Here is a 134060-nt window from a genome sequence, read left to right as displayed (position 1 = left end):
TCCTTCATGGTGGCTCTTTCCTTTCCTACTCAGTATTCAGGGAGCATCGTTTTGGTAACCAAGGTATTTGCATAAGCTGTGTTATGTTGTAATTGCTCCCTTTCTGAAGAGGTACTTATCATCCCATCACTTCGGAGGGGCTCATTCTGTCTTTGAGACCAGGTGAGGAGGTGGTCCCTGAAGGGGTGGCTGCCTGCTGCCTCAGGGAATGCCAGCACTGAGGTAGGGGGGCACAAGGCAGCCTTTAGCACTCTGCTTCTGCACAGCGTTTCCATCCTGAATGAGCGGAGGACATGGGCTTCTGCACCCAGCCTTTCCTCACCTGTGCCTCTGTTTCCGCTCTGTGGGGGTCTTCCCTGGCGCTTGGGGTCAGTGTCAGGTGATGGCCACTCCGTGTGCCTGCATGCCAGCTGCAGCATCACACATCCCCAGCTCTCACATGGCCGCCTTTCCAGCAGAACAGCAGCAAGTGTGGGTCCTGGCAGTACCTGGGGGTACCCAGACCATGGGCAGAGGGCTGATGGGCAGCCAGCTCTCTGTAGGCTCACGAGCTGTTTCTGCCCATTAAACGCAGGGACTTGCAGCTTGTTCTGGCTCCGAGTTATTTCTGCTGCTTGCTCCTGTGAAGCCCACGCATGCTTCCAGCAGGTCCTGGGATGCCTGTGGGCAGGGGACAGGCAGCAAAGCCACCGTGCTTGGGGACTGTAAGAGAACAACATTGTGTCCTCATGCAGGCTGGCACTGGCTGACCTGACTGCTAAGCAGGAGTTGAGGGCTCCAGAGCTGTGCCTTTCCCCTGTCCTTTTGCCAGTGGGAGCAGTTTGTCCTGCTGCCCTGCACAGGACACAGAATGCTCACAGAATGCCTTTGCTGTGCAACTCAGCACCCATTTGTTAACCTGTTCCAACCTCCAACCTTGCTCCTGCACAACCACCCCCAGGGAGCAGAGGCTGCGTGTGTTTCCACACTGTCTATCTCCCTGCATGCCTTAAGTCTTGCTTTATCTCTGTGAAATCTCACATCGTTTATCTTCCCAAACCCTGGCAGGTAGTGCTGTGAGCAGTTCTCCCTATGGTGCTGGCCTCTCCTCGCTCCCTGATATTCTCTCCAGATTTAATCCCCCTGGAGTTTGCATTGTCTTTGCAATCCCCACGGAACGACACCGCTAAGTCCAGATCCCAGCACCAAGCTCCCTGGGAAGCACTCAGTTCCCTTTCCCATTAGCAGGACGTCCTTCTAATGACCCAGCGGTTCCTCTCCTGCCACTTCGCTGCTTCTCCCTGCAGAATGCTCTGGCGCTCAGGCTCTGGTTGCTTGGGCACTTTGAAGATAAGTCTGTTTGGCGATGCTCCTTCAGCCTGTGGTCCGTGCAGGCAGGGAGAAGAAGGTCTTTCAGTGCAGGGGCAGGAGCTGCATGCTTTGGTGCCAGCTCCAGTGCCATGCTCTTGTCAGAGGAGGATGCCGGTGTTCTCCTCCTCTCAGCCTTTTGGGGATGTTATCTTTGTGGCAGTGCCTTCTCTTGCTACCTGAGGCCGTCTCAGATAATGCTGACACTAATAACTCGGCTGTGTTTACCTGCCCCCAGCAATATTCTTGCAAATGAGGTGTCAGCAGGGATGCTGGCGAACGCGACGCGCTGTGTGTGGGCTTTACAAAACCAATAAAGCGATGTTGGGACGCGTGGTTAGGAGGCGTTGTGCTGGCATCCGGTCTGTCTCAGAGATCCATTTGGGATGGCAGCACTTCATTACTTGCTCCTTCACCTGACTGTTGCTTACAGGGGTTGCTGGTGGAAATGCCTTTTGTGGCTCAGGTGTTTCTGCTGGCTTTGCTGTTAAGGAAAATGCGCTTTGCTACTGGAGTTGCAGCACAGGCTGCTTCCCAAGGAGGCACTGAGTGACACCGTGGGCTTGGTGTCTTGCTATCCGTGCACAGCTTGATTGCACAGCCCTGCTCATGGACGTGAAGGATCTGATCCATCTCCCAATCCAGTACAGGGAGTAAGAGAAGCCCCGGGCGCAGCTCTGAGGAGATGTGGGAGCATCTCTGCCAGTAATGTTGTGTCCTCTGCCCCCAGACCTTGACCTCTCACACTCATAGCCTCAGGTACTCCCTGACCCCGTGTCATGTTGTACAAAGCCAAGCCATTCTGTGGGTTACTGGGCAGCAGGACCCGTAGGCTCCAGGATTTGCAGATGCTCCAAGTTGGAGAGTTCTGTTTCTCCTCCTTTTTAATTGCAAGGAAGATAATTGGTTTTGTGGCAAGTGGAAGAATGATAGCATGTGACTCAGATGAGCTGTCTGTCCTCCCAGGCACCAGTCTGTTCCCCCTGCAGTCAGCTGTGACCTGAGGCTCCTGTCCCTGTGCTGTATGGTGGGGGATGCTGTGACCGCAGCAGAGGGGTGCCATAGGGGGGACCTATAGGGCTGGGGAGTCACCTCCTTCCTACTCTTCCCCACCTTGGCAACCAGCTCAAGAGTCTCTCAGCCCCCCAAGACAGATCCAGTCCTTGTCCTCACACTGTGACGTGATTCACAGCTCCCATCTCCCTGTGACAACGCACTGCTGACAGCCAGGATGCATTAAGGACCAACTGGCTCATCTGCTCAGAGCGCTCCGGTTTTCTTGTTGTTTTGATTCCCTTTTTTTTTTTTTGCAGGCTAGAAGGAGGATTTTAATGGTGAGGTGAGAAGCAGGAGGGGCTTTGCACATATCTTGCTTTGCCCGTGGCTGCTGTTGTGTGCTGGCATCGCCATGGGTCTGAGCCTCTGGGGGTGACTTTGGTGCTCTCAGTCAAACTGGGAGGATCAGGCAGAGCTGTGCATGGCCTCACAGGGCTGCAGCTGTCCCTGTGCTGGCCTTTGCCCAGCAGGTGCCCACGCAGCCAGCAGTGCTTAACCTCACTGATGAGAGCAGGCAGGCAGAGGGGCGGTGAGCTCCCGAGGCCACACTTCATCATTTCCTCCTGCGTACAGCTCAGGACATACAAAGACATCTGATATGTTTCTGCGAGCGGGCGTGAATTGTCATTCACCAAAAGCACCAAGGTGACAGCTGTGAGGATCACAGGCAGCGGTTTTGCTTGCAGATGAGGACCGAGGCTCAGCTCTGTGATGTTCCCCAGTGCTTACACGGGTGCTGCAGATGGGCACCGTGCTCCGGGGAGCTGCCATGCTGTGCTGTGCCACACCACCACCCCTACGAGGCACCGCCACCGCAGCCTCCAGTGGTGTGCAGCAAAATGGATTTGCTCCAATCGCCCTTGGTGAAATTGCATTAGCGGTGCCGCAAGCAGATCCGTGTGCTTCATGCTGCAGGGCTCGGGGGCACAAGTGGCAGCAGACGTTGTGATGGGGATGGGGACATCCCAGGGCACGGGGAGGTGCAGGTTGCAGCGCTTCATACAGGGCTGTGTTGCAGCTAATGCTGTGTGACAGCTTGATGGGTCCTCCTGGGACAGCCAGAGCTGATGTGCCATCATCAGAGCTGTCAGTCACTGGCGCCCGCAGCGCAGTGTGTATTGTAAACAGGCAGCATGGGTACCTCGCTCCCAGGAGCAGGAAGGGCTGTGGGTTTGAGGGCGTGCTCTCACAGTGCTTCTCAGCTCTGTGTCTGTATTGCTGAGAGAGATGAGCTGGCTGGGGGACGAGATGGGGGTGTGAGCAGGGTCCCCAGCTGGAGATGGGCACGTGAGGGGTCACCGGTGCCACGCTTCCCGCTGCTCTGCCCAGCTGGGCTCTGCTTTCCTCTGGCATCAAACTCCCACTGCTCAAACCTCATCAGCACCAAATAGACACAAAGCAGCCCTGCAAACAGTAAGCAACATTACCGGGGCAGGGAGCTGGAACGAGACGGGCTCTGACAGCTGCTTCCACGAGGCAAGCAAGGTGTCAGCACGCACTGCTCCTCCTGCACAGCTCCAAGCCCCGCTCCACGTGCGCTGCACTTTGGCACACAGCACCTCGGCTCTACTTGCACACTGGGTGGGCAGTGAGCTTGCAGCCGTTGCCTGCTGCTCCTGGGATGACGGCTGAGCCGTGGGGATGTGGGGAAGGGAAGCAGCACGTGTGCCCAGGCTGAGTCATGGTGAGGTTTGTGCCTGTTGTGAGGAGTTCAGATAGGATATATTCGCTCAGCAGAAATCCGCTCGTCACCTGCCTCTCCCCACCTGTCTGTCCATCCGTCCCAGTTCTTTCACGTAGTGTCTGTGGGGAAGAAAATGAAAGTCTCTGCTTGGAAGGCTCGGGTTGCTCCTCAGGGCTGGAAGGTCGGAGAAGCAAAAGCTGGTGCTTGGTATGCAGAGCACAGAGCTGGCGGGCAGTGACTTAGAGCTGCAGATGTGAGACACCGCTGCACCGCAGCACCCAGCGGGACAGGGAGCTGCACGGGGGGGAAACGGTGCCAGCAGGGTCTGGAGAAGACTGTGGGGCAAGCAGGGGAGGGCTGGAGGCCCTGATCTCCTCTCTGTGCAGTGGGAATGGGGCACCTCGCTGCTCCCCCCCTCACTGAGCTGTCTGCCCTTGGCTGCTCCGTGCCCAGGTGATTTGAGCTTTGAATCAGCTCTGAAATTGCCTTGGCTGAAACTCTGTCTCTATTGTTTGCAGTCTGCGGGAGCATCATTGAACATGTCAAAAAGATGAATTGGAGAGAAGAGGGAAAAAAAAAACGAGGCGAGAGGAGTGCTTGGAGGGGAGAGAGGCACGGCTGGGCTCCCCTGGGGCACCCTCTCCCTTCAGCCAGGCTGTCCTGGGTGCTCAGCTGCCCCTGTCCTCTGTGAGGAGCATTCAGGCGTTGTTGGTGCTGGTCCTTGAAAGGATCGGGCCCAAGGGTTGAAGTGTGGGGGTCATCCATCCGTTTGGGGTTATTGGTGTGTGCTGGAGGACCTGGCCGTCCCTCGTACACCATAGGGAACCGTTCCTGGTGCCAGTCCTGGGGACACAGCTGGTAGGGCCAGCAGCCTGCTCCAGGGCACAGCCACTGGGACAGTCCCTGCCCCAGGGAGCTCGTTAGCTACGGACAGATAATGAGGATTTGGGTTCAATCCCACCGGGGTAAGGTGCTGGCGCTGCATTATGGGAGGTCGAAGAGGCAGTTGTTAACACTGCTGGGGATGCTGGGGCAAATTAATCGCCTATTAAACGAAACGTCAGCCAGAAATGGATGAAAACTGGTGGTGCTTTTAGGGCTTGCGTTTTACAAAATGAATGTTCTTGTGCATGGTGGATTTGCATATTCAAACCCGGCTGCCTCGGAGGGACTCTCCTTCTGAACTGGGTGATACCAGAGGCTAAATTGTGTAAATTCGGTTCTCCAAACGCTCCTCTAAATGACTGGAATGATCTAATTACATAATCCATCGCCACAGGAGATGATTTTTCAGAGCCTGAGCCCCTTTGTTTCTGGAATGTACGTCACCTCGCTCAGGAGCAGCAGCGTTGAGGAATTGTCGCTGCCCGCAGCAGCCGCCGTCCCCTGACACAGCCAGGGAGCGTGCATGGGGGGGACCTGGTCCCCATCGCCTCTCACACCTGAAACCACGGGGATTGATCTGTGTGAAAACTTGGCGAGGCAAATCCCGTGTGTGTCAGGTTAAATACGGCTGGTTTCAAATAGCAACTGATTTGCATGGGCTGATCAAGCTAATTGCTGCAGCGTCTGCAGGAACGCAGAGCATCACCAGATCCCTGTGCAGCAGGAAGGCTGCGGTGCGCCACGACGGAGCTGCAAGCATTGCAGGAGCCACAGTGCCATGTCCTCTGTGAGCTGTGGGTGGGGATGGAGCCGTGTGGCGGCCGGCAGAAAGGCACAGCCCTGTTGCAAGTCGTGGCTCTTTCTGGTCGTTGGTCAGGGATGTGTGCTGCAGGCTGGCGATGGCCTTTGAGTGCCCGGAGGTTTGCTGTGGGTTTGGAAACAAGGTTGTGTTTCCCACTCCTGCACTCGTCTCTAGGTCTCGCTGCCTGGTGTTGGAGCAGACGTGCTGTGTAATGGGGAGCAGGCTCTGCTGGGCAAGGGCCAGCTGTGTCCCATGGGGGACTGTGCCTGCATCTCCTGCATCCCCTGGGGACCATGGGCACACATGCCACCTCAGGAGCGGCTCCGTGTGCCCGTGTGCCCATGATGGGTGAGTGAGGAGCCGTGCTGCTGGTGAGCTGTGCGTGCCTCCTGCCTACAGACGGAGAGACGCCGTCTCCCGAGGCTGCGTTCCGGTGCAACGTTTGTACACACCACGTGTGGAACACGGTGTGCGTGGGTGACTGTGCCTCTAAATATAGAGCTGGCTACCTGGGACGTACGCCGTGTTACTGAGCCCGCTCCAGGGACGGCTTCATTGCGGGTTGTAAAGAGATTATAAGCAAGTCTACGGTAAGCCTCTCTGCTGGAAACGCCAGCAGCCCCAGGCAGAAAGTGTCGTGTGCTCAAAGCTCCCCCCACCCCTTCCGTCTTTTAGTGCTTTTTGGTGATGTTGCCTTTATCTGCTATCAGCTCAAGGGTTTTACCGAGCCTCCGAGCATCAGGTCTCCCAGCAAGGGTGGGCAGTGAGCTCGTGTGCTGTGATTGCCACTGTAGCGCCAGTTGGGGCCGATGACAGCCACCCCTCAGCCTGGCGTTGCTCACGGAGGCGTCCCTCAGCCCTGCTCCAGGATGGGACACGCAGCCGTGGCTGCTGTTCATCCCTGCACAGGGCAAGGCCGGCTCTGCAAGGAGCAGATTCTCCTTTCAAGGGACAGCACTGGCAGAGGCAGAGAGGTGATCCTGTCTCAGGGACTCCTGCATCCAGCCCCAGGTGGCCCCACGGTGACGCGGGATGGGGACGGTGCTCATCCTGCAGCCCTTCCCTCTATATGCTGCGCTGTGCCAGAAGGAAGCAGCGCTCCCCTAAAGCCTTGGCAAGCTGTCAGCTGAGCAAATTGCTCTCTGTAAATCCCGAGTGAAAGTCCTGGGATTCAGGAGGGCCTGAAGGAAGGCGGGTGATTGGATTTTCAAGCCACTTTCTGCCACGCCGGGAGAGACGGGCTGACAGCCTCCTGAATCTTCCCGTTCAGACAGATTGTGCCCTCTCAATAATGGAATGGAAGCGATCCATAACTCTCCACCTTTTATTTAACTCCCCCCTGGACTTTCATACACAGTCATAAATTGCTCCTCCCGCAAATCCTTCTCTGGGCCAGCTCCTCCACGGCTCCTTTGCCTCACATCCAGCACACTTTTGGGGGGAGCAAAATGAGGAAAAGGGGGAGGAAAGGGTGCTGACATACCCTGGCGGTGCCCTGCGTGGGGCAGGCTGCCTTGCTCCCCACCGTGGCCGAGCTGTTTGCTTGCAGCCACTCCAGAAAGCCAACTTTGTACAACATGAAGGTCGACGAGGTTGAAATTGGCGCTAGCTGCGCTGTATCTCACCCGAAGCACACGTTGCCCAGCTGAGGGAGAGAAGGAGAAAAGTGCTGCAAATTCTGTTTCATTGGTTGTCTCTCATTAATCCCCTTCTGTTCGTTTTTAGCCCTGTTTGCTGTGTTCCCACAGTCATCACGGAGAGAAAAATGCCTCTGAGCACCCCAGGGTGCTCCTGCACTGCCGCCAACGGAGGATCACGGAGGGGAGGAGAAAATGCTGCGCTCAGAGTCACAGTGACAGGGCTGGAAACCAACTTCTCCCTTCTATCTTTAGAAGGGAACAAAACTCATCCTTAAAAGCTTGTTCCAGGTTGCCCCTTTGAACGTTTCAGGCACCTGCACATGGCTGGCAGCCCATAGGTCTGGTCACCACTGCTTGGGGCTGGCTGCCAGCAGCACAGCTGGTGACACAGGGCCATCTCCCCTCTTTGCAGACGCTGCTGCCTGAGCCACCAAGAGAGGTGTCACATCCGAGCCTCCCGCCACAGCCCCCGGAGCACCAAGCGCCGTGCATCCACACCAACTTGTGAGTGAGTGAGACCTGAGGGGAAAGGGAGGAGGAAAAACCAATGCCGCAACAAGGGGATGTGTGGGGTGCCCTCTGAGCAACCGGTCTGCAGGCAGGAGCCTGGAAATTGGGGTATCAGTGGGGATGGCAGGGAGAAGAGCAGCGCTGCCTTCATCCCTGGGGCCAACGCAGCATCTCAGCCCCAGCCAGGACAGCCCAGCCCCACATAGCCAGATGGGTTCTGCTCAGTGGGTTTTCACTGAACTGCAAAATGGCTTGGGTTGGAAGGGACCTCAAGGATCACGAAGCTCCAACCCCCTGCCGCAGGCAGGGCCGCCAACCTCCACATTTCACAGCAGCCCAGGCTGCCCAGGGCCCCATCCAACCTGGCCTTGAACACCTCCAGGGATGGACGGGGCATCACAGCCTCTCTGGGCAGCTGTTCCAGCACCTCACCGCTCTCATAGCAAAGAACTTCCCCCTGACATCCAATGTAAACCTTCCCTCCTTGAGCTTAAAAACATTTCCCCTTGTCCTATCACCATCTACCCTTGTGAAAAGTTGATTCTCCTTCTGTTCACAATTCCCTTTTAAATACTGGAAGGGTTTTGCTGGCAGCCCGGTGGCAGCAGCTCCCCTGCCTCCTGATGGTGTTTCAGAAAAATTTTGTTTTGATCCTCTTCTCGGCAAGGTGCTTCTGTATGTCTGAGGAGAACAAAATCTCTTAAATAGCCAAAAACCATAAGGAGAATGAGAGGAAAAAACGCTGGGAGCCCCCAGATAAAAGCAATTTGCATATATAGGAAAACAAGGTCTGCAGCAGCGTGGAAACCCACACAGATGAGGCGGCCTGATGTCTATGGGAGGCATCAAGACAGGGATGCCGGCTTGTCCCCACGCATCACCATCTCACACGCACGTTCTTTGCCCTTGCAGGCTCCATCTGCCCCGCGGTGCCACCAGCCAGCACCTGCCCTTGGGCACAGCTGCCTGGTGAAAGCTCTGGGACTGGTGCACGTGGGGCCACGTCCCTGCCACGCTCACATGCGCCTCGAGGAGCCCAGGGCAGCAGCCAGATACGTGCAGGTGGGTACACAGCTGGTGGGCAGGCGTGGGGAGGGGGGGGGGTCATCCCTGCTGGCTCATCCTGCTGGAAAATCCCCCCAGGTTTTGGCAAGCAGTAGTGCAGCAGCTCCAGAAGCAGATGTTGAGCCTCAGGGCTTTAGTAGCTGGAAATTGCTTTTCACACCCACTTGAATTTACAGCCCCCCCAGCATCTCAGGGTGGGGAGTTCCAGGCTGGGCGGCAAAGCCCTTTTTTTTTGGCATGTTTTAAACCTTATTGTGTCGATGCCCTCTCATTCCCATGTGGTGTTGGCTCCCTGCCCGGGGTCAGCCTGTCTTTATAGCCTCTTTTCTGTTCCCTCTCCTGCATCTCCTCTCCCAGCCTTTCACTTACTGGGGTAAAATGCTGTTTGTGGACATTTGCTTTTGCAAGGTGCTGTGGGGGCAGCTCTCCTCATCGTCTGTGATGCTTCTGTACGTTTCCAAAGGACTTCACAGCACTCGTGTTGGTGCACAGCCTCTCCCTGGTGCAGAAGCTGTTTTTCCTATTGACCTGCGCCTCTCTGCAGGTTGCCTGCAGCCATCTCTGTTTGCTGTATTTCGTGTTAATTACCAGTGTTTCTCTGGGAATGGCTCCTCTCCCACTTCCCTTCTGCACCCAGGCAGCAGCAGGCAAAACCTCCCTTTTGGGGGGGGGTGAGGATTCTGCACCCGTCTCCTTCCCCTCTCCACCACCCTCAGTGCTTTCACAGCTCCTGCAGTTCCTATCTGGCAGAGCTCCCTCCTGCCCTCTGCCTCTCGCCCAGATGCCAGTACCATTTATGAAGCTGCAGGCTGAGCAGCAGAGAGCTGTGTCTGCTGCTTTCTTATTTACAGCTGCGTTGGCTGCCTTGCTGGCTCCTCTGGCAGCTCCAGGGGATGCTGCTCCCACCTGCTTGTTCCTGCCCTAAAAAACCCAAGCATTTCTCCCTTGGAACAGTCGCCACCCGGCACCTGGCTTGACACAAGTCTGTACCAGTACAGACCCGGCTCCAGCAGTGATGCTGACCCTGGTGAGCCCTTGTGAAGAGCTCTGCTGGTTTATCAATTGCTCCCTAGCACCAAAAGTGCAATCATAGAGCACGTGGGGTAACAAAGCTCCAGGCCATGTGGCAGGGCCACATGCAGCATCTTTGTGGAAATGAGATGTGAAGCCTGGGTCACTGCCTTCTTTAGCTGTCCCCATCCATCCCTGCCTGTCCTGCTGCTGGTCCCCAGCTGCAGGAGTGCTGTGGGCTCTTTCTGGGTTGGAGACCAGCGTGCAGGGCTGGAGCTGCCATATGCTCCCCATAAAACAGCTCTTGGCCCATTCCATGGCATTTCCTGCCTCTTCCGCACACACTCAGGATCCCACATGCCTCACAAGCCGTTCACCAACTGCAGCCCGGCAGATGGAGGAGCTGGGCAGAGCTCTGCAGCAGGAGGGACGGGAATCCAAAGGCTCTGTTTGTTCTCGGGTGTTTGTGGCAGCACAGGAAGGGGGAGGAGAGCTGGCACCCAGGCCTGGAGCTCCGTCTGTGCAGCGTGCATCCACCCAGCCACTAGTGAGGGGCTAGAACCTCTCCCTCCCACCTTTTTCTTGCTGCCCTACCCAGCGCTGGGGATGCAGCTGTGCCAGCTCACCCTGCTGCATGCCACGATGCTTCTGCCCCCTCCTGGGATGAGAGGGGCCTGCCAGCAACAGCACAGCTGGGCATGGGGGGGGGAACTGCTCCCGTGCTCTGTGCATTGGGCCAGAGCCAGCCAAACACTTTAGCATTTGTTTAATGTAGAGAACACTTGAACCAAATTGGTGTGAACATCTATCTGAGTCTCCCGGCCTGTTTTAAGAGCTTTGTTGGTTTTGTTTTTGTTTTTTTTTTCCTCAGTGGCGGTGAGTAAGAATTATTCCTTGAGCTGCAGAGCGTGTTTTCCATGCGGTGCCATCCTGATGGCATGCAGTGCAAGTGCAGATGCAGAGCTCCTGCTTCAGACCAGGCACTGCTTTATTCTGATGCCTCGTCCTGCTGGTCAGCACTAAAAGCAGAGGCAGAAAGTCCTCGGAGGGAGCAGAGATTTATTGTAGTAGGAAATGAGAAACGCACACATCACCTCTGTCTGCATCTGCGGGGGAAATGAGCAGTGCTGGCAGTGTGTGGCAGCTGAAGGCAGGTCCCATGGTGATGTGCAACCACCGTGCTGTAGGGCAAGCAAGTGCTGTGCCCTCAGCCCAGCATGGGAAGGGTGATCAGAGCTGGGGTCCTAGACAGGCGAGTTGTGCCCACTGCTGCTGCTCTGCCAGGGCAGATAAGTCGTGCTCACGAGGACACCGGTCCTCTTTTATTTAATTTCCTGGTAATGCTTCTGCAGCATCAAAGTCTTATCAGGAGAGGAGCAGCTTAAGAGCCTGGGAAAGGAGTTTTATTGTCAGTATCAGAGCTTTATTTCCCTCTTGCCTTGAACACTGGATGGCAGACCCGGTTATGGCTGGAAACCGAGTCGCGCTTTTCTCCTTTTGTCCTTTTAAGCTGCAGAGATTTCCCTGCTCACCTTTTTCTGATGGTAATTCGGTGGCTGTTCCTCTGGGAGCTGCAGGCTTAGCACGGCTGATGTGTGCACTGTGGCCATGGGGTGATGCAGAGTTCCCACTCTGCAGCCAGTCAGCACGTACCACGACACATCTGGGCACCCAACAGCTTTAGCAGCACAGCTGTGACTGCAGGGCTTGCCGATGACTCTGAAAACCCTTGCCTCAGTTTCCAATGGTGCTGAGCATCCCTGTGTTTCCAGCCTGCAGTTGTACCATCGGATGGTAATACAGGCCCTCGTGCTGCTGGGGGTCATAAGGGTGAGGCTGGGGGCTGCTGGGGGAGGTTTGGGGCAGCACAGGGAGGGCTCTGCTCAGCCCAGCAGCTCTGCTGTCTCCCGCAGCCTGCTCCCTGCCTGCAAACTGCAAGCATCCTCCTTGGCTGTGCCAGGCGTGCGTTCAGCAGACTTTTCAGCAGCAGACAATGGCTTTGGATAACGTCCATTTAAGAAAATTGGCAGAACTGTGTGCTTCACACAATTATGGGTTGTTGGTTTTGTTGGTTTTTGTGTTGGTTTTTTTTTTTTTTCTTTTGAAATGCTCCTGGGGAACAGCAGAGCAGTTAACGAGACAGCACAGAGCCCACAGGGGGGGAGCTGGGATCCTGCATCCCATTGGGACCTCCTGCAGGAGCACCGCGTCCTCTCTGCGGTTCCTACCCCTGGGATGGAGCCAGAGCTGCTCCCTCAGAGCCTCGGGGTGCTTGGCTGCCAGTGTGTGCCCTGGTGCTGCTCCGCGCCCTCTGGTCCAACACGCAGCGCTGGCAGCAGGAGGGGGCTGTCAGAAATGCAGACAGATTGGATTAGACTGGTGATGCGTCAAGCCCTAAACTGATAAGAGATGGAACAATTGACGTGTTGCCAAAAAGGACTGGGAAGGATCTTTTTTAAGCAGGCTAAATAGTCTGGGCAGGAACGAGCAGTGAGCAGCACAGACACGGCAGCACGCTCATCTCTTTGGTTTTCTGCCCCACGCCAGCTCTGCTCTCTGCTTGCTGATGGCCCCAGCCCCAGCTGGATGAGGGCTGGTGATGGAGACCCGGCCCTGTGAGAAGCCAGGGCTGAGCCTGCCCTGATCCAGATCTTTTAGGATTAGATTCCACCTGGATGAAAGGTTGCAAGGGTCCGCATCTGAGATTAGGGACAGAAAGAGTTGCTGGGCTGAGATGCTGGGATGGGGCAGGGCGATATGATGGACCTTCAGGGTGCCACCCACCGAGCTGCCATTGGCAGGATCCTCCGGATGGCGGATGGCGAAGGGCTCGGGGCGAGGAGGGCCAGCAGCTTTTGCAGCAGATGTGCGTTACATCCTGCCCCCTCCTCTGTGCTCTGCAGCCATGTGATGCCGGAGGAGTGTGGCGATGATATGGAATGTGGGCAGCTGCCTTCGGACACGCTCCGACAGGTGACGGTCCTGCGCCATCCCCGCTACGGATTCGGCTTTGTGGCCGGCAGTGAGAGGCCCGTGGTGGTGCGCTCGGTGGCAGCAGGTAGGGTGTGCTGGGAGTGCCCCCTCCCCATCTTCCTGTCCCCTCTGGTGAGTCCAGAGAGTCTCTCCATGGCTACATACAGGGGATAAACGCTATGGAGGTGGTTGGGGTCACCCCTTCTGGCTGGCAGTAGCACCCCTGGGCCAGATCAGTGCTGAGCCTCTGTCCCTGCAGGTGGCCCTTCTGAGGACAAACTGCTTCCGGGAGACCAGATTTTGGCCATCAACAATGAGGACGTGAGCGAAGCCCCCAGAGAGAGGTTCATTGAGCTCGTCAGGTGAGGGCAGCACCTTGTCCATCGTCCTCCCTGGGAGGGCTGAGCGCTCGCCATGGCCGAATGTTGAGCAAAGCCGTCCTCCTTCACTTCTCCTTTCTGTCGCAGGAAGGCCAAAGACTTCATCATCCTCACGGTCCTGCACACACACCAGGTGAGAGCGGGCAGCTGGGGTCTCATGGAGCCCATCATGGGAGCAGGGACCATTTACATCCATTTACCTCTCGCTCTTTTTCCAGTCCCCCAAATCCGCTTTCATCAGCGCAGCCAAGAAAGCAAAGCTGAGGTCCAACCCAGCAAAGGTCCGCTTTTCAGAGCAGGTGACGGTCGGCGAGACGAACCCAGTAAGTGCTGCTCGCTGTTCTCCCCTTGCACCATTCTGTGATGGAGTCCCAAAAAGCTGCTCCCACTCGAGGTCCTCTGGACACCCGTCAGTGGCACTGGGCAGTGCCAGCACCCACCCAAGGAAGGGTTGTGGCTCCAAGCCCAGAGCAAAAGGCTTTGAAGGAGCTTCCTTGAGGGCTGAGCTGGCCGGAGCATTTCTGCCTGTGCTCGTGCAGGGGCTGGGGCTGGGAAAGGGGTTTGGGAAGGGGGGTCAGCCCTGAGCTCCCCCAGCACTCCCTCCTGCTGGGCAGCTCTGGCACCCACTGGGATGTGCCTGGCCAACATACTGCTGGGTTCCCACTGCTGCTGGCGGCAGCAGGTGACTCCACCAGGCAGTGCTGAATCACTCGAGCTCTGTGCTGTTAAACGCTCCGCAGAGACAATGGGTTTTCAAGGGAAATGCGCCTCTGAGCGTGGAGACTCAGGGAAGCAGAGAATGCCATCAATGCTTCATCACTGACAGTTGTTCCCTCTGCCTCCTCCTGCTCCCCTGCTTCCAGGACATGTTGAAGAAGGAAGCTCTCCTCCTCATTCCCAATGTGCTGAAAGTTTTCCTGGAGAACGGGCAGATCAAGTCCTTCACATTCGATGGCCGAACCACGGTGAAGGTGGGTCCCCCGGGTTTCCCCCCAGCGCAGCATCGATGCCTCCCTTTCCCATTTTCCTCCATTTTTCTCAGCCTTTTGCTTCCTTGCACGAGCACGGTGGCAGAACTCAGCTGCCTGCGGGCTGCCACCATGCAGCAGCCATGCTGATGTAATACATACTGCAGCCCCCTGTGAAGAGAGAGCTGCTGCTTCTCACCCAAGCCCATCTGTGGTGTTTGCAGGACGTGATGGTGACGTTGCAGGACCGCCTGTCCCTGAGGCACATCGAGCACTTTGCCCTGGTCCTGGAGTACTCGAGCCCAGAGCAGAACCATCGCTTCCTCCTGCTCCAGGACAAGCAGCCCTTGGCGCACGTAAGCCTCTGGGGGCTGGAGGGTTTCAGGGTGGTTCAGCCCACGGTGTTGTTCCTCTCCCAAAGGATGGAGCTCATGGCTTGCGCCGTGGGCTCACTGCCCAATCTGCTCCAGGTTGTGCAGAGGACGCACTACCACGGCATGAGGTGCCTCTTCCGTGTCAGCTTCTTCCCCAAAGACCCGGTAGAACTGCTGCGCAGGGATCCGGCAGCCTTCGAGTACCTCTACATTCAGGTAGGGACCGGGATGCCCTCACAGTGCTTCCCTCCATCACACTCAACACGCTCCTTCCCCATGAGCGGAGGGTGGCAGGCGCCCCATCCCCCGTGGGTCTCTGAGGTCACTTCTCCTCGCCACAGAGCCGCAACGACGTGATCAGAGAGCGCTTTGGCATGGACCCCAAGCCGGAGATGCTGCTGGGGCTGGCTGCCCTCCACATCTACATCACCGTGGCGGCCACGCGGCCCAGCCAGAAGGTCTCCCTCAAGAACGTGGAGTGAGTCCCGCTCCCCGCAGCACGCAGGGCCCACGCGCTCAGCCTCGCCAGGGCTGGGGGAGATGCATGCCAGGAGCATCTCCATGGGAACCCGGGCTGATTTCCCACTTGGCATCAGAGGCAAGGAGAAGCCGCTGTGGCTGCGCAGTCCCAGCCTCGCAGCCGTGGCTCAGCCCTGCCACAGCTGCCCAGTGGTCTTCAGTCCATACAAAGCACCTTGAGTGCAGATGGAGGGAGATGGCGTGTGGGGGGACCCCATCCTTGTCCCCTCCATGTGTGGGGTGTCCCAGCTGGGCAGCGCTGAGTCTCCATCATCCTCACATCTTTCCACAGGAAGGAGTGGGGTCTGGAGCCCTTCCTGCCTCCCTCCCTGCTGCAGCTTGTCAAGGAGAAGAGCCTCCGCAAATCGCTCTCCCAGCAGCTCAAAGCCCACCAGAACCAGCCTGGAGGCACCAAGGTGAGCCCTTGTGGCCGGTGGGGGAACAACGTGGCCACAGAGCTGGTGGTGATGGCGGGTGTGATGTGTTTGGCCAGGTCTCCGCTGCTCAGGCAAAGCTGCAGTACCTGAGGATCCTGAACGAGCTGCCCACCTTCGCCGGGGTTCTCTTCAGCACCGTGGGACTGGTATGGTAGCTTGGGCTGGGAGGTGCTGGCACCTCGGTGCAGCTGCAGTAGTGCCATATTCACATCCCTCCAGTTCCCCATCCACAGCATCTGGCTGGGATGCTCTTTGCAGCACTCTGGCACTGGGCAGGCTGGGATGAGAGTGATCCTTGGCAAAGGCCACCCATCCCCTGTTTGTCCAAGCAGGAAATAGCTCATCCAGCCTCACCACCCCCTCGAGCCCAGTCCCACTGCTGCTTGGTGGCTCTTCAATCTGTCACCTCACTCCTCCTTCATCTCCATCAGAGGCATCTCCACCTCTCACCCAAGCCACCTCACTTTCTTCATGGCAGGAGGAAAGCCACCAAGCCAAACAGGAGAACAGAGGACCTGCATAGATAGGCTCCTCGCTGCCTGCCTCACCTCTCCATCTCCATCTCTCGCTCCACCTCCCATCCAGGGGACTCCATGTAAGTGCCATCTCTGCCATCCTCCCCTCCCACCCCCACCCAAGTGCTCAGCAGCTCCCTGGCTTTGCCCCCCCCCCTCCCCCCAGCTTTAATTTCTTGCAGCGTTTGATGGATGTTTTTTCCACCATGCCTCAGAGCTCCTAAGAAATAAGGACACACCATATTGCGTTGGTTAATAACCACACTGTATCTCATTAGTTCTGTGTCTGGAGCCATGCCCCCAACCCTGCCTGTGTGCAAAGCATTGGGAAAACTGCCCCTGATGAAGGTGCCTAGATTTTTCTTACCTCTGATACCAAAGCTGTGGCTCTGAGCCTGCTGAGTGAACCAGGCTGGGAGCTGAACCATCTATTCAGCCACATGAACCGCAACCTGAGTGGTAAAAAAAAAATATTCCCTTATTCTCTTCTGCACCAACCTGCCCAGCTCCTCCTCACCTCCGGGTCTCCATAGAGCATCCTCGCTGGGCAGAGCAGAACAAGAAAGATCTCTATTTCCGACCAAGCCTTCGGTCTTTCTTCTCTTCTAAATGCATTCAGTCCCTCGCTCCCTCCTCAGCTCCCCTCCCTCGGCGGCGGTGTCAGATCAGGCAGATTTGTAACATGCTCTTACTTTGCTGTAGTGACACCAGCAGGCCTGAATATTTCATGCATACAGTCAGTGCAGTGCTCGAGACTGAAACGGCCCTGGCACTCAGCTCTGCAGAGGGGCTCAGGGAGGGCTCCTGGTGCCGCCGCTCCCTCAGGGCCAGCTCTGCCCCAAGCCCTGGCCCGAGGGTGCGTTTATTCACATCTGTCTGTCTGTCTGTTCTCGCTTTCCGTGCACCCAGGACGAGAAGCAGCCAGCCACCACGCTGCTGGTGGGTCCCCGGCACGGCATCAGCCACGTCATCGACCTGAAGACCAACCTCACCACCGTGCTGTCAGAGTTCAGCAAGGTCAGCAAGATCCAGCTGTTCCGGGAGAACCAGGGGGTGGCCCGGGTGGAGACCAGCATCCTGGATGCCAAGGTGAGCAATGGGGCATCGTGGGGATAGGGGCAGGGAACAGCAGTGCGGGTTGGTCGTTGCAGTGGCTTCTCGGGGATTTCTGGGATCTCAAAGAGCCCTTTCCTATCGCAGTGATTAAAAGGATTCCTGGCCCAGCCTGTGGCACAGGGGCAGGAACCGAGGGGATCTGGGTCTGTGCTTGCTGGAGGAGCAGCCTTTCTCCACATCCCCTCCGTCTACCTTGGACTTGAGAGATGGCAGCTCTCCCATGCCCCTTCCCGTGGGCACGTACACACGATGCTTTATCTCCCTGAGAAAGCACAGCCAGCTGCCCCCAGCTTCCAACCCCCCCTCGCCTGTGTCTGCAGGGGAGAGCGGGCTGTGGGGGAGGCTCAGCAGCACTCACCAGGGCACGGCCCGCTGCTATCTGTCTTCATTTAAGCGCTATGCAAAGGGCTGGGTTTTAAAGCCAGAATGTCTGCTCCGAAATGAGGCATATGCTAATCCTACTGGGGACAGAGATGGATGAGGCGGGCTAAGAAAAGTTGGCAAAAAGATCATTACCTTGAAGCGCTAATCTGCTTACTGCAATTACTCTATTGTACGGAATGTGTCGCTGGGTAAAGCATGGGGCTGCAAATAAATCTGTTTCCTCCATCATCCGCAGACCCTCAGAGGGCTGAGCTGTCAGTCAGGGCCTCACTCCTCTGGGGACCTGCAGTGGAATCTGCCCCACATCCCTGAGACGTGGGAGCTCTGCACATCACACAGGGGCGCCCCACAGGCAGGATACGGGCAGCCTGGGTCTGTACTGCATCCACCACAGCTGCTTACTGGGTTTTGGCATTGCACTGCTGATCCTGTGTGTTAAAAAAGAGGAGCAGCCCACAGCTAATGCCACCCAATTGCCCTCACCTGCATCCCCAGCCCAGACCTGCTGGCCAGAAAGGAGCTGGGGAGGATTTCCAGGCAACAAATTGGCTTGAGGAGATCACAAACCATTGGTGTTTACTTCAGGAGGAAACATGGTGTTTGTCTTATAAATAATGCACTGGGTAGTAATAGCTTTGCTTTGGAGCTTTTCCATCCTGGGCTTCAGTTGGTGTTTCAGTCTGTTCTGGATGCAGAGCCCAACAGTGCCTCTGCTCTGCTCCCTTTCACTGCTCGCAGCTGCAGTGGTGGCAGAGGAGTGGCAAAGGGGAATCAGATGCTGGCAGGAGCAGAGGTGCAGGTGGAAAGCCCCAGGGTCTGTGCTGCAGGGCACAGGAATTGGTTTCAGTGCAGACTTGCTGGGGTTGAGCCTTGGTTCTGGCACTTGTAGATTTGCTGGGGACAAGGTGGTGGCACTGAAGGCCTCCTGTGGTCTGTGTGCACTTAATGCTTGGCTTGGTGGGCTGGGCTTTGCATTTCTTGGGATGTCCCTGGGAAAGGCAGGGACATGGGGTTCCCCACACTCCTCCAGCCCTTCTGTGGTGGGGCACAGGGACAGCTGGGGACATCAGAGCCATCTCCCCACATCCAGCCCCTGGCTGCTGGCCACAGCCCTGCCCGCACAGCTCCAGCCACTGCAGGATTGATACTGGTGAGGATGAACCCCTCAAGAACAGAACTGGAGCTGCACGTCTGCTGCTGGCCCGCACCATTTAATTACAGGCACGGGGGTAATTGGCTTCGCATCTCCCAGCAGGACCAACCAGCAGTTTAGCCAGGATCAAGGCTCGGCAGAGGAAAACAAAGGAAAAATTAATTCAGAAATGTCCCCCAGCTGCTGCCGTGCCTGGAATCTGGCTATTGACTTCAGCATCCCAGGGGTACCAGGCGTGCTTCCAGGCTGCCATAGAGACAAAAGATCACCGCGCACGTCCAGCTGCAGCCTGCCTGGCTTCCACATGGCAGGGCTGCTCCTGCCCTCCCGCATGACCACGCTCTGCCCTCCAAAAAAGGGAGTGCTGGGGCTGGCAGGGGTGGCTGTGCATTTGCTGGTGTGAAATCCAAGGGGAACCTCACTGAGCTGCGCAAACAGCGAGCGGAGCCATCAGAATTCATCCACGCGAAGAGCGAAGCTTTAGAGTGATGCCAGACCTAAAGGCTCTGTTTCCCAAAGCTAAATTAATCTGATTAGTTCTCATTGCGCTAAAACGTTCCGGAAAGCCGCGAGGCTGAGATCTCCTTTGTCTCAGTGTTGGGGTGGGGAGCTGCAAACGCGATGCTTTCTGCACGCAGAGCCCTTTGGGCAACATTGAATGGTGAGCATGCAGCAGCAGCCTGGCCTGGGGGGAATGGGAGCTGACAGGGATACAAGCTGCAGGCAGGAGATGCTGCACAAGGGCTGCAAAGCCAAACTTGAGTTGTTTGTTAAAAGGAAGAAGAGCAGACGGACCCTGACCTTGGGCATCAGGGGGAAGCAGCTACAGATGGGCGATGCAGAAGTACCAGAGCAGAACCGAGCCACTCGTGTGATGCACATGCAGCTGTATTGATCAGCAAATGAGAAATAACGGTGCTAATCACAGCAAGCCCCTTAACGATAGAGCTGAGTTAATAATGCTTACGGGGAGGGAAGGGAAGGTCGTGTGCAAGTGAGAAATTGACTGCTGTCTCGTTAGGCCCCGGTGCTGTGTTATTAAACACAAACTTGGCAGAACACCGTGGGTAAGCAGGGAACATAAATTATGTAAATTCATATCCCAACTTTCTCCTGTGTTGCACAGGGGGAAGCAGCGTGAGATCCAACGTGTGGATAAAAGGGGGAGATGAACAGGAAACACACATCAGCTTAAGGGTTCTTATAGGATCGGCTCATAAATTAATTGAAACGTCAGGGCTGTTACGACCGTGGCCATAAAATTCCATCCAAACCTTCTTCTACAAAGCCTTCACCTTGGTGTGAATGAGAGGCTGCCCTTCAGGACACCGTGCTTTGATTTAAAGGCGGTGCGTTATAGGAAAAGTGCCATATCCTTAATAAGCTTAATGCAGAACCTGTCCCTGCTATCCAGGATACATTTACTTTGTTTTACTTTGTGGAGAGATCGGTTGCCAAGCAGGAAACTCAAGGCAAAAAACACCCTTTGCTCATTAAGTGTGGAAAATCCAGAATGTGAGTATGAGTGAAAGATCAAAACGTGAATGATTTCAGGCTGCCGTCACGGGTGGAGAGGTAGAAGGAGCTTTCTCTCTAAATCACACTCCTTTTCGTGGCCTCTTATTGGACTGAGGTGAACCATTACTCGCGTGTCACACCGTGGATCTGCTCTTTGGTGCTCTGAATGCTCACGGTGTGGTGTAGAACTGCCTTCACCCCAAGGGCACAGTAGGATGGGGCAGGGTCCCAGCACCCAGCCTGCCCTGCAGGACCATCCCAAGGGATGGCACAGGAGCTCCAGCAAAGCCTCAGGTGCAGGACGTCAGCCTCTGCTGCCCTCCGTGTTTGCTTCGATCTCATTTCTCACACTGCTGCATAACAGTGGGGGAAAAATGTGCAAATGTCTCCTCATTCGACAGATGGCTTGAAAACAACCCAGGAGGCTCAGCCCTGGGTAGGAAAAACTTGTTTTAAGGAAGGTTTCATACAGCGGAACTGGAACACATGGTTACCTTTCATCACTTATGTCAAGCCCAAAGCTGGGCTTAGAGCTGGCATCGCCCTCCCACCGCTGGATGCTGCCTCCTCATCCCTCCCTTCTGCCTCAGCCCTTTCCCTCTGCTCCGTGTCACCTCGGGTTTGCTCTCTATGATGGCACAACTCATTGCCGTGTCGCTTTATTTCTCATCCTCACTTCACACAGCAGCCAGGCAGGGACTCTTTTCCTCCCACCCCGTGGGGATGAGGTGTGGGGCTGGCAGCCTTGTGCCCGGCTGCACCGCGTTGTGACATTGCATCTGTCTGGGTTTTTTTTTCCTCTCTTGAAAGCAAAGACCTTTTTTGGCGTGCAAATCAGTGCTCTCCTAAAACAGAAGACACCATCTGCTCCCAGGCACAAATTGGATTTTCTGAAGGGTTACTTTTAAGTAAGATCCACAGGCTCAAAGCAGTGGAGGGGAGGGGGCTGAAATGGAGTTTTGCCCCTTCTGCAGCTCAGTGGATGCAGACGTCTTGGTGTATGGGAGAGCAGGGTGGTGCCTGCAGTGAACCTGGGGTTCTGGCACCTGCAGACTGAACAGAACCTCCGGGGCCTGGAGTTTCCTGCTGGTGCTTGCAGGTGGGCTCAGCATTGGCACACAGCATATCAGGGTTCTGCCACTGGCCCCTCAGGGTGCACACAGCAGCTCTCACCTCTTCCATCTGCAGTGCAGCGCTGTGGGGATGCAGAGGAGATTTCTGGTGGGGGTTGGAAATTCACGATCCTTGAGGTCCCTTCCGACCCGTGCCGTTCTGTGACTCTGTGATCAGAGCACAGGTGTGCACCTTGCTGTCTCCTGGCATCCAGCTCCCCGTGACACCGGTGACAGCCCTCCGGCCGAGCCTCACGCCGTGCCTCTCTTGCCTTCCAGCCGCTGGTGCTGCTGATGGAGTGGCCCGAAGCCACCAACTTCGCCTGCCTGATCGCAGGTTACTGCCGTCTCCTGGTGGACTCCAAGAAGATGATATTCTCCAGGCCGCCCAGCCAGCCCCCACCACCTCAGATTATCAAGGCAGGTACGGTTCAGCCTCTGCTTTCCGTGCGAGCCCCTTCCTCCCCTCCTCCACCCCTAATTCTGGGCAGGAAGGAGATGGGTTCCTCCAGCATCTCTGCTCCTGTCCCTGCGGCACCAGCAGCCTGCTCTGAGCAGCAAAACGTCCTCGCTTTGCAGAGCTCTCACTTAATCAAGAGTGAGCTGGCAGCTGTAGTCCCTGGCTGTGCAGTGGCCCTTTCTGCTGCCTAGCAAATGCAAAGCACTGAGTGTCTCTCCGGTGGCTCCTAGAGCAGACCCAGGTGACCCTGTTGTGCTGCTGAATTCATGCAGCAGGAAGGGAATTTGGGGTCTCAGCTTTGCAGGGTCCCAGCTTGCTGCAGGGACGCAGACAGATCGTGTCCCACCAGGCACTGATGCTCTGTTCCTCGAGGACAGATTTCAGCTGTCGATCACCAGCAATTATTGTCAAGAAGGATTTCAAACGGGAGCCAATCAGGACATTGCATGCTGTTACTCCATTTGGTGTAAGGAAACATAGAAAATGGGCTCAGTGGCTGGAGATGCTCCCCACTGCAATCTGTGGGGAGACAGGAGGTGCCCCCCCTCTCTGCGTGCCGAGAGCTGCATTTTGGCTGGGGTGTGCCAAAACTGTCCCCTGGAAGTGGATATAGCCAAGGGAGGTGCTGAGAACTAGCAGGGCCCCTGGGGAATGGAGCTGGTGCCCTGAGGTGTGAGGAGGGCACCTGGATGCGGAGTGGGCACCAGAGGAGGACACACCAGGAGGAACCAGGAAGGCACCTCCAGCAACCCCAGCACATCCAGGAACAGACCTGGCAGTGATGTCGGTGTGAGTATGTGAGCATGGTTTCCTTCTGTGTCTTCAACCTGCGCCTCTTCTTAACAGCTGCCACCGTGCTCTCTGCTCTGGGTGTCCTACATAAACCCAGCCCCCTTTGGTAGGAGCGAAGGGTGCTTCCAAGTGAACCTGCTGTTGTCAAAGCACTCCCTCCCCAGTCATGTGTCATTTGGGGGTGGCCCTCAGGGGGCTGTGGGGCTTGGGGAATGCAGTGGGAAGTGGAGAACATCGCAGAAAGCCCAAGGGCTGCCGCAGTCACAGCTTGCCTGGGGATGTCTCAGCACATTCAAGAGGTGTTTTTCCACTTTCCAGTGACAGTGATAACAGCCAGTGTCTTTCCTCAGTGAGATTTTGCCTCACTGATACAGAGCACAGCCCGAACCAGGAGATGCAGTAGGTCCTGCTCCAGTGTCACACCGCATGGGGGCTGGAAGAGTGTGAAAGGGAGTGACGGCGTGGTAGGACAGGGACGGAGCCAAAGGATCTCTGCTCTTCATGCTGGCCCCTCTATACACCCAGTACACTCAGGCCAGGCACTCAGGCATTGTTTTGGAGAGGTGAATTAGTTAGCGTGGAGAAAACAAAGTCTGCTGACAGTCCTGGTCCTGGTCTGGCTGCGGACTGAGCTGCCAGGAGCCAAGCAGCTCACCAGAAGCATGGTCTGCTGGTCATCTCTGCAGGAATAATAAGAAAGTCCCACTGGGATAAATCAAGTTTGCCCAGGCTTTGACTTCCCAGGCTGCAGGCAGGCTTTGCCAGAATCTGAAGCACCACATCAAGCCCTGCTCTGTGCTTTTGCCTTGGAGCAGAGCACATCCATCTTCCCAGAGGCGCATTAAACCCTCCTGCTGAACTGCAGTCCTGCTTAGAAATGCGCGTTGGCTCTGGATGCTGTCAGTTAAATCCCACTCTCAGCGTTTCCCTGCAGAGCTGCACAGACCCCTGCCCTCCCCACTGCAGCAATTCGCCCTCCTGCCCCTTTTCTCCCCCCGCAGCCCCCAAGATCATGAGAGCAGCAGCTGGCTGCTATCTCAGCTCTTTACCAGGACTTTCCCTCCCAGAGAGAGCAGCTGGATTACAGATTTTACAGATTCTGGCTTTGCTCAGGAGTGGGCAGCCAGCAAAAGCCCCACTCAGCAGGGAGAGGCTGGGGTACGTGAGCTCCGGCACACTGCAGGTCTGCATGGATGGTCCTTTCTTCTCTGCCTGAATCCACTGCTAACAGTGCCCACCAGCAGCAGCATTGCATGCTATCACCCAACTGCTTTCCCTGAGCACCAGCACGGCCATAAACGAGAGTGAAATTGTTTTGATTCAAATTTTAGCATTGCAGGTGATGAACAGTACAATACAAACGTGTGTTTGGGGAGACAAATGGTCCAATTTGTTGAGCTAATGAATTTAATTAGGATTTATTTGATTTAATTTACGCTTGCTAAGACGGAGCCTGCATCCCCCTGGCAGCCTCTCAGCACAGCTGCACAATTCAGCCTTACACACTGAGGCCCCTCCAGGGGGGGTTGGACCACTGGCCAGCTGGGGTGGTGTTTCAGCTGCTTGCCTGGCATAGAGAGGAGCAATAGGAGCCCATCACAGCCAAATGCTCAGTAAGGAGCAGAGCAATACTGCATCACGTTTAGCAGCCTGCTGCCGGGCTCGCTGCAGAAGTGGCTGAGTATGACAGCTCGGTGTGACCAATGGGACGCGAAAATGGGGAGGGTAATTCCTTTTTGCACTCATGAAACGTCAGGGTGAGGCTGAAGGTCCTCATTCACGCATGCAGACACACTGTTCCTGTTGCTCTCTGAGTCCCAGTGGTGGCTGGGAGAGGCAGCTCCAGGTTGGGGTGCTGGCTGTGCTGGGCAACCCCGCTCCTGCCTCCCTGCAAAGGAGCTTGCTGTGCAGCACAGAAACAAGCTGTTTGCTCAGCTGACCAGCCTGGACTGAGCCCAGCTTGGAGCTGAAAGCAGGCTGATGCAGTTAGGAAACAGATCTGTCAGGAAAGGTTAAAGGAAATCGCTGTGGCTTGTTTAAGAAATGTGGGGAGGTGGGGAGGAAGGAACACGGAGATCTTGCAGCATCCGAAGGCGGTTCAAAAATGGGCAGTGGTCGGCTGTGCTGCAGGTCTGTGATGTCACTGATTGATTCCCAGCGGAAAGAAAAAAGAGAAAACAGCTTTAGGGTTGAGACTTTCCCATCCTAAACGCCATAATATTTAACGCCATAAAATGTCCATGATTTAGCTGTGTGGTCGTTGCAGAGCCCCAGGAAGCAGTGCGTTCTGTCGGCGTGCCGTGGGCTTTTGCTGGCTGAGGCTCAGCAGCTCCTACATCCATCAAGCTGTGCCAGCCTTTGCCAGACTCACATAAAAGCCATACTAAAACACACCCAACAGCTCTGTGTTAATAACCCACGCTCGGTGGGGAAGCCAATGCCTCCGTCACCCTGCGTTTATGGAGGACAGAGAGCAGAGAGCACGCGGAACCCACCGGGTGGGCGGCAGCTCTCCCGTCCTCATCTCCCCTCTGCCCGCCGCCGCTCCTGACGCTCTGCTGTGCTTTGGCTTTAGATTACATGGACTCACACCACCTCCCCCGGCCCGCGGCGGCGGGGCACGCTGGAAAGAAGGAGGGCGGGTTCGTGGGGGGCCATACCGACAGCCCCCCCCCCGGCAGGCCTCGGGCAGCCCGCGCCTCGGACCCGGAGCTCGTCAGCTTTTGCTACCTGCACATGCGAGAGCAGAGGAAGGAGAGAGAGAGCAGGACGGATATCAATGAAAACCTGATTTTTTTCGAGGAAACGCGTCCCAGGACCAAATCCGACCCCACGTCCAAGAGCTCCGGCCAAGGCTACGATGGGGTGGCCAACGAGCGTGACCCCGACGGCCCGGAGCGCGAGCGGCACGCCAGCCGTGCCCGCGCACACACCATCGACACGCACCCGCGGGGTGACGCTGCCCACTTCTACTGCGCGTCCTGCAAGGCCAAGCTCAGGAGCCGGCTGGCCTCGCGCAAAGCTGGCGGCACCCGCGACAACATGGTGGACCTGATGTCCCTCCCCCCTCCCGGTAGTGATGAGGAAGAGGACGAGGCCACGGCTCTGCTCCCCGCCATCGCCGCCCCGCCGCCCGGCTTCCGGGACAACAGCTCGGATGAGGACGACCCCAAACGCCGGGCGGCCGCGCAGGGCCAGGAGCAGAGCCGGCACCTGTGCAGCATCCTGTACGACGAGATCCCCGTCACGCTGATAGACAGCGTGCAGACGCGGACGGTGCGGGACCATGCCCAGGAGCTGGACGATGCCCTGGTGTCCACCCTGCAGGCGCTGGAAGCTCTGGCTGCTTCTGAGGACTGCCCGCATCCCCCGCCGCAGCAGACAGCAGGTAGCGGAACGGCCGTGCCTTTCTTTTTCCCTTTTAACCTTTCTTTCCAACAGCACGTCCTTCCTCTCATGCTTCCCTTTGTTCTTCTCCCATACGTCCCTCAGCCTTTGCAGGCTGGCACCCAGCTCCTGCAGGGTGAGCTCTGCCCGGGGCACGCTGCAGTCTCTGGACCAGGCAGCCCCGCAGCACGGCTCTGCCCTCCCTCTGCTGCCCTCTCACTGTGTCATGGCAGCTGCTGCCAGGTTTCCCTTCTTGCTCCACAGACCTCCCTGCAGCCCTGCTCTCACTCGCACTGGAACCCTTCCCAACACCTCTTCCCAGGCCAAGAGGTGAATGGAGCTAGCAAGCCAGTGATCTCTTAAACGAATTAACTCTTACTTGGGGGAAGTGACTAAATGGTCTCCCATGGGATCCTGCTGCTTGCTGCACTGGGGCCTTCCTGCCGCAATGGGTTCCCTTCTCCTCCCCACAGTGGTGCGGCGCAAGCACTGTTGTGGGGCTTTCTTTGTGTCCCTCCCCAGGTCTTATCGTCCTGGCTGCCATCACACCTGAGTCATCCTTGGATTCTGGCCATGAGACCAACTCCTCAGAGCTCACCGATGTCTCAGAGATGGTCTCTGCTATGAAGCAGCACCAGAACGCAGCCTACTTCCTCGCTCAGCACATCAACAAAGAGAACCTCCTGGCCAGAAAGGACTTGCCTTTCCGAATCCAGAGCTGTGCTGCCCAGGCTGTCCTCACCTCACCATATGCCCTCACCCGCCAGGAGACAAGCTCCTCAGCGAAGCCAGCTTTTTCTCACCCAAATCCCAGCCTTACCAACTGCAAGAGCAAACAGGAGCAGCAGAATGTTGAGCAGAGTTACACCGTGGCTGCCCAGCCAGTGCTCACCTCCCAGCGTAGCGAGCAGAACAGAGGGGCTCCGGTGCCAGGCTCTGAATGTAAAGGTACAGGCCACACAAAAGCTTCCTTTGAGGGACCTCTGCATACCACAGCTGCACCAAACAGAGAGCAGTCACAGGATCTACAAGAGAAGATGCCCAAAGAGGTTCTGCCGAGCCCCAAACTCCTCCTGGATCAGAAAAGTGGTGTGACTCCAGCCATCATTTCAGCTGCTCTGCAGCAAGTGGCAAATGCTAAAGGCTCAGCCCCTCAAGTGGGAGCAGCATCAAGAGAAGACAAGACCGTGAATGGGACCGGTGGCTGTGTATCAGCCAGCAACAAGCCTTTGAAACTTAAAGGAGGTCAGCTCACTGCAGAGCCATTGTGCCACTGTCAGCAGCAACAGCAACTCTCTCAACAGCAGTACAGTGAAGCTTCTCCGAGTCCTATAGAAGCTCATAGCAGTAAGGCTGAAGCTTTGCATCCCACCTCAGGAGGTGAAGAAACGATGCCTGGTAAGACTTTTGCCTCTAAAAGCTTCCAGCAAAAGGTGAGTAGAGATACCCAGGGAAAAGCAGCGAGCGGAGAGCCCGGTCAGAAGGCAGGGGGGGAAGCCATGAATCTTGTATTTCAAAAACACGTGGCTCCTTCAAACCAAGGAGAGAAAACGCAACAGGAGAGTTCAGCCAAAAGCTTAAAAGCCGAGAGCAGCAACCCGCACTCTGCATCACCTGCTGGCATTTTCAGGAGCACCAGTGAGGATTCCAAGGGGCCAATCCAGCTGGTGCCCAGGTCTGAGAGCCTGCAGATCAGCACTGTGCCTTCCAAAAAAGTAGACAAGATCCTGGAGGCCACCCAGGCAGATGTTGACGTCCCAGCTAAACCCAAAGCTCCAAAAGCTCCCTTCAGGTTGAGGAACCTGTTTTCTGCTACGTTTCCTACCCGGCTGAAGAAGGAGACGGACGAGCGGCAGGCCCAGCTGCAGAAAGTGAAGCAGTATGAACTGGAGTTCCTGGAAGAGCTGCTCAAGCCAAAGAGCAAAGGTGACCTCCCGCCACAGGAGTACCTGCACCCTCCTGCCCCCGGGCGCTGCAGCTGCCAGCTAAGGAGCAGTCCTGTGCAAAAAGTCCCAGGGATGTCCAGGGAGCAAAGGCGCAGCTGTGACTGCAAGCGGATTTGCAGGGGGGTGAGGCCACCCCCCAGCCAGCTGGTGATGCCAGAACTGGAGAGGCACGGCAGGGATAAGGTCACTGATGACCAGCAGCAAGCAGAAGCCATTAGGTTGACAAGCATGAGCAGCCCTCCCAAAGGCAAGAGGATACGATCGACGAGCTTAGAGTCCAGGGACTACCGGTCAGATCCAGAAAACGATGTGTCCTGTTTGACAACGTGTGCCTCCCGAGGGGAATGCATGGGAGCTCCGCAGTACAAGAAGCTCTTGCGTCGCTACAGTGTCAGTGAATTAGATAAGACTGATAGGACATCCCTGTCCTCTGACATCTACCAGAACATCTACCCGGCCAAGCAGAAAGGCCTTCAGAAGGAGTCTGAGCCCAGCATCCTTTGTCCTGTTCTAAAGAGCAAAATCCAGGAAGCCGCTGGGGTGGCTGATCCGTCCTATGTCCAAATAGCACAGGAGAAAAAGAACCAGAAAGGTTCGGCGGTGTTCTCTGTCCAGGAGGAGCTGTATCCAAGTCCTGCGGAGCTGCGGGATGAAGACGTGGAGGATGAGAAGTGCTGCTCCATCCGGTACTGCTTCTACTACAGGAAATGTGATGTTGCGGATGACGGGAGCGAGAAGGATGAGCTGTCCTATTCCATCCCCATGCAGATACTGCCGGGAATGAAGCTGGACAACCAGATGGTCCCGGTGATGAGCAGGACGCTTCAGGTCCTCGACGCAACAGCCTGCAGCAGTCCCAACGACGGTCAAACCCAGGAAATAGATTTAAGGACCTCCACTTTTGAGGGGAGCTTGGCAAAGATCAACATCCTTCGAGGCCACGTCTACAGCTTGCCCAATGGGTTTCTGCAAGTGCAGCTGGACACCAACGAGCTCCTGACCATCCTGCGGCAGTGCGTGGTGAGCCCCGACGTCCGGGACTGCAAACTCTACATCTCCCAGCTGGCTGAGTACAAGCAAGAGCTCGCCCTCAAATTCAAGGAGTTCCGGGCGTCCTGCCGCCGCGTGGCAGCCGTTGACAAAAGCCCTGCCCACATGCTGTCCGCCATCACGAGCAGCTTCCAGGTGCTAAGCAGCCTCATCGAGACGTTCGTGAGGTTGGTGTACATCGTGCGCTCGGAGTCCCAGCGCCAAGAGCTGCTGATGAAGGTGGAGGAAGTGGTGAGAAATTACACCTTCCTCCTGCGGGCAGCGGAGGAATCCACGGCCAGAATGTTGAGCCACCAGCAGACGGTGGAGCAGCTCGCCCGCCAGTCCGCCACGGTTGCCACTGTTATGAGCACGCTCACACGCTCCCTAAAGACGCTGATCAATAAGTAAACCAGCTGCAGAAGCCAACAGGCCAGTGTGTGCCGGGCTGTGTGTCAGTGGTTCTTGTATCGCGTAGGTCTGGTGAGGATGTCTGTCTGTCTGTCTGTCTGTCTGCAGGGAAAGCCCACGCCCGCTGAGGTCCGCAGCGAAAAAGACGTTGTTTCTCGACAGAAGGGATGGCAACGTTGGTGGTGTTTGGAAAGGGAGATTCACGCCCTGTTGCAGGCTGTGCAGACGGCGTGCCAGGGGTCCCAAGCAGCTGCACTGCTTGTCCTCCGGCACTCGGGAGGCACAGTCATCCCATTGCCGCGCTCGCTGGGTTTTGAGTGGTTCTGGGCCTCCCTCGCGCAAAGAGCTGGCACTGTCCCCTGTGTCACGGTGCGTGGTGCCCAGCAGTGAGCAGGGACTGAGCTGATGCCGCCCGGCTTCACTTGGGCAGCGGTCCGATTGGAGCCAAACCAGTGTCTTGCCACGTAAACAGCTCTTCTGCCTCCAGGGTCTTCCTGGCCCACAGATGCAATGTAATTAGCAGCAGAAGGCATCTCTGGGATGCAACTCCCTGCTGCTGCACGAAGGCTTGGGAAAGGATGCCACGTTCCTAGGACAGGGCTAGGTCCTCCAGCAGGCTCTACTCCCACAGTTTAGGCACTGATGGCCCAACCCTGTACACAGGCATTGCCTGAGAAAGGCAGCAGCTCAATGCTGTGTGAGCAGGGAGTCGTTCCCCATCCTCTGCTGGATGGCCGTGTTCATGCTAGGAAGCCTGCAGAGACCCGGATCGCTGTGTGACCAGTGCAAGCCAGCAGCTGGGCTAGCAGCTGAGAGGAGACCTCTTCCATGCCATTCTCCAGAGCAGGTCTGTGCCTTGGAGGCTCAGCCCAGCCCCTCTCCTCCCGCCTCCTTTCACAGTGCCCATGGGAGAGGAGCCCAGGTCGGGTTGGTCTGAGGCATGGCTTCCTCCTGAGCCAGGCAGTGCTGCTCCTGCCCTCCTCGCCAGGGGCTGGAAGCCTTCTTCTGTCTTCACTGGACCGACTGCCATGAGGAACATTGCTTAGTATCACATAATGGTTATTTATTCAGAGTCGGGTTGGGTTTTTTGTTTGTTTGATTTTCCTTTCTTTACTTTTTTTACTTCTAGATGAATGGTAAAACAACTCCTAATCGCTTTCCTTCACACCCCGGGGGCTGCCCTCCTACTCCCAATCTAGCTTCTAGACCTGATCAATCAGACCGCCTTAACTGGTGCTTCAGTGCACTCACCCACCCTCCAAAACACAGCAGCCAGGAGGAGAAAAAGCAAGGTTAAGCATCGCATGGACCTCGCCGTGCCACCCAACACACCTCATGCACATGGGGGGTCAGGGCTCCCTGCGCTCCCTGCACCCATCTCAGGCTGAAGAGGAGATCACAGGAGGAGGGGAAAGGGCTGCCAAAGCCCACGAGCTGGCCCTGTGGCTGGCTGAGCACACGGTCAGGGATCTCCACAGGATCTATCATTTCCCATCCCTATTCTTATTATTTTTTTTAAAATGAATATGCACATTTGAAATCTCTCGTTCTTCCATAAGAGCTATGGAAGTGCACAATGTGCTTTTTAACGTGCGCATCCTCTACCAAGTGCAATAACGGGCTTTGGCCATTGCTGTCAGCAAGGCAGAGGGGAGCCTTCTGCCTCCTGCTTTCCACAACCATGTAGCAAATATACAGTGGAAGAGCCAGTTTGGATTTCAGTCCACGGTGGGCAGAGCCTGTAGTAACGCTGAGGGCCGACAGGGAGCTGTGGTTTTCTTTTCCCCCTCAATTATCTATTTCAAAGCTCCAAGTTTCCTCAAGCTCCCCGTGATGCCTACATCATCCCTCCATAAATCTCTCAGTCTCATACAGAGGAAAAAATTTTTTATCGTCTGTATATAGTATATATAAAAAAAATATATAAATTATATATATATATATACACAAATTTATGTCTTGTTTTACAAACAAGAAAGATTAAATATATTCATCTTAATATCCAAAAGAGCACGTTGGGTCTTTTTTTCGTTTTTTAAGTCGGGCTGTTCTGTGCAAAGCGCTCACAAGCAGCACCCGTCCTTTTGTTGCTATAGAAATGCACGTATGGTCGGTGCTGGGCTGTGAAAGGAGGGCACAGAGCAGCAGGTTTGATGCAAAAGCTGTGCAAACAGTCTCCTAGCTACAGGTGAGGTTGCACTGGGGACGTGGTTTGCCTGGCGTGACACCGGGGAGGAAGGTGCTGATGTTGCCCTCTGCATACCTTACAGCCTGCAGGGCCACACAAGTCTGATGTAGATCGGGCACACACAGCCTCAGGAACTGGGCCACTTTCTGTACGGGGGCTGAATGTGTTGTCTAAAGCGTAGATAGCAGCAGCCTCAGTGCACACACGCTCCCTGTGCCCCCAGGCTGGTTATTTTAATCCACATCACACCATTCCTCATGCTGACATAACAAACGGTGCTTGACACTGACTGGGACGACTATTTATAAAGCTGGGGATGGATCGAAACCTTGGAAAAAACCAAGAGGTTCTTTAACACCACAGAGAGCCTGAGAACTGACAGCCGGCACTTCCACCAGCAGCTCTGCAGCCGGTGCTGAGCTCTCAGTACCATCTAGCGGGCAATCAGCACGGCAGTGGAAATGAATGATGCCTTCCATGCTGCTGTTGCCTGTGTAGGCTCTGGGGACAGCTGGGTGTCCCTGTGAGAAGGGAGGAGCGGTTCCAGCACACACCCCAGGAAGGAGCATCCCTGCCTCTGTCACCATGCTGCTCTCACTGCCCTGCATTGACCTCACCGTGTTGGGCACCTGTCTGCGTTCCTGCAAGCAGCGATCCACGTAACATTTACAGGCTCAAGGCCGTGCCAATGCAAAGATAAATGATGAACTGCTAGATTTTATCCTCTCTTAAAGCACGGGGCTGCACTTCCATGTAAGACATCCCGAGCAATGCAGAGCTGGCTGGGTCAACCACGGCTTTGACCTGGACAAGGGAAAAGTCTGCAGGTATCCCAGCTCTCCCACACCTCCCGTCCTCATTCAGAGTATTAGAAAATGACCCGTATGGATTTTGGGAAGCTGTTTTCCAGATGTGTTCTGTGTCAGGCTAGGTAATTCCATGGCATTAGCAGCCAAGGAGCTTGCATGGGGCATGATGTCCCAGCCAGCTCCCCAGGGAAGGAGCGAACACGGTGGTTTTCTGCAGCTGAACTATAAAGTCATTAAAAGGCAAACAGGCTGTGCTAAAAGCAGCAGAATTCCCAGTGCTGTCCTCTCTGGATGCGTGCCCTGAGGTGAGCCATGAGACCCAGAGCACCGTTAGGAGCTTCCACCAAATCCCACTTTGAAAAGAACCTTGGAAATATTCCTAAATCCAAAGAGATTAAACAGCAGATTTCAGCACAGGAATAATATCTACCTGTTGCTGAACCCCATCTTCCTGTTTTTGGGTAGCAATCACACAATAAAAATTAGGAACATATTCAAAGGGACCAGGCAGGACTGTTAGTGAGCTTGTAATTCCAAATCTGCACTGCTCCTTATCATAGAATGGCCTGGGTTGAAAAGGACCACAGTGCTCATCCAGTTTCAACCCCCTGCTATGTGCAGGGTCACCAAGCAGCAGACCAGGCTGCCCAGAGCCACATCCAGCCTGGAGCAGTTTCCTATGGTTGAGTCCTTTTCCTGACAACTGAAGTCCGGTTCAGTGATGCTGTGTGTAGCTGTGTAGTATAGGTGACCTCCGTTCCTACACACAGCCAATCTGGAACCAATGGGATACCTACAATTAAGTGATTTTCCTCTTCGAAGGAAGGAATGGAGTTGTTCTAATAGAGTCAGTAAGGATCAGGAAACAAGACGGCTCTCATTTGATCCTAGAGGGGTTGGCAGTAGCGGAAAGGGAATTCATCTGAAAATAATCCCTGTGAAAAAATGACAGAGGCGGGGAAACAGCAGAAAATGAGCAGCCAGCAGAAATGCACCCGGAGCCCATGATAAGATTTTCTGAATTGTGAAGTGAGAATATTGGAAAGGAGAGTGACATCTGAACACCCCAAGAGTAGAGATGGGCCCCGACCCACGGCGGTGAATGCGTTGGATGCGGTGAATTCCAGCACCAAAGGGCAGAGCTGTGCTGTTCCTACCGAGTGTCACTCATTAACTGCATGGCCCACAAGGGAAACAAAACTCTCTGTAAACACTTGGTCCATGGAAATGGGTCTCTGATGGTGGCGATGATTGGTGCACGGACGGACGGTGGTGATGAGCGGTGGTGATTGAGCAGCAATTGTATGCAGGAATGTGGCAGGAGAGGGAAAAGGGCCGCTTGTCTTGATTGGCATCGCCTTCAAATTCGATAGCGTTAATGAGCCGCTTAAAACTTCCTGGAAAATACATTGCCAGGCCACGGAACGCAATGCCATTTCTGACTGAGAGAACCTCCACGCTCTCGGGTGAATAAAAAGGGAGCAGTGCCACTCCTGTGCATTCAGCATCCCTGCAGGTGGACACCAGTGTATTTCCAAAGGGGAGCACAGCAGCTCAGGCTTCAGGATAGCTTCTTCCAACACCGAAGCCAACGAGTGCCTCTCCATGAGGTAAACCAAATGGGAATTAAATACAGTTCCTTAGATTGGAAGGAGGTAATTCGGTTTATTACATTTGCCTTTCAAACCGAAGCAAGACACGTTCAGTTTGGCACTTTAAAAACTACTCCCATCCACTTTCACATCCAGCCTTACTGAACTGCAGACCTTCTCCTGAGTGCCCTTTGACAGCCAGACTGGATTTCAGCCACCCAACCCCTGCCTGCAGCCAGCTGAAGGCAGATCCAGGTAAACCCGTCTTGAAAGCTGAAGGAGAGGAACCTCTTGAGCAAGCTCCTTGCCTTTGTTTAACCAGGTCTTAGCTGCAGGCTGCTTAAAAGCTTCTCCTCAATAAAACCTCTCATTATCCTGTTCTAAGAACAATAAATCGTTAAGATGGATGGACTTTTGTCCTGGTATCCACCGTGCTGTCCAACCCTCTGAAGAAGTCTGGGTGGCTGCAGCACCGGAGGCAGCAGGGGATGCTGAAAACACTCCTATCGTGTGACATGAGAGAAGTTCTTGAGGCCCTATTCAGAAGATTAGGGATCTAATTTCATCTTTTGTATGAGAATCCCATCTCTGCGATGCCAGGTGATGACAAAACTGTGACTGCAAAAGGGAAACCAAGGGAGCTCATCCATGAGAGGCACTGCTGTGCACTGCAGTGTGCATCAGCCTGGGATTCCCAGAGCAGGGCTCAGGGATGAGCTCTGGAGGAACAGGGATGTGCAATGTAGGGGGAAAAAAAGCTCCATTTGAGCCAAGGCCGAAGGAAATGGCTCAGAATCAAACATGTCAAGGACTGGAAGTTATCCATCCCCAAATTCTTCAAACCCCCTGCAGGATGCGTGTAGGGAAGAGAGGCCTCGAGGCTGTTTTTGCAATATAGAGCTTTATCACTGAAATCTAGACGCAGAAATGCATTATTCCACAGGATAACCACAGGTTGTATTGAGGAGAAGCAGTTACACACAGCCATGGGGGGGGGGGGGGGGGGGAGGGGGGGAGTTCCTCTCACAATTAACTCAAATTGCTGTGAAGTGTGAAGTGCCCACATGGTAAGAACGATGACAACGGGCTGAAGTGCAGGAGTTGTTCACAGGGAATAATGGCAGCAACGTGCTGTCAGCAATGCCCACCCATCCCATGTGAACATTGGGCAGCCAATCCGACCGATGTTTTATCGCTTTATTATCGAAATGAGACATTTTTAGCAACAAACTGGAGGCAAAGGGCCATAGCCTTCCCGTTCTCTGGATCTGCCGCGGATTGCTCCCACTCCACCACGGCCCCTTCCCAGCACTAGGGCGGAATCCATCATGGCGGCCGGAGGGGGGTGGGGGGGGCGCCAAGCGCGTGGCCAACTTCGCCCCCCCCCCCCCCCCCCATCCCCACGGCCTCTCTGGCCAATCGCCGGGCAGGCAGACAAGCAGCGGCCAATCAGCCGGCTCCTCCTGCCCTCCGCCCCGCCCACTTGGGGAGGACGCGCGCACACCTCGCTGCACCCCAGCGACGGCCGTTGTTTGGGCGCTCGGTAGGGCAGGCCAAGCCCCGCCCACCGCACCTTTCACACCATTGGAGCGCCGGGATGGGGCCCGCCCCCGACGGCCGCCTAGCCAATGAAAGAGCGCCAAGGCGTGTCCGTCGGAGTGCGAGGAGTCTATAAAGGGCCCGCGCGGCTGGCGGGAAGGGGCAAGATGGCGGAGTAGCCGCGTCCGGCGTGGCTTGCGCTCTCCTTGCCGCGTCCCTTGGCAGGAGGCGGGTGGATCCCAGCGCCGCAGCGGGCCGCGGTGCGAGGCGGAGCGGGGAGCAGGAGAAGGAGGAGGGCAGCGCTCCCGCCGCCGCAGCCGCCGCCATGCCCAACATCAAGATCTTCAGCGGGAGCTCGCACCAGGACCTGTCGCAGAAGATCGCCGACCGCCTGGGCCTGGAGCTGGGCAAGGTGGTGACCAAGAAGTTCAGCAACCAGGAGACATGGTGAGGCGGGGGCGGGGCCGCACTACAATTCCCGGCGGGCAGCGCGGCGGCGACGGCCCGGGTTCCGCGGGGCCGCCGCGCGGGGGCTGCTGGGAGTTGTAGTGCGCGGCGGGTGGCGGCCTGGCACGGCGGGATTGGGGGCGGCCGCGCCCCGCGGGCCTCACACATGGGCCGGCGGCTTCGGGCCCGGCGCGGGGCTCCCGTGAGCGCCCTGAGGCGGTGGGCCCGGCGCCGCGGCCGCCCCCTCCCCGCCCTCTGGCGGCTCTGTGCGGGGCTGCCCCTACGGGGGCTGGGGCGGGGCTAGAGGTGCGGTGCAGGTGAGCGGGGCGCGGCACACACGTGGCCCGGGGCCTCCCCACGAGCCCCGGCAGCCGCAGCCTCACTGTGTGTGTGGAGTTAGGAGAAAGGAGAGGCTGAAACGTATGCCGAGGTAGGGGATATCTGGAGGAAATCAGCCCTGTGTGCCGTAGCCAGTGTGATAGGCGGAATCCTGAATGGCCAGGGACGGTCTCATACAGACGTGAGTTGTTTCCATCTCGTGGTGTTGGAACTGCTGCCCTGAGGCTGTGCACATAGGTGTGGTAGGGCTGTGTGTGATGGACAGCAGTGTCATTGCTCTGTCCTCACGTCCCCATCCCTCCCAGCAGGTCCTTGTATGAGCACTGATGTGGGTTTTAAACATCCAGTCGATTTCTTATTTACCTCTGTCAACTCAAGGCCCGTGCTGAAAGAAAAAGCAGGACAGTTCCGTTGTGCTCATACACAGTAAATGGGCTCTAGTGTTAAACTCTGGTATTAAAGTACAGTGGGAGATGGCACTGTGTGTGCTGTTAGTTCTGGTGTTTGCTCACTGAGTAGGTCTCCACCAGAGCAATAAGCATGGCAAGATGTCTAGAGTTAGCAGTTTGCTGGTGGAGGTGGAGCAGCAAGGCCTGGTGTTCAATAAAAACAAGTTGAAGGGGGAGGATAAGATGAGAAATGAATAAAATTGAAGGTCTGCCTTCAGGTGCTCTAAACACAATGCCATTAGGGCTGTGGGGTTATCACTTGCCTGCCTGCTTCCAGAGTTTGCTGCAGGATGTGAGCATTGCCAGCACTGGGAGAAACTGGGGGAGGATTTATCCTCCTTAGAGTGACTCTGGGTTCCTTCCACATCTGTGGCAGGCTTCTCTAAATTTTACTGTTGCAGCGCTTAGGGCTTCATCTTGTACAGCATTTCTACAGCAGCCTCAAAGCTGAGGAAGCCTGAGATGGCTGCGTGCCTTGCAGCCCTGCTTTGGGCGCAGGTGTCCCGACACACACGCTGGAGCTGGCGGCGTGCTGCTGGCAAACAGGACCTTTGGCTTGTGTTCAGTGCCTTCATCAGCAGGGATTAGTGTGCATTACATCCAGGAGGAAATTAACCCCAAAAGCCTTTCCAGAGTGAAAAGCTGGAGGGCTTCTCTGTTCAAAGCAGTGAAAAGCTGTTAGGGCTCTAATAGAATAATCTGCCGCAGCATGGCTTCTGTTGGGAGCTTGGCTTTCCCTGCTGACTGGCCATCATCCCTGCTTCCTTTATACACTGCTGCTTTGTACTTCAGTGATTTGGGGGGACAGGAACTGTTTGAGGGGGTTTACATGCTCAGCTTGCATTGAGATTAAAAGCAGAGGCTGAGCGCTTTCAGCCTTATTGAACCATTAAATGTGAGCAGCGAACGCTGTGAAATAGCTACTGAGCAAACAAGCAACAGCGTTTGTGCCAAACACCCGTGATTACATGGTGCTGTCACCCACAGACCCTCAGGATTGCAGCCCCTTGGTCGCTCTGCAGGCATAGATAATGACTGCAGCTTTAATTCCTGTTTGGATCCATCTCTTCTTTCCCCATCTGTTCCCAGTGTGGAAATAGGAGAGAGCGTACGTGGGGAGGACGTCTACATTGTGCAGAGTGGTTGTGGGGAAATCAATGACAATCTGATGGAGCTCCTTATCATGATAAATGCATGCAAGATTGCCTCAGCCAGCAGAGTCACAGCTGTCATCCCTTGCTTCCCTTATGCTCGGCAGGACAAAAAGGACAAGGTAAGGGATTGAAGAAGGGGTTCTGCTGGGGAAAGATGTGTGCATGCAAGGAGAGGCCGGCAGGCCTGCCTGCCTGCCAGGGCTTAGCTGAAATTGAATATGTGGAGGAAGAGATAAAACTTAATTTAACTTAAACCCGAGGGCATCGAGCTGCAGATTCATCTTCACAAAGATGTAGTTCTGCTCGAAAGTACACCAACCTGTAATCAGCAGCTGATGAAAAGATGCAATGTTAATGAGTGCTGCATTTAGTAACTGCTTGTGAATCATTGCCTAGGGGTGGAAGGCTCACGTCTTGATGAAGGAGTTAAACTTGTCTTAAATACTGTTTTTTTTTCCTGTCTTAGAGCCGAGCCCCGATCTCTGCCAAGCTGGTTGCAAACATGCTGTCTGTGGCAGGAGCAGATCACATCATCACAATGGACCTGCATGCATCTCAGATTCAGGTAGGAACTGAAATTAGGAAGCACTTGGCTGCTCCCATCTGAGCCTGTTTACTGCCTTGCAGGCTTTCCTGTCATCTGCTTTTTTTAGCTACAGCAGCAGTCAGCACTTAAGAGCGCAGAGCTGGCAGGGAGTTGTAGGGTCAGGTAGAAGGGGGTGGGGAGGTGGGCAACAGGTTCCTCTGTGAATCAAGTTGTAGCTGCTCTCAGCCAGACCACGCATAACGAGCCCTGTATAAATGAGTGTTGGTTAGTAAATGATCCGTGCAACTCGGTCACCATACGGGGGCACTCTGTGTTCTTAATTGGTCCCGTGAGGAATTTCAGATGGAGAATGGTTTTATTTAATGTTCTTAAATATTGAGCAGAGCTTTCCAATACAGGACAGTCAGGGAGGAGTGAGTGGTGCTGCCTGACACAGCGGGTAACAGTACTGCTGCCCTGAGCTCCCACACCCTCCAGGTGTGCTGGCACAGCTGCTTACGAGCATTCAGCTGACCAGGACAGTTATATGAAAGCTTGCTGCTGATGAGATGGGCAGCTCTGCTTGTATCCATTCCACCCTTCCTCTGCAGTTGGCTTTGATCCCTTCCCAAGCTGCTGGTGAATGGAAAACAATGGCTTTGCTGGAAGTGAGCCATCTCAACAGAGCAATTGGAATTTTGACCAGGGCTTGCTTTGAACCAGCAGGAGCTGTTTAGCAGGGAGAGGAGGGACAGCAAGGTGTCAGGTTGTTAGTCTTTTGCCTCTTTCCACCTTGAACAAGCTGTGAGACCAAGTACAGTTTACACCTGGGACAGTTGTAGCACATCCGTTGTATTGGTGCAAGCATTTTGAATGCAGAGAGGTCAGCTCTCTGCTGCCTGGTGAAGTAGGTGGGCTTGCTGTCATTTTAATGATTGAAAATGCAGCCACTCACATGTCAGTGTAAATTCTGGTGGTGTTTGCCCAGAAATGCTTCATCTCAGATAGAACATGAAAGTCTCAGCTGCACTCTCATACAAAAGATCTCAGAGCCCAGCAATGATGTTCCTTTTGCATCTTGGAGCAGCAATGTCTGCCATGGGGATCACCTTTCAGCAGCAGTGATGAGTTTGAGTTGAATAATTGGTGCTCTGTGGATCATTGTCCAGCATTGTCTGGCTCCAGCCTGGATGCGTGGGGTTGCTGAACCCAGAATTGATGGTAGGAAGGATCTGCTCCCCTGCACCTTGAGCAGAAGGCCTGTTGTGCTGGGCATCGCTCCCTGCTCCAGTCCATTGCTCCCTGTCCAGCAGTAACTTCAGCTTTTAGTGACCTTTGAGGTTTACCTGAGCAGTCTGCTGGGTCAGCGTCCAGTTGTGCAACCAGGTGCATTGCTATGTTTTGAGGTTGGTTTTCTATACCACTTGAGATAGAACTAATTCCATGTTGTAAAGTGTCAGCTGTTAAGTGTTACTTACACTGCTGAACTGGTTCCAGTCTTACCGCTGTTCTGTATATATGCCATTCCACTGAGAGGAGTAGATAGGGAAGCAGAAAATGCTGTGGCTGTGTGCCTGATAACATAGAAATCTTCTTCCAATCTCTGGTCTTGGAATGTGACCTTCAGCTGCATCTGTTCCTGTCATCTTTCTTGCAGGGTTTTTTTGACATCCCTGTTGATAACTTGTATGCTGAACCTGCTGTACTGAAATGGATCAAAGAGAATATTCCCGAGTGGAAGAACTGCACCATTGTTTCACCAGATGCTGGTGGAGCCAAGAGGTAAGCTGTCAGAGCGAGCAGAGATGCTGCTTCCTCTACCTGAATTCCTGAGTGTGCCTGTAGCTAGCTGTGACCCTGCTCTGAAGACATGTTCCCCCTCTGCCAGCTGGCTGCAGCTAGGGAAGAGCAGTCAGTTACTCTCCCTGTGGAATACCTAAAAGGTTTCTTGAGCTGCATGCAGAAGGAAATAGATTCTAGAATCACAGCTGCGTGGATAGGAGTTGTCCAATTACTACATCCCAGACTAAAACTGTTCTTTCTAGGAAGGGAATTATGCATGTTAAAGGAGAGGATCGTGTAGCTTGTGCTCGTATGCCAAGACAAGGTATTCGTGCTGGATAATAATGCATTTTCAGCTAGACTGTTCTCTCTGAGGTATTTAGTCTGCTGAGGCATTTTCTTGCTTTATTGCTCTTAATTTTAACTGCTTGCTGTGGTTTCAGCCTGCTGCTGCTCGTCCTCTTCCCTGAGAGCAGAGACGATAGGCGATTCTTAAGAGCAGCAGCGTGTGTCACAGCGCGATTCTGCTAAGATGGTCTGACAAAATCCCATCTTGCTGCAGATGAACAGCAGTTTGTGGGCAGTTTGGAATGGTGTCAGATTAGTGAGAAACAAGGCTGATTTTTGCTGCTTCTGTATAATGGTTACACATGAGCAGCGAAGTAAAGCAGGTGAACTCTTGAATCCAAGAGACCGTTGCACCAAAATGCTGACGTGTGCTGAGCTGAGCCACACACTCTGGAATGATTGCAGCTATCTGTTACAAAGAGCCAAGCTGTGTGCCTTTCTGGAGCAGCGCTGTGGCCCAGGTGTGTCAGCCAGGGCCTTCTGTGTGTTCAGCTCCTTGTTGTGTAATGCAGGTCACCAAGTGCCAAGTCAGCCAGCTATCGTTTGATTTCTCACCAGTGAAGCTTTTACATCACTGTTCATCAGTAGCAGTAGATAAAGCTTGAGTCCCTCCAGGGAAGATTTCCTGTGGTCACATTTAACAACGGGGAGCAGTGAGCAGATGTGGTGACAGCTTCCTTTACTGCAATCTTAGCATCTTTTCAGTTCGAGATCTGACTGAAGCTGCCCTGGAGTTAAGTGTGGTTTGGAAACTGTTCTCTCTTCAGAGTGACCTCCATTGCAGATCGGTTGAATGTAGACTTCGCCCTCATTCACAAGGAGCGCAAGAAAGCCAACGAGGTGGATCGCATGGTGCTGGTGGGTGATGTGAAGGACAGGGTGGCCATTCTGGTGGATGATATGGCAGACACGTGTGGCACCATCTGTCACGCTGCAGACAAGTGAGTAGGGCTGGCTGTTGCTTTCCTCAATCAAAAAACCAACTATTACTAGGGATGACTAATGAATTCATTGATTTGTATGTGAAGTTTCACAAGGTAGAATCCTAGAATGGCCTGGGTTGAAAAGGCCCACAGCGCTCATCCAGTTCCAACCCTCTGCTGTGTGCAGGTCACCAACCAGCAGCCCAGGCTGCCCAGAGCCACATCCAGCCTGGCCTTGAATGCCTGCAGGGATGGGGCATCCACAGCCTCCTTGGGCAACCTGTGCCAGTGCCTCACCACCCTGTGTGAAAAAACTTCCTCCTCATATCCAACCTCAACCTCCCCTGTCTCAGTTTAAAACCATTCCCCTTGTCCCATCACCATCCACCTTCACAAACAGCCGTTCCCCCTCCTGTTCCTACGCTCCCTTCAAGTACTGGAAGGCCACCATGAGGTGTCCCCAGAGCCTTCTCTTTTCCAAGCTAAACAAGCTCAGTTCCCTCAAGCTTTTCTCATAGGAGAGCTGCTCCATCCCCCACAGAAAATAAATGAGAAGTGTAGCTGAACTTCTGACTATATGAGTAGCCAGGTGGGCTCCTCTCTTATTTGAAAGCACGTATCCAGGGGTGGCTGGTGGGTATTGCTCTTGATGGTGAGTGTAGTGATGTTCGATTTCTCGCACTTGAGTTTAATATAGGCAGGTTGCCAACACTGATTCTGATATAATTAAATGCTGTCTCAACCATCAACTTAATATCACACATCTGAATTTCTATTAGTACTAAGCTTTCCAGGCTTTGATACCAGCTGTCTACACTAGAAGAGCCACTAGTTGGTAACACCTGCCCCCTTGTGTTGGCAGAAGTCAGAAGGTGGATTTGTGTGATACGACCCGAATATCCCAGGGCTGATAGATGCTGTTGCAGTGTGTAACTTGCTTGTGGTGGATTTTATGGTACTTGTTTGACTGTTTGCCTCCCCACATTGCGGTGGCTTAAACCTCTTCCCTGCACCCATTTTAATGCTGGTTAGTAATTCTTCATTCCTCTTTTTCCCCCTCCCCTGCTCACAGACTCGTGTCAGCTGGAGCCACCAAAGTTTATGCCATCTTAACTCATGGGATCTTTTCTGGGCCGGCAATCTCTCGGATCAATAACGCCTGTTTTGAGGCAGTGGTAGTCACAAACACGATACCCCAGGAGGACAAGATGAAGCAGTGCCCTAAAATCCAGGTGAGCATCTCCTCCTTTTTCTCCTTGGAGACGGCCCACTTGTCTGCCTCCCTTTTGGTGGGGAAAACACCACCACTGTGTAGGATTTACAGCAGTATCACCAGACTGCAGCTTCCCAGCACTGACCAGTGTTGTGTTCTAATTAGCAGACACCTATGAAAGGAACCTGCTTATCCAGGTAGACTTAGAAGTCATTTTTTTTCAGTGCTTGCCTTACCTAGAGCGGATTACTGATCGTGGGGGGCACAATGTATGCAAGCAGTTGTCACTCCTGCAGAGGGTTCTGCATGCAAAGGACACGTACTCAAGCCGAAAGCAGTAGGTAGGAATTTCTCAAGCTGATAATGGTGCTGATGTCACTTGTGAAATCATCACCCACCACAGTATGGGGTGCAAGCCTTGTTTTCCCACAAAAGAAAGGTCAGAAGAAGCTGTCTGGAGGGATTTCTGGTCTCTGTGGGAAAAGCTTCGCTCTTGCTGCCTCTCCTGATGCCTTTGGGAGATCAGAGAAGCTACTGAGTTCATAACAACAAGTCGGGGGGGAAAGAAAAAGCAAGATTTGAAAGGCTGTGACAACTTCAAACATTGCCTTGTATTTCCAGGCCTGTAACCAACCCTTTATGTGAATTCCTTTATCCAGATGTCCTTTTTATGAGAAGGTGTTTCGTGCAGGGGGGGAAGAGGTATGGGAAAACAGTGTGTATGATAACAGCTGAAAGTGACATAAGAGGGAGCTCAGCCTCACTCCGTGCACACGCTGTGCTGGTTTGGCTGAGGGCAGGTGGCAGCTCCACAGCACAGTGCTCAGGTGTTTAGGAAAGAGAAAGAAAACCCCTTTGCTGTCCCCATGAAAACAGGCAGCTTGTGAAGATACTGCTGTAGTGCACGCAGTCAGGGGCATCCTAAGCACTGAATTCCCAGCACAGATCTATAGGACAAAAGCATGTGAGATGAGGGCAGTAGTTCTGCAGGCTGTCACATGTCACTCCTTTACAGTAACCTCTGCTGTTCAGTGTTTGGAAATAAAGAACTGTAGCAGTTCTATGTCCCATCTTCTGTCTGCTGCTGCAGCTCTTAGGTTTGTTTTTTTCCCCCCCTTCCTTCTTAGGCAAATTATCCAGGAAAAAGAAAATGTTAAATATGAATTTCACTTAATTCATGCTCCACATCTATAGTGCTTCTTAGAGACTGCACTGTACTGAAGTGTTAGATGCTGGGCTTCAGAGCTGGAGTTTGAAGCTTGATTTTTTTTTTTCTCTGCTGTTAACTGGTTTACCCCACCAGGTGGAGCCAGCACTTGTGTAACTTGGCACTGAACTGGAGCAGTGTAGCTTCATCTCTGATAAACCCTTGCAGTGGTAAAGCCTTGTGACTGAAGGGAAGTAATCTTGGTCTTGCTGTAAACTCCCTGAACTTCTCTGCAACTGCAGACTGAGTCAGATAGCCCCAGGCTACGTGGAATGGGGTAAAAGTCTAAGGAGTCTCAGCACAGAAAGGCAACAGATTGTCATGCTGGGAAAGGTCACCACTGAAGGGTTTCTTGTCGTGCTTTGTGTGCGCTGTCTTCAGAGGGACAGAGAAGTAAAAGCCTGCGCCGTGTACAACTCTAATTTGTCTTCATCTGATCCGGCACAAATTCGGGGCACTGAGTTCACTCTCGAATGATTTTTTTTCTTGACTTAGCAGCCATTCTCACAGGTTCGATGTCTCTTTCCCCTCCAGGTGATTGACATCTCAATGATCCTTGCGGAAGCCATCAGGAGGACTCATAATGGGGAATCTGTCTCCTACCTATTCAGCCATGTCCCTTTATAACAACTGATGCCAGCTTCTGCTTGTATGGCTTTTTTTTTTTTTTTTTTTTTTTTTTTAAACCAAAAGTTGTTCAGCTTGTTGTAAAGTCCAGTAGAAGACTCTGCTTGTTCCAGTGCAGTTCTCCACAGCTCCTCCTGCTTTAAGTCAGGCTTACTGGCTCTGACCCCAGCATGGGGAGGCTGGGGCAAAAAGCTCATCTCTGTAACACTCCAGCTCTGCCAGCAACCCTGTGCACTGGGGGCTCATCAGTAGGATTGGCTCAGTGCTGCAGATCTGTGGAGAGCAGGACTGACACATGGTGCATTGCCACAATTGTTTTGGGGGGGTGGGGAAGAGGGTTTGTCTGTGGGCAGGGTGAGATGACCTGGTGTGCACACCCTGAATTGTTAGGGAAGTAGATCTCCCTAGGACGTGTGGGTCTGGAAGTACAACGAGGGCCCAAAAGGCTGCTGTCGTATTGCTCTGCAGCTGCCAGCTCTTCAAGAGGGATGAGGAAGACTTGTCTTGGCCAAGCTTTGACCATAGCTGAAGCCCTGGGGACATCTGGGAAGTGTTTCACACCTGGGGCTGGTTCAGCTACACCTTCCTCTTGCGAAAGGAGGTCGGTGTAGCTTGCAGACTTGAATTCCCCTTCAGTACTGAAGAAATGTCCTTTAATGTGTTGCACAACAGAATGCTGAGAGTGTGGTCTGCAGAACTGCCTTGCTGTTGGGTTAACTTAGTGGTGAAGGTGCTCCTTGGGCAAGTATTCTTCTCCCTCTTATGCAGAGGGCACCTGCTGGTTGTGGGCTGTGGGTTTTAGGGTAGATTAAAACCAGTTCTTCCATTTCACAAGTTCCCATTAGCCTTGCTACTGACTGGAGGACTGTGTCGTGTACTGTACTGCACCTGGACATGCTGTGCACGTGTACCTTGGTCTGTTTTCACCAGTGCTCTGGTAGCTGAGCCTCTCCACCCTGCAGAAGCTTGGCCTCTGGCAGTGGGTTGAAGGGGCTCGTGTTACACAGCACTGGGAAAACTGCAAATCCAAAACCAATCTGATGGGCAGCGAGGTGCCCGAAAGAGAAATACCAAAACTAGAGTTAGCTGAGGCTCTTGGGTGTAAAATAAGTATCATCCAAAACTTGAACGCGTAGTAACTGTACCAGACAATCTTACAATGTCTCTCCTGGACTCTTATGGTGTTAGAGGTCAAGCTGTTTTATGCTCTGGTTTTTATAAGCACTCCTCCTCGATTTGTTTGTGAGATGGGGAAGGGAAAAGGGAAAAGAAGGAACTTGAGATGACTTGCTGGGGTAACTAGCATGGCATGGGGAGGATTACTGGGCTGTAAGGGGAACGAACCGAAAAGAGGTGGTCGAGATCTGGGAAGTACGACTTCAGTTGTGCCTTTTAATGAGAACTTCTCCCCTCTCCCTTCCTAGATTTCCTGTCCTGTGGCGATGTTAACACTTCTATTACAGTGTAGGGTTGTTGGTTGTTTGGTTTTTTTTTTTTTTTGTTTGTTTGTTTTTTGTATAAGAATTGGTGTTTGTCTGGAAAGTGTATCCCTTGCTTTGCTTTGCATCCTGCACTGAGCTGTGCCGAGAGCCCAATTCCTGCCTCCTGCTTTGGAGCCCTGCTGCTGCACTGCCAACGCCTCGGAAGCTGAGAGCCAGGACGTCAGAGCAGCAGTGTGAGGATTTTCAGCAGCATTTGTGTTTAAATATGTGACCTGATGAAGGAATTAAACTTTTATTTAAAAAAAAAAAAAAAAACCAACAAAACAAAACAAACCACAACACGTAGCCTCTGCTTATAAGTGCATTTGAAAAGCCTGAAGAAATGGTGTGTGTCCGTGTGATGTGGGTACGTGGGTGGGAAGGGACCTTGGCAGCTCACCTGGCTTTAGCAGCAGGGCTGACTGCAAGGTTCTGCTTTGCTGTGCTCACTCTTAGGGCTGAGCTGCTGGGAGCGGTGGCTCCTGTCTGCATCTGATGTGGGCTTAAGCTGTGGCAGTGCAGTTTCTCTTGTTCTGCGCAGTTACATATCTGAGCAGATCTGTTCGCATCAGTGTTCAGCTGTGGTTAAAACCTGAATAGTTGAGCAAGCATGAGTGAAGAATAGTGAAGCATTGTGCATAAAGCTAATGATTTGAGACAGCAGGATTGTTCTGAGAAGCACCTGTTTACCTGAACTGTGATCCTCTCTTATTGCATATTGTAGACCCAGAAAGCGTAAGTGAAATGGAAGGGAAGGAGATGGCAGCTCTGCAGAAAGGTCTTTGACCTCAGAGCAGTCGTCTTGCTCATGCTGGAGCACCACAGCAGGAGCTGCAGCCTCAGGCAGACTTTGCTGAAGACCACTACTGTAAAATAATTCAGTACTGGTCAGTACAGAATACCTGAATGGTGGATTTCCCCCCCCCCCCCCCAAGAGGGCATTGTGGGGATGGTGGTGGAACAGGCTCAGTTCCTTGGGAACGTGAGCTTCACAGCACAAGGTTCTCTCAAAAGGGATCTTTCAAAGGGCTCCTAATGTTGCTGGTTTCATGTCCAGCTTCCTTATTGCTTCAATTAAAAGTTGGAGGAAGGGGGAGCAATGCAGACTTAGAGATCTGCGTGGCAGTGCTGTAGCTGCACAAAGGAGGGGTGATGAGGGCTATTGCAGGGAAATAAAGCAGTTTTGCACTGCAGGCCTTCAGATGAGGAGGATTACACACCTGGGTAAAAAGTTTCATCCTTAAATTAAAAAAATTACTCCATTTCCAATTGCTAAATCTATTTGAAAAGACTGGCTGCCTAGCAGTGACAGTTGCGATACCAAAGTATCAGGTCTCATTTTGCCCTTCCTGCATGCACATAGGACAGGAAAAGCGTTCTCCCTCTCTGCCTTGGTCACAAGCGCTGCTCAGGCAGCTGTACTCGTGCTGCCCTACAGCTTGGGGTGTGCTGCAGGGCTCTGAGCAGGGTCTGCTCCAGCAGCATCAGCTGCCCTGCAAAGTGCCGGTAGCGACGGCAGCACAAAGGAATTCATCACTCATAAACGTGCCTTAGCCCAGCTCGGTTATCTGGAGGTAATGCTCAGGCTGGGAATGGCCGTGCTGCTGGGTTGCCCACTTGTGCCTGGCGGGCAGCAGGACTCGGAGCGAGACAAGGCACGTCCCAATTTGCTCTCACCAGCATCTCCTTCCTGCTGCCGTGTAAGAGCCGTATCTCTGAGGTGGGCTGTTGCAGCAGCATGGAGGATGTGCCTCCATGGGGAAGTGCAAGGGCTAACAAAGCCCTTCTGCTCAAAGCTGCTGCCTGGGCTCAGAGTGAGGAGAAGTGAAATCGGTGGGCGGAAGGAGCCGTGCCCTGCTGTAACACAGCAGCCCTGCCGCATGCATTGCCTCTGCGGGCCGCTCCGTTCTCCCTCGCTAGAAAAACGTGCGGATGCCCTGCAGGAGGCTGAGCTCCGCGCTCACAGCCGGGCTCCTTCCTGCAGCAGAGAGCGGAGCGTTCCAGGCAGTGGCCGTCGTGGCCCGTAGCCGCGTGATGCGGGAGGTTTGAAGCTCAGCTAAGATGGCTGGCAGCTGCTCTATTTCGGGTCGGGGCTGCTTTCGCTTTCCTCCTTTCTGCTGGCTGTCTCGGTTCCGTCGTTGTGAATTACTGAAAGCAGAAATAGCCACGAGCACGAGGCCGGGCCGGCTGTGAAGGGGCGGGCACGGTGAATTTGCCGTGGGAAAAAGCTCGGGTTGGGAGCTGAGCTGTGCGGGATGGGTCCGAAACGGCCGAACGGCTGTGCGGGAGCGGCGGAACCCCGCTTTGTGCCCAAAGGGCGCGGGGCTGCAGAGCGCCGCTCAGAGCGCAGCCCTGCGGGCACTGCGAGCGGAGGGGGCTTCGCTGTGCCCCCCCCCCCTTCCCGACCCAGCCCTGCTGCGGGGCCGCTGCCGCATCGGAGCCCCCGGGGGTCCCTCCTTCCCACGGAGCCGTGTGTACGGGTGTGCGGCACAGCGCTCTGTGCACACACGCACCCGCGCCGCGGGGCATCACGGGAGTTGGAGTTCTCCCAGAGCTCTCGAAGCGGAGGCGGCAAGCGGCGCGCGGACTACGTTTCCCAGCGTGCACCGCGGGCGGCGGAGCAGCCAATGGGCTCGCGGGATGGGCGGCGGCCGGGGTATAAAAGCGCCGCCCCACGCGGCGTGCTTCAGTCTCACCTGGGGAGCGCGGAGCGGAGCGGTGCGGCGGCGGAGGAGGAGGAGCGGAACACGAGCGGTCCGTGCGGGCGGGTCTCTGCTCAGCGTTGGAGCTCGGGGCGCTGCGGTCGCGCGGGGGTCCCCGGTGGGTGCGGGGTGGCTGAGGGCCCCGCCCTGCGCTATTGTCCGCGGTGGGAAGCGGGCGTGGGGCGGCGCCCCGGGGCGGGCGGCCTTTGTCTGCGCGGTGCTGCGTGCCCACCCGGCGCGGAGCTCCGCTCATACGAACCGGGGGGGTCGGGTCTCATAGGCAAAATGTGCGACAAACCGGACCTGTCGGAGGTGGAGAAATTCGATAAGAAGAAGCTGAAAAAGACCAACACGGAGGAGAAGAACACGCTGCCCTCCAAGGAGAGTGAGTGCGGAGGGGATGGAGCCGGGGCTGGGGGGGGGGGCTGCCCGGTCGCGGCTGGAGATGCGGGTATCCCGGGCGCTGATCTCACTGCTGAGGAATCCGCGGGGAGAGGCGGTCGGAGCAGCTGAGAAAAACGCAGAAAAACGCGCCCGGGGGCGGGAGGGGGGGTTGGGGGGTTGGGGCGCTCCCTGTGCTGTACCCACCATTGGGGCAAAGTGGGCTGCGACCCCGCTGCTGTGGGTCACGTCCCGTGTGTGAGGTGCTGCCCTCGGGGTGGGGTATCCCGGTGAGAAGCAGCGGGAGGATGCTCGCTGCCCTCTGATTGCTGTTGGGTTCAGACAATAAAACCCATTGCCGGGCTGTGAGCGATCGCTCCGCAGCCGATGGGTGTTCCTACGGAGGAGCAGCCTTGGGGGTTAATGGACCTCTCTTCTTCTCTTACAGCCATCGAGCAGGAGAAGGAATGCGTGAAGTCTTCCTAGAGCGATGGTCTGGCAGGAAGAGCCACCACTTGATTGGTTTTTGTTTTTTGGTTTGTTTTTTTTTTTTCTTTTCTATGAATTAAATCATCTGTTTTTTGTGGGTTTTTTTTTTTTTTTTTTAAACTTCCATCATGTACACGTCTAGAAAACAGCCGTATCGTCTGACCCACTGCCCCGCCTCGCTGGCAGCTTTGGTGAGTGGGGGACACAAAGTGTGGCCCCCCGATCCATCAGCCCAACCCCATGGGTGCTGCCCAGCTGATGCCTGCTGACCGTGCTGACCTCGCTCTGATGTGTGGGGAGGTGAGCAGAGGCTGCGGAGGCTCCTGGGGACAGAGCTCTGCACTGGGGGAGTGGGATCCTTTCTGGCCACCCTGTGGCCTCGATGTCATCCTTTTCACTGATGGTGTTCTGTAGCCTCACTCACAATTTGTCTTCCTTGGGGAAAAAATGAGAAGTTTATTATAAAATAAAACAAAAGTATAACAATCTCCCTCTGGCTTGTGGCTTCTTCCCTGGGGAAGGTTCAGGTGTAGCCCTGGGGGTGGGAAGGGCAGGGTTGGAGGTTGGCATTGCTCAGAGAGATCCCTACAGGGGCAGCTCAGCTCAGGGTGGGGACTGAACCTGCTGCTCTGAGCAGTTTGTGTCCTCTGCCCAAAGCACTGCTGCAGGGCTGGGCTGGAGGTTCCTCCGCTGGCCCAGGTCCCACGGGTGCTGGGTCCGTCCCCTTACTGCCTGGCACAGCCCTTCCCTCACCTGCCTCAGCCCCTGCCTTTGGCTGAAGGAGGTTTTTACAGCTCTCAGAGATGGGCTTGGTACCCTCTCAGCCGTTCCTAGCCCGGCACAATGAGGTTCTGTGTGCATCCCCAGGGCTCTGCTGAGGTTTCCCAAGACTTCCTCACCTGCTCCAGGGTCACCTGCCAGACTGTTGTGCCTGAAGAGATGGGAGCAGACAGACCAACAGCTTTGATGGCAGAAACACGGGACTGTCTCCACCAACGCGATGGGCAGGGAGTTGGCAGCTGCCTCACCTGATTCTTGTTATCTTTGGCTCTGAGGGCAAAGACCCCCAAATGTCCCCATTGCAGGAGGAAGGTTGGCCAGCAAGGGGAGGATCATTACAGAAAAGTGCTCTCTACCAACTCTGTCTCTCCCTCCCTGCCCTGGACCTTTTTCACACCCAGGGTGTGTGGGCAGTTGGGATGCCTGCCAGGTTGATGTCCCCAAACTGTGATGGCTTTGGCAGCATGGGTGCAGGTGATGCTGCACCGTGTGGTGACCATCCCCGAGGGGCTGAGTGCCATAGTCCCTTGTGTCCTGGGAGTATCCATGCCTCCCCACTGGGGCCCCATCCAGCTGCTCTGGGGCTGTTTCCTCCCATGGGTTTATCGGCTGTGAAGGAGGGAGGAGGCGGCTGAGTCACCTTTGGGAGTTATTTGGGTTCTGCAGGACAAATACCTGGTGAGCAGCAGCACGGGGCCAATTCGGCTCAGGGCTCGTGGCTGGGATGGGCGCCTCCCCCCCTCCCTTGGGACTGACTCAGCCGGGAGGGGATTTGGCCCCATGGGTTTGCACGGAGATAATCTCAGGCATTTCGAGCACAATAAGGCGAAGAAGCCACACTCTGGGCTTCACAGCCACACAAATCTGCAGCTCTTCCGTGTGCGGGGCAGAGCTGTCACCTAGCTGTGCGGCACGGGGCTGCGTCCCCTTGCTGTGCAAGCACAGCTGCAGGGAGGGAGAGAGAGCAAACATGAGCTGCAAGGGAAAACCTGCGTGCACAGGAGGTGTTTGGCAGCAGCCATGCATGCATACACGGTGTGTGCACAGTGCAGGTGTGAGCTCAGTACGAAGGGAAAGCAGAGGGGATGCAGCAGTAGGTGAAAGCAATGGGCAAGCCAGCAGCACTGAGCGCAGTGCTCAGCACGCACCAACACCTCCCCAAGAAGCTGAGAAGTTATTACTGCTCTCAAAATAATGCCCGGGAGGTCAGCTTTATGAACAGCAGCTTGCTCATCCCCAGTGAGTAAGGGCTTAGCCCATAATCATATGAAGCTGGTGCGCTCCCAGCTGCCTGCCCTCTTGGCCACAGCCCTGGCAGCAGAACCTTTCAGAGGTGCTTGGAGGTTCACGTTCAGCGTGGGGAGCTTTGTGCTGCCCCCCAGATTGTTCTGAGCATGGGGAAGGGATGGGAGCCGCCCTGCTGCGTGCCTTTGCTCTGCACCACACGTGCAGCAGTGACCAACAGCTCCAGAGAGTGGCCAAAATTGCTCATCGGGGCCCCCCACCACATTGTATGCATTCCCCCCGGCGTGCCATGAGCAGAGAAGAGTGCTGCCATGGGGAAAGCTGCTCTGGTGACACGTGGCAGTTGTGCCTGGGTAGGGGCAGCTGACGGCGTGGAGCGGTGCTGTATTTTGGGAAGCAGCTGCCTCACACAGGAGACATTGCTTATCGTCTTTCTCCCCTTTCCTCGGTGCTTTATTACAAAGGATTATGGCGTGAAAAGTGGTTTTGTTTCTGTACCCCCCCCCACCCAGCCCCTCTCTGTGATTTATCCCCATTTTGGGCAGCAGCTGCAGCACCCTGAGGATCTGGGAGTGAGGTGGAGGTTCTGACCTGTGCAGAGCAATGCCCAGCAGGAAAGTATAGGGCCAGGCAGGGATCGCAGGTGATCACCTGAAGTTGCCTCTACCACGGGGCAAAGGGACGGGTGGTAGCCAAGCAGACACAGAGCCATGCAGCAACAGTGGGGTTTGAGGTAGGAAAAGAACAAGGAATGAGGGCAGGGTGGATATGACCCCAAAAGCTGAGGCATGGAGCAGCTCCCCTCCAGCATTGCTTTGGGGCACTTTCTTCCCACAGCCAGGACACTGCAGCCACCTCCATCTCCATCCCATGCCCACACTGTGGTGACTCCACTCATTCCCAGTGCAGGGCCGTGTCCCAGTGTGGAGCAGTGATCCAGCACCTGCCAACCACCCCCGCAGCTTTCCAGGAACCAACACGAGATTGATGGGCAGCAGATAAGCATGCAGCAACAGCTTCCTCGTGCTGCGTCTTCCAAACAACAGCCATGCATATGCACCTACCTCCAGGTGAAACTCAGGCTGCTGCCTCCTCCCATAGTGCTGTTGTGCTGCCCTCTGCGTTTCCAGCTGCTCTGCTCGATGCTTTGTTCCCTGTATCGCTGCTGTGCTGCACAGAAAGGCACGGCTGATGCCATGCACAGTGCAGGGAGCTGGTATATGAGCGGTGCAGAGAGAAGGTGAGAATCAGAGCGAGCAGTAGAGCACAAGGGGCTGGCGGAGGGCTCAGAGGCAAGAGGGGAGCAGCTGGGTGCTGGCAGTGCCTGTGGTGCCCACAGCCTGGCTGGCAGTGAGCCCAGAGCCTGGGGCATTGCAGGAGGAATTACTCAGGGCTGATGGACACACGCAGGGTGAGGAGGGCAGTGCTGGGCCGAATCAGCACAGCTTTAGGAAAAGCCATCAGGTGAGCGCAGAGGCTGCAGCAGCACTGCTATCCCCGGCTTGGAATGATGGGCTCTGCAAAAACCTCACCTCTGCCATCCCCCAGAACCACCTGAGGGACTCCTGGGATGAGCTGTGGTTGGCAAGTGAGGCATAAGCAGCTCACCACTGGCTTTGCCCGTCTCCCCACTGCAGCACCCAGCACCCCAGGGATGCATCCCCAGCACCAGGCCTGCAGGCAGCACGTGCTCCCACACCCCAGGGCCTGAGCAGTGCAGGGACGAGCCCACGCTTGTGGTGTTGTATCTCAGAGAGGCAGCTCAGCTGCCCAGGCATGTTACTTCTTGCTGCCTCTCCCACACCGCTCCCAGAAGCACCTCCAGCATCTCACTGATGGGAAGTGGGAGGATGTGCTGTGATGAGCTGGGCAGTGCTCAGCTGCCAGAGCCCAAGCAGCTGCTCCCAGCAGGCAGATCCCCTCCCAGCCCCCTCCCCACCAACGCCTGCAGCTCCTCGTGTTACCAGGATGTCCGGAGCAGTTGTTGTGCCTGGGAGCTACCGGGTATTGGGGGAGCAGCTGCAGAGCTGGTTACTGGGACCGAAAAAGCAGGAGGAGGCTGGAGGTCCAGCTGCAGTGCGGGGCATGCAATGAGTTCATCGGGGCTCAAGCAGCCACTGCAGGCTGCATGGAAGCAGCTCCCTGCGGCACCGCACCCTATGGCTCACACCCCAGGTCTGATCATTTCCATGCAAAATGCACTCGGGTGCACGTTTGGCACCAGGTGATGGTCAGCAACCCCAGCTCTAAAGGAAGGGCCCCATCTCCTCACACAGACCCCACTCTCCGGGCCCGGCGGGGCGGAGGGCAGGGCAGGAGGACCCCTCAGAATGGGGAAACTGAGGCACGGTGCCACCAAGCGGGGGACGGCAGGGGATGCTCAGCACGGCGCTGCCCGCAGCCGCACCGCTGGCAGGCACCGAGTGGGCGTGGCCTCTCACGGGGAGGGCGGGGCTATCAGTGGCCACGCCCCCATCGCGGCGCATCGGAGATGCGCATGTACCGCGCATGCGCCGGACTGGCCGGCACCTGCCCCCGGCGGGTCGGGTCGGTGGGCGGCGGCGGCTGGAGGCCGGTAAGAGCGGGCGGTGGGCGGCGGTACCCCGAGCATCCATCCATCCATCCCTGGCCTCGCACACCCCTCTCAGCCCCGAGCATCCCTCTCTAGCCCCGCGCGTCCCCTGCCATTCTCCTTCAGGCCGCATCCCCAGCGCTGGGTCCTGGCGGGGGGGGGGGGCTGTGGGTGCAGCATCCTGTCCCCCAGCAGTGGGTTGGGAAAGGACTGCGGCCGTGTTGAGTCCATCGCAGCCCCGGGGTGTTCCTTACGGCCTCGGGCCGAGCCGTGCTGCAGTTGCCGTTCGGCTCTTGGGATGCTGACGTTTTGCTTTGGTACCGCTGGGTCGCACGGATGCTGTTCAGGTGTCTGCAGTTTGCTCAGCTGGGGGTATTTCTGTGCTGGGGAAGTGAAATCGGGAGCTTTCAGTTAGCATCTCTGCAAGCAAAAGCAGAAGTTTCTGATTTTGGCTTTGTGGCAAGCATCGGTTGAAAGAGCTCTGAAAAAAAGAGGAAGTAAAGTTGAGCAGGGCTGTCTGTGGTTGGTGCTTTTTGGCTTGGAAGGAATAGAAGTGCTGCTGTGAGCAACATCTGACCCCCACGCCAGCCCTGTACCAGCCTGTGGCATCACTCAGCAGCACTGCATCTCCTCACCCTGCCCAGGAATGTGGGCTGTGGTGGAAGGAGCAGATTGTGCTTCCTGCCATAGCAGGCTGCTGCCAGCTGGCTCACAGTGAGGGGCAGAGGATCCAGGTATGTGTTCCATCCTCGGGTCAGGTGCCAGTGTGAGGGCAGGCTGGCCAGGCAGATCAACGCCGTTTCCTGGATTAAGGGAAGGCGTGGGTTGCACAGACTCATGCTGGAGCTCCTTCCTTTTATTTTTCTCTTCTTTTGGGTTTAACGTCTTTACTCTGGTCAGAAATGATCTGTGTTCTGTTGTACCTAGGGCAAGGGAAACTGTGCCCTCACGCCTTGTTCCTGGTTTAGTCACCAGTGCTGTGCTTTTGGCACCCCAGATCTCATCCATTGTTTGTGGGTCAATGTTACAGCTTCAAAGGCATCACACTGAGCCCAGCTACAGCATCCTCACTGACTGATGTTTGTTTTGTAGTGACTGTCATGCTGGAGGAAGGCATTTTCTGGACAGTCCTGGAGACAGAAGTGCTGTGTTTCTAGAGCAGGTATAGTACAGACAGCAGCAAAACGAATCTCTCTTTCCACGTCAGGGCTTTACCTTCAATCGTGGAATATCCCTGGCTGTGGGAGGGTTGGTTGGCACTCGGTCTTTTCTCTTGTGCCTGCTGACTAAGGAACCGGTGCTACTGGGGTTGTTGCAGTGTGAACTTGCACCTGTGCCTTAGCAAACCGAACTGCAAAAAGCAGTGCCAAAAAAGAGCAGCAGAAAAGCCAGGTCTCTGCATATGGGAAAACTCCTTCCGAGCTGTAGGGCTCGTGCGTGGAAAACAAGCACAGCTGTGCTTGCAAGGTGAGTCAGCCTGCTTGGGGTGATTAAGGATGGTTTGCTGGATGACTTATATTGATGTTAGGTCTGTACACTTCTTACATCCTCCCAGTCAAACGGGAGGAATGATTTAGCCAGTGATTGTACAGTAAGAAGGAAGGCCTGGCGGCGGTGATTCCTGCTGCTGGTTAGCTGTTGCTGTGCTGGGCTGAGGCAGTAAGAGGTGTTTACCTGGTGTTGGTGTGTTTGACAGACCGAGATAAGCTTTCAGGTACACAAAGTGTTTTCCAGAGGTGATGTCATGGGTACATAGCAATCGCAATAGCTGTTGCCACCTTGTGCTTCATGCAGAGAGCTGCTGCTTCCGCTTCAGACCTGATGGAGGAGTTGTATGCCAGACAGCTTGCCTAACTGCCAACTCTACCAGGTGCTCTAACAAGAGAGATTACCTTTTTTTTCACAAGCTTGTTCAGAAACGAAGATAGCAATGCTGTACCCTATTTATTCCTGTGCGCCCCCATCAAAATCCAGCAGTTGGAGTTCTGCTCTGTTCTTTCCCTGAAATAAGAGAGAGATGGAATAATAGTAGAAAAATGTTATTGCAGTGCTCTACTTGAAATCTGGACCCCTTGTTCTTTCCTAAACGTTTCTGGGAATACCAGAGTAATGGTGAGGGCCACAAACGTTGTGTTCTTTATCCCAGTGTGCTCCATCATCTTAGCAGTGTGCTGCTGAATTTCTGAAGGGGGGAAGACGTCTGGGGGATGCTCCAGGGGTGCAGATTTACTTCCTTCAGCCCCACTAAGAGCGTGTGGAGACAAAGCCTGTTTCTCAGAGCAAGAGCCAGGAGTTCTGGGCCATCAGCTGTGCAACTTTCTGCAGGATTCATAATTCAGAGAGTTATTTTTCACTGTTTCTGAACTCTATAGGTTGCCTTGGTCCTGTGGCCATCCGTCCTGCTGCAATGAGTGGGAAGTCCTTGCTCTTAAAGGTCATTCTGCTCGGAGATGGTGGAGTTGGGAAGAGTTCCCTCATGAACCGCTACGTCACCAACAAGTTTGACTCGCAGGCTTTCCACACGATTGGAGTGGAGTTCTTAAACAGGGACCTGGAGGTAGATGGACGTTTTGTGACCCTCCAGATCTGGGACACTGCGGGACAGGAGAGATTCAAGAGCCTGCGGACCCCCTTTTACAGGGGAGCTGACTGCTGCCTGCTGACCTTCAGCGTGGATGACCGGCAAAGCTTTGAGAACCTCAGCAACTGGCAGAAGGAGTTTGTCTATTATGCTGATGTGAAGGACCCCGAACGCTTCCCTTTCGTAGTGCTGGGCAACAAGATTGACAAACTTGAAAGGCAGGTGAGCACAGAGGAGGCCCAGGCTTGGTGCATGGAAAACGGCAACTATCCGTACCTGGAGACCAGCGCCAAGGATGACACCAACGTGGCCGTGGCCTTTGAGGAAGCTGTGCGCCAGGTGCTGGCGGTGGAGGAGCAGCTGGAGCACTGCATGCTGGGCCACACCATCGACCTGCACTCCAGCTCCAAATCGGGGTCCTCCTGCTGTTAAGGGCGGCTGCTGCTTTGGGAACGTTGTCGGAACCGATGGTTGGATGGCGAGGAGAGCGGGGGCACTGTGAGGAGGGTGGCCGTGAGGACAGTGGGTGGTTGGTTTGCTCAGTGGGGAGTTGCAGCTTTGCCATCTGAATTCTGACTGGGGTTTTCAGATGTGGAAGGTGAACCTGCAGGAGAGTGCTGTCAAAGAGCGTGAACGCAGTCCTGCTCCTGTCCCTGCCTGTGTTAGCAGGTTTAAAGGACTGGGTTAAACTAAAGAGGGTGAATTCTGACCTGTAGCAAGAACTGCATGCAGAACAAAGCTGGGGGCACTTCAGAAGCTCCGAAATGTTTTAGTCCTGAACTCAAAAACTACTAGACCCGCTAAACTCATGGCCTTACTGCCAAAGCAAAGTCTGCTCAGCAGTGTGAATGAAACCTGTTGGGAAGGCTGTAGCCCACACAACTGTGAGAGTGCCAGATCCTGGAGTGGCTGGGATGTGTGCATCTGCTGCTTGGGATCAATGCATTCTGTGCTGAGTAATGCTAGAACTCTGATATGAAGTAACATAATGAAGGAGAGAAGAAACTGAATGCTGCAGCATCACTTCTTCGTAGCTGCCTGTTTCTGGCCTGTTTTCTCCACCTTTGCCTTGTTTGGGTGTTGTTTTATGGAGAGACCGGCTTCTGCTTGTTTCCTCAGCCCTTCTGGAGGCTCAACACCAGATCTTGCTTCTCACGCCTTGAATAGACCTGGATGGAAGGTTCCAGCGTGGCCACTCAGCAGTTCGTGGCAAAGGATCTGAGTTAGCTGAGAGTTCAGGAGATCTGGAGTGTGAACCTTCAGCTGGTTCCTGTCAGAAGTAACCTCTGTGTCCGGATGATTCTGTGTGTCTCTGATGCTGTGAATGCTGCAACGTAAAACCACTCACCGTGATTACCTGCTGTGTCAGGGGCTGTGCTGCTCAGCACAGTTTACTCACACCTTTGCCCTGGCCCTTCCTCCCTAACGGGGAATCCAGTACGTTTTATCTGTAACTCAGCTGGCATCCTACTGCTAGAGAATGTCCACTCAGTTAATTGACCCTCGTCAATGAGCAGCTGTGCTGGGGAGAGATTTGGACTGATTCCTCAAGGGGCTGAAGAACGATACTGGAAGGGCAGAGAGCCCTCCAAAAAGGATGCCAGGCTTTGCTGATCCCAGCTCCTGCTCCCTGCTAGGTGTTAGTCCTGAGCTAATTGTGTGTAGCAAAGAGGTCAGTGCTTGCTGGCTTGCCATTGTAACCTCATGTTCTGCGACTTCCTGTGCAAGTGTTTGTCCAAAACGATGACTTTACCTGTAAGCACAAAGGAGCCTGGCATGGGGAGAGCTTCCTGCTGAGTGCAGTGCCCACTGTGATGAGCTACTGGATAGCTAATGGTGTAGCTCAAATAGAGCAGCCTCGTATACTCAGTGCTTTAGAGCAGGGCAGCCTCTGCTCTCACACTGGCTGGTGGCAGCTAAACCCCATCCCCTAGCAGTCTGTGAGCTTGCAGGATGTCTCCCCTGGGAACTCAGGGTGACCCTGCTCTTCTCTGTGGGGCAGCCACACGTGGGAGGGGCTGAGGCTTGAATACAAAGTCCTGGGGGGGGGGGGTGAATCTGATTTTGAAAGGGGGCTGGATATTCACGTTCACACAAATAGATAGGAAATGCTTGCAGCTCCTAGAAAATCAGGTCTCTTGCTCTGCCTCCATGGGTGCAGCATACGTTTAGGAATTAGGTCTATTTATTTAACGATGTCTGACCTCTGCAGGCCTCTATCCAGATTTTCCTTCAGTTTAACTCAGCTGAATGTAAGCATTAGGGCTTACGTGTTTTTAAAAATCCATTCAAAGGTGAGGTATAATATATTGAAGATGTTCAGTTTATTCTGAGGTACGCACAATTCCTGAAGGAGCCCAGATCTTGAACTCTCTGTTGCAAAGTTCGGCACCAACAGCCCTCCTTTCCCTGTGTCCACTCATGCTGCTGCAGTTGTTGCTATTGCTACAAAACTGGAATTGTAACACTGAGATTCTACCTTTATTTAAGCAAATAAAATGTGGATGTATTCAAGCGAGTTTGGGAAGTGCTGCGTTCTTGGTTGGTCAGTTCTGAGGGCCAATTCTGGCAGAGAGAAGTCAGGAAGGGATCACATCATTTTATTCAAACTAAGGTTATTCCTGAGTGCATCCATCCAGAGAATTGGTTGAGTGTAACTTATTTACAAGCTGCGCCCACTCATCAGTTTTGTCTTTTCAGGAGTACATCAGAAAACACTTCTGGAGTGGAAACATTTCACACCGCTTCCTCCTGTCGCTACGTTTTAATTGTCAGCCTGGGCTCTCAGCAGCAAGCCCTGCTTTCCTTCCCCTTCTTCCTGTGCTGTTGGATGCAGCCCCTCGGGCTGCAGGGGGCTGCAGCCTGGCACGACTTCCACAGGATGCTGAAACAAGGGGGCAGATGGGGCTGTTCCTCCTGCTGCCCTGCCGGGTGGGCACTCGTTCTGTGATGCTTTCCTTGTGTTTGCAGAGCCCTTGCCTACTGTTGCTGTTGACAGAACCTTTCACTTATTCTTTGTTTTGTTTCGTTTTGACCTCTCATGTCTTCTTGCTTATCAGTTTTTCAAGTCCTCGGAAGTCCTGGTAAGGATCTGAGTGTTGTGAGCAGCAGCAGAGGGCTCTGTGGCTCTTTGTGAGCAGCTGTGAGGTCGTTGGGAATGTGCTGTCCTGAGGGGCTGTGTGTTCCTGCCAGTGCCAGAAGATGGGTAAAAAGGGAGGGCCGAAAAATGCAGGGCTGGTGAAGCAGCTCCTCCCCAATGGCTTCAGGGGGTCCTTGGGGGGCACGTGGCCGCATTTAACGCAGGTCTCCAGCTTTGTGGGCAGCCAAGCACAGCATCTGCTCGTGCTACTGTCGCTCCTTTCTGCGTGCTATTGCTTCTTAGGTCCCGGATATCTTGCTAGCAGAGCCAGATGGTGTGCAAAACCAGACTGAAAGCAGCTGGGCGCCCCAGAGGCTGCAGGTGAGACCTTCTGGGAAGGCAGATGGGCCGCAGCACCTCCAGCTAGCTGCTCACCGGATCAGCCCGTCGCACTCGAACCGAAAAGCGGTGCGAGGCCACCAGGAGGAGCCGGAGGGCTGCGGATGGGAGCCGGCATCCTCAGGGCCGGGCTCTGGGGCTCTGCTCTCGGAGGTGACCCCGAGAGGGGCTGGGGACCCCCCGGGTCGTCCCGACACGAGCATCCCTGGGTGCTGTGCTCCCTTTCCTTCTCCTGTCCTCACAAGGGGGAGGACCTGGTTCATCTTTGCTCTCTCACGGCATGGAGCTGCTGGCTCTGTGTTCGGTGGGTGCAGGATGCTGAGGGCTGGGATTTGCTTCACGCCTGCAGAGGAGGTGAGCAGCGAGGAGCAGCCTTGGAATCTGCTCCAGGGCTTCTTGCTCTGCTGCAGCCTTGGTGGGAGCAAACTGCAGCCTCGTTTCAGCTGCATGCTGAAACAAGGGGAAATTGTTTGCAGCCAGCTCTTGTTTGCAGAAATGAGATTTGCTACTGGGCAAGGTTTGTTCCCTGGCTGTTCTCAGCCATCCCAGGGAACTCAGGGTGTCCAGGGAAGTGAGAGCAGATCCCCTGTCACCATGTACTGGGGCAGCAGCACACAGAAGAGGCCACGCATGTCCTTCAGCCCTCAGATCCAAGCCTTGGCCTCTTTCACGCACTGTCACCAACCCTCACTCCCCCCCGGGGGGGGGGCACTGCTCACTTTCAATGGACAGAGATGCTGTTTTGTTCCCATCTCGCTCTTGCCTGATGGCCGATGGCACCCACACACAGGGGCCCTTTCAGCGTGGGGGGAGGAGGTTGGTGGCATCTGGGAACGTGGGGAACAAAGGGCCCCATTGATGCAACAAGCAGCCCCACTGCTGAGCTGGGGGAGCAGCTGAGCAACCCCCAGCTGAGTTATGGGGAAGCATCAGTGCTGCCCGGAGGGGGCTGGGGGCGAGAAGGGGAGGGAGGTTTGGGCTGGTTATGGATGAGTGGGGAATGAAAGACCCCACAGAGTCACCTCCCTGTGCCACCAACCCTGTGCCTTCAGCCCGTGGGTTGGCAGCAAGCATCCCACCAACTGCCTTCAGAGCACAAGGTTGTGGGACTCCGGCCCAGCCAAATCTGCCCACGTGCCCAAACGGGGTCATCCTGCTTCACTCTGGGATCTGGAGGAGAAATAGGGACTGTCCAGCTGCAAACAAAGGCTGGGTCCGTGAGCCCTCCTGCTGGGTGGGGACAAGGAGGGATGGAGTCCAAAGGAGATGGCTGGGCTGGGCAATGCTGCCCTTCCCTTGTTGGGGCATGGGGAAGAAGGGGAGCAGCACGACAAAGCAACAGCCAGACAAAGATCTCATTCGGAATGTTCTTAATTTTAATGTATTTCCTTTAATCTTTATAAAATACATCTTGTAAGATAAGTCTTCTAAAAACCTGCTCCTTTTTATTGCTTGTTAACGAGTTGAACTTCTAGATCAGAGGTGAAGGAAACACTTTCAGTCGATTAACTCTCTGTGTGCGTGTGTGTGTGTGCGTGTGTGTGTGTGTGTGTGTGTTTGGGGTCTGGGGGCAAGGGTGGGAAGGAGGACCCGGTTATTTGTTGTTAAATCGATACCAAAAACCCACCAGCAAACCCTGCCAAGAGCGATGGCGGTGATGTGAAATGGACCCCCCAGATCTTGCCTGGTTTCTCCCCATCTCCCCCTCCCCAGCCCGTGTGCGTTGGTAGCGTGGCTGAGCTCAGTGCTGAGCAGCAAGGATCCTCGGAACGCTCTGCTCAGCAGATCGACCCGTCATCCCTGCCCCCAGCCGAAAGAATCATCGTAATACAGACATTAAATTAAAAAACGAAACGACAATAAAACAAAATATCCGTGCAGGATGGAGCGATGGTCTGCCATTAAAAGTAGTTTCTCCAATAAATAAACACAAAGCGTTAGCACGAGGCGGGGAGGGGGGAGAAGAGCGGGGCACCCGTTGGTGGGGAGGGCGAACGTGGAACGAAAACGGAGGCTGCAGGCATAGCAAACGTTACAGAAGCAAATGTCACCCCGAGAGAAGAGCACCATCGTGAAGGAATGGCTGAGTTTGGAGCAGATGGGCTGTCTGTGGGTTATCCTGTGCTACAAAGGCGCTGCTCCAGCTCTGCTCTGTAGCACAGCACAGGCGGTCCCGTCACCCGGCACTGCGGTGCTGGAGCCTGAAGCCAAGGGTGCCCTTTGCACACAGACACCAAACTCCTCCAGGCTTTAATAGGGGCAGCTGGGTTAGGGACACGGGCTTAATCAGCATCGGGGTCAGCGCTCTCTTCTCCGCAATGGGAAGATCCTTGCCCTAAACTCCCTTTGCCTTGTCTGCAGCAGGCGCTTTGGGGTAAATTCATCTTTCTTTACTAGGGGAAAAAAAAAATCCTTCTCATCCTCCCTCCAGGAGAGGTGCCGGCAGTCAGCTCCAGGAGAGGCTCCAGCAATGGGACCGGGACCCGGCCAACTTCCTTTTCTCTCTAGGGAGCCTCCTTCACGCTACTCCTGGAGCAACCTACACATGGATTTCTGCCTCCCAGGAGCACGAAGGCTTTTGCTCATCCCTATAGGCAACGTTGGGACACCGGAGTGAGTCCCTCCTCTTCTCTTGCTGGTTTTGGCCCTAGAGCGAACCGGTTATGGATGAGCACAGAGAGAAAAGTGCATGAAGAGGCGTCCATTGGTGGGAAGCTCTTCCTGGTCACGCTCAGCACGATGGATGCGAGGGAGGAAGAGGAGGGGAGTCAGCGGCGAAGGCAGCGTTAAGGCAGGAGACCTGGTGTCGGGTGGCTGCAGTGTTAAAGCCTCGGGGTTAGAGGAAAGGAGGGTGCGTGTCTGGCTGGGCTCCACCTCGCCGGCTAGAACTTGGTGCCCCGGCCCATCAGCTTGAGGACGGCGAAGTTGTAAGTGGCGGCGATCATGAAGGTGAGCTGCGGGCAGGAAGAGAATGAGCCAGGGGAGGAGGAGGAGGACGACGGTGCTCCAGCACCCTTCATCCCAGCACCTGGCCAGCAGAAAGCCCCGTGGCCAAGGCAGGACACTGCAGTGCCAATGTGGGACTGGCCCCCGGCGGTCTCCTAAAGCCCCTCCAGATCCCCTCCAGTGGCCGCCTCCCCCACCACCTCCTTATTGTCAGAAAATGAGACAAGCTCGGGCTCTGTCACTTCTCTGCCCACCACCTCCATTGTCCTCTGCCCCCATCTCCTTGCCAGGTGGAGGAGGACGGCCGGGCAGCGGGAGCAGCGACTCACCAGTGAGACCAGCGTGGCGGCAGCCCCCACAAAGGCCGCGATGAAGAGGTGGAAAGTCATTTGGAACTGCAAGGGAAGATGGGGGTTGAGCTCCCAAAGGTTTCTGCTCAGCCCCATGGGGGCTTCAGAGAGCACTGCAAGGGGCTCACCTCGCTGGTCTTGCAGATAGAGAGCAGGTTAGAGCCACACACTTTCCCAGGAAATGCATTCCAGGGCAGGACACCTGGGGACACAGATCAGGGTGAGCCAACGATCCCATTGCTCAGCCCCGCAGCGATGCTGGGTTGTGGGATGTGCTTTCTATGCTGGGCTGGGGACCATCACCAGGAGGAAGGCAAAGAGGGAGGACAGGTCTATCCTGCACTGCCTGTGTCGTGCTGGTGCTTCTGGCCCAGCCACGTCCCCCCAGACTCTCCAACCTCTCCAGCCCAGACCCCTCCTGGCTGCTGTAACCCCCCATGGAAATGCAGTGCTCACCGTACATCCTGGCATCCGCGCACAGCGTGCCGATGCTGGCAGTGGTCTTGGTGGGGTTGGCGATGGACTGGCAGGTGGTCCAAGTGTTAAAGTAGATGTAGACGGGCACGGCAGAGCAGGCGAAGACCAGGAGCCAGACGATGGTCAGGACGTAGGTAATGCCCACAAACTGCAAGGGGCAGCACAAGGCGAGGGCACAAAGAGGGTTACAGCGTGGCTGGGAATGGGGACAGGGGAGCGCGAGGGTCCCCAGGCGGGCTGGGCACGGGGCAGGTGAAGGGCTGGGATGCACCGCCCACTGTGCCCAACACAGCCCCACACACCCGACGGACCACCAGCCCCAGCTGGGTGGCACTGGGGCCAACCACACATATGTGGGACCGACTGGCTGTGGCACAGTGGTGCCGCTTCCCATACCGGGTGATTTCCTCAGCCAGTGGGGTTTGACCTCTGCGGGAGAGCAGCCGCAAAACCCCTGAGCTGAGCGACCCACTCTGCTGCCCTCCCTCCACGGCGCCACCCCAACCGAACCCAAAGGGAACCGCAGCCGTTCCCCTCTGCTCCCCGAGGCCATTCCCAGAACTTGGGCGCCAGTCCTTGGGCACCACTCAGGACAGCAACAGGGACAGCACACACTGCCCTTGCAGAGATGCTCATGGCTCTCTTAAGCACAGAGCGATTTGTTTGCTGGCAAATGCCACGGCCATACTGGCAGCTTTGGGGACACGCTTGGCCTCGGGGAGGGCTGCTGGGCTGCGCTTCCCCTCGGTACGCCCCGATCCCCGGGCGGCCGCCGTTTCCTGCCCTTCAGCCAACGCCAAACCCGCTGCAGGCGCGCGATGGGGTGCCGAACCCCGGTTAAGATCACCTTGTCAGGATGTCCTAGCCACTTTCCCAAACACTGACACACCCGCTGCAAAGAGTGAGCTCGCTGGGGGCCTCGCGCTCCCCTCCCTTTCGGGCCCCCAGTTACCGTTGCGCTGAGGCCCTTGCCGCAGATGGTGGTCCGGTAGTCCCCGAAGATTTGCCGGACGGCGCCGGTGGTGTAGAAGCCTTCGGCCAGCAGCAGGGCTCCGTAGAGGAAGAAGAAGGAAGCTGTGCCATAGATGACGTACTGAAAGGTGTGGATGCTATGGGGAGAGGAGCGGTGGGGATGCTCAGGCGGTGCTGTGGCACACAGCCCCACTTACCCTCCCCGAGCCCAACACAGCCCTGGGGAGCTGGAATGGGGTGTCACCTTCCTGGGGGGACAAAGCTGCTTCCCCAAGTGGAGCTGATGAAAGGGGCAGCGCCTTGCCAAGCAGGGCCTCCTCCTGCCCCCATACCTACCTGGTGCGGCTGTCCTGTGCACCCCACGGCACCTGGCGTGGGTCAGATAAGAACAGGGTGAAAAGGAAAGGAGCAGCTGCCACGGAGCCACAGCGCCCGTGTGAGGCTGCCCAGGGCTGAGCATGGCCTCCGTTGATCCCAGCGGGTGGCAGCAGGGCCGGGTGGCAGCGGCACACCGTGCACAATGGAGACGCGAGGAGCCCCGCGCTGTTACTTACACATCAATGAGATACTCGTAGTCCTGGTAGTTTTTGGAGAAGTAGGTCTCAATGAGCTGCTCAGTGCCAGTGAGGGCTTCGTGCCCACAGCCACAGAACAGCGCAACTCCAAAGAAGCAGAGCCCAGTGGCAACCAGCGAGGCAAAGGGTGCCCCGATGAGGCAGCGGGCACAGCACTCCAACAGACCTGCGGGGCGGAAAGAGGGGATTTTAGGGTGATAAAGGGAAAAATGCTGAAACAATTTGTCGTGGCGCTAAAAGAGCAGCAATGTGGCGTGGTGGGAAACCGGCAGCCGAGCGAGATGGAGATGCGGGGCGATGCAGCGTGATGCCAGTGGGAGCAAACCAACAAGCTGCTAATGGGCTCCCCGCTGCCACAGTGCTGGGGGTTTTCTATTTGGGCTGCCATCGTGCTGTGCTTATGGAACCTGGGCTGGGGTTGGGGTGCAGAGAGCGGGCACAGCTCCCCCCCTCCCCGGCTGTTGTGCACTGAGTTCCTTAAGCGCTCAGAGTGCTGGAAGCAGTCCCAAACCCACGCTCCCCCCACGGACCCCGCAGCGCCCATCTCCTTCCTCCCTGTAAGCACAAGGCAGCCTTGGGGTCCCAGCCAGCAACGTTCCCCCCTCCCCGTGCAGAGCAAGGGCGCGTGGTGGCACAGAGGACAATGGGGGATTGTCCAAAGAGCAAACAGGGAACAAAGGCAGCGCTGTGGGGGAGCGCAGGGACCCCCCCGCCTGTTTGCCTTGGACACGACGGGGCTGGGGAGGGGTCCTTATGCCTCCCCCTCCCAGCAATGCACCCGATCCCTACAGGTCCCACACGGATGGATGGCTGCACACTTTGCAGCATGATGCTGGCACCAACCAGACTTGAGGTTTTTAGTATTTCTTTTCTCCCAGCTGGGAACATGGGGGCAGGTGCCCACAGCTGGTGGATGGCCCCGATCCCAGGGGTAGCGGGGGAACCGGGATGCAGCAGGGCCTGGCGTGCCCTTCAGCTTTGGGAAAGAGATAGGAAAGCGCAGGAGGGGAAGAGGGGAGAGAAAAAAGAGCCTTTGTGCAGCACAATCCTGGGCCTTGTTGCACAAAGCTGCGGGCAGGAGGAAGGTGGCAGCCATGAGCCCCCCATCAGAGCACCCCAGCAGGACGCCGTCATTGTATGGATGGGGAAACTGAGGCGTGAAGCTGCAGGCACACAAGTGGCACAAGCTGTGACAGGTCTCAGCGCCCCACTCTCCCTGCAGCCCTGGGTTGAGCTCGTTCCCCTCCACCCTCCTGGACAGATGGAGTCCATCCCAGGAGGCGGAATCAGGACAGGAAGCCGCATGGGAAAGGAAAACGCTATCCCTGCTTCCTCCCCTGCCACCCATGGGAGCTTCACCTGCATAGCCTGCCAGTGCCAGGGAAAAGTTTTGGGCTCTCTGCTCCAGGGCTGTCCCCCCACAGCTGTGACAGCTGTCCCATGTCCCCATACTCACCCATGGCACCCGACTCGCTCAGCTCCCCGTGCGCTTGGCTCTGTCTGCAGCCCTCGCCTCCCCTGGCTGTCCCTCGCCCTGTATTGTCCCCTCTGGGTGCCTGTCCCACTCGCCAGCAAAGAAAAGGGCTCTCTGAGTGACAGCCACCCCCCTTAAAGGGACAAGCCCCCGTCCCTCCCCGCCCTAGCCCCCCCTCCCCAGATGCACCCCTTGGCTGCCAGCTGCTCTGCGCGTGGGCAAAATAGAACTTCAGGGGTTGGTGTGTGTGTGTGTGGGGGTGGGGGGGGGGGGGGAATGCTTTTGTAGAAGGGATAAAGGGGCTGGGGGTCACAGGACAACCACTCTGCAGTGGGCTGGGGACCCCCAGTCCTGGCTGGGGTGTGTGTGCCTGTAGGTGTGTGTTGTGGCAACGTGGGATCGATGGGATGCAGTGCTGCCCCTCTGTCACCTCCTTGTCCCCTAAAGTGTCAGACCTCTGTGTTCAGCCTCGGGTGCTCCGGAGTGGGTGTTCTGATGGGAATTCTGCTCTCCCTGTTTTTACGGCAGTTCTTCTCTCACCGTCCCCATCCTTTCGGGCTCTACGTGGGACAGGAGACAGAGCTCCAATGGGCACAGTCTGCAGGGGGGGTTCCTCCATGGGGTCCTCAAGGGATGGGGGCACATCCAGGGATGGGGACGCAGAGGGGGGTCAGCTCCTTGGATGCCCACCTCCCATAGGTCCCCCCCATGGGGGGGGGGGGGTCAGCACAGGGGTGGGGATGCCTGCAGAGGGCAACAGGGCCCTTCTCAGCGGGCAGACAAAGCCCCGCTGTGTCCCTCAATGCCCTGCTTTGTGCCAGGCTGTGCTGTGGCAGGGCCTGGCTGTCCCCGGGGCTGGGAACACTGCTGGGTTGGGGGTCCCCAGGGCATCACACAGTGCCCCCAGCGCTCTGCAGAAACCAGATCTGCAGGGCTGCTGATGCTCGCTGATAAGGGACTGCATTGCCTGGATGGAGCCAGGCACCAGAGGGAAAAATGATGTTAGGCGAAAAAACGATGAGCCCTTCTTTCTCTTTCTGCAGAAATTCAAGATCTTGCATTTTATTTCAACACCCCGGGGGGAAGCATCAGCTTTATGCCGTCCAGGATAATGTGAGCAACGAAGCGGGGCTGCGATTTCTGCACCAAATGCCTTCAAAAATCTGAGTAATTGGTTACTGCTCGTTAGCATCTCCCTCCTGTGTTCCCCCACCCCTGGGGCTGCCCGTGCTGCAGGGCTGCTCCAGAGCTGCACGCACAGCAAAAAGAAAACACCTCTCATAGATGACAGCCTGATTTCATCCCTTCCTTTTGCATTTTGGCTGAAGCCTTTGGGACCCCCTCGTGCTGCAGGCACGGAGCATCTCCTCTTGGCTGCGTGTCCCCGCTGGCTCCTTTCCCACGAGGACACCTTTGTGATCAGCCCTGGGTGCTGCTGCTTGCTCAGGCTGTGGTCGCACTGCTGGTGTCCCCAGGAGGAGCAGTGACAGCTCGTGCAGTGCCTTTATCCATTATACATATCCGTCGGGAGGTGCCTATTGTCACACCAGAGAACCTTGCAGCTATTTTTAAGCAGCCATTTCCCCGGGCCAGCCTGATGCTCTCCTTCTGCTTTCCCCCATCCACCCATCGGTGGGGTGAACCCCCTTTCCCATAGGGGAGGGTGGGAGGCTGCAAAACGTGCTAATAGAGATAAAAATTAAGGAAAAGAAAAGCAAAGCTGTTGGAGGCCTTTGGGGGACGGGGAGGAGAGCTGAAGGGCAGGCGGTGCTCCCCAGCCCCATGGAGGCTCAGTGGAGTGGTGATGCTCCTTGCCAGCAGCTTTGCCTTTCGCATCTCCTGACTTTCTCCTTTGCCGAGGAGGGCAGTGGCTGCCTCTCTCCCCTGGTGGCTCATTCCTCTGGTCTGCCCTCCGTGGGGTCATCTTTTGGAGCTGTGCTCATTTACCTTGCAGAAAACCTGGGGATGCAAAGACAAACGGTGCCTGGCAGTGCCTGCACAGAGTGAAGCCGCTTGGCTCCGTGGGCCCCCTGGCTGTCCCTGCCCCACACTTCTCCCCCAGATCCCATGCTGGTTCTGCATTCCCCACCTACCCTCCATACTAACCCCTTTGGTTTTTGGGCAGAGAGCAGCAGTCCCACCCCCTCCCTCGCCCTCCACTCCCCTCCACGTGGCTACAGCAGCCTGATGCCATGCGGTCTCCTTGCTGGGGTGGCTCTGGGACAGGGATGCGTTTGCTGCTCCAGTTATTAATGTGCTGAGGTGGTGCCGTGGTGCAACCCCTCTGTGCCAGCAGCTGTGCAGGGACCACGGCCAAGGCCAGCACAGGGACGGGACAGGGGACAGAGAAGAGATGGCATTGCTAGGATGTGCAGTGGGAACCCCAGGACCCCATAGCAGAGCATAGGGCAGGGAAGCCCTTAGGGCAGGGAAGCCCCATCCCCTGCAGCCACCACCCCGTCCCCTCAGCCCACGCCATGACACTGTTGGCTCTGCGAGACGATGATGGCAGCCCCACCACCGTGAAGCCCCGGGATGCAGCCACTGCCTTTTGCATCTGTGCTGCAGCAGGAGGATTTGCAGTCTAATTAAACAAATCCTTCATCTCCCCGGCAGCGGCCGTGCCAGGCGAGGGGGGGGGGGAGGAGGGCTAAGAGGGAGGGAGGCTGATTTCTCATTCCTTCACTCACCGCCTGATGCCACAGATGTGTAACGCTTCGTTTTCCAAGCTCGGCCCTCCGGGGGGGGTCTTGAGCAAATCACAAAACTCCTTCACAATGAGGGCGAGCCGGGCAGCCTGCGGTTAACGCCGCTCCCGCTGAGCTCCTTCTGCTCCATCCTCAGAGACCGCTGGGGCTGGGGGCACGGAGATGTGGAGGCGAGAAAAGCCGACGGAGCTCCGACAGCATCCAACAGCATGGGATGCTTGTCGGCATGGCAACCATGCATGGGATGCAGGGGGATGGGAATCCCAAAGTGGGGAGCAGACCTCGGGGACCCCATCCCCATCTCCTGTGATGCCTTTGTGGGTACAACACCCTCTGTGCTGCGCAGCAACTCTTTCACAGGCTGCAGGGAAGGGGGAGGTGTGGGCTGGAGCTTCGTGGTGTCAAAATCCAGCAGATCTTCCCCAAAGCATCTGGAAATGCCGTGGGTGATGGGAGCAGCGGGGCCTCAGCAGGCAGCATCACTGCTGGGAGCAGGGATGGGAATGTTCCTGGTGAGAGCAGCCTGACCTGCTCTAAGCATCCTCCCCTCAGCATCCTCTCCAGCAGCAGGAGGGACCCAGCCCTGGTGCTGAGCAGTTCTGGGGACGAGGCAGCAAAAGGGTGACCCACAGACAAGGAGAAGAGACAGGAACATGAGGCAGGGCTGGGTCACCCTGGTGGGTCACCCCGCTGAGCGGTTTGGCACCAGTGCCAGGCTTTGCTCGCGGCCCCGAGAGTGTTGTTGGACACTTATCTAAATTAAATCTCCCCTTTCAGCGTGCCTGCTTTGCCAAGGTTACGGGGTCATCCCTCCGCCCGCAGCTCCCTCCCTGCCATTGGGGACCGAACCCCTATGGCACAACCTGGAAAATCCCGTTGCGGATGCAGACCCCAGCACGGCGCGGCGCGGCGCAGGATGAAGGAGCACAGCGGAGGCGGATGGAGCCGCGGCCCTGCAATCTGAGGGCTGGCAGATGAGAGGCAGAAGGAGACCCCAGCCGTGTTCCCCCCGGTGCCATGCAGCTGGGTGGTGGGACGCACAGCCCCTTGCCCTTGGCGGGTCCCTCTGCAGCAGCGCATGCAGCGCACGCCCCACGCCGTGCCGGCACAAGGGGTATTTTTAGCTTGGAAAAGCGCCACGGAACTGGAGAGTGACATTGGTTGGAGTTCGGACCGCCGGCCCGCTTCACCTTGCAGTCTCCTCCGGGGCCGCCCTGCCCGGCGCTGTGTCCTAACGGCACTGCTGAGCCCTTCCTCCCGAGCCCACTGTGCACCCCGCAGCTGAGGGGACCTGGAGTGCATCACGTTCCCCATAAAGATGAAAGGATTTGGCTCCAGGAGCCCGCTGAAAATGTCCTTTCTGGCTGTTTCAAAGTTAGAGTTGGTTCAAGTGCGTTCAGGTTGGAAAACAAAATTCCCAAAGGCAGAGCTCGTGTTGCGTTACCGTTTTCCCCTTAGAAAATGAGTGAAAATGGCCAAATTCAGGTATTTCTGAGCAGCTCTGCAGCCCCACACTCAGCAGCCCTGGAGGAGATGCTCTGAGGGACGCAGCCGCAGCCCGTGGGGACACGCAGGGACACACGGGGATGGGGCCACGCTCAGCCACGCTCGGGAGCATATCTTCTGTGACATTAATCTCACGCCCCATTAGCTGCCTCCAAATGTTTGCACAGTGAGAGCAATGCCTGCGTCCAGCCTAGGGGCATCTGTCCCTCTGCAAGACATTGCCACCCTGACAGCAGAAGGGAGAAGCCCAGTGCTGGCAGCAGGGCTTGGGCTGCACATCCCCAGGCTCCATGTGCTCCTGCAGCACCAAACCAGCCGCGATGCTGCACCAGAGGCTCAGGGAGCTGCCTGCTGCCCTCCCTCATCTCCCCTCCGTGCCACCAAACTGATCCTCCAGCACTTGTTCATCCCGAGATGGAGCCATCAGCCTTTTTGCAGGGAAAGAAAAAAAGGGATAAAAAGAATGTTTCTGAGGCCTTAGCCTCTTGGAGTTGTGCTGGCTGGGAAAGAATGACAGCATGGATCAGGCAGGATTAGATCCACAGCTGTGGCACTGTGGGGGCTGAGCAGCAGAGAGGGCTCAGGACAGGTGGGTGGGTTGGCACAGCCCTCCCCAGGGCTCTGGACCCAGGCAGGAGATCCCCAGGGGAACAGTTTGATGTGTCTTGGAGACGGAGAAGGGAATGGAGAAGAAATCATGTTGGCTGAGCAGCCCCGACCTCCGCCGCTGTTGGCAGGGCCTGGCACTGCCAGGTTGATGGGAACAGGACAGGGACGCTGGGGATGCTGAGGATGGACGTGTGCCCCCGGGGGTGGCAGCACCCAGCAGCTCTGCTTCTCGCAGGAAAACCTCCCTCAATGCCCCACTTTCCCCGTGGGCTGAGCACAGAGCTGCCCCCCTCCTCCCGCCGGTGTCAGCTCAGCTCACCGCTGCGATGGAGCTGCCGCTCAGCGCTCGCCGTGTGCCCCGGGCTCCAGATCCCAATCACAACCTCACGGCCCCATCAACGTTAATGGCAACAGTAATCGGAGGAGACTTCTGCCAGCTCCGCGCCAGCAGGGCTGCTCCTCCCGCACACCGCCCCGCAGCGCCGTGCCCCCCCCCCCCCCGGCCCTCGGCTGCAACGGAGGACCCTCCTGGGCACCGCTCTGCTGGCTGTCACGTTTCCCTGCTCCATCAAAGCCGGCGGGGCGGGCAGGAGAAGGCAGCGCGGGGTCCAGCAGAGCGCTGCTGAAATGCACGGCCCCTCTGTGGGGTGAGGGGGACACGGGGGGGGGGCACGCAGCCCCCCTCTTGCCATACAGCACCGTGTGGGGGTCCCTGCAGCCATGGCTGCTCCCAGCCATGACTAAAATGCGGTTAGTACAAATAAACGACACGAGCCAGGTGCGGTAAGGTGAACGAAAACCTGAGCGATGTATCCACCAGGAATCACTTATTCTGCACTTCTCTCTTTATTAATGCTGTCTCCTTCCTCACACATTCATCACAAAAGGCCCCCACAGGCAATGTGTGCTGCTCAGCCACCCCAGGTGTTGATGTCAGCCCACAGCTGCACTCCCTCTGCCTCAGTTTGCCCATCCTCGTGGCTCCTGGCTGCCCCCATTTGTTTTTCCCCTAATGGGGGGCAGAAGGCTGCGCTAAGGAGCTCACCTGCCCCTAATGAGGGCAATTTCAGGAGTTTGCATATGATGCGCAGCTGAGAAAAGCAAGCTCGCAGCCATGCTATGCCCTTCCTCGGGGTCCCTACACTTGCAGAACTGCCCCAGACCCCACAGCTAAGCAGAAGGAAGGATCCCGCGCTCCGTGCTGCTGCAGGTGGACCCTCCAGCGCACCCCCACCCTCCGCACATCCCCTTTCCATCTCATCCATCAGCCCTGGTCGTGAAACTGAACGCATCCGGTCCGGTCTGCGTGTCCCCCCCCCCGCTCCGTGCACCTCCCTTTCCCTGTGCAACCCCATAAACCCCCGAGCCCCGCACCCCGCCACGCACAGTCCCAGCGGAGGACGCGCCCTCGGGGGAAGCGCCCCGACGGCCGCCCGGCACCGCGCACGGCGGAGCCCCCCGGGTCGGTGGGTGCCGGGGGCGGGCGTCTCCCCGCACCGTGCCCGCCTCCTCCCCGCCGCACCGGCCTGAAGCTCCGCCCGGCTCCCAGTGCCCGCAGCCTGTCGGCGGGCTCCCGCTCGCCCGGACTATGAGGAGAGGGGCCGGCCGGGGGGCGGCGGCGGTCCCGGTGCGGCGGGAGCAGGTGCGGGGGAACCGCCGCCACCGGCCGGGTCATGCCCGTGCGCCCGGGGCGGCGGGGCTGCTGGCTGCGGCGGGATGGGCGCGCTCCGGACCGGCGCCCGAGCCTTCCTCCTCCTCCTTCTCGGCTGCCTCCCGCCCCGGCGTGGCCCGCTCAGGTGAGCGCAAAGCGCGGTGCTCTCCCTCCTCCGGGACCCCCTTCAACCCCTCCCCCCTCGCTCTGGGAGCCGGCTTTCCCCGCCGGGACTTGGATTCTCCCAAACGGGACCAAAACGTCCTCTGCCAGTCCTGCGACCGGACCCCCACCCGCGATCCAGACGTCCCCGAGCAACCCGGACCCTTCTTGTGGACCCCCCCCATATTCATCCTTACCCCCGTCCCCGGCAGCGGGACCTTCTCCGGGACCCCGCACCCCAGGCACTTTGCCTGCACGGTGCCGCCCGCCCCCTGCAGCCCCCAACCCGGGGCACAGCCCTCACCGAGGAGGCTTGGGGACCACCAGGTGATGGCCCACGCAGCTCTTTCTCCATCACAGCAACGCCCCTGAGGTGCCCAGACCTTCTTCCAGATCAGGGATTATTATTATTATTATTTTTGGTGGGGGGGAGGGGTGCTCAGGACAGTCCCAGGTCCCATGGAACGTTTTAGGTGGAGGACCTGAAGCCCCCGAGTCCCTTCGTCCCTCTCTACCATCCCCAGATGCCACTGGGACAAGGTAGGATGCAGGGGACAGGTGGGGGGGCTGCAGTGCCCCTGGGGCTCCCTGTCCTGATGTATCTGAGGCAGCGTGGGAGGGATGCAGCCTTTGTGGTGAGGAGGGGGAAAATTGCATCCAAATGTCATCATTTCACCAGCGGAAATCGCTTCCACTGGGATGGTGCTCTCAGGCAGATAGGAGTGTTTTCCAGCCCTACTGTTCCCTGAATGCATGGGGTGCTGTGCTGAGCACCAGGGCCCTCGGGGGAGGCTGTGCCCCGTGAGCTGTGCCCAGGGACATGCAGCTCAGCTTGCAGCAGAGCCTTTGCCCCCAGCTCTGGTACTCAGAGGAGCTGAGATTCTTCCAGGGAGGACTCCCACTCCTCTGAGCAGAGGTAGGAGCACAGTGTTCAGCCTGCCCACAGCTCCAGGAGAGCCCCAGCTCCATCCCCAGCACCCTCCCTTGCTTGTGGCAATGGGGTCTGCAGCCTCAAATGGGAGCAGGACGCAGCAGCAGCATGCTCAAAGCTCCCTTTGTGTCCAGAGATCTCCAGCTCGTTCCTCTCCATCACAGCCGCATGCCTGGCAATGTGGTGAGCGAATGTCTCTCGCATTGTTCCTTGAAATGATCATTATAAACTGACAGAAGGAGAGGAACTGGCAGGCGGAGATGCGTTCACGAAAATATCCCCTCCAAGGTCAGTTTAAATAAGTCTCCATCATCACCAGGAGTGCTGCGTGGGAGAGCTCATGTCAGCTCCTCGCCGTGGCTGTGCTGATCCTCTCTGGCCGCGTCACTCCGCAGTGCCACCATCCCCTTTGTGCTCCTGGTCACCTCCTCACTGCCCAGGGGCAGCCAGCGCTCAGGAGGTGCTGTATCCACACAGCCCCCACAGGTCCAGGCAGGGGCTGGTGATTTACCCAAAGGGACAGCCCAGTGTCCACAGCTTGGGGCCATCACCACTGTGTTCTGTCCTCGCTGTGGGACACCTGACCCCAAGCACTTCCCAGCCTTGGGTATGAGGCGTGCTGGGGCTGGTGCACAACCTCCCCTGGGCTGCAGGGCTGTGCCTGGAGCTTTATGGTGCTGGCAGCCAGCTGAGCCCCCCCCCTCTGTCTGCAGGCTGGTCTCAGGGAGGGAGGAGATCAAATCCCACTCTCGCAGTGCACCCCAGCCCATGTCACCCTCTGATTTCCTGGACAAGCTCATGGGACGAACGTCAGGGTACGATGCCCGGATCCGACCCAACTTCAAAGGTAAGGGGAGGGTGTGAAGCTACTGGGGCTGGCAGTGCCCCACACATAGGGCTGCCCAAACCCAGGGGACGGATGTAGGGAAAGGACCCTGACCCACATTCCTCTCTCCTCAGTTGTACCCGTGCTGTCTGTGCCTGCTTTCCCACGGCAGTTTTGGGGGGGGTGGGGGGTTCCCCTACATGCCCCATGGGGTGACCATAGTGGGCACAGGGCTGCTCAGCACACACAGGGTGCAGGGTCTGTGCCCACACCAACATGGTGCTGGTGAGCAGTGAGAGCTGCACACTGCCTGCTTGTTTTCCAGGTCCACCCGTCAACGTGACGTGCAACATCTTCATCAACAGCTTCGGCTCCGTCACCGAGACGACCATGGTGAGGGTTTGGCAGTAGGCTCCTCAGCAGGGGATGCTGCCTGTGTGTGTGTGTGTGTGTGTGTGTGTGTGTGTGTGTGTGTGTGTGTGTGTGTGTGTGTGTGTTAGTGCCAGGGCCAGGGCTGTGTCGGTGCTCAGGGCTCCCACAGATCCCCCTGGAGCCGGAGCACTGTGACAGGCTGCTGCCCCCAACATCCTCAAATGCACAAGGATCTGCACTGGGGAAGCCCTATAAAGCCTATTTGTGCTGCTGCAAAGCCTTCAGACCATCAACCTCCTCCTCCCCCCGGCCCTGTGGGGCTCCCACTGACGAGTGCCCTCTGCCCAGGATTACCGTGTGAACGTCTTCCTGCGGCAGCAGTGGAACGACCCCCGGCTGGCTTACCGCGAGTACCCCGACGACTCGCTCGACCTCGACCCCTCCATGCTCGACTCCATCTGGAAGCCAGATTTGTTCTTTGCCAATGAGAAAGGGGCCAACTTCCACGAGGTCACCACCGACAACAAACTGCTGCGCATCTTCAAGAACGGCAACGTGCTCTACAGCATCAGGTGCTGAGCCTTTCTCCTTTGGCGCAGGGCTTGTCTCTTGCTCCCGTTGGGCATCTTTCAGCCAGTCTCTCTTTTGTCTGCCTCCTGCAGGCTGACGCTGATCCTGTCCTGCCCCATGGATCTCAAGAACTTCCCCATGGACATCCAGACGTGCACGATGCAGCTGGAGAGTTGTGAGTGCCTGGGGACGTTTGAGCCTTGCTTCATCCCATGGCATCCCATCACATGCCGTCCCATCCCAAAAGCTAGCATCTCTGTGTTTCTGGGGGAGCTGAGCAGGAAAGGGGAGGTCATTTGGGGTGGGGATGAATGGGCTCATATCCCCACTGACCCGTGGCTCCATCTGTCACCTTTCCAGTTGGCTACACCATGAACGACCTCATCTTTGAGTGGCTGGAGGAGCAGGAGGCTGTGCAGGTGGCAGAGGGCCTGACGCTGCCGCAGTTCATCCTCAGGGACGAGAAGGACCTGGGCTACTGCACCAAGTACTACAACACAGGTGAGACCCCCAGAAACCCCTGACTGCCCCCCGGCGTGGCACAGACCCCCTCACCCACACAAGGCTGGATTTTTCTTGCAGGCAAGTTCACCTGCATTGAGGTGAAGTTCCACTTGGAGAGGCAGATGGGCTATTACCTGATCCAGATGTACATCCCCAGCCTGCTCATCGTCATCCTCTCCTGGGTGTCCTTCTGGATCAACATGGATGCAGCACCAGCGCGGGTGGGCTTGGGCATCACCACTGTGCTCACCATGACTACTCAGAGCGCCGGCTCCCGTGCCTCTCTGCCCAAGGTCAGTGCTGTGGGCACAATGCTGGCCCTGGGGGGCTAGAAAAGACCTCTAGGATCCCCAAGCCCCCCCCACCGTGCCCACTGACCATGTCCCTCAGTGCTGCATCTCCACAGTTTTGAATGCCTCCAGGGATGGTGACCCCACCACCTCCCCGGGCAGCCTAGATCACCATTCTTTCAGAGTCCACACATTTCCTAACATCCAGTATTTCCCAATATCCATGGACCAACAACAGAGATGGCACAATTACAGGGTCTTATCCTGTTGTTTTTTTTTTCCAGTGGAACCACGACTCAAAGCCATCTGGCACCAGGGATTCTCCTCGGGAGAACTTGGCTTCCTGGAGCTTTGAACTGCGCAGCTCTGGGGAGAATCTCTGAGAGCTGTGACTGTGGGGAGGGGCGCAGCCCCACAGCTCTGATCCCTCTCCCCTCGCAGGTCTCCTACGTGAAGGCCATTGACATCTGGATGGCCGTCTGTCTGCTCTTTGTCTTTGCTGCTCTGCTGGAATACGCCGCCGTCAACTTCGTCTCTCGGCAGCACAAGGAATTCATGCGCCTGCGGCGGCGGCAGCGCAGGCAGAGGATGGTGAGTGCCTGCAGCTGCTGCTGTCACCACGTGTCCCTAAGATGATAGGGGGAGCCCCGGGGCTGCAGGGCTGTCTCCTGTGGCACCTTGGGGAGCTGTGGGCATTGCAGTTCTTCTGCCTGCCGGACAGCACAGGGAGCCCAGAGCATCTCCCTGCCCTGCGGGATGCCCAGAGCTGAGCCGCGCGGTCACAGAATCACAGAACCATAGAATAGCCTGAATTGGATGGGACCCATAAGGATCACTGAGTCCAACTCCTGTCCCCTGGAGCAGGCTGACATTGCCCGTCCCAATGTGGGGGGACAGCCTGGCACTGGCTGCAGGGAGGCACTGTGCTCTGGACAGGGAGTAGATGTGGTGCACGGCCCCAGATGGGTGCCATTCTCCTCCCGCCCTGGGAGACGCTCCGCTCTAAAAAGGCAGGAGAAGAAACAAGGGTTTCTTTTCCTTTCCCATGTGATGCTCAGGGAAAGCAGCTGGTGCCTGCCCTGCCATATGGTGACACTGTTAGATGCAGACCTCCACGTGAAAGCCCTGTGGATGTGTCCCCCAGGCTCCCAGTGCCCCCTGGCTCAGAGGCTGTGCTGCCGGAGGGGCTGCTCTCCCCCCACGGCTGCTCTCTGCCCACAGCAGGGGCAGAGCCGTCGGTCACGCGCTGTCCTGTTTCTGTTTGGTGCCAAAAGGGCCTGAGCAGCGGGACGGCCAGCCTGGAGTCCCTGGGGCAGTCGAGCAGCCTGCACAGCGGCGAGCACACCTACGCGACGCTCTCGCAGCTCTCCAGCTCCAGGGTAAAGCACACCCCTCCGGCAGTGCACCCCTGCACCCCCCTTTTCCCCACAAGGAGCACCCAGGAGCCCTTCCCACAAGTGAGGGTGCAGGAAGGAGCAGGGCAGGGATGTGCATGGGGCACATGGCCGTGGGGACCAGAGGTATAATTCACCGGCTCCTTGGAGACGCCCTGCTCTGTGCCTCGGTTTCCCCTGCTGTAGAATGGGGCCAAAGGCCGCCCCCTTTGCAGTGGAGTGAACCGTGCTGGGGTGATGAGCTCCTCAGCTCCCTGACAAGGTGCTCCTCAGCTCCCTGACAGCACCTGGAGCAGGGTGGGGGCTCTGCCTACCCAGATCAGCCAGCGCAGTGATCTCCTCTCCCTGCAGTGGCATGGGCACTTGGCAGCTGGAGACGTGGGGAGGAGACACGGCAGGGAGTGGTGGCACAGGGCAGGCTGCCCAGTTTGGGCGGAGATGCTGGGGGACGAGGACATCCCAACTGTGCATTTCTGGGGCTGCTGCAGCTCTCTCTGAGCCCCCATCCTGCTGTGCCCCCAGTGAGCACTCTGCAGCAGGGCAGAGCAGCTCAGCGGCACACGCGAGCGCATTTCAGCAATTTCAGCCTCTGCTGCTTCTCCCCGCTGGGAAATCTTGCTTAACCGGCAGAGTGCTGAGTTAAATAAAGATCCCCAGCTCTCTGCATGAGAGCCCCCGGCTGCTGGGTGCCCATGCAGGGCAGGATGCAGCTCTTTGCCCCGTGCACCTCAGTGGGCAGCGCTGCTTGGAGAAGGCATGGAGACCCGAAACCCACACTGCTTGTGGGCATGGAATGAAGGGGATGTCCTCAGCTCCAAGTGGGGACACCATGGACACACATAGAGTGTAAATGAGCTGGGCCAATGTGACTCCCTAATGAAACAGCTCACTAATGAAGCACAGCTGTCGGTGGGGAGGAGCGCAGGCACTGCTGGCTTGTGGGGAGGCAGCAAGGAGGGTGAGGGCAGGGCCTCCGTTGCTTGCATCCATCCTTTGTCACCCAGCAAGCAGCCCTGGCATTTGAGAGGACTGGGGGTCCCTGATGGCAGCGATGCTCCTGCATCCCTGCACGGTTCTGCCCCAGCAAACTGTCTGTTCACCAGCACACCTCCACCCTTCAGCAAGCAGCTGCTGCAACAGTGCCTGCACTCGCAGCGCCCTTCTGTGCCCATATGTACCCCTATGTGCTCTGCACTCTTGTGTGCCATACACCTCTGTACGCCGTGCACCCCCATCCGATCTGCACCCTCCCATGCACCCCTCGCCCCCATGGGCCCACTTGCCCCACACCAGGCACCCAAGTGGATGCTGAGGATTCTGGGGCTGCCCACAGATTCACTGGGAGCAGTTTAGAGCACGATGTGTTGGCAGGCAGGTGCTCACTGGACACCCTCGTACCTCAGACTGTGCTCCTCTGGGCTTCTGCCTGCACACCTCAGATGTGCAGGAAAAGCACCAAACCTTGCGCTGGCACCCACCCAAGCAGACAGCCACGGCTGGCACACACACGGAGCATGCAGCACAGCCCTGTGCCCTGCAGGGTGCCCGGCTGACAGCACTTTCCCTCTCTAGGAGGAAGAGCTCATCCGTGAGAGCCGCTTCTACTTCCGAGGCTACGGGCTGGGCCACTGCCTGCAGGCAAAGGATGGGGCTGGGGAGGGTCCTGGAATCTACAGCCCCCCCCCAGCCAGTGCACTGCTGCGGGAAGGGGAGACCCTGCGCAGGCGTTACGTCGACCGTGCCAAGCGCATCGACACCATCTCCCGAGCCGTCTTCCCCTTCACCTTCCTGGTCTTCAATGTCTTCTATTGGGTTGTCTACAAAGTGCTGCGCTCAGAGGACATCCACCCGGTGCCCTGAGGCCCCCAAAAGGCCCAAGGACCTCTTGGCTGGATGCTGCCATGTGCCTGGAGGCTGTGAGCGGGTGTCGGACCACTGTGTCACCGAGCCACAGACAGCAGTGAGCTGGGCAAGGGGCTGTGCTCCTCTCCCCCTGCACAGCCCACAGCTCTGTGGTGGGAGATGGTGGGCAGCCCCAGCCCTGCTGACCCCATCCCCTGACTTCTCCCTCGGCCCCAGGCTGTCCCTGGGTGGGCTCACGCCATCTGCTCTTCCACCAGAGAGGAGAGCATCCGAACCCTCGATTTAAAAACTCAGCAAGGCTTCCAGACCTCCAGACCTGGATATCCTCCATGCTTAGCAGGAAATAAAAGCAGTAGGTGACGCTGACGTAGGTCCTACAGAGAGAAACGTGTTGATGCTCTCCTTTCCCCCACTCACAGCAAGCCCCAGGTGGGGCACGTATCTTTGACGGGGTACTTTGCTGCAGCCCCACAAGTTCTGTGGGCAGGATGGAGATGGGATTTGCCCCTTTTCTCAGCAGCCTTGGGAACACCATGGCACAGCAAAGTGCCAGGCACCATGGCAAGGGACGCAAACAAAGGGCAGCGCAGTCCGGGCAGATATCCCACCCTCAGCCCCAGCTTCCCTCCCTGCTCCTCAAGCAGGAATTGCCCTCTCCCTCTCTTCAGTAACCAGGAGCCCCCAGCACCCACTTTCTCAGCTCCTGCTGAGCCACACGCACTCATTTCACAGATGAGGCAAGCATCCCCATGATCCCCAAGAGAAAAAGCATCCAGAGGAGACACCAGGGCTCCACCAGGATGGGTGAAGATGGTTCCATCCCATTGCCGCTGCCACTGTACTGTCCCAGGAACAGCCTTGAGAGATTCGTTTTTTTGGGGGAAGCCCCTTTGGATGCACAGGTCTCCACTGCCCACCCACAGACCCAAACAGAGAGGTGCTGGCACCTGCAAGCACACGGTGGCCAACCAAACCTCCAGCAAAGGTGGGATTTTAAAAAGCATTGATCTTCCTACACAAATAAAAGTCTGTCTGGGATTTTCAGCGGCGTGTTGGGGGTTTCTCTCTGCCCAGAACCCCGTGTCTTGGAGCAGCTCCCAGCTGCAGGAAGGATGTGGGTGCACCAGCCTTGCGGTAATGGGAGCCCCGAGATTATGCCCAGACCTTGTTGTCTCCATTTATCTGACAGGGTTTTGCCTTGGGGACAGGACCCGAGGAAGGACAGACGTGGAGCTGGGTGGGGCTCCAGCCCCATGGTGGAGCTTGGACACCTACACACACTGAATGTCCCATCCTTCCCTTGGTTTGCTGGGCAGGCGCCAGCCTCAGAGAGCTGCCAGCTGTCCTGGGCGCTTACGCCAACCCTGCGGTGCCACCCTGGGCCAGCGCTGCCATCCCCAGCTGGCGTGGAGGCAGGCAGAGCTCACAGCTGACGGCCAGTCTCGTAAGCAAACATCAATCTCCTTCTGTGCTCCCAGCCAAGTTTCACAGATCGGCTCTGTTGGGTGCCCTGTACCTCGCAGCCCCATCACACTGTCGAGCCCCAGCGAGGTTTTTGTGAGAGAGAGGGGAGAAAGCAAAGCGGAGACCTGCAGCTCAGTGCTTGGTTTGTTCTTTTGATGGGAGAAACAAAACCCTGCGGCGCTCCTGTGTTCCTGCCCTCGCTGCTCTCCTTTACTCAGCAGCAGGTCTGGGTACCTGGGGGCTTCAAAGGGGAGAACAGTGGGGGGGGCAGCCCCAAAGCACCTTGATTGTAGGAACAGGCACTTCCCAAAAAGAAAGGAAAAAGGAAGAATTTTAGAAAGTGAACTGTGAAAAACCAACATGTCATAAGACAACCTGCAGTAATGGCATGCTCTGGCTGCAGCCAAGCAGAGGGAGTCCTCACTCAGGCACCGTGGTGGAAGACTCTTAGGGGAGCACTGCTGCCCCACAGCCCTACAAGCACATCTGGGCACCTTTTAGGGGTCAGCAGCAGCAGCACCCAGCCCCTACCAGAGCTCCCAGCAGCCACACTGGAGCTGGAAGCCCCTCCAGTCTGTGGTCCCGGCGAGTTTCCATGCCCAGGCTAGGGGTGCAGCATGGGTAGCAGCCACCCTCTGGCAAAGCCCACGGATTTCAGATGGAGCCAGTTTTCCTTCTCCTGTGTGATGCTGCACATTCAGGACATGTCCCAGCTGCTGTGGGAAGCAGCAGTGGGCACAGGACCAGCAGCGGCGGCGGAGTTAATTGCCGGTGTAAATGGAAGCTAATGGAGTTACGTTGGGGTAATGTGACTCCTGGAAAGTAAAATCAGAATAATCAGCACTGGCGGCTCTCTGAGCGCCTGCCAGCACAGCACTTACAGCCCAGCAGCTGCAGATGCATGCAACTTGCCTCCTGCTGCTGCACACCCATGGGTGCTGGGGGGTAAAGGCCCTGCTCTGTGCTTTTATTCACAGAATCACAGAACAGCCTGAGTTAGAATGGACCTCAAGGATCATGAATCTCCAACCTCCTGCCACAGGCAGGGCCACCAACCTCTGTATCTGACAGTAGACCAGGCTGCCCCAGGCCCCACTCATCCTGGCCTTTAACTCCACCAGGGACAGGGATCCACAACCTCTCTGAGCAGCTGTTCCAGCACCTCACCATTCTCATAGTAAAGAATTTAGTGATCCTCAACCCTCAGGGATGGGGCTGGGGAACAGCAACACCTGCGCAGCAGAGCTGCAAGGATGGTCCCCAAATAGAAGGGACGAGCAAGGGAGTGCTGGGGTTTGGCAGCAAGCAAGGGTCAGATCTGTAGTGCCCCGCAGCCCCGGGAATATGGAAAGCAGCCCAGCTCCGGACTGTGGCTTGGCATAAGAAAAACAAAGCCATGAAGTTCTGCGGTGTGTTTTGTCCCACTCAGAGAAGCCGTGCCCTGCAGCCCCCCAGGGCAGGGGGAGGACCCCGCGCCCAAACAAAGTGCCATTATCTGACCGCGGTCTCTGAAGGTCTTTTGTTCCCTGGGCGCACCAGAGCGGAGATCGGAGGACACCTAGCGAGGAGGCCGCTCCGGGGGCTGCGTGACAACAGAGCTTGCAGAGATCGTCACCTCACAGCCCGCCGGGCCGGCCCTGCTGGGGATCGTCTCTCAGGGCACGGAGCTCCGGCTGGCTGCGAGCAGGATGCGGGCCTCACCGCAACACCGCGATCTGTGCAAGGACAGGGCCCGGCTCCCCGCCAGACACCCGCAGCTCGGAGCGGGCCCCGAGCCCAGTACACGGAGCCCTGAGCTCTGCGCCCTGCGCGCGGTGCTGTGGGGCACTCTGTGGGTGCCGGGTGGGCTGCAAGCATTGGGATGGTAAGCAGCGCGTGGGCACGACGCGGCCGGACTGCGCCTATACGGCACGGGGCCGGAACGGCGCCTCCCCACGGCGGCGGAGGAGCAGGCCGCGGCTCCGCGGCGGAATCACATGCGCAGGGGCACGTGATCGCCCCGCCACGTGATCGACCTCCCGTGTCACGTGACTCTGAGGCCGGCGGGTGTCATGGCGGCGGCGGCGGCGCGCTGGGCCTTGGTGGTCGCTGTGGCGGCGGCGGCGGTTGTGGCGTTGGATAACGGCGTGGCGCGGACGCCGCCCATGGGCTGGCTGCACTGGGAGCGCTTCCTCTGCGGCACCGACTGCGCTGCTGAGCCGGACAGCTGCGTCAGGTACCGGGATGGGATGGGGTAGGGGGAGCCGGGGTCCCGGTGCTGGGAGCGGGGCGTTGCGTTGCGGGGCTGCGGCCCGAGCTGCAGCGTCCCCCCCCCGCGTTGCTCCCCGGCCCCAGCGAGCGGCTGTTCACCGAGATGGCCGACGTGATGGTCGCGGATGGCTGGAAGGAAGCGGGCTACGAGTTTGTTTGCATCGACGACTGCTGGATGGCGCCAACGCGGGACGAACGAGGCCGGCTGCGGGCGGATCCCCGGCGCTTCCCCGGCGGTATCCGCGCACTGGCGGACTACGTGAGTGCGGGGAGCGGGGAGGGAGAGGTTGTGCGGGAACTTCGTGACTCAACGGCTTCTCCTCTGCCCGCTGAGCTCAGGTCCATTCCAAAGGGTTGAAGCTGGGGATCTACAGTGATGTGGGGAACAGGACGTGTGCCGGCTTCCCCGGCAGCTATGGGTACTATGAGTTGGACGCACAGACCTTTGCCTCCTGGGGTGTGGACTTGTTGAAGTTTGATGGCTGTAACGCCGACTCGCTGGGGCTGCTGGCAGAAGGTATGCGAGCAGGTGGGGCACAGCTGGGGCTGTTCTGCGGGTGTCAGCAATCCCTAGCCAAGGGGTGGGCTCCAGGGAGATGCTTTTCCCTGACTGTACACATTTTGAGGGATTTGCTTACACGCAGTGTTCCCAAGTGCAAGGCTGCTCTCTCTCCAGGGCAGCACATATTGCTGGCCCAAGTGGTTTTTGGCTGTTCTGACTCCCGGAGCTTTCAGGCGTGGCTTGAGAAAGCGGCTTTCTCCCACCAGAGACTGCGTCGTGCTGAGCACAGAAGTACTGTCTGCGTTCTCTGGGGGCTGTCTGCGGACTGCCGTATCAGCTCTTAGCACCACAAAGGCTTTGCACTTCTGGAGTGCTTTCATTGCAGAGCAAAAGCATTTTGCATGCTTGACACTGAATCCCTTTGCTGAAGCTGTGCCATAATGGATCAGCTCTGAGCTAGAATAGCTTGTATCTGCAGTAGGAAGGGCAGTTATCAGGGCTGTTAGCAGGAAAAAAATAGAAGGGAATTCTGGCACAACAAACCTATTGGGATTTTCACTTCTAAATGTGCCCTTATGAATGCTGTTTCCGAAGTTGTTATGCACAGGCTGGTGGGCCAGCAGTAGAGAGCTCAGTGCTGTGCTCAGAGCTCCTGGCTGCAGACCCCCTCCAAGCACTGCACACCCCAGTGCCCCAGGTGCAGATTTGCAGGCAGAACAATGTGGCTCTGAAGTTGGTTTTCTGTTGGCTGGGCTCTCCCTGCTGGCGCAGTGTTTGGCAGCAGGAATCCTGCACTCTCTCCTGGCTGTCTGGCAGAGAGAACCTGTCCAAGTGACAGTCAGCTCCACTCCAGTTGGTCCAATGTGTGCTGGCTGTTGGGGCCTGGAGCACAGCTCAGCACTGCAGGCAACAGCTGAGCTGGAAGCTGGCTGGATCAGATGGATAAGCCAGGTGCAACCCAGTGGTACTGAAGCAGTTCCAGGAGAGAGAGCAAAAGCTCCCTTCCCTCTCTGCTGATTGGAAGGGACTTAACAGGGCTGTGTGAGGACAAGGACAGGACAAAGCTAGTGCCTTTTTTATTCCTGCTCAGTCCATATGGCACAAATGCATCATAAGGACGTGTTCCCACAATGTTAACCACTGGTGCTGTACCCAGTTGCTCGGTAAGATAGCAACTTGTATTTAGGCTGCTCAGAGAGGTGGTGGGTGCTCTGTCCTTGGAGACATTTGAGGTCAGGCTGGGCGGGGCTCTGAACACCTGATGGAGCTGTGGGTGTCTCTGCTCAGTGCAGGGAGTTGGTCTCAGTGACCTCTAAGGGTTCCTTCCCATTCAAAAGATTCTATGATTCTAGAGGGAAAATACACCGCACAGCAAAGCTGCAGCCTGTTCCTAGGGTTGCATCCATGTCCTCTATCCCAGCTGAAAGCAGGGTAGTGGGTGATGTAGAGGTCAGCAGTCTCAGACTATTTGCCTGGGACAAATAGCAAAGCCATGTAGCAGCTCACCTCTCCTTGGAGGCAGGAGACTGGCTGCCACTACGAGCTCCTCTCTCCTCCCTTTATTATTTGAGTCATGAGAGTATGTTCAGCCTTGATTTTTAAGAGTCAAGCTGAAACCTGAACCTGTGGCACTGGTTTAGTTCCTTTCCTTGAGCAAGGAGATGGGGTAACCTCTCTTCTTTTAGGTTACAGGAACATGTCTCTGGCCCTCAACAAGACTGGCAGACCCATCGTGTACTCCTGTGAATGGCCTTTCTACCTGAGGCCCGTGCAGCAGGTAGGGAGCATTTCTCAGGGCTCACAGTGGGAAGAACAGAAAGGCATTAGCACTTCATAGCAGCCTCCCAAGGAATTTGCTGCTCTCCGGTCTGACGGAGAACAAGACTGCGAGGCGGAGGAAAACCACTTTTCCTCTACAGCCTTGAGGTGTACCTGAGGCAAGTTGCTTCTCTGCTGAAAAGAGTGTAGCAGGATTCTGCAGCACAGGCTGCTGGAAGCACAGCCCAGCTGGAGCTTGCTCAAGACCAGCAGCATCCATCTGCTTTCCCTCTTCAGGGAGCTGAGCATCAAGATGTTGGAGGTGCAGATGCAGCTAGCAGGCAGCTTGCTGCTATTCCTCCTGGATGCTCTGCTCAGCCTAACAGCCACCTCGAGGGACAGGAATGAGAGTTTTAGGGCAGCCTATATAACAGGAATGCTCTGTGCTGTTTACATGTGGGTTTTTTGCTGGACAGGGTCTGTGAGTGCCGTGTTGCTCTCCACCCACAGCTGCCTTCCCCCATGCACCAGGACAGGATGTGGTCATTCCCTCCCAGAGAGATAGATGCATTAGTCACCAAAGGGAGTAAACCCGAGAAACAGCAGTGATTACTGAAATAGTAATTACTGTCACAGTAATAGGATGACACAGTTTAATCCCACTGGTCCCATCCCACCTTTGGTAAAACAGCACGTGTAGAGATTTTCTAACAGAGCTAGGTGGCTGCAGCTGTTCTCCCAAGGGAAACAATTGGGATGGTGCTGTCTGGAATGTGGCAGACTAGAGCTGGTGGGTACAAGGCATCCTAGGGAGCCAGCATCGTTCAGATGGAATACTATCCACTGTCAGCTAAGTTCTCTCCCACAATATCCCTGATGCCTCGTGTACAGTCTCCATCTTGTACAGTCAGGCTCTCTGGCTAACCACGCTCATTGTTTTGGCAGCCCAATTACACGGAGATCAAACAGTATTGCAATCACTGGAGGAATTTTTATGATGTCTATGATTCTTGGAACAGCATCAAGAGCATCGTGGAGTGGACAGCACTTCATCAGGACAGCATTGTGAAGATAGCTGGGCCAGGGGGCTGGAATGACCCTGACATGGCAAGTAGAGCAACACCTTTCCAGCAGCAGGAGAAAATTGTTTCCTTAGCTGTAGCCTGAGATGGGTGGGGAGGGAGAGACTGGGAGGAGAAACACTGGGGGAAAGGATCTGATGGAGTCCTAGGATTAAGCACTTGATGAGAGGGATCCCTAAATGGAAAAGATCAGCAGAACAGCACTCTGAGCACACTCTGAGCTGTACTGCAGTCTATACAACCAGTGCCAGTCCCTAACAAACACAGATATGAATCGGAGAAAGTCTCTGATGTGCAACTCCTAGCAGAAGGGGGAAAAAAACCTTGGGTGCCGTGCCAAGCTGGGTACTAGCAAGGAATGAATAGCTGCATCTAGGAGCAGGCTCTTGAATGCTGCTTTGCCAGGTAAGGATCCTTCTTTACTTCCACCACTGGTTCATGCTGAATTGCCATGCTAATCTGCAGCCAGCTGGTGTTGTTCCTAGAGCTCAGCCCATCCAACCAGTCCCCAACCAGGGCACCACCCTTAGCATCCTGCTGCTTCCCAGCACTTCCCTGCTGGCCCAGTTTCTCCTTGGCAAGCAGCGTTAGGAGGCGTTTTTCTTTTCCTGTCCCAGTTGGTGATTGGGAACTTTGGGCTGAGCTGGGACCAGGCGGTGACTCAGATGGCGATGTGGGCGATCATGGCCGCGCCGCTCTTCATGTCCAACGACCTGCGGCACATGAAACCGGAGGCCAAGGGGCTGCTCCAGAACAAGGAGGTGATCGCCATCAACCAGGATCCGCTGGGCAAGCAGGGCTATCGCATCACTAAGGTACAGCAGGACCTGGCTGGGGCTGTGCTCTGGAACACGGGCTGCAGGCTTCCTCAGAAAGCGGGCGCTGGAGGTCTGGGACAGAGCGCCCAGGGTTTGGGAACACATTTGTTCCTGAAGCCTGCTTAGGCACGCAGGCACGAAGACACCCAGTTCTGCTTTCCCTAACGCAAGCCTGCGGCTTATTTTCTTCTTGGCAGGACAAGAACTTCGAGCTGTGGGAACGGCCCCTGTCTGACAGAGCCTACGCTGTGGCAGTCCTAAACCAGCAGGAAATTGGGGGACCCCAGAACTTCACCTTCTCCCTCTCCTTCCTCGGCAATGGGCTGGCCTGCAACCCAGCGTGCTGCATCCAGCAGATCCTGCCAACCAGCAGGGACTGGGGGGTTCACAACTGGGTCTCCTCTCTGAGTGTAGAAGTGAACCCCACAGGCACTGTGCTGCTCAAAGTAGTGCCGCTGTAGGAGGTGGGATTATTTTCTGTAAGCCTCATGCTCTGCACTTCTTGTCCTAGAGCATTCACTGCTTGAGAGCCTCTGGATGCTGAACCTTCTGCCTACTGTAACAAATGCCCGTGACTTATTACTATGAGGCAGCAGAAAAAGGGGTGCTGCTTCTCTCCTGTTCTCTGGCATCTCGCCCAACTCTCCTTTCCCAAGGGGTCACAAGGCCCCCAGCAGGGCAACAACAACTCATTGCCACCACGACCAAAGATCTGCAAGAGGTGCAGGCAGCGTTCTGCGGCTCTTCAGCATTTCAGGCACACAAGGGCAGTGCAGCCCAGCTGCTGTGCTGTATGCTTTGGCAGGCTGGAGCACTTGAGGACATTTAGTTCACAACTGTGAAAAGCTGTTCCTGCTGGAAAAAAACTCAACGCCGTCCTCAGAATGGGCACCTCCTCCTGAGCTCAGGGACTGGTCTAAATCACAGCGCTTCTTAGCAGCTGATTTCTCTCCAGCCATCTGCTTAAAGCCATCAAGTGTGATGCCTCCGAGCTGAGCTTTGAGGCTTTCAAGTCTCACAAGTCTTCCTCTTATCAATGGCTGCCCCTTTAGATGACAGTTCCCCACACCACCCTTCATGGGGTCCCTAGGGAATCCTTCCTTAGTGAGCTCCCTTCCAGAAATAACTGCTTGCTTTAGCTTAAAGGTCCTTCTGGTGCAGGATACAGGCGCTTAACCCTTGTTTCCAGGCTACTGCACAATTTGGATGCCTTGATTTGTCCTAATGTTTGTGTTTACAACTCCAACTGAAGCGTTCCTAAGCAGGCCTACCTGTACGTTTTAGCATGGTAGCTAAAATTAAATCACGTTTTGGAAAACAGGTCACTGTTCTTATAAAAATCATCATGATTACCAGAAGCAACACTCAGTAAAGTGGATCTGATGCACCTGCACTCTACATCTATTACACACCTCTTGGAGCAAGGAGGGAGATCCTAGCTTACAAGAGGTTTTGAAGAAACGCTGCCTTTGCAAAGATCATCTTCCTGTTGGGTTAGTGTACTTGCAAGCCTCACCCCACCAGCAGCACAGAATACACAAAACCAAGTAACAGATCACTTCCAAATACTTTAATATGGTCCAAAAATGAGTAGGATGCAGCTTAGAACTGTATCACCTGGCCCTATAAGAAGGAAGAGATGAGTGTGAGTTTATTCACCACTGAATCTTGCCCTGTCCCAACCCTGGCAGCACACAGCCTGCTGTCTGTCCCTCCTGCAGCCACTCCAGGCAGGCTGCTGCCATGTTGCTGAAAATCCTCCCCTTGATACAGAGCCTCACTCAGCACTTAGGGAGTGCTCAGCCTGTGCTGCTGGCAGTGCTCTCCCCAAAGCCACAGCTGTGCTCATACCCACCCAGATGATTTTTCCATCATCAGCCAGTTTGGTACACGCACATACCTTTCTCTTCTTGTCTCCTCCCAGTTCAAAGTGCTTGCATCTCTTAATTGCCAGCATCCTCTTAGACCTGCAGTTGGGCTCCACACACTCCAGCCTCAGCACAATCTTCTTTGTGGTCTTGGCCTGGGAAGTGAGGAGCAGTGCATGAGCGAACAAAGTGTCCAAAAGCAGATCAATTGCTGCTCTCAGGAAAAGCTGCTTATCTCTACCCTTAGAAGATTCATCAGCTTGTTCTCAAAACATAATAAGAGACTAAACACAGCTGACTTGCTCCATTAAACACAAAAAGGTATCTTAAAGACCAGTGAAGAGTGGGTCTGCTCCTCTGCCTACTGGTGTTTTTAAAGAACGCTGGCAAAAGGATTTACTGGAGCAGGGTTGGTCTCCTGCAGAGGTCAGTAGCACAGGAGGAAAGTTGCTCCAGCAAATGGCTGTCAGGTTTTGCTTCCCTGCTGTAACAGCACAGATTTCAGCACCCATCCCTTAGCAGAAGGTAGGTGGGAGCACAGAAGGAAAACATGCTATATGACTACAGTTCCAGGCACTCCATAAATTGAGGAGGAAGGCAGACAGCAGCACATGTTACAAAACACACCACTCCTACTGCTGCTTCAACAGTTCCTTTCATTAAAAGCATTATGTCCATTAAAACTGTGTTCTCTTAAAGCATCAGGCTCCACACAGAAGCTTCTCTGCAAAAACAAGCCGCATCATTCCACTGTAAGAAAGAGGGGACCTAATGAGGAACGAGGAGCAGCCTGGGATGGAAACCATGTTCCTAGACAGCTCCACCTGCACGGAGCTGCCACAGTATGGTCTGAACACACCACGACTGAGGAGGCAAAAGTGTCTCTCTTCAGCAGGATGTGTGGAAGGTTTCAAGCCCTCCTTCTGGGAGCATCACTCACCTTCTTACGGAAGATAGGCTTCGTCTGGCCACCATAGCCACTCTGCTTCCTTGTGTAGCGCCTTTTCCCTGCAGGAAGAAACGGGTACGTTGAGGCAGTAGCTCAGATATGCCACAGGCACAGCTGGCATTCCTACCAACCACCTGCAGACCTCGACCTCCAGCCGCACAACTGATCACATAAAATCCCTGCTCCCACCACAGCCGTGTGCTGAGCCTAAAAGCATCCCCTCGGCGCAGACTGCCTTCCCCTGGGCCCTGCCCCCCCACCCACAGCATCTCCGCCCTCACCTTGGGCATGGAGAGAGTCCTTGCCCTTCTTGTACTGGGTGACTTTATGGGGCTGGTGCTTGCCGCACTTCTTGCAGTAGGTGCGGCGGGTTTTCGGGACGTTCACCTGGAGGATCAGGGAGAAGCCGATCAGTACAGCCAGAAACCGCACAGACGCCAACCCGTCCCGGTGCTGCTGACTGCTGCCGAGCGCGGCCCGGCCGTCCCGCCGCCCCTCTCCCCCCGCCCAGGACAGGCCCCGCGCCATCGCCCCGCGCTTACGGCCCCCGCCGCCTCCCAGGCCCGGCCCAACCTCCGGCCGAGCAGCCCCCCGCATCGCTCAGCGCCTCGGGAGGGCGGAACGAGCCGCCGCGGAGACGGATGGAAGCGGATAAAGGCGAACCCGCAATCCGCCACCGCTAACGCTCACCATCTTGCCGCTGGTGAGCCGAAGAGAAGGAGCGACCCGGAAGCGGAAGGAGACGCGAGAGGAGCATAGAGAGGAAGGCGAGCTGGGAGCGCAGCGCCCCCTTTTGGCGGGAGGGACGGGGAATGCAGGGGAGGGGGAGGATGGGAGAGAGGAGCTTGGGGGCTGTGGGCCGTGGGCTCTGCTGGGTGGAGTAGGGGATATGGGTGCACAGAGACACGGGGCTGAGTAGGGATACAGAGGGACACAGGGATGCAGGGACACGGGGTGCAGGAGAAGCCCTCTTGTCCTTCACACACACCACCCACTGCCCACCCCATAGCCCAGCTCACAGCCTCGGGCCTGGTTCTCACAATCCAGCCCTTCTCCCCAACCCCTCGTCCTGCCCTGTGCCCCCGCTGCCGTGTCCCCACACCCGGGCCTGCTGGTGGCACTGTGAAGGTAGTAGTGTGGAGGTGGCCCCGGCCAACTCCAGGAGGAAACGCAGCTGCTGCTTTGAGTCAGAAACTCAGAAAAGGGGAACTGAAAGGGTGGGGTTGGCCGGCCCCGTTCTTCCTCCCTGTACGGCAGACCCCAGCGCCGTCCCTGCGCTGCGTCCCCACAGCCGCCCCGACTCGCGGTGCTGGGCCGCTCGGGGCAGGCGTGGGGCAGCAGGCACAGCACAGCACAGCACAGCACTGTCCATCTGGGCCAGGCGGAAGGGCTCGGTGAGTGCGGGGCACCCAGGGTGGGGGCTGCATCCCAGGGACGTGTGGCAGAAAGTGATGTGACGTGGGCAACACAAGGGCTCACGGCCTCACACCTCTGCTGCGTGTGGCAGCAGTGCTGGGACGGTGCTGGGGATGGGGGAGGTATCCCAGGTGCTGGGCAGCTGCGGTGTGCCACGACAAGCAGCACCGTTTGGGCCATGAGGCCTGGATGCACTCTGAGCTGGCGGCATCCATCCTGCTGCCACGAGGACGTGGGGCGCAGGGCCCTGGGTGTATCAGAGCTGGGGGCTGTGGGGCTATGCCAGAACAGGGAGTCGGGGTGGTTTGTGGGTGCTAGGAGTGTGCTGGAACCACCTGTCAGGGTGCTGGCTGGGTGCTGGTGGCACTGGGGCTGCACAGAGCAGGGAGTGGGGGTGATCTGTGAGTGCTGGAGTGCACTGGAGCAGGGGGTGGGGGTGCTGGCAGTGCCTTTGCACGCTGAATCCCAGCTCCTGTCCAGCCATTGTGCAGGGTTGCCTGCTGCAGCTCTCCTCCCTGCTTCAACACCCCAACAGTGTGTAGTTCTGGTGGCACTGAGCACAGTGGCCACGTCAATGCACTTCTGTCCGAGGTGTGACAGTGGCAGGAAGTCACGTTATCTAGGGGGGACGCCTTTGCTCACCCGCTCGCCACCTCTGCTGTTGCAGTGAGGCAGCGATGGCTGACTGGGGAGGTGAGTACTGCCGGGCAGCCACCAGCACAGGGATGGGGTCTGGTGGCCCTGCACGCATCGACCCCTTCCTTGTCCCTACTACACACCTGGCAGAGAGGGGCAGCTGGGGAGGAATGTGCTGGGTCAGACATGGGGAGGCTGCTCTGGGGACAGGGAGACTGCACTGTGATGGGTCAGAGCATCCTTCTGTGACACTCACCATCCTTTCATCCCTGGTGTCACCATGCCAGAGGACACAGTGAGGACCTGTCCATTCTGCCCACCGCTGCTGGGGGTGACACAGTTGCTGCAACACAAGGTAAGGCTCCCTGCATCTGATGGCCTGTGGGCCAGTCAGTGGCCACTGCAGCCACCTGCCCTGTCCCCAGTTCCCTCAGCCCTCATCCCTGGATCAGCCAGAGGCTGCTGGTTCTTCAGATAACCCATTATTTTTAAGTTGTTTTTATTTTTAAACCACCCAAAGAACCCTAAGCAATGGGGCCCACAGAGGGAGGACAGGGGGAGCCCCGGGGTGGGGGAGCACCATTGTCTGCAAGCACACAGGGCTGGTTTGCTGCCACAAGGTTCTGTGGTGAGGGACTGGGCATTGGAGAAGATGGGAGGGACGCCCTGTTCCTGCCCCCCTGCTGGGCATGCCGTGGGAGAGGCACAGTGGACAGAGCCATGTAGGGACCTCTGGTCCCCTTGTGGTCCCTGTGGTGAGCAGGTGGGCTGCACAGTTGTGTAACAGGGAGCTTGACCCCAATTCTCCAGCGAAAAGAGAACAAACTTGAAGTGAAGGGGTAGAAAGCACAGAGAAGGTACTGAGGGGCACGGATCAGTAGTGGCTCTGTGCGGCTCAGCAGTGGGACCGGGAGCTGGTTACAGCCCTCCATGGGAGCAGCTCACACCTTCAGCCACAGGGTGCTACAGACATCCAGACCCACTCCTGGAGAGGGTCAGGACCTGTGCTGATGGAGGCTGCAGAAGGATTTAAGCACCTCTGTGTGATGGCTAAAGGAAATGCTTTGAGCCTAGCTCACATGGGGAAGGGAGTTCAGCATTGTCTGTGCACTCCTGCAGGCTCCCTGGGCAGAGGGGGGGAAGGATGGCTCTAGAGCCTTCTTTGCTCTTGGCAGCACAGCACTGCAGGCATTTAGGGCCAGGACCGACCCCTGTTTTTTCGTGGACCTCCTCCCCACAGCTGTCCCTTGTGCAAGGCAGAGCCCAGGCAGCTCAGTGGGAGGAAACAGCCCACACAAACACAGCGGTGCTGAGAGGAGGAGGGAGGGTGCTGGGTGTCACAGCTTGGCCTCTGTGCTCCTCCCCGAGGCGGCGTTTGCCACAGCCTCCTCAGCTCCCTCCCATCTAGCCACCAGCACCCAGCTGAAGCTGGAGCCTGTAGGCTGGCAGCTTGGTCCTCACCATGGCATCTCAAGAAGGAAGCAACAGGGAGAGGTGACCCCATAAATACCCTGTATGTGTGTGAGGTCTGGCTGCAGGCAGGTTTTGGGCTGAGCAAGAGCAGTGTCAGTGTCACCCTGCACACAGCAACCCTGTGAGCACGGCGAGGAGGCAGCTGGGGTGGCTGACATGGCCAGCATCATCCTGGAGAGCATCTTCTTGAAGCGCTCGCAGCAGAAGAAGAAAACATCTCCCCTCAACTTCAAGAAGCGCCTGTTCCTGCTGACAGAGAGCAAGCTGTCCTACTACGAGTATGACTTTGAGCGAGGGGTGAGTCTGTGGGGCTGCTGGCGGTCTCTCACCAGCACAAAGCATGGGGATGAGGGTTTCCCCAGGTTCCCACTTTGGGGATCATTCAAACCAATCTCGTCTCTTGCAGCGCCGAGGCAGCAAGAAGGGCTCGGTGGACATTGAGAAGATCACCTGTGTGGAGACGGTGGTGCCCGAAAACAACCCTCCCCCTGAGCGGCAGGTCCCGGTGAGCATCCCTGCTGCTGTTCCCTGTGCTGTTGCTGGGGCAGTGCTGTCTGGCACGGGGCTCTGTGCACACAAATTGTACTGATGGCCAGCCCAACGCAGAGCACGGGGCAGGAGAGGGCAAGGGCTGTGAGCTGAGCTGCAGGATGTCAGTGTCCATCTCTCCCTCTCTCTTCCAGAAGAAAGGGGAGGATTACAACATGGAGCAGATCTCCATCATTGAGCGGTTCCCCTACCCCTTTCAGGTGAGTTCTCATCGTGCTCACTTCACCTTTCTGCTCCATCTGGCTGCAGGGCAGGAGCTGGCATTGCAGCAGGGGTGAGAAGAGCAGGGAGACTTGAGGACAAGCACAGCATCATTTTGGGGACACCCTGCTGCTGCGTGGGGCAGGCTGCTGAGCCTTCATGGGCAGTGAGGAATCGGGCAGCTCTCTGGAAAAGGAGATGGATGCCGGCTCTGAGCTTTGTCCTGCAGTTTTCAGTGTCCTGGCCAGTACTGGAGGGATGGATGCTATTTGCTCGCTCAGCCCCCAACCCAGTTGCTCACTGTCACCCCACACGGCCCCCAGCACAATGAAAGTCAGAGAAGGAAGTGGAAAGTCTCAGGGGAAGGGGCTTATTTATAACATCTCCGTCACGGTTCCATGAGCACCACGGGGCCAGCACGCAGCGGCACGGCTTTTGCTCCTCATTGAATGCTCTGGCTGGCTGCAAGCCTCCGCTCTCCTATTTCCCCCCATGAGCCACGGCCCTGCGCTGAGCACATTGTCTACAGGTGGTGTATGACGAGGGGCCCCTCTATGTCTTCTCCCCGACAGAGGAGCTGCGCAAACGCTGGATCCATCAGCTGAAGAGCGGTGAGTTTTGGGCACCCAGCTGCGCGTGCGGCGTGACTCAGAGCGCTGGGTTTCCGGGGGCTCGCTGCCTCGTGGTTACGATATCCCATATCTGCGGAAGAGAGCTCTATCAGAAAGTGCTCCCATGACGAGCGAAATCATGAGGGCTATTCCCCTGCTTGCATCATTTGTGCCATCCCTGTGCTGCCACGAGCCTGGGGAGAGGGGCGCTCACCTCCTACTGATTCCTACAGCATCGTCTGAGGCATCTTGCCATCCCACAAACCTGCTCCAAAGCAGTTCGAGCAACTTCAGAAGTCACTGAGAGCTGGAGGAAATGGCAGATGTGGCCACAGAGCTCCACCAGTACACAAGGGGAGGGTAGAGCCCCCATTGCATTAGGAAGGAAATGAGGACAAAAAGCATATTAGGAGCCTGGACCATCTCCCAGCTCATCCCAAGCCCCGTGTGATGCTGCTGAGCTGATGCTTTGCTGTAGAGCTGCTCTCTCCTCGAGCTGGGAACGCCTTGCTGCAGCGCTGCACAGAGAGGCTGGGCTGTTTGTGGTCAGCCAAAATCTGATGGAGCTGCCTGTGTGTCTGTGTGTGTGTATATTTCTGTGGCTTTGTGCTGGTGGGGTTAGATTAGCTGCTCAAATTGACCCAGGGAAGTTTGCCTGAGTGAGGAGGAAGCAGAGCGGGCTGATAACGAGGAAGTCAGTTATCTCACAAGAGCCCTGCTGCTCTGCCTGGCTGCCAGCCCCAGCCCCACTTCCCCACTCCAAGAGGACGGTGTGGTGGCAGTGGAAGCCATTGCAGAATCTGCAGGGAAAGAGAGAGAGAAAATGCTGGCTGTTTGCTGCTGGGATGCCCACATCCTGCTTCCTGAAGAGACAGGGCTCTCTGCAGGCAGTGGAGACAGTGCAGGCCATCATGCTGAGGTGGCATTTAGGAACATCCAAGTGTCCCCACGGCTTGGGGATGAGCAGCAGGAAGCCGGTTGGTGCCTGCTTGGAGAGGGAGCAATCTCCCAGCAAGGAAGGTTGCTGAGCAGGCAGGGGATGGTAGCAGCATTCTGCCCTGCCTGCAGGAAAGCCAGGCCCAGCATTTCTGGAAAGAAAAAAAAAAAAAGGCTCAGAAGATCTGTGAGTTGTGGACCTCAGCAGCCTGGGGGATGCTGGACATATCAGCTGGCAGGAGGAGTGGTTGCAGCAGGACCTGGCCCTCCAGATGTGCTCGTGTCCCTTTGCAGAGCTGCTGAAGAGCTTTGATCAAATCTGAAAGGGAAGGACTGGCCCTCCTCCAGCTAGCAGCTTGGTGGCACAGGGTTAGCGTTGCTGTGGCAGAGAGGCAAGAGCAACCAGCAGGGGGAAACGCAAGCAGAAGGGCCACGTAACTGCGTATCAGTGGCAGAACAGGGAGTGAAATGACTTACTGGGGCTGATCCTCTGCACTTGGGGTCACACACATCTCCCCTCCTTGGCCGCAGTGATCCGATACAACAGCGACCTGGTGCAGAAGTACCACCCCTGCTTCTGGATTGATGGCCAGTACCTGTGCTGCTCCCAGACAGCCAAGAACGCCATGGGCTGCAAGATCTTGGAGAGCAGGAATGGCAGTAAGACACCGGGCACCCTCCCCTTGCCTATGGCCAGCCCTGGTGATCACCTCTCACCTGCCCATAGCAGCTAGGGATCTGTTCTCACCTTTGTTTTTTGTATTGTGAAGGTTTAAAAGCTGGGCGGTCACATCGCAAAACAAAGAAGCCTCTTCCCCCCACGCCTGAGGAGGACGCGGTAAGGACCAGTGAATGTGGGATTGCTCCAAAGTGTTGAAAGAAAAGTCTGCAGGATTTTATAGACCAGAGCATGGCTCTGGAGGAGGATGTCAAAGTAGAGCCCAAAGGGGCTTGAACCAGGGGATGGAGCCCAAAGAGCTGGGCGAACACCAAATGATCTCACCCCTTAGAAGTCCCCCAGGGGAGCTGGGAAGAGAGAGTAGTCCTGACATGGGATAAAGTCTAAAAGTTCAGGGAAGACATTTAGCTTTGGTGAAGACAGGCCTCCTAAGAGGAAATGGTTGCAATAAAAAGCACTGGGTTGGGTCAGTCTCTTGCTGGAATTATATGTGGGAGCTGAAGTGGAATGCTGTGCTAACCTGGCCAGGCTTGGGGATGGTCTTTGCCCAGGAAATAGCATGTTTGCCAGCTTCACCACATTCCTTGTTCTCCCTTGCCACGAGGAAGATGGTGATGAAGCCCCTGCCCCCTGAGCCAGCCCCCGGTGCAGCAGGAGAAATGAAGAAGGTGGTGGCCCTGTACAACTACGTGCCAATGAACGTGCAGGACCTGCAGCTGCAGAAGGGTGAGGAGTACCTCATCCTGGAGGAAAGCCACCTGCCCTGGTGGAAAGCCCGTGACAAGAATGGGTAAGAGCTCCCACTGTCCATGGCATTCACCCTGCAGCTGAGTCCTATCCCAGCACTGCTCCTGGGGCAGCCCCAAGGACCCCCACCTGACACTGGGGAATCCCCACTGGTCTCAGACTCTCAAACTATTTTCTCCTGCAGAAGGGAAGGATACATCCCCAGCAACTATGTCACCGAAACCAGCAATTCCCTGGAGATTTATGAGTGAGTAGGAGAAAGTGTGGTGATCTGGCAAGTTGTGCTCGGTTGGAGACCTTTTACATCCACTTCTGGGCCAGGATCAGGCCAGGATGGGAACAGGGCTGGCCTGGGGGTCTCCCTGATGGTTATATCCCTCCCTGTTCCAGGTGGTACTCAAAGAATATCACTCGGAGCCAAGCAGAGCAACTGCTGAAGCAGGAGGTTAGTGCTGACTGCCAGGTCTGGGTCTTCTACACACATGACTTCTGCAGGCTGCTGTCGCCTCACATCTAGCATGGGCCAGCCCTGGCTTGTGCTGGGAGGGGAAAGCTGAGCTCATCTCTAAGCCACCAGAGAACAGGCCAGCACCCACAGCTCCTTCGATGTTCACAGCTGGAAAGGGAGGGAGGAGCATGTGGCCTGATCTCCATCAGGGTCAATCAGTCTCTCTTCAGTGAAACGATGTGTTTCTGAATGCAGTGGATATTGAGGGCCAGTAGATTTAGGAGCGATGCAAGACTGCCCCTTCTTCTGTAGCTGACAAGGAGAATAGAGCTGGCTGGATCCAGACCAGAAATTTCTTAGGTAGCTGAAAGCCCCATGGTCCCAGCACTGCAGCCCAGCAGTATAGTTAGCCTGCACTGCCTGGGGGACAAACAAATGAACCCTGCAGCCTGTGTTACCCCAGCAGCCCCAGGAACTGTCTCCACTGTGATCTCCTCCCAGAAAGCAAGTCAGTAGGTGCCCCAAAGCAGGGGCCACAAGCAGGACTCCTTTCATTCGCCGCACCCTCTCCAGTCATGCTGTGATTGTCCCTCTTGCCTGCTGTGCTCACTTCCTCACAATCACCCCATCCTATCTTCCCCCCCCCCCCCTCCTTTTTCTTTTTAGGGTAAGGAAGGGGGCTTCATTGTCCGAGACTCTACCAGCAAGACAGGGAAATACACTGTCTCTGTTTATGCCAAGTCTGCTGTGTAAGTGGATCTAAGAATAGCTTGCTGCTATCTCAGAGGGCCCCTCCAGGCACCTTTCACTCTCTGCTTGCCCTTCCCAAGCTGCTGACCCCATGCACTGTTTCTCCAGAGACCCCCAAGGGGTGATCCGCCATTACGTCGTATGCTGCACCCCTCAGAATCAGTATTACCTGGCAGAAAAACACCTGTTCAACACCATCCCAGAGCTCATCACGTACCATCAGCACAACTCTGCCGGTGAGTGCTCACGGGTGCAGGCAGAGCTTGCAGCCACAGCCTGAACCTAACGCCCCTCATAAACTGGAAGCACCTGGGCTCCACACAGGTGGAGTACAGTCACCATCTCCCTGCTGTGGCACAGCCCAGTGGCAGCTTTAGCAGAGCAAAACAGCCTGGAAAACACACCTCTGCTCTGCATGGCTGAATCCCCGGGAACTTCACACCCCCCCGATCATCCCTTCCCCTGAATTCCCCTCTACCCTCACCTCACATCTTTCAGTAATGCTTTGTTCTCCCATCCACAGCCCTCACTAGGCTGTAAAGAAACATTGTTCTCTTTTACTGATGCAATTTCAATCGATCCCGTTCTGGACAAAAGTAAAATATGAACCTGTCCCTCTTAACCTACCCAGCAGTGTGGGTTTGCAGATGATAAAGCATCTCTCAAACAGGGAATGGAGATAGGAGGATGCAGTCCAAGAAAAGCTGGAACAAGAATGTTCCAAGCAAGGACAAGCTGTAACAGGCTCAAAGAAAGTACAGGGACAGAGTGAGGCCACCAGGTTTTACTGACTTCACAGCGTCCTCCTTTTCTTGGGCTGAAGGCAGGAGGCCTGTATTCTCTGCTGAAACATCGTGGTGTGGCAGTGCACCTTTCTGTGTTTCAGGGCTCATATCCAGACTGAAGTATCCCGTGTCTCGACACCAGAAAAGTGCCCCTTCCACAGCTGGCCTGGGCTATGGTAAGCTGTCTCAGGCTTCCTTAATTTTCCCTGGCTGCAGGGCCTGAAGGGTGCTTGGGTGCTCTGTCTGCAGGAACTCCTTGGGGCTGAGCTCCCGGTCGTTTCCCCACAGCAGGGCCCACATTGTTCCCTGGAATCCCTTCCTAATACTCCCTGGCTCTCTGGGACAATACCAACCAAGAGACTTGCAATTCTATCCCCTGGATGAAAAGGTCTTGGACTTCATGATTTTTCTGTGATGGTTTTTCAGGCACGCTTCTGGTCTTTCAGCACATTCTTTCAGGCAGCACGTGCTTATGAGCTCTTCTTGGACCAGCTAGACCAGATCACTGGGAGAAGCCTGCAGGAAGGGCACTCATCATATTCACACTCTCTGTCCTAGGGTCGTGGGAGATTGACCCGAAGGACCTGACCTTCCTGAAGGAACTGGGGACAGGGCAGTTTGGCGTGGTGAAGTACGGGAAATGGAGAGGCCAATACAACGTTGCCATCAAGATGATCAGGGAGGGCTCCATGTCAGAAGATGAGTTTATCGATGAAGCCAAAGTCATGATGTAAGTGGTGAGCAGCCCCCAGGTCAGTGCAGCACATATCTTGTCAGAATACCTGCACTCCCAGATGGTTTGGAGGGACAGCATCAGGAGGCTTCATGCACTGCAGAATGAATCTGCACTTCGAGAGCCTGTACTCTTTCTGCTGGTTTTGGCAGTGAGCATTCCAGGAGCACTCTTCCCTGCCCAATTCTCCTTCTTCTTATTCAGCAATGCTTCTTTCGCAGCTTGTCCCTACAGATGCTCAGAAATGCCCTTCTTGCCCCCAACACAGGAACCTATCTCATGAGAAGCTGGTGCAGCTCTATGGGGTCTGCACAAAGCAGCGTCCCATCTTCATCATCACTGAGTACATGGCCAACGGCTGTCTACTGAACTTCCTGAGGGAAACTCAGCGGCGGTTCCAGCCTGCTGAGCTGCTGGAAATGTGCAAAGATGTCTGTGAAGCTATGGAGTATCTAGAATCCAAGCAGTTTCTGCACCGAGACCTGGTAGGCATGCAGCCAAAGGACACCTCTCCAGCTCAGCTGTAGCTACAGCATGTCCTCAACAGGGTCCAGCTAATTCAGTGGTGTGAAGAGAGGAATCTACAGCCTCAGATTATCCCTGCAAGCTTCCCTGCCCACCTGAGCATAGACAGGGTGCCCACTATGGCATGTCTGAAGTCACTGCTGTGCAGTGGGTTAACAGAAAGGGAAGGACTAGGCAGCTTTCTGGGGACAGGAATGCATTTTTGGCTACAGCAGAGCTTTGCATCAGGCAACACAAGCAGCATTCACTAGCTCAGGCATGGAGCTTTAATCCCCATGTAAAGCTGAGCCTGTGGTTTTTCAGGCCTCTGGCTGGCATTGCCAGCATGCAGTCCTGCTGTGTGCCGTATCTGATCTCCTCCTCATGCTGCTTTGTCGAGGCAAAAGCACACCAGGGAAATTGTCCCTTCATGGATAAATTGGAGGCCTAGAGGGTCCTGCCTTGTCAGACAAAATGGGGCAAAGCATTAGATGGATGGGGATGAGGCAAAGTTGCAGATGGTACAGGGAGATGAAAGAAGCAGGAGCAGGTGGGAATGACAGCCTCCATCTCTCCATCTACAGGCTGCTCGCAACTGTTTGGTGAACGACCAAGGGATTGTGAAAGTCTCGGATTTTGGCCTTTCCAGGTCTGGTAATACATCCGTGTCACTTTCCTGTCTCGATTTCCTATTGCCTTTGTCAGTTTCTTCTGCACTCTTGTCTATCTCTCCCACAGTTCTCCAGCTCGGCTTTTCCTCTGCCTTCTCCTGTCTTTCATCTGTCTGGCTCAACCTCCTTCACCCTTCCATCATCCCTTTCCTACATCCTTCATCCCTGTTGTACTGTCTTCTTGCTGCTTCTTCCTCCATCTCCTGGCTGCAGCCTTCTTTTCACAAGCCATTTTCGCTATGTCACCCTCACTCATTCCCACTCTCAACTAACATAATCTTGTCTCCAAAGGGACATTTTTGCCTTTTGAAACCCATGCAGAGTGCAAACTCTGATCACTCTGAAAGCTGTAAATTCCTTTCGGGCTTTGTTGGTTGCATGGATGAGTGAGAAGTGAAATGGAGGACAGGTGCCCTGATCTGTTGATGTGCTGCAGATACGTTCTGGATGATGAGTACACAAGCTCCATGGGGTCAAAGTTTCCAGTTCGGTGGTCTCCTCCTGAAGTTCTCCTGTACAGCAAGTTCAGCAGCAAATCCGACGTGTGGTCGTTTGGTAAGAGCACGGGGTTAATGACTCAGGGGGCAGGAGGAGGCCCAGCAGCAGTGAGCAGCCCGCTGCACATGGACACTACCACGTGTCCCCGCCGTTTCCCACCACAGGTGTGCTGATGTGGGAGGTTTACTCTCTGGGAAAGATGCCTTACGAGAGGTTTAACAACAGCGAGACTACAGAGCACGTCATCCAAGGCCTGCGCCTCTACAGGCCTCAGCAGGCTTCAGAGCGGGTCTACGCCATCATGTACAGCTGCTGGCACGAGGTACGTGCGCACTGCGGGTCCGGCAGAGGGCACGGCGCGGTGCGGGCGCCCACAGCCCTTCCTCTCGCCCCGCAGAAGGCCGAGGAGCGCCCCACCTTCACCGCGCTGCTGGGCAGCATCGTGGACATCACAGACGAAGAGCCGTGACCATCCCCAGCAGCCCTCCCTTCCCGGTGCCGGTGGCTGGAACTAACGGGCCGGGGAAACGGGACGGCACCTGGGCAGCCGCTGTGCGCACAGCGCGGGCTGAGGAGCCCCACAGAACCCCTCAATAAATCCCTCCTAACGGCTCCGGGCCTACCGACGCTGAGCATGCGCAGCACGGGCGGAAGTAAGGGGAGGGCGGGCGGAAGTAAGGGGGTGGGCGTACGCATGCGCGGTCGCAGTGCGGCGCGGCACGTGAAGGTCGTGGCGGCGGCGGCATGGAGGCGCCGTCCGGCGGCGGGCTGGGGGGAGCCGACCCGCAGCTCCAGCGCTTCATCGAGGTGGAGACTCAGAAACAGCGGTTCCAGCAGCTGGTGCACCAGATGACCGAGCTCTGCTGGGTACGGCGAGAGCTGGGAGGGCGGGAGGGCGCAGCGGCTCCGGTTAACCTAAGGAGGCGGTGGGGTGGGGTGGGCCGGGCCTCATCCTGTGGGGAGGAGGGGGATGGGGGCACGGCGAAAGCCCTCTATCTCGGGGTTTGGGATTCGAGGAGAGCTCCAGGGGTTGTTCCGGGGAGGGGAGGCTGAGGTGGAAGAGCGGGAGTTTGAAGGGGGAAATAATGGGCGCAGTGCTGCACCCCCGGATCCAATGCAGCCACTGCTCCACAGGAGAAGTGCATGGACAAGCCCGGGCCGAAGCTGGACAGCCGGGCTGAGACGTGCTTCGTGAACTGCGTGGAGCGTTTCATCGACACCAGTCAGTTCATCCTGAACCGGCTGGAACAGACGCAGAAATCCAAATCGGCCTTCTCGGAGAGCCTGTCTGACTGAGCGGCCCCAAAAACGGGGGGTGGGACGGCCCTGCTGCACCCTGCGCCCATCCCTCTGCTGCCCCGACAAGCCGAGGTCAGCTCCAGGGCGTAGGGTTTAATTAAATGACGGTTTTGTGAAAGCTGCAGCCAGCCAGATGAGAGCCCATAACAGATCCGCCCGCTCTTCAGCGCGGTGTTGTGCTGCGCCCATCCCCAATCACCAGGAAGCATCTTCACACTGGGACACAGGGGCTGCAGGTGTCATGCATGAGGTGGTGGTGGTGGTGGGGTTGCTCCCAGCACTAAGCATGCCACTGCTGCCTTAAAACAGTGCTGCACACACCTCCATTGCACAAAACCAACCCACTGCGCAGTCCCCATGGCTGTGCAGAAGGAGAGCAGCAGGACTGCACCAGCACAGGCACCCCTAAAGAGGAGAGCTGCTGGGCATGGTGAACATCCCTGGCAGTGTCACTGCTGGAAGACATTTCAAGGCTTCCCCAGAGTCATTCATGTGGCCAAGTGACAAACTTTCAAATTGCAGCACGGCTCTCTCGATACTGACTTGCTCCATTCATTGCTTTCTCTCAGTCAATGTAATAAATATTAAGTGGGTGAAATTTTTAACACGAAATTCTCCTTTGTTCAGGTAGATGATCACTGAAAAATGGAAATATGGCATTCTTGTAATTCCTTCTCCTTCACGGTGATTTTATTTATTTGCAAAATTAGAAGAGAAGGGGAATAATTGTCTTCTGGGTAGGCAACCTGCTGTGAATTCTGATTTGTTGCTCAACATATTTGGTCCTATGAATCAAAGCTCACGTTTGTGGCCTTTCCCCTTCCTCCTTTAAGGGTTAACAGAACCTGCTTCCTTGTATAGTTTCTACAGAGAGCCCAACTACAGGAAAAATATAGCCAGCTGCTTTGTAACTACCTGCACCTTTATTTGTGGGGATTACTGGAGGGCAGCCTGCGGCTGTGTCTTCTGGACTTTTGCCCCTAGGAAATTACACAGAGCTTCTAACTGGAAAAACAACCAGCACCTATTAACTCACCTTCTGAAACGCGGTGTTTCAGCGCTGTTTGCAGACAGCCTGGCTGTGGGAATCACGGAGTGACCCACGTTACTAACATGTGGCTTGGAGCTCTCACAGAGAAACCTCACAAAGTGGTTCTGTGCATGACAGTTTGCCATGGGTGGCTGGATGGGGTGTGTGCAGCATCTAATGGGTGTCTTGTAGCCAGCAGCCTTCCTAGGAGTGATTCAGAATGAGTTAAATAGAGCTATGCATATACTAACCTGCAAGGATACAGCTATCTGCCCATCTTTCCAAAGCTTACCTCAATAGCTAAAGACTGTTAGGTCCCTCCTGTCCCCACTGTGAGCCATTCTCCCTTCCATCTCTGCCCTGAGTTTCTCTCAGGCACCCGCATCATTCCTCCTACCCCTGCAATCCTTCATGCCCCTCTGTGCTGGCCCAGCTCCTGGTACAAACGCATCTCCAGCTTCCTGGTAACTGAACACTGCTGGCTTTAATGCTGTATGCAGGTGCATCATCAGCCTGCACAACAGATGCATGATCCCCTCTGTAAGAGCCAGAACATCACAGGGCAGCACCACTGAAGTTCTCCAGTCTTGGCTGTATTCTTCTCTTGGATGTGAACCTGTAAATAAATTCTAACAGTGAGCCGAACCAGCAGTTTACAGAAGAATTTTTGAAGTACCACTCTGGGTATGTCATCCTTAAGGGCAGGCACTTGTCTTCTATCCACATCATATCAGCACCACGTTAGAAGATTAACAGTGACAAAATAAGTATTCTTAAAAAAAAAAAAATGCTCGGAGGCTTCCCCAGCCCTTGTCTTCAGTAAGGGTTATTAGCACCATGTTAGTGCTGCAGGCCTCTGTGCAACCAAGCAGATCCTGGCAAGGGCAGATCAATCCCTCACGAAAGCTGAAGAGGCACTGGGTCCTGGCAGCAGGGAAGTTCTCAGCACTCGTGTCTGTAACAATGAAGGATGTTACAGGAAGGATGCAGTCCCTGCCAGCTCCCAGACGGTGGGAGGTCACACTGATCACACACCCAAGGCAGGCAGAAAGCGACTGCTAGCACTGCACACACCGAAGTACCTAGCAGCATCCAATGCAGCACGTTCAACCTTGCACCTTGTGGAGCTGCTCGCTGGCTGGAGCTGACAGCACTTCAGAAGCTCCCTCATACACTTTCACCTTCCTCCTCTTCTGTGCTCTGAGAGCTTTTGTCCTCGGAGGGCAGAAGAGGCTGGTGCTGACACGACTGATGTCTGTCCGCGCCCCTCCATGCCGTGCGCAGGTCTGCCCTGCCTTGCTGCAGGAAGAGGGGCAGGAGGTCTGGGCTGAAGGGCACGTCCCTGAAGGCATGAAGGAGGAAGATGCCGGACACGATGGTGAGGAAGCCGCTGATGGTGCCAATGATGTTGTCTAGCACCATGTGTTGCCACTCCTTGAAGAGGATGGCAGAACACGTCATGACTGAGGTGGTGAACAGCACATAGTAAATGGGAGTGACCACGGATGTGTTGAAGATATCCAGGGCTTTGTTCAGGTAGTTGATCTGCACGCTGATGCAGATCACCAGGCACACCAGAAGCACCCAGCCCAGCGGTTCTTTCAGGACTGGCTTCCCAGCAAACAGTTCTTTCAGGGCAATCCCCAAGCCTTTGACACACGATACAGAAAGTGAGCCGATGGCAGAGCAGACCAAAACATAAACCAAGACGTTGCTCCGTCCGTAACGGGGTCCAGCCACAAAGATGAGCAGGAGGGAGCTCACCAGGACGCACACAGCAAACACAATGAATCCTTGGAGAAAGAATAATTAAAGGCTCTATCAGAATGGAGAACAGTAGTCCCAGTGACAGAACAACAAGCAGGGCAGTGGCACACCCAGAACCTAGGGCATTACTAGCTGCTGGGGGCATGCTGACCAAGAAGGGGGGGGCACAGCCCTACAGGAGCACCGTGCAGGAGGGCAGCAGAAAGCTAAATGCTGCAGGGTGTGGTGGGAAAGAGAGTCCCCATCGGTCTAGTCAAGCTGTTCCCTCCCCAGGACTGTTATTTCCAAGTCTGAAATTGACATGATGCCTTTCGTTTAGCTACCTGGATCTTTCAGCTTCTCTGCCATCGACTCCAGGCTGGAAACCTCTTCTTCCTGAGGAGCGTGGATTACCATCACCGTGGAGCCCAGGATGCTTAGGACACAGCCAATCTTGCCATGAACATTCAGCTGCTCATTCAGGAAGGTGGAAGACAGAACCGCACTGAAAAATCAAATCAAAACAACAACAACAAACAAAACAAGAAAGGCCTAGCAGTTAGGAATGGAATATCTGAGGGAAGAGACAGAGGAAAGCAGAGCAGCTTTCACCATTTAGGGTGGTAGGTGAGGTAAGGATGGTTCTGAGGCTGCTTACCTAACGAGGACACTCAGAGCACCCAGCGGAGTTACCAGCGTTGCAGGGGCAAAGGCATAGGCAGCAAAATTTGCTGCTTCTCCAATTCCCACTGCAAGAGAAACTCTGTCAGGTGAACATCAGAGTAAAGAGCAGTTCAGTGTAATACAAATGTATGTGCAGGCAGAAGATTTCCCATGTGCAACCAGGAGAGGACAGTGCCAGCCAGAACAAGCCGAAGCTTTTCCCTCTAGGACACAGGAGGCTCCTGCTGACGCGTGGTTATCCCCAGCCACACGTGGCCATCCAGCTAAGCAATAACAAGAGGAACACCTTTACATGTCCTCAAAGCTGAAAGGAGCTTTGGCTCATTACTTTTTCTAAGTTAATCTCTGCTGGAAAGGTTCTTAGGGCTTTTTGCAGGGTAAATCAAGTGTCACGTTTGACAAGCATGCAGCCGAGCTGCTGGATCAGTGTTAGCTGCCGTGCTGATGAGCATCACCTGACTGCAGGGTTTGGGCAGGGTCAGGAGCACTGACTCAACCCAGTCAGACCAGTTCCTCGGTTCCTATTTAGCAGGGCTTCAAAATAATTTAGAGTTATAATTAGATCAACATCCCCACACGTTCAGGAGGTAAAAAAATCAAACAGTTCAGCAATCCTAGGATGGCTGGGTTGAAAGGGACCTCAAAGGTCAGCCAGTTCCCATCCCCTGCTGCCCAGCACTCAGCCAGCCGGGCACCAGAGGGATGCGCAGCCCGGCTCCGGGCAGCACCGTGCACGACGGCTGCAGGGAAATCCCCTCGGAGCACAGGCCGAGCACTCCCAGCTCCCAGCCCTTCCCCGCAGCAGAGCCGCTCCAACCCTCGAGCATCCTCGTGGGTTCCTCCTGACCCTTCCTGCGTTCTGGATGCAACGCGGGACCTCAGGAGGGCAGAGCAGAGGCACAGCCCCTCTCCCGGCGTCCCTCCTCCCCCCTTCGGCGCTGGGTTCAATCCTGCTGCTCAGCCTTTCCCGAGCTCTCGGTACTCACTGCACAGCAGCCCTGCCCACCACAGCCACTCCCGCAGGTACGCGTGCCCTCCGTGCCCTGCGGGGAGAAACGGACGCGGCAATGAAGGCGCCGCGCAGCCGCAGGCGGACCCCCGCTCGGAGTCGGCTCGGGCCGTACCTGCCCTGGGACGACCGCGGCCGCACAGGCGGAGCAGCCCCTTCTTCTTCAGGATAAAGCTGCCCCCGATGAAGACGCTGGAAGCCAAAGCCAACCCCAACCCCACGTAAAAGCCGTGCCGACCTCCCGCCGGCCCCATGGTGCCTCCGGTCCGCCGCGATGGCTTTCCCCCAGCACGGAACGGGCGGTGCGGGGCTGCGAGCAGCCCGGACGGCACACGGCGCTCCGCCCCGGCATCGCCCCGCCCGGCGTTGCGCGGAGCGGCGGCCGGAGCTGAGGGTTGCGTCGGGAGCCAGGCCGGGCCCGGCGCTTTTATGGATCCGCTTCCAGCCGTGGAGTTCTCGGCTCGATCTTGTTGTTTCCTTTAAGGCGAGAGGCAAAAAGGATGAGTAAGAGCAAGGACGACGCTCCGCATGAGCTGGAGAGCCAATTCGTGCTGCGGCTGCCGCCGGTGAGCGCCGCTGTCCGCTCCGTCCCAACAGCCCTACTGCTGCAGAGCGGAGCGCGGGGCTCCGTGGGGCTGAACGGGGTGAAAGAGGGGATAACGGGGCTGGGAGAGAGCCCTGCGAGGCAGCAGTGTGTGCCTGCCGATTGCGTGCTGGGCTGCGTCCTAAAGAGGGCTGGCAGACGGAGGGGAGGGTTGTTACCCTCTGCTCTGCCCTTGTAAAGCGCTGTATGGAGTGCTGTGAGCGGACCCGGGGCTCCCAGAGCAAGAAGGGTCTGGAGATGGGAGCGAGGTGCTCACAGGTTGGAGCAGCTCTGCTATAGGACAGGCTGAGAGCTGGGGGTGCTCGGCCTGGGGAGGAAGGGGCTCTGGGGAGACCTCCCTGCAGTTGGGGGAGCTCACAAACAGGAGGAGAATTGACTCCGCACAGTGATAGGACAAAGGGGAATGGTTTAAAACTAAAAGAGGGGAGATTTTGGTTGGATGCCTGGAGGAAATCCTTTGCTCAGAGGGTGGTGAGGCCCTGCATTGCTGCATGGAGCTGTGGGTGCCCCATTCCTGGAGGTGCCCTGGGTGCCTTGAGCTGCTGGGGGGCAGCCAGCCCATGGCAATGGGTTGCAACTGGGTGGGCTTTGAGGTCCCTTCCAATGCAAGCCATCCTATGATTACCAAATGATAAGTCATTAGTGGTTATTGCTGTCAGCACGCTTAACACTGTTTTGCATGTGCTTAACGTGAGGCTGTGGATCATGAGACCACATGAGGATGCTAAGAGCAGCTGTACCCCCAGCTGCTGTGCAGGATTTCACTGTCAGGGCCTCACAGTGCTGTCCCAGCTTCATTTTTCTTGAGGGGAAGAGGCACACAAGGAGTAGTGGGCCTGTGAGATTAATGCATGATTCTTGGAGGAGGGTACAGCTTTCCCTGCAGATTGTAGGCTGGCTTTTAGAATTGTTTTTCTGCCTTGGGTTGACAGTGTTGTTTAAAGCTGGGTATCATAGACTCACAGAATGGCCTGGGTTGAAAAGGAGCACAATGCTCATCATTTCCAACCCCTGCTGTGTGCAGGTCACTAACCAGCAGCCCAGGCTGCCCAGAGCCACATCCAGCCTGGCCTTGAATGCCTGCAGGGATGGGGCATCCACAGCCTCCTTGGGCAACCTGTGCCAGTGCCTCACCACCCTGTGGGTGAAAAACTTCCTCCTAATGTCTAACCTAGACTGGACACAATCCTTCAGTGGCTTTAAGGGCAGCAACCCCCCAGGTCCCAGCATAACCCTGCCCAATCATTTCAGGAATATGCCTCCACTGTGAGGAGAGCAGTTCAGTCCGGGAGCGTCAACCTGAAAGACAGACTCACCATTGAGCTGCACGGTGAGTGAGAGGCAGCCTGTGCCAGTGCCTCACTGCTGCTTCTGGGACACTGTTTTTCCTCCTCTCCAACCTTCCCAACTAACCTGTCCTGTGGCTTTCCACAGCTGATGGGCGCCATGGGATCGTTCGTGTGGATCGAGTGCCGCTGGCAGCCAAGCTGGTGGACCTGCCCTGCATCATTGAGAGCTTAAAAACCATCGATAAGAAAACCTTCTATAAGACAGCAGATATTTGCCAGGTATGGGCTGTTCTTGCCTGCCTCAGCAGCTCCTTGCTTGCTCCTCTCTCTGAGTAAACCTGTGTACACTCGGATAGATTGATGCCCTGTATAACATGGCCAGTTTCTGTATTGTCATATTGGTAGTTCAGAAACAGCCTTGATGTTTGGATTTCGATTGTGCCTGTGAATCCCTCTGGCAGCCCCTGTTCATGTTCCAGCAAAGCTTTTACGTCCTTTTGTCCTTGCATTGCCATATGCAACCTTTGTGTTTATATGGGGGTTTCAGATGCTTGTTTGCACCGTGGATGGTGATCTCTACCCTCCTTTGGAAGAGCAGACTGTGAGTACTGACCCCAAGGCAAACAAAAAAAAGGACAAGGACCGAGAGAAGAAATTCATCTGGAACCATGGCAGTGAGTAGAGGCTCTGCCAGCGCTCTCCATCCCACAGCCCCAACATCCCCACAGCTCTGCTGGGTGCTGGCTGTGCTGCTGCTCTGCTTTTAGTGCTGTCTGGGTTCCTGAAGGGAACATCTCCCTCTTGGCAGATCAGGTTTGCCAGACCCAGCTCTCTCCTTAGGCCATCTGCCTGACACACGCAATCTGCTCTGTTGCAGTTACTCTTCCCCTGAAAAATGTACGGAAGAGACGATTTCGGAAGACAGCTAAGAAGAAGGTGAGTTGTTTCTCTCGTGCTGACTGGTGCAGGTGCAATAACCAAAGAATCAGAAGGCAGAGACACTGGAGCTGTAACTATCTGTCCGTCCTAAAGAGTGTCTTAGCATTGCTTCACATGTTTCCTTGCCAGAGATGAGGGAGAAAGCAGGCGAGTGTACTTAAAGCCTTCCTTGGATGTTTCTCCTGTGTTTCCAAAATGCCCCTGAAGTGGGAAAATGCTCTGTGCTGAGAACTGCTGGACTCTGTTCTTGTGGCTGCTTTGTCACAGTGCATCTCTTCCTGCTCTCAGAGAAGAAAGGGTTGCATGGAAGTAAGACTTCACTCATTCCTGCTTTCCCAGCTGAAATCTTCTCTCTATGCATGGCTCGTTTGCTTCCCCAGCAAGCAGGCACTACAAATAGAATAGCTGTTATTTCAGCTGGGGGAGTGACAACAGATGGAGCTCAGAGACTGCCTCAGTACAAACGCATAAGCCAGGAAAGGTGTTGGGGAGATGCAGCACCATGAGGCTGGGAAGAACTGCTCTCTGCTTTGCAGTTTCTGAGAACACAGCGGAGTGATATTTTGCATGACATTTGGGAAACAAATTATTTCAGGCAGTCGTATAGCCCTCGAGAGAGATTGGCTGTCACTACCTTAAGATACACGGCTGATTTAAAAGTGACAAATGAAACCTCCTTTTGAGAGAGATGGGAAGCTTGAGATGACCATCCATCAGTGAATGGCACTTTGAGCACTTTCAGTATGCACATAGGAAGCCTTATTTCGGGAGTTCTGTTGATGGGTGCATCAGAGTAGTAGAAGAGTGAGAGCATACAACCCAGCAGGGAGATGTGCACTGAAAAATATGGATCACTGTTCTGGAGGTGCATAAATCACTTTTCGGGTGGAGCGTGAGCGAAGGTCGAGTGGAAGGAATAAGAGAAGAGAGGCTTGAGCTGTGTCCGGAGGTTGGGGATAGGAGCTGGGCAGCACACAGCTCCCTGCACCAGTTGTTTGATGGATTGCCTGTTCTTTCCCCTCTCTGATGCAGTACATTGAATCTCCTGATGTGGAGAAGGAGGTGAAGCGTCTCCTGAGCACCGATGCTGAAGCTGTCAGTGTCCGTATCCTTTCAGGAGGAAAAGAAGCTTGGGTTGGGGGGGGGGGGGTGAGGCTGTATGAATGATCTGGGGGTTGTGAAGAGAGCTGAGTTCAGCTCTGTGGGTGTCAGAGGTTAGGAGGTAAAATCAGTATGTCACTGAAGTGAACTTTATTTTTGCCTTTTTCGAAGCTTATTGTATCTTCCTGGTGACCTTCCTTGCACTGAGCAGGAACTTCAGTAACAGTAGAGGGCAGGTCTTCAAAAAGGTGGGCTCAGTGTGGGTATTCATAACTGCGAGGCCGTGCCTGTTGCAGTGGGTGATGAGCTGCAGTTTTTGGCTTTCTGCACCTTTCCCATTCATTTTTTCCTTGACTCATCCGCTCCAACTGTCAGGCTGGGAAGTCATTGCTGAAGATGAAACAAAAGAAGTGGACAACCATGGTTCGCTCACGAGCCTGGACATTTCTTCCCCAGGGATGTCAGGACATAAACAAGGCCATGGCTCCTCAGGTACAGTGGGGAGGGCCGCTGTGTCTTTATGAGGTAAAACCCGATGGGGGTGGAAGTGTCCAAAGGAGGGAGGGCAGTGCTGAGATGGACACCATGTATTGACGGTGCCCATGACAGGCACAGGGTGCTGGGCTGTTTGTCAGCTCCGTTCTTCCTCTTCCATTCTTCACTCTTTAGAACACGACGAACTGCGGGAGATATTCAATGACATCAGCAGCAGCAGTGAAGATGAAGATGAGCGGGATCATCACGATGATGAAGACCTGAACATCATGGACACCGAGGAGGACTTGGAAAGGCAGCTGCAGGACAAACCAAATGAATCCGATGGGCAGCAGCAGGAGAATGAGGGATCCAACCAGATAGGTGAGTCAGGTGGCAATGCTGCAGAATCATTGGGGTGCCGGGCAGCTCGGCCTGTACTGCAGGTCTCTGCTCACTCTTTTCCAGTCATGGGCATCCAGAAACAGATTGACAACCTGAAGAGTAAACTCCAGGAGACCCAGGACAGGAGGAAGCGCCAGGAAGATCTCATCATGAAAGTAGAGAACCTAGCCCTCAAGGTGAGAGGCCTCCCGGGGTCTCTTCTAAGTCACTTGTTTAATAGACTGATTCGAGCGGTGTCCTGAAAAAACCATGGAAGCCAGGGGCATTTGCATGCTGGCTTAAAAATAATTGTGCTGTGACCATACATTCCTGCATCTTCCCATGGAGGCAAAGCAATCTGTGAAACTGCAGGAGATGAGGGTTTGGGAGTCACTGCACTGTTTGACGTACCAGCAGCCGTTCACAGAGCGTTTTGAGAATTGTGGTCCGGTGTTTTTGTCTCCGTAGACCCGTCTCCAAGCTGTGCTGGATGAGTTCAAACAGCAGGAAGAGCGAGAGAAGCAGCAGGTGAGGGAGCTCCCCCAGTGGAGGGCACGCTTCCCTGCAGTGTGCAGGCAAAGCAGCCGCTACTGCAGGTGGAAGGTCTGCAGCCACTCTGCAGCACAAGGAGGCCCAGCCCTTTGTTTCTGTGACACCTTTCTCCTTCTTCCCAGATGACATCTCTGCAGGAGCAGCTGGAGTCCCTCATGGAGAAGTGAGGCATGGACCTGACCAGAGCAGCAGGGCACGTGGAAGCAAGCAGAGCTGGAAGTGCTCAATCCCATGCTGAAGTCTTGCTGCAGTCACTGCTGCAGTTTAGGGCAGTGCAAGAGGTTCTGTGTCCAGTGCTGCTCCTACGTGCCTTGTGCTGAGCTTGGCTGTAGAATTAGGCCTGTGAGAGCAACCAAATGCTTGGGAGTTGCTGTAAAGATTCAAAAGGGATTTGGTTCTCCCTGGGTCAATGTGGTGCAGCTCTGTGCACTTTGTTGAGTCTTGAATGTGATGGGAACTTGTCGCGGAATTTGGGAAATGCTTGTCTGCAAACCAGACTCAATAAAGGACCATCTCCAACCCGTTTCTGTTCCTCTGTATTCCCCAAGGGACAGGCTAGCACTGCCGCTTGTTAGCTTGCCACCTGGCTCGTGCTTCCCCTGGCACTGCTGGGTTCCTTCCACCAGAACGCTCTGTGCACAGCTGGGTCAAAGGGAAACTGTGTGCAAAGGGGACCCTGCACACTCTCAGGCTGCGTAAGGAAGGAGGTTCTCCTGATTAGGGAGTTTCTTTAATTCCTCACAGAATAGGCAGGCAAATCCCAGATTAACCTGGCAGGGTGGGAAGAGGATTAGAAAGGCAGTTCCATTTGGCAGCTGGCAGAACACAACAGAGTGCATCACGTTGGGACAGTGTTATCCTGCGTGCTGAGGAAGGGGAAAGGGCTGCTGTAGCGTGGGTGCAGCCAGCACAGAAAGCAGGAGGCTGGTGGCAGCTCTGGGAGATGACATGCCTGTAGTCTGGAAAGGGAGCTGCCTCGAGGAGAACGCTGAGCCTGGGGAGGCCCTGGGCGCACACGGGTGCGTGCATGTGTGGGACCTGTCCTGGGGGCAGCCATGGAGGAAACGTACCTGCTGAATGTGGAAGGGGTCAGAAAGAAGATCCTGCACGGAGGCCGAGGGGAGCTGCCGAAGTTCCAGGATGGGAGCAAGGTAAATCGTGTTGGTTGTTATCCCAGAGCCCCAAGAGAGAAGGGAGCAGCTCTGACACCTCCCTCCTTGCCCATCGCCGCTCTGCCAGGAATGGTGGGGCTCAGCAGCCATGATGGGGTGCTGGAAATCCTTCTCCTTTCCCTGACACATCAAATGGGAGTGGAGGGGCCAATAGGGTTTCTAAAAGCCTCAGGCCATATCAAATGGACAGATCTGTGTGGATGCCATGAGGTCCTGGAGCCGACTTAAAAAGGGGTACCCAAGGGAAGCAGCCAGATCTGGCACTGATGAGCATTACGATGCTCCACCAGCTGCTTTCTGTCTGAGTTGAGGGTAGGAGGCACAGTCTCCTCGCTGTAGATGGAGAGCTGCCAATCCAACCTGCATCGCACCAGCAGCAGGCTTGTCCTCATGTCTTGGCCCCATGGCGGGGGGTTCCTATCCCATAGACCTGCCCCAAGGCCAAGCACGAGGCCACCCTGTCACCACCACGCTTTTTTGGGGGGCAGATCACTTTCCACTTCCAGACACTGAAGGACAACTTTGAGCGGACGGTGATCGATGACAGCCGGGAGGCCGGCATGCCCATGGAGATCATCGTGGGCAAGATGTTCAAGATTGAGATCTGGGAGACACTGCTCTGCTCCATGAGGACGGGGGAGGTTGCGGAGTTCTGGTGCGATGCCATCGTGAGTGAGGGGTCCAGGGGTACGATGAGTGCCATCTGCATCCCGCATTGGGCTGTGCAGCCCGAAGACGTGTGGCATTGCCTTGGCCTCCATCCCTTTGCAGCACACAGGGATGTACGCCCTGGTCTCCAAGGGCATGCGGAGGATCGCGGAGGGCCGGGACCCCCTGGAAGGGCAGAAGCACCGCTGCGGCATGGGCAACATGTTTGACTACCACAGCACGGGTTACGATGACCTGGATGAACTGCAGCGGACACCTCAGCCCCTCATCTTCATCATGGAGCTGTTCCGGGTAAGGGGAGGGCAGGGTGATGGGGAACGGACGGGGAAGGGGCTCAGTGCCCACTGCCCACACAGGTGGAGGAGCCCTCAGCCTACAAACGTGACACCTGGGCCATGAGCAAGGAGGAGAAGCTGGCGGCCGTGCCTGTGCTGCACAGCGAGGGGAACCGCCTCGTCCTCCAAAAGGACTTCCAGCGCGCAGCCGAGAAGTACCAGGAGGCTGTCATCTGCCTGAGGAACCTCCAGGCCAAGGTGGGCCACCTCCCGCCATCCCTGCTGGCCCTTCCTTGGCCAGTTAGTCCCCCATAAGGGGATGAGCACCTCCATGATGCCCCATTGGGTAGGAGAAGCCATGGGAGGAAGGCTGGCTGAAGCTGGAGAGCCTGGTCACACCGCTGGTGCTCAACTATTGCCAGTGTCAACTGGAGCTGGGAGAGTACTACGAGGTGCTGGAGCACACCACGGAGCTGCTCCAGAAACACAACGGTACCCATATGCCCTGAGTACCCCACAGTGTGCTCGTGGCCCCTGGGACTTGCCCTACAGCTCACATATGCCTGGTGCCCACGACGGTGCTCCTGTCCTCTGGATCCCATGGTGTCCCATTTCAGCCAGGTTCCCTCATCCACAATGACACCTGCACCCATGTCCCCTGATCCCCCAGCCCACCACAGTGCTCTCCAAACGTTCCTTAAGTCCCTTACCCACAGAGGTACCCCCATGACCAGTTTCTCCTTCCTCGTGGTCCCCAGCTCCCCGAGGTACCCTTACCCACAGGAGCATCCACACCACCTCCCCACACCCGTGTTGGTACCTGGGGTCCTGGGGGCTCCAATGACCCCAGTGGCCCCATCCCACAGACAATGCCAAGGCCTATTTCAAACGGGCGAAGGCGCACGCGGCCGTGTGGAACGAGCGAGAGGCGCGGGAGGATTTCCTACGCGTGGCCCACCTCGACCCCGCCATGGCGGCCGCCGTCAAGAAGGAGCTGAAGCTGCTGGGGGAGAGGATGAGGAAGAAGCATGTGGAGGATCGGAAACGTTATCAGGGGCTCTTCCAGCAGCCCCGGGGGGGGAGGGCTGGCATGGGTGGGAAGCAGCAGGAGGAGGTTGGGTGCCGTGGAGGGGAGCGGGGCTTGGGAATGGGAGAAGTCGGGGTTGGTGAAGGAGAACAAGGAATGGCTGGGGATGGATGTGGAAAGGAAGCATGGGGAAGAGGAACAGCCCGAGGGGAGGCTGAAGTGGTGGGAAATGGGGTGGGACAGGTTGGGGAAGTAAAGCTGGGTGTCTGTAAGGCAGAGCTGGAGAGCTGTGGGGAAGAGAGAGGGGTGGAGGGATGGGAAGAGGAGGAGGTAGTAGAGGAGGAGGAAGGAAAAGTAATGGTGGAGGAGGAGGGAAAAGAAATAGTGGAGAAGGAAGAAGAAGTGGTTAAAGAGGCAGAGGAGGAGGAAAAGGAGAAGACAATGGAGGAGGAACAAAAAGGGAAGAAAGAGGCAGTGGAAGAGGAGGAGGAAAGGGAGGAGACAGTGGAGAGGGAAGAAGACACGGGGGAGGAGAAGGAGGAAAGGAAGGAGAGAGAGAAGGGGGAAGAAGAGATGGGGAAGGTGGAGGAGGAGGAGGAGGAAAGGAAGGAGGCAGTAGAGGGGGAAGAAGAGGTGGGGAATGTGGAGGAGGAGGATGGGGTAGAAGAAGTGGAGGCAGTGGTGGAGAAACAAGAAGGGAAGAAAGAGACGGTGGAAGAGACAGTGGAGAAGGAAGAAGAGAAGGAGAAAGTAGCAGAGGAGAACTCAGCAGCAGAGATGGAAAAGCTGGCTGAAGGGCAATGTGAGGAATCAGACAAAAGAGAGCTCATGCTGGGGAAGGAAGCTGGTGGGGCTAACAGAACTGGTGCAAAGAGCGTGGCTGGGGAGGAGTCAGGCAGAGCGGCAGAGCAGGCACCTGCATGTTTGGACCAGGGGACATTCCAGGGGGAGCTGGGGAAGGGCAGCTGTGGGGGACAGCAAGCAGAGAACCTCCCCTCCACCAACATAACCAATGGAGCAGTGCTTCAGGCTGGGCCATTGGGTGCAGATGAGGAGCTGGATGGGGGAACAGAAACACCCCCCTACCTCACACCAGTTGAGGAAAGGGGTGGTGCAACCTCAGGACTGGGGGCACCCCTGGAACAGTGCAGGGAGAGCAAAGAGCTTGAGGCCCCTGCAATGGGGCACAGGCAGGCCTGAGTGGGGATGGTTGCTGCTGAATGGGGGACAGGGTGCAAGGCTGCCCACGGGAGGCAAAGCAGGGGCAGAGGGACTGCAGTGCTGCCAGGATCCCATTTCCCACAGATTGGGGACATTGCAGTGACACAGAAACAATGCTGTTCTTCCACTGGGCCTGGCAGCTCCTGCTGCCTCCCCTGCCCCAAATCACCACTCAGCCTCCAGCCAGGTCCTGCTGAGCTCTGTTGGCTGAGAAATAAAGTCTCTTCCCTGGCACCGCGTGCTGGATCTGTTCCTGGACATTCCTGGCATCCCTGATCACAGCCCCCAGCTCCTGCCATGCACTGAAGCCTGCAGCACAGGGGTGGGAGGGAAGGTACTTTAAACTCCTTTCAGGGCTGCAGCTCTGGTGTGAGAGCTGCCCCAACACTCCCCTGCCACAACCTGGCACCATCGACCCATACACATCAGCCTTCCACCATCGGTCAAGGCTGTGTGTTGGGATGGAGGTCTCAGAACCCTGGGTTGGCCCGCAGCCGGGACTTCACTATGGACACTGGACGTGGGATAGAAAACCAGGGAGAGAAGCTGCAGCCTGAAAAGGCAGAGGGAGAGGACTGCCCACCAAGGGTCCCTGCTGTCACCTCCTCCTCTCTGGTACCATCCTTGCACAGCCAGCGTCCCAGCTGCTGCATGGCCCCAGACTTGCTGGAAGAGGACGGATGCAGATGGTGGGCAGGGGATGCAGCTGCAGCCAGGTTGCCCGCGGCTCTGCTCGCAGTTTCTGCTCTGCCCCGGCGGTGACACTGAGCAGAGGGATGTCCTTGGCCCTGCAGGAAGGCCTGTTCCAGGATGGCACAGCACCAGGCGTTGCTCTGGCTCTGGGGGTACAGTGGAAAACAGCATGGAAAGAAGAGGCCGGCACGCACACCGGAGGCTCAGTATAAATACAAATTTATTCTCTTTCCAGAGCAGAGGTGGAGAGCAGCAGCCAGGACAGCAGTACGTGGTTATCAGAGCGTCAGCCCGCCCACATTCCTCCCTGCTGCCCTCAGCACAGCCCAAAACCTGCACCCACAGCCCACAGGGCAGGCACACAGCTCCCTACAGTGAGGATCTGCACCAGTTTGCCATAATTCCGCCTTTCTCTTTTTATGGGGACGCCCTGATCTTGTGCAGTAGCCATACTCCAAGGGTGCCATATACCTGTTGCCATGTCAGCATCCCTCCCTGGGGCACTGCAAGCAGCTCTCACCTTGTGCTACGGCCAACCCAACACCTCCATCCTCTCCCCAGGACAGCGACCCACAGACCATTGGGATGCTGGCACCGTGTGCCACCCACCAGGCCCACACCTCCCCCATTGCTTCACGCCTTTGCCAAAGTGCCAACCCCACAGCACGCAGCTCCCTGCTCCCCAGCATGCTGCCTTGGTCCAACAGCCCTCCTCAAACACAGCACATCCAGCACAGCCAAAGCCCCATCCCTGCGGCACGCAGAGATGCACAAACACACAGCCTTCCCTGCACCCTGGCGTGCCCAAAGGCTGCTCCTTTCTATCCATTCCAACCCTCTCCCACTGCGGGGCACCCACAGCACCTGACTCTGCAGCTTTCTCGACATAACGCAGCCCCTGATCCTACATCACAGCCCAACATCCTGGCAGCCCCCAGGATGCTCCCCAGGACAGCAGGTGGGACAGAGCCCTGCTGCCAGCCTGGCCCCCTAAGCTGCCCCCATATCATCTCACCAAGACAGGGAAGGGTCCCTGCAGGAGCAGGAGTTGGGCTGGACCGAGAGCGAAGTGCAACTACACTCAGTGTTAGGGTTTAATGGCATGAGTCCGTGAGAGTATTTAAGTACAGAATATATATATAATATATAGAAATATATGCAAATTAAATGATAAGGCTCTGTTATAAAGATCCTCCCGAGATAAGGCTACTAGTTGGGCTGAAGCTCTGGTGCGGGCTCGTCCCTACCCCACAAACCCAGCACCTCTCAGAGTCCCATCCACAAGGCCGGCAGTCGGCTGCTGTTACAGAGTTGGCTCAGCCCCTGGGAGGCTGCTCGGTGGCTGCAGGAGCGTTATGGTGCCCATCACCCTAAAGGGCAGAACCAGAGAGGAGCAGGGTGCTGAGCTCTGTGTGCCGTGCAGCTCTTCCTTCTGAGCCTCCCTGCGAGCAGTGCTGTGACCCCACAGCCCCGATGTTCCCCTGAGATCTCCTGCAGCTCATGAGCATGGGGAGAGGAGGGGGTGAAGCAGCTGGGCAGTGGTTAGGCAAAGCCTCTGGAGGTGTTAGATAAGGGAGGTCATACCTGCAAGAGAGATGGGAAGGGAGGAGGTGTTAGAAGGTGGGGGTGGGACGGGGCAGCACTGCCCTGTGGTGTGTTAATGCTGGCACCAAGCAGCATCTCCTTGCTGTATGCATGGGCATTCAGCGGGCGGTCACAAAGCAGCCCCACCCCCATCCCAACCCCAAACCATCCCTGCTGGAAGAGCTATCCTTGCGCAGCCACGAGAGCTCATGCTGCTGCTGTTCCTCTCCTGAAGGCGGTCACTGCAGCCTCGCTGCCTGCCGTCACTCTGTCCATCCGCAGCACAGAGCCCATAGGGCAGAAAGGAGCCAACACCTCTGCCCAGCGTGCGGCTCCGAGTGCTGTCCTCGCAGGTGGGAGGGCTCCTCCTCATCTTCTCTGTGCTTGTGGCAGTGGGGGATCGGTCGACGGGGGGAGGGTGGGATCGGGACAGGGGAAAAAACCTCATCTGATGGAGCAGTAGGATGCCAGCGAGGGGGATTTCACCCGAGTACCTCGAGAGTTGGGGAAGGCGCTGCGCAGCTTCTCCATGATGTCCTCCAGGCACACGCTGACTTCTTGTGTTTTGGCTTCCACCTCATCTGCTGAGGGAAAAGGCCGGGCTGAGCGGTGCGTGCATTTTGCAGCCATCAGCCAGAGAGCTCCAAACCTCACCTGCTGCTTCGGTGTCAGGGGTGTCGTGCTCCTTATCCCTCGCCTGGCCGCCTTCAGACTGATGTGGAGATGAAGCCAAGGAAGATGCTGCTGAACCATTGCCATTTGACTCTGCTGGAGGCTGGAGGGAGAAGGGCTCATCGCAAACCTCATTCCATCCTCGTCCCGCACCTTATGCCCACCACGAGCCCTGCTCTGTACCTGCAGCAGCAGCTCCCTCAGCCGGTGCAGCTGGGACTCCAGTTGCTTGTTGTGATCCTCAAGGATCTGCATGCGGGTCTCCAGGCGGCTCTTGTGCTGCCGGAGGATCCGTGCCTCTGCCAGGAGCTCCTCGTTGCGTGGGTCCTGCACCAATTCGGGGGAGCTCGTAGCCAAGGTTGGGGATTCCACTGCCTCATCGTGCTGCCACTTCAAACGCCTCAGCTCTCCCTGGAGGATCCTGCAAGGCAGCCCAGGTCAATCCCACCACTCTCCTTTCTGGAGGATGATGCAGAGATTGAGCCCCCCGGAGGCTTTGCCTGCAGCTCCACTTCATTGGGATGGCAGGCAATAGGCACCCAGCTGCTTCCTAGAGGCTCAGAGCAGAGGCAGGGAAAGCAAAGCCCTCCTGCTGTGCTCGGCTGTGATCCAGCAGCATCTCCACCATCCACCAGGAGCTCAGAGAGGAGAGAGGCAGCTGTGGCCAGGGCCCACTTGAAACAATTCAAGAGGAGTACTTGGGTTTCAAGAGGGGGAACACGTTCTAAGGTAGGGCAGGAACCTTTTGAGGAACAGAATCTTGGAGAACACCAAGACCTCACCGAGTTCAGTGCTCCCCAAAGGCTTCAGGACTCATCCTCCAAACCATACCCCACATTTTGGGCCAAGCTGGGTTTCTCCAAGCCCTCTCCTTAGACTCAAGCCCCTGCTTGAAGAGCTGCCCGTGTCCCCAACCTGTTTTCATCCTCCAGGTGGGCCAGGATGCGCTCCAGCTCCCCCTTATCATCCATGGGCAGGCTGCCTGGGACCTGCTGGCTGCCTGCAGGCTCCCGGTCCGTGATGGGGCTGGAGTGACGCAGCAAGTATTGGTCCTCATCCCTGTTGCAGCAAGTGGAGGAAAAGTGGTGAGGAACATTGGAGCTTAGAAGTGGTTGCAAGACCCCTGGATAGGTGGGGGTGCCCTAGGAAGGTTGGGATGGAGCACAGAAGCATGGAGAGGAGGCAGAACTTACAAGCTATCATCAGGGGACAGGCTGTCACTGAAGAAGGAACAGTTCTGGTTTTCCATCTCTGCAAGCCTGGAGGAAATAGAAGTGGCTTGAGACAGCTGGAATGTCAGCTGAATGCACTCTAATTGCAGCAGTCCCTGGAAGACCTCTCTCTGTCCCCAGCGACAAAGCCACTGCCAAGAGCTGACACACAGCATTCAGGGAAGCATCTGCCCCCCAAACTCCCACCCCACTGCAGCCACACTCTGTGCCACAGCAGTGCTGGTACCTGCTGGCAAAGTGCTCAATCCGAGAGTGCGTGTCAGCGTGAGGCAACATCGGGGAGGAGGCTGGTCTGGAAGGAAAGAACACAGCAGTCAGCAAGACTCGTGGTCCTTGCTCACAGCCAGGGCTTGGAGGGGCTGCCCTCCTGCAATAGCTTAGGGCTGGGCCAGTGCTGAAACAAACTGCCTCCATCCCTGGGCAGCACCCCCACATCAACCCTTGGCCAGCTCCCTCTATCCTTGGCCATCCACCTCCACCCATCCTTGGGCAGCACTCCTCCATCCCATAGCCTCCAAGCAGCATTCCTGGAGATGCCACCTCCCTTCCTTGGTGACACAGCCACCAGCACACTCACGTCTCAGAGAAGTCAGCCTCCAGCACGGACTGCACAGGCAGGTACCCCCTCTGTGGGTGCTTGCTGAAGTACTGCTTGGACCGAAACTTGTTCTTCAGCGTGGTGGCAAAGTCCCTCATGTTCTCACTGGAGGTGGTCTGCGGAGAGAAGAACGTGGCTGAGGTGCTGGTTGGCATCCTCAGGTAGGAAATGCCCTTTGGGATGGGCGTAAACCCAGTGGAGGCAGAGATAGGTCTGGAAGTGAGGAGGACACAGCCCTCAGAAGGCACGGAGGGGCAAAATCAAGCAAGGCAGACATTGCTGGGACAGCATCAGCCTAAGCATTGCCACTTGTGGCAGCCCAGCCCCATACCGGGGTGTAGTACTCCATGATGGGGTAGTGCAACTTGTTGCCCTTGCTGGCTCGCCCAGTGAGGAAGCAGGTCTGGCAAATATCCACGTTGAACTGCTTCAGGCTGCGGTACCTGCAGAGATCGGGTGGTTGGAGGGAGAAGTGGAGGCAGAGGAGCTGCTGTGACCCATGAGGTACCCGTGAGGTTGCAAACTTACACCCCAGCCCCTACCTGAAGCCCTTGATGGGGCACTGCCGGCACACAGAGCACTTGGTCTGGTGCTTCACCTGCTCTGCCATGGTGACGCGGTGCAGCACGGCCAACCACACCATAGACTGAGGCTCCAGGTTGGCCCACTCCAGAAACTGGGCTGCCTCGATGGCAGGTTTCCCATGGCTCTGGGGAAGGGATGGGAGGAGATGCTCAGGGCTGGAGCCACCCACCGTAGGGCACCGACGGACAGACGGACACCACAGCACTCACGAATCGGAAGCAGCTGCGGATGCTGGGCTCCACGTTGCTGCCCCCAAACGCTGCCACCTCACCCAGCTGCCGTGGCACCTGGATGGCCTCGTGCAGCAGCACACCCAGATGCCTCTGGTCACACAGCCCGCCTGCGTTTGCCACTTGGCTGAAGAGGTCTGCAAAGGGACAGGGAGGGGACAGCCCTATGAGATGCATGGCTGGCAGCTGGGCTCTGCTACAATCAGGAGGAAAGGAACCCATCGTTGATTAAGTAACTTCATCAGCTCCCAATAACCAGTAGCTGAGAGACCTCTTGAGTCATCGCTCCTTGATTTAACCCATTGGTGATCACATTCTTCCAGTGTCCCACTGCAGTACCACAGTTAAAATGCAGCAAAAGGGCTCACATTGACATCAACACATCTGCCCAGCCATGCACCCTGGGCTATTCCCTTGAGAAGCACCGAATAACTGCTGTCCCGTGGCATTCTCTACACTGCTCCATGCAAGCAGGACCCACGCTGCACCCATGGCTGTGCAAAAACACCTTCTAATTTGGGTGGCGTAGGCGTGGGAGGGAGTGAGGGGAGGTGATGCAGGCAGATTAGTCACTGCACAAAAGCTGCTTCTCTGCTCTTTTTGGGAAGCGAATGGCTAAGCCAGAAAGTCAAAGCACTCCCACTTCCCCCAGCTTGCCAAGGAACTCACACTGAAACTTCTCCTTGACCTCTGTCCCACACAGACATGCAATGCCCGTCTTGAAGGAGAGAGCCCTCATCTTCCCACTGCGGCCACTGCAAAGTGAGATATAACACAGGTGGATTTTTGGGCAGAGGGGTCAGCAAGGCAAACCCGCACCAGCCAGCCCCATCCTGACCAGTCGGGGCCATTTTGCAGCTCCCAAGCACAGCAGCCCCAGCAAATGGGGGGATGCCTCAGGGCTGGTACCTGTCGAAGACGTTGAGCAGCCAGTTGAGGCTCATGTCCACGCAGAGCGGCACGTTCACCAGGATGCCCCGCTCCTCCTCCAGCCTCTCGTAGAGGGAGGTCAGGCAGTGGATGACCTCCACCACGTCCATCGCGCGGTCGCTGGGCTGCAGGTCGTGCTCGTTGAAGATTTCCAGGGCCGTGGCCAAGGTCACCATGTCCACTGAGCAGAGAGCACAGGCAGAGGGATCAGAGATGGGGGGGAAATGACTTGGATGGGAACTGAGAGCAAGGAGACAGAGCTCTGCTGCAGGAGGGAAGAACATGGACGGCATGGGCACAGCTCCTGGAATGGCTCTCTCATTGTGAACCCCACCCCAGATACTCACCAGCCTCTCAAGCCACTTTCTGTGTCATTTTCCTTCCCTGCTGCCATGGCTAAAAGCAGCAGTCCCCTCAGGTACTGGCATGGGAGGGCAAAGTTCGAGGTGTCCTGGAGCCAATGTGCCATTTCCACATTATAACACGGTGTGGGAAGTTCTCCCTTCTCCTGACCCATCTGGTGGTTGCACCAGGGATCCCAAATTCACAGATATGGCTTTGCAGCATCCCTAGCCCTGTTCAGCACTCACTGCCCTGACAGTCCCATCACCCACCTCCTTGCCCTTCTCAAGTGGATATTGAAAGAGATCACATCACTTCTGGAACAAGGAGATACAGACAGCCAGAACTGATCAAGGAGCACAGGAAAGGGCTCTTTATCCTTTTGCTCTCTGATCCCTTTGACTCACACCCTAGCCCCAAGGCAGACATCCTGCTGTGACTTCGCTCAGCTTCCCAGCCTTGGGCTCATCTCCCAGCACATTCCTGGTGGGCTCCTGCCTCTGACAAGAGGCTGTGCTTATTGAATGCCTCTTCCAAGGAGATCCACCAGCAGGGAAATCCTACTCACATCGCAGGGCTTTTTGCACCCGCCGCAGCTTCATAGCTGTCCGATAGGCTGAGAACTTGATGTTGTTCAAATCCGCTGCGGTAACACAGGAAAGAAGACAAAAAACACAACTAAATATCCTTGTCTACAGGGCAGGAAGCAGCAGCTGCTCTCAGACACAATGCCCACCCAGCACAAGCCTGGCTCAGCCTCACACCCCGTTGCATTTAGGGCTGAGGGCATCTCACATTGTTCCACATGCAGGGACAAGGGGTTTTGGGGACAGGCTCCTCACCCAGCGTCTGGTACAGCTCTGTCATCTTTGGGTGGTCCCAGCACGTGGTCTGTGCCTGGTGGCTGGAAGCACAGAAGGAAGCCAAGGTGTCAGGCTGGGAATCAAGCACCCAGAGACAAGGAAGTGACCATGGGATGATGTCCCCTGTGCTGGTGCCACAGGCTGCACCCTCAGGACACAGCAGAATAGGGGATGCCCAGGGGGTTGTACTCATCACTGGGGCACGGCTCTGCTGGTCTCAGCTGGAGCTCAGTGCCTCCCCCAGCCCACCCCCAGCTCCCGTTGCTGCCACAGAGCACACTCACTTGATGTAGTATGGCACTTTGTTGGGGGAAATGGCTCGCTCCCAGGGAACCTGAACAGAGGCTGCAAGGAGAGAGGAGCAGAGGTCAGGCCAGAGCTGGGAGCTCCCTGGGGTCAGTGCTGCTGACGGTGGGTGCTCCCCAACCCCCCATCTTCAGGTGCTGGCAGAGGTTAAGACACTGCCCATGAAAGACCTCAGGAAGATGAGGGCTCATCCCATGCTCATCCCACCCTAGAGGAAAGAAGCCTTTCTGTGACCCTCAGCCCTCCCACCACATCTTATCAGGCATCTTATCAGTTCCGGCAGCTGAAAATATCATCCTTCCTTCCTCCCAGCTTGGAGAATGAGGGCTGTAGAGGCACCAAGTCTCCATTGAGACTTGTCAACCCCACAGGGCTCAGCGTTGCTGCTGCCTCCTGCACCGGGTACAAGATTTATGAGGTGTGCTGCCTCAGCTTTCGGGAGCGCTGTGCCCAAGGACCTGCACCCCGTGCTGCTGTACCCCAGCTCAGCCACTGGGACCTGCCCACGTACAGGAGAGGAAGTGCTGGGAGCCCGGCCCGAAGTCCCGGTGGGCATCTTGGAGCTGCTTCAGGCGTTCGTTGATGGAGGCCTGCAGGATGGACAGAGGAGTGTGATGGCACCCGTTGGGCATTTGAGATGGCAACCCCATTTGGAAAGTTGATGGATGGACCCAGATGTGCTCCAAATCATCTTCCTCACCTGGATTTCACATTGCTCAGCCTTCAACCTCCTCCCACAGGCTGGGGAAGTACAACCCAAATCTCCATCCCACCCTTATGCATATTTTCACAGATATCAATGCAACCAGAGCAGCTAATGACCCCCATCAGATCCCACCTCGCCTCACATCACCTGCAGCTGCTTCCAGCGGGTGTTGATCTGCTCCAGGGTGCGAGAGTTCTCCATGGACAGGTGGACATCGGAGATGGCGAGCTGGTGTGCAAGGTCATTGACCACCTTCACCCCATCCTTCATGGGAGAGAGCTCCTCTTTGAAGAGCTGCGGCACCACATCCAGGTACAAGGCAGGGGAGGAAGGAGAACCAAGATGTCAATACCCAGATGTGATCCTTCTGCTCCAAGCTGGGAGTCAGCTGGGGTCACAGCTGGCTGCTGCCCAACCCTCCTGCAGACCAAAGCCGGATCCTTCTCAGAGCCACAAGTACCTTGGTCGACTGGATGTGCTCTGGCAAGGAATCAATGAAGAGGTCCCCGATGGGTTCCCAGGTTTCACGCACGCTCTCAGCCTGATCCAGCGCTGTGCTGAGCTCCTCCATGGCCCCTTTGATCTCCAGCAGCTGCTCCAACGTCCGCTCGATGTGCCGGTGCTGGTCCACGCAGCGGGCTGTCAGCTTCTCCCACAGCTCGCTGGCCACGTTCGCCTGCTTCCAGACGAAGCGGCTGATGTTCTGGATGCGGTGCCGGGGAGACACATCTGAAAAAGCAAAGCAGGTGAGGCACACAGAGGGCAAAAATGAGAGCCGAGGACAAAAGCACAGCTCTATTTTCTACCAAAGAATCAGACAAAGATGATGTGCTACGGCAAGAGGCAGAGCAATCTGTGTCACACCAGCCACCCCCCTCCAGTCCCACAGTCCAGCCCCAGAAGGGCCATAGGAGAATGAGGAACGAGGGCTCCACAGACCTTTGCTTTCTGAAGTTGGCTCTTCCAGTTCCTCAAATGGATGCTGAGAGAGGAAAGCCTGCGCTGACTCTAAGACAGAGTAAATGTACGGCCCCCGGGACTTCACCTCTTCCATAAAAGCCTGGAGAGGAGAGCAGGGCACGAAGGAGATGACAGGCTGAGCTGGAGAATTACATCCTGCTGCCCTTTGGCTGAGGGCTGCAGTGATTTATTCATCCAGTGCCCACATGGGCCACCTGCAGAGACTCCTCAGTGACATCAGGGCCATGGGTGCAGATGCATGCCCTCAGCCCGGCTTGGTACACGGGGACGTACCGCGTGCGTCTCCTTCTCCTGCTGCACCAGGAGCACATCGCCACGCAGGGGCAGCTGTGCCGACAGCTCCTCATCCTTCTGGCCCAGCCAGTCGATGATCTCCTGGAGGGGCACCTGCAGCTTCCCACTGTGGTCGGAGAACGCCTCCAGACGAGCCCTGGAGGAGGGCAGTGACAGCGTGGGGTCACCAGGACAGGGCTGTGGCCCCACAGAACCCCCAGCTACGGGGACGCTGTGTCTGCAGGTGGGTGGGAGGTGCTGGGCAAAGGATGCTCTGCAGACACCCCGTGCATTGCAGCTGGCAACAGAGCACCCAGGACTGTGCTCCGGGCAGCGCAGGGGGCTTGGCTCTGTGTCTACACAGCTGAGCAGCTTCCAGGAGTCAGCAATGAGGCAAGAGGCGATTAACACGCCCCAGTTAAGCTCTCTGTCCTGCTGGCTGGAAGCTGCAGCCTCTGAAGATTGAGCTCATATGGGTAATGAGCTCGGAAAGCTCCCAATGAGCACAAGCAGCCCACGGGGCTGGCCAGAGGTCTTACCGAAGGCTGTGAGATTTCTTTTTGATCTCGTTCCAACAAAGATTCATCTCCAGAGGGGCCTGCGGCCCAGCAGCGCTGTCAGAAACCCGGGGGGTTACACACGAAGGTCCTGTGCCATCCTGAGAGCCTTTAACCTGTGCAGAAACAGAGCTGGCTGGGATGTGATGCCCAGAGGGAGCTGCCAGCACTCACAGCACCACACCCAGTGCCAGAAATGTGGGACTGCACCACTGCTTCTCCCCTACACCTCCCCAGAACCACCAGTGGCACAAGAGCTGCTCCGATGGGAGCAAATAGCAGCAGAATCTGCCCCGGTTGTGCACAGAGCTCCATCAGCAGCACAGCTGGAAAATGGGTGCTGTGCATCCTCAGTGAGTGAGCAATTCTACCCTAAGCCCCCAGCACTGCCTCACACCCATTTCCTCTAACAGTGGCAATGAAGGCATCGTTGTGCTCGCTGACCATACCAACAGGGGCTGGCAGGACCAAGAGCATCTCATGGGACTTGGGTGAGCAAGGCTAGGGATTTCCTTTCCAAAGAAGCATGCGGTGTGTACACACACACACACACTCACACACTACATTGCTACAAGCAAGGTGTCAATGTACTTTGTGCACAGCATTCACTCTCGTGCTACTTTGCTACCAGAACTTATCTGGGGGCTAATTATCCCCAGGTGACTAATCAACCACAATAAACTGCGTTATTGCTTCCTCAACGGCCCATGCAACAGGCAAGCTTCTCCAGAGAAGGCAGCAGTGTTTCCAAAGGGAAGGTGTTGGTACTCCTTGCCTTGACAATGGGCTGCTGGAGTGCTCCAGAACAGCAAGCAGGGAGAGCCACCAGCCCCAGAGCTTGGTCAAGCAGTACCCACTGTGTGCTGGCTCTCATGGAGGAGCCAAACCCAGCTCTGCTAAGTTTGCTCCTTCCAAGGGCATCTAACGCCGGTTTGCAGGCTGCTCCCCCGCCCTGCTGCTCCAGGAGCACTGAGAAAAGAGAGAAACCTGTCGCCCACAGAGCTCACTGCGATCTTGGGGCCATACATAATGAATCACTTGAGCTAAAACTGCTGCTCGCACACGGGGAAAAATAAACACAAACCAACAGTCTGCCTGCGCAGCTCCTCCTGTTGCCAAAGTGTGTTGCCACTCAGGGATGCCAAAGCAGGAGAGCAGCTCTACCTGTATGCAGTGCAGCTTAGCAGCAACCAGAGCCCTTCCAGCCCAGGTGTTCAAAGCCCACAGCACACTGACTACAACCTGTGGATCAGCCAGTAGTAGTGGCCAGGCATGGGCCACCTACCCCCCTAGGACGACCCCTTGCAAGCAGGCAGAGGGCAGAATCATTACCATCTACCCGAGCATCCCCTGAGCACCCCTTCTGCAGCAGCCTGGGCCAACATCCCCCTCCACCCCATAGCAGGATTCTTCCCAGGACTCACGCAGGCTCTGGTGATGTCTCCTGCCTGCTCGGGGTGCAGCAGAGCTGCTTGGAGCAGACATTGCCTCGGTTCTGCTGTGCAGCAGCGGCTGCCCGGGAGGCAGTGAGCACAGCTGTGAGCACAGCACAGGGCTGCCCCAGCGCTGACCCCCCAGGAATCTGGAGGGGGGCGGCTGTGCCTCCTCGCCAGCCTCAATCCCAGCTTTGTGCCTGTGGCATTCCTGCAGCCTCCAACCTGCCTTAACCCCCGGGGTGCCACCGCTGCACACCCCTCACCCTATGGGGCTGGGGGGCACACGAGGGTCATTGCCAGGGGTAGGGGTACCCAGGTCCCAGCAAGCTTTGACAACCCAGAAGGCGAACCTGCCCTTCAGACTTAGCCCCAAGGTGTTCTCCATGCCCCAGCTCAGTGCTAGGTGCCAGTACGGATACTCCTGTCCATCTGGGTGTAAAGAGTTTGTTTTTGCCAGCAGGCTCTGGGCTGGCTCCCCATGTCCCCCACAGTCCTGCTGGCCAGCATTGTTCCCGTGCTCTCCTCCACCTACAGGGAGGGAATGAAAAGCTCCCTGTCTCCCTGCACATCTGACCGCTGGTGGCACTGCCAGCTGCTTCTCCCACTACTTTACCCATTCCCAAAACTCCCCAGCCCCAGAACCACAGGATGGAGCAAGGCTCAGCCAGCTGTGGCAGCCTGGGCAGAGTGCTCAGACTGATTGGGACAGCAGAGGAAGGCTGCAGAAGGCCAGGAAGGAGGAGACCCTGCTAGGTTGACACTGACTCAGAGTCAACACCTCACGTAGGGACAGAGAAAACCTCAGGTGGATGCAGCCCAAACTTTCACAGCCCAAACGTTCTATGATTCTATGATTCACACCTTTTCAGTAGGATCTTCTCCCCTCCGCTCCTGCAGAGCTGTCCTCTTTGTTCCCAGTGCAGGTGAGCAGGAATGCTCAGGGCAGAGCATCCTCAAGAAAAACAGCCCAGGAGGAGAACAGTCTCCTCCACCCCACAGCATCTCAGTCTTTGCTTCTTTATGTGCTTTCCAGCCCCTCCTTTCCCTCATCAAACATTCCTTTTCAGCCAAAGCTGACATCCTTCCCCACGTCCAAAGAAAACAAACCCATCCAAACACATCAGAGCACCTGGCAGCAGCAGCAGCCCCTTGTTTCTTATTCCAAAGGAACATTTAAAAGCAGCTCTGCAGATTGTCCCTCGCGCTCTCCTTTGGGAAACACTTTGCGATCCAAGCACTGAAGGAGAGGTAACAGCCTTCACGACACAGGAGGCAACGTGGGGCCGGGGTGGGGGTCCCCGCTTGCTCCATGGGCACACACACTACAGGGGCTTTTACCTGGGACAGCGGGTGGGCAGCAGATCCACGCCGTGCCTGCTCAGCCACGCGCCACTCAGGACACCGCGGGACGACGAAGGGCCATTCCTGCATCACCAGGGGCTGCATGGGCACCGCCGCTCATGGGGACGGGGGGGACCCCGGGCACCTGGAACAGAGTACAGCAGGCAGCCCCTCCTCACGCTGAGCCCATGTGGGGGCTGAGCACCTGCAGGTGGGTCAGCTTCTCTCTGCCATCGCAATCTTTTTTTCCTCCTGACTCGACATCCAATTCTTTTTCCCCCCCCACTTCTTTGCACCTCATTATGTAATTTGCCATCATATTGGCCCACACACGACGCTACGTTTAAAAAAAGCACCGGGTTTCCCAAAGCACAGGAGATGCCTGCATGAAAAGCAGAGCAGGGAGAGCTCCCACCGCACCCAGGACAGACAATACCTTCAAACACATCATCTCTTTGCTGTTGAATCCAGAAAGGAAATTTCCCAGCACCTCACTCCCTCTCCTCGCCAAACCGGTTCCCTTTTTATGCGCTTTTTATTAGGAGCCATAAAAGTCACAGTTTTATTCAATTTTTAAAACCTGTGCGACCATAAAGCGATCCAGCAGCAGCCCCACAACCGCTGTGCATAGCCAAACAAACCCTCCGGCTGCTGCTGGTTTGTTTTTATTGCCTGGGGTCCGACTGAGCCAGGATGGCAGTTTGCCCCATTGTCGACACTGCTTCCCCTTTATGCAGAGTGGATGAGAAGATAAAGCCCAGAAAGAAGCAGTGTGAGAGGCGCAGGAGCTCGGCGCAGGGCTCAGGGCTGCCGCTCCTTCTCCCCAGCCCTGTGTGCTTCCCCTGCCTTCCCCCTCCGCTGCATACATTCAGAGAACAGCTTATCCTCTGATGGTTTTTTTAATCCCTTCACAATTTCTGCTGCCACAATTCTCCCCATCTCCAGCAGAGCAGCCCGCGCTGAGCTCTCCAATGCACACATAATGAAGAGTCCATCCTCTTCCCTTCCTGCCACTTGCACAAATGAGCATCACAGAATGCACACGGCAGCACCTTGCCCTGCTGCCTTCCCCAGCGCAGACACGTCACAGCTCCAAATGCCTTTGGGGCCTCGTTGGGTAAACTCACCCATGGACAGGAGACAAGGACATCCCCTATTGCCAGAATAGCAGTGCTGGCAGGGGCTGAGCTGGCCCTCACCCTCCTGAACACTTCATGGATGAGAATTTCATCTCTTGGATGTGATTCTCAGGGCGCAAAAAGAGATTTTGCCTCAAATTGCCTCCATGGAATCCTGCTGAGCTCCAAGTGAGAAATTCATGGCTTTGGGTAATGAGGTTCTGCGACATCTCCCAACAGCCACCAGCCTGCAAGCACCTCAGGTTTCCACCAGCATGGAACTGCTTTTTGCTCAAGGATAAATCTCTGTGGCTGGGATTGGTGCTGCTCTGCCCTCTGGGTGTGAGGCTGGCAGCTCTCTGCTCTGCACCTCCTGGCTGTGGGGCTCCTCGCGTCCCTGGACCAAGGCATGGTCCCATCAGACACAGAGCCACAGCACGAGGGAACAAGAGTCCATCCCAGGCAGCTGCTGACATCCGTGCGTGGAGAACCCAAGAGAATCTGGAAATAACCCAACTGTACAGCAGCCAGCACAGAGCCACACATTCAAGGGGAGAGACAAGCAGACGGCAAGGCAAGGCTGCGAGCAAACCAGTGTGTGAGCCCTTGCCAAATCCCAGCTCCTGCAGAAGGAGAAATATTCCTGCTCTGCTCTGCCTCTGTGCCATAGTGCTGCAGCCCAGCACTGTGCTCAGGCCCTGCAGCACACAGACCAGGTGTCTTGGGGATGTTCCTGGGCTGCACGGCCATTGCTGGCTGTGGCTGCTCACCAACAGGAGCTGGGTCCCACCTCACCGTGTCGCAGCCAGGTGTTAGCGATAAAAATGTGGGTGATGAAAGCAGCCTGGCTGAAAGCACATGCAGGCACTGGGAGGGAAGGCAGAAAGCACATTCTGGGAGCTGGAGCAGGTTTGGGATGTAAGAGCAGAGCCTCAGTCCTTGCAGAAGCACAAGAGGACAGCAAGGAGCTCCTCCAGCCTGGGGCACTGTTTAAAACCCTCCTGACAGAAACCCAGCCCCAAGCTGTCCCCAGAACCTGGGAATCCCCACCATGGTTTGCACTGCAGCCTCCCCATATCTCTGTGGGCAGCCCCAGGATGGGGACTCATCTGGAAGCCGGAATCCCATGTGGGTGTTGGATTTGCAGTTCTCTCTACATAAAAGAGCAGCAAATACAGCACGTGGGGCAAGAGGTCCCTCCATCACAAGGCTGATGTTTTGAATTGCTAATCATCTCCAAGATGTTCTTTCCGGATTGAATATTTCCACTTCAGATCCTGGCCTTTAAGGGGAAAACATGGCAA

General features: G+C 56.2%; 14 protein-coding genes across 14 annotated transcripts; 10 read left to right on the top strand and 4 right to left on the bottom strand.

Moving 5' to 3' along the window:
• Positions 1-12910: 12910 nt before the first annotated feature.
• FRMPD3 (FERM and PDZ domain containing 3) lies at positions 12911-29474 on the top strand (the record flags this gene model as incomplete). Its single annotated transcript, XM_079542015.1, has 14 exons — positions 12911-13058; positions 13233-13335; positions 13441-13486; positions 13572-13676; positions 14217-14324; positions 14546-14677; positions 14792-14911; positions 15037-15173; positions 15507-15630; positions 15708-15797; positions 17076-17255; positions 21729-21873; positions 25277-26089; positions 26611-29474. 14 exons carry the CDS (start codon positions 12911-12913, stop codon positions 29472-29474), a joined length of 5115 nt encoding a protein of 1704 aa, XP_079398141.1.
• Positions 29475-35927: 6453 nt separating this feature from the next.
• On the top strand, positions 35928-44617 carry PRPS1 (phosphoribosyl pyrophosphate synthetase 1; the record flags this gene model as incomplete). Its single annotated transcript, XM_079541997.1, has 7 exons — positions 35928-36049; positions 37927-38110; positions 38458-38556; positions 40175-40299; positions 41415-41588; positions 42643-42802; positions 44525-44617. The coding sequence occupies 7 exons, from the start codon at positions 35928-35930 to the stop codon at positions 44615-44617; spliced, it is 957 nt and encodes a 318-aa protein (XP_079398123.1).
• Positions 44618-49085: 4468 nt separating this feature from the next.
• LOC306951584 (thymosin beta-15A homolog) lies at positions 49086-49667 on the top strand (the record flags this gene model as incomplete). Its single annotated transcript, XM_079542111.1, has 2 exons — positions 49086-49185; positions 49630-49667. 2 exons carry the CDS (start codon positions 49086-49088, stop codon positions 49665-49667), a joined length of 138 nt encoding a protein of 45 aa, XP_079398237.1.
• Positions 49668-56674: 7007 nt separating this feature from the next.
• Positions 56675-57280, top strand: RAB9B (RAB9B, member RAS oncogene family; the record flags this gene model as incomplete). The annotated part of the gene is made up of 1 exon (XM_079541929.1): positions 56675-57280. The coding sequence occupies one exon, from the start codon at positions 56675-56677 to the stop codon at positions 57278-57280; it is 606 nt and encodes a 201-aa protein (XP_079398055.1).
• A 5928-nt stretch (positions 57281-63208) lies between these two features.
• PLP1 (proteolipid protein 1) lies at positions 63209-73618 on the bottom strand (the record flags this gene model as incomplete). Its single annotated transcript, XM_079541848.1, has 7 exons — positions 63209-63280; positions 63602-63667; positions 63751-63824; positions 64079-64247; positions 65052-65208; positions 65626-65812; positions 73330-73618. The coding sequence occupies 7 exons, from the start codon at positions 73616-73618 to the stop codon at positions 63209-63211; spliced, it is 1014 nt and encodes a 337-aa protein (XP_079397974.1).
• A 1786-nt stretch (positions 73619-75404) lies between these two features.
• Positions 75405-80503, top strand: LOC306951550 (glycine receptor subunit alpha-4; the record flags this gene model as incomplete). Its single annotated transcript, XM_079542068.1, has 8 exons — positions 75405-75534; positions 75839-75906; positions 76234-76457; positions 76548-76630; positions 76816-76956; positions 77038-77252; positions 77691-77840; positions 80216-80503. Exons 1-8 carry the CDS (start codon positions 75456-75458, stop codon positions 80501-80503), a joined length of 1248 nt encoding a protein of 415 aa, XP_079398194.1. The 5' UTR covers positions 75405-75455.
• Positions 80504-84021: 3518 nt separating this feature from the next.
• On the top strand, positions 84022-88841 carry GLA (galactosidase alpha; the record flags this gene model as incomplete). The annotated part of the gene is made up of 7 exons (XM_079542045.1): positions 84022-84185; positions 84305-84479; positions 84560-84737; positions 86408-86499; positions 87426-87587; positions 88180-88377; positions 88578-88841. The coding sequence occupies 7 exons, from the start codon at positions 84022-84024 to the stop codon at positions 88839-88841; spliced, it is 1233 nt and encodes a 410-aa protein (XP_079398171.1).
• Positions 88842-89935: 1094 nt separating this feature from the next.
• On the bottom strand, positions 89936-91725 carry RPL36A (ribosomal protein L36a; the record flags this gene model as incomplete). The annotated part of the gene is made up of 4 exons (XM_079541847.1): positions 89936-90003; positions 90281-90403; positions 91189-91256; positions 91479-91725. The coding sequence occupies 4 exons, from the start codon at positions 91723-91725 to the stop codon at positions 89983-89985; spliced, it is 459 nt and encodes a 152-aa protein (XP_079397973.1). The 3' UTR covers positions 89936-89982.
• A 1565-nt stretch (positions 91726-93290) lies between these two features.
• On the top strand, positions 93291-103303 carry BTK (Bruton tyrosine kinase; the record flags this gene model as incomplete). The annotated part of the gene is made up of 20 exons (XM_079541893.1): positions 93291-93306; positions 93537-93604; positions 94837-95019; positions 95129-95227; positions 95406-95471; positions 96002-96083; positions 97551-97679; positions 97790-97857; positions 98307-98488; positions 98630-98692; positions 98836-98890; positions 99560-99642; positions 99752-99879; positions 100530-100604; positions 100987-101158; positions 101430-101646; positions 102250-102314; positions 102773-102891; positions 102999-103156; positions 103232-103303. The coding sequence occupies 20 exons, from the start codon at positions 93291-93293 to the stop codon at positions 103301-103303; spliced, it is 2100 nt and encodes a 699-aa protein (XP_079398019.1).
• A 275-nt stretch (positions 103304-103578) lies between these two features.
• On the top strand, positions 103579-104130 carry TIMM8A (translocase of inner mitochondrial membrane 8A; the record flags this gene model as incomplete). The annotated part of the gene is made up of 2 exons (XM_079542109.1): positions 103579-103701; positions 103969-104130. 2 exons carry the CDS (start codon positions 103579-103581, stop codon positions 104128-104130), a joined length of 285 nt encoding a protein of 94 aa, XP_079398235.1.
• Positions 104131-106330: 2200 nt separating this feature from the next.
• LOC306951463 (magnesium transporter NIPA2-like) lies at positions 106331-108856 on the bottom strand (the record flags this gene model as incomplete). The annotated part of the gene is made up of 5 exons (XM_079541966.1): positions 106331-106956; positions 107254-107414; positions 107568-107658; positions 108580-108636; positions 108718-108856. 5 exons carry the CDS (start codon positions 108854-108856, stop codon positions 106331-106333), a joined length of 1074 nt encoding a protein of 357 aa, XP_079398092.1.
• A 246-nt stretch (positions 108857-109102) lies between these two features.
• TAF7L (TATA-box binding protein associated factor 7 like) lies at positions 109103-114112 on the top strand (the record flags this gene model as incomplete). Its single annotated transcript, XM_079542022.1, has 11 exons — positions 109103-109168; positions 110458-110536; positions 110641-110774; positions 111043-111169; positions 111373-111431; positions 112467-112539; positions 112911-113027; positions 113205-113393; positions 113478-113590; positions 113862-113921; positions 114068-114112. The coding sequence occupies 11 exons, from the start codon at positions 109103-109105 to the stop codon at positions 114110-114112; spliced, it is 1062 nt and encodes a 353-aa protein (XP_079398148.1).
• Positions 114113-115000: 888 nt separating this feature from the next.
• On the top strand, positions 115001-118288 carry LOC306951359 (aryl-hydrocarbon-interacting protein-like 1; the record flags this gene model as incomplete). Its single annotated transcript, XM_079541846.1, has 7 exons — positions 115001-115096; positions 115606-115785; positions 115889-116077; positions 116143-116319; positions 116412-116553; positions 116928-117175; positions 117575-118288. The coding sequence occupies 7 exons, from the start codon at positions 115001-115003 to the stop codon at positions 118286-118288; spliced, it is 1746 nt and encodes a 581-aa protein (XP_079397972.1).
• A 2742-nt stretch (positions 118289-121030) lies between these two features.
• Positions 121031-131743, bottom strand: DRP2 (dystrophin related protein 2; the record flags this gene model as incomplete). Its single annotated transcript, XM_079542121.1, has 22 exons — positions 121031-121167; positions 121241-121361; positions 121442-121679; positions 122174-122317; positions 122452-122517; positions 122717-122782; positions 123068-123204; positions 123420-123531; positions 123631-123797; positions 123883-124040; positions 124573-124658; positions 124813-125014; positions 125744-125818; positions 126018-126079; positions 126323-126383; positions 126856-126934; positions 127198-127344; positions 127511-127779; positions 127990-128110; positions 128305-128461; positions 128844-128977; positions 131636-131743. 22 exons carry the CDS (start codon positions 131741-131743, stop codon positions 121031-121033), a joined length of 2847 nt encoding a protein of 948 aa, XP_079398247.1.
• Between the last annotated feature and the right edge of the window lie 2317 nt (positions 131744-134060).

The sequence above is a fragment of the Tetrao urogallus genome (assembly GCF_951394365.1).
Source record: "Tetrao urogallus genome assembly, chromosome: 13".
NCBI classification, from domain to species: domain Eukaryota; kingdom Metazoa; phylum Chordata; class Aves; order Galliformes; family Phasianidae; genus Tetrao; species Tetrao urogallus.
This window is presented reverse-complemented; position numbering and strand designations above follow the sequence as displayed.